The 110,528-nt window shown below is 44.3% G+C and overlaps 5 protein-coding genes, 1 long non-coding RNA gene and 1 other non-coding gene across 13 annotated transcripts; 4 read left to right on the forward strand and 3 right to left on the reverse strand.

Moving 5' to 3' along the window:
* Positions 1 to 2,705: 2,705 nt before the first annotated feature.
* On the forward strand, positions 2,706 to 5,474 carry LOC110487872 (E3 ubiquitin-protein ligase PPP1R11). The gene is made up of 3 exons (XM_021559789.3): positions 2,706 to 3,011; positions 3,764 to 3,872; positions 4,005 to 5,474. The coding sequence occupies exons 1-3, from the start codon at positions 2,934 to 2,936 to the stop codon at positions 4,169 to 4,171; spliced, it is 354 nt and encodes a 117-aa protein (XP_021415464.1). The 5' UTR covers positions 2,706 to 2,933; the 3' UTR covers positions 4,172 to 5,474.
* A 1,886-nt stretch (positions 5,475 to 7,360) lies between these two features.
* Positions 7,361 to 13,735, reverse strand: LOC110487871 (uncharacterized). Its single transcript, XM_036970628.2, has 3 exons — positions 13,370 to 13,735; positions 11,624 to 13,184; positions 7,361 to 9,346 (listed from the first exon to the last, which is right to left on the reverse strand). The coding sequence occupies exon 2, from the start codon at positions 12,584 to 12,586 to the stop codon at positions 11,666 to 11,668; it is 921 nt and encodes a 306-aa protein (XP_036826523.2). The 5' UTR covers positions 12,587 to 13,184; positions 13,370 to 13,735; the 3' UTR covers positions 7,361 to 9,346; positions 11,624 to 11,665.
* A 615-nt stretch (positions 13,736 to 14,350) lies between these two features.
* Positions 14,351 to 17,902, reverse strand: LOC149970191 (uncharacterized). Of its 3 annotated transcripts, XR_016493484.1 has the most exons (8): positions 17,725 to 17,896; positions 17,420 to 17,458; positions 16,512 to 16,625; positions 16,160 to 16,251; positions 15,592 to 15,666; positions 15,259 to 15,303; positions 14,827 to 14,891; positions 14,351 to 14,648 (listed from the first exon to the last, which is right to left on the reverse strand). It is a non-coding gene; the product is annotated as an uncharacterized LOC149970191 (long non-coding RNA). The 3 variants fall into 3 exon arrangements; XR_016493483.1 differs by lacking the exon at positions 16,512 to 16,625 and having other exon boundaries at positions 17,725 to 17,902; XR_016493485.1 differs by lacking the exons at positions 16,512 to 16,625; positions 17,420 to 17,458 and having other exon boundaries at positions 17,725 to 17,865.
* LOC118946557 (small nucleolar RNA Z195/SNORD33/SNORD32 family) lies at positions 15,743 to 15,825 on the reverse strand. Its single transcript, XR_005041428.1, has one exon. It is a non-coding gene; the product is annotated as a small nucleolar RNA Z195/SNORD33/SNORD32 family (small nucleolar RNA).
* Positions 17,903 to 20,167: 2,265 nt separating the features above from the next.
* On the forward strand, positions 20,168 to 43,101 carry LOC110489365 (phosphatidylinositol-3-phosphatase SAC1-A). Of its 2 annotated transcripts, none has more exons than XM_036970929.2 (20): positions 20,168 to 21,381; positions 22,982 to 23,079; positions 23,892 to 23,966; positions 24,348 to 24,475; positions 28,395 to 28,544; positions 30,491 to 30,550; positions 30,823 to 30,856; positions 32,486 to 32,587; positions 32,798 to 32,883; positions 35,337 to 35,423; positions 35,580 to 35,648; positions 36,231 to 36,310; positions 36,456 to 36,554; positions 37,003 to 37,141; positions 37,453 to 37,522; positions 38,620 to 38,692; positions 39,050 to 39,143; positions 39,364 to 39,456; positions 39,640 to 39,697; positions 39,908 to 43,101. In XM_036970929.2, the coding sequence occupies exons 1-20, from the start codon at positions 21,353 to 21,355 to the stop codon at positions 40,042 to 40,044; spliced, it is 1,761 nt and encodes a 586-aa protein (XP_036826824.2). In that variant the 5' UTR covers positions 20,168 to 21,352; the 3' UTR covers positions 40,045 to 43,101. The 2 variants fall into 2 exon arrangements, 1 of the variants encoding a protein (XP_036826824.2); XR_016493482.1 differs by having other exon boundaries at positions 20,853 to 21,381; positions 37,003 to 37,187.
* Positions 43,102 to 43,167: 66 nt separating this feature from the next.
* LOC110487875 (tRNA selenocysteine 1-associated protein 1) lies at positions 43,168 to 51,615 on the forward strand. 4 transcript variants are annotated; one of them, XM_021559790.3, is made up of 9 exons: positions 43,168 to 43,368; positions 43,686 to 43,783; positions 45,746 to 45,848; positions 46,135 to 46,187; positions 46,291 to 46,422; positions 46,677 to 46,793; positions 47,119 to 47,305; positions 50,911 to 50,944; positions 51,236 to 51,615. In XM_021559790.3, the coding sequence occupies exons 1-9, from the start codon at positions 43,345 to 43,347 to the stop codon at positions 51,394 to 51,396; spliced, it is 909 nt and encodes a 302-aa protein (XP_021415465.1). In that variant the 5' UTR covers positions 43,168 to 43,344; the 3' UTR covers positions 51,397 to 51,615. The 4 variants fall into 4 exon arrangements, with proteins under 4 accessions (XP_021415465.1, XP_021415466.1, XP_021415467.1 ...); XM_021559791.3 differs by having other exon boundaries at positions 43,192 to 43,368; positions 45,749 to 45,848; XM_021559792.3 differs by having other exon boundaries at positions 43,217 to 43,368; positions 43,674 to 43,783.
* A 654-nt stretch (positions 51,616 to 52,269) lies between these two features.
* stx12 (syntaxin 12) lies at positions 52,270 to 64,086 on the forward strand. Its single transcript, XM_036970689.2, has 10 exons — positions 52,270 to 52,725; positions 55,454 to 55,631; positions 56,431 to 56,500; positions 57,484 to 57,583; positions 58,065 to 58,202; positions 58,312 to 58,355; positions 58,492 to 58,597; positions 58,922 to 58,994; positions 60,532 to 60,614; positions 62,215 to 64,086. Exons 2-10 carry the CDS (start codon positions 55,532 to 55,534, stop codon positions 62,305 to 62,307), a joined length of 807 nt encoding a protein of 268 aa, XP_036826584.2. The 5' UTR covers positions 52,270 to 52,725; positions 55,454 to 55,531; the 3' UTR covers positions 62,308 to 64,086.
* The last annotated feature ends 46,442 nt before the right edge of the window (positions 64,087 to 110,528 follow it).

Consider the following 110,528-nt stretch of genomic DNA (forward strand, 5'->3'; position numbering starts at 1 on the left):
ATGAGAGGAGGAGATAGATAGAAGAGAAAGATTAGATATGTCTAAGACATCTAAGCTATTAGATAACTGACAGACAGACAACAACCACGTCTAGATGAGATTGTGTACCCAGCTCCATATCCACCATAGTGTCAATGAAGGGGTTTCTGTTGAGAGAACTAGTAATCATACATATCACAGTGGTACTAAAGGGGTACAATAAATATTGATTTTCTATGTTTGAGTTTGACTACAACATCTATAGCCAAACGTGTATGGATAAGTCATTTTAATAGTATACTAGTTTGACTACAACTTGTAAAGCCAAACGTGTATGGATGAGTCATTTTAATAGTATACCAGTCGACACCTCCCCATCTAATAGAGAGAAAGAAAAACATGATCAAATCAAAAGAGTGAATGAAACAACAGGAACTATGGAAGAAACAACAGGAACTATGGAAGAAACAACAGGAACTATGGAAGAAACAACAGGAACTATGGAAGAAACAACAGGAACTATGGATCCATACACTCTAACCACTAGGCTACCTGCCACCCCAATTTATTGATATGCCACACCTGTCAAGTGGATGGATTATCTTGGCAAGGGAGAAAAGATCACTAACAGGGATGTAAACAAATTTGTGCACAAAATTTGAGAGAAATAAGCTTTATGTGCGTATGGGACATTTCGGGGATCTTTTAATTCAGCTCATGAAACATGGGACCAACGCTTTACATCTTGCGTTTATATTTTTGTTCAGTGTTGTTGTAAAACAAAGTAAAGCATGAAAGCAACTGTTCACCTTCAATCAATGAATTATTGTAACAATAAATGTAAAAAATCCAATCCATTTAATGTTACCCCTTTAAAACAAAACATAGTTCTAGTCATTTGCTGTTTTTATTCTGCCTTGATAGCGAAGAACATGAAAGCTGTGGGAGTAAATACAGACAATATCTGCACCTTGTCAAAGACCTTTTCGCTCTGTCACATAATTATGCAGAATAGTCATACATACAAAAAACCTATGGTGATTGAGTGCTACAAATTCCAGTGTAGACCCCCTTTCTGTGTTTACAAACATTACCGCACGAGGGCGATGCGCGCAAGTGGTGGTGGTTAACTTTGATACTTAAAAAAAAAAAAACGCTGTAATTTCAACCAGAAAAATGTCTCTTTGGCTAACGCTAGCTGTTGCTACAGCCTATTATTTCAATGAACGTTAGCATTCTAGCTAACAACTGTTGCATCCTAAATAGTTATTCTGCAAAGATCACAACCAAATATAATCTTAGCGACTGCTCCCAAAACATCATTGTACGTGTTTGACAACCCCCAAAAAAGTGATTTTGTTTCTAAGTAATAAAAACGTAAAACTAAGCTATGTTGAATGGGCGCAGATGACTTTCGCCAAGAGTCGCGCGCATCTGTACTTAGTACGTGTGACTCTTCGACTACACCAATATCACATTGGGGGGTACAAAATCACATTACACAAGGACCTTAACAAGGGACATAGAGACACTTACAATTCTAACAGCTTTTTTGTTAGTCGGGTATTTAATTGTCTTAAAATACATTTCAATTTATTTTTGTAAGGTAAGAAAACGTGGTGTTTTTTGTTTGTAAATTTACATTTGTGAATATGAAATTTGGCTAAAATAATAATAAAATGAATTACATAAATTTGTTTCAGCTTATTTCTATCGTTGGATAAGAATCCAAGCAGTACATCTCTCCACAATAATGTCAAATCTTCATAAATGTGTTCAATTATAAATCTACTGATGTCTGGCCACAGTTTTCTTACATGAACAGAATGCCAAAAAATAAGCAACACTGTTTCTGGGTGGTCATTACAAAAGGAGCAATTTGAGTTGATGTTTTCCTTAAACGTCTTCATATAGTGGTTGGCAGGATAATATTTATGAATAATGTTTTACTTCATGTTGGTTTGCAATTATAATGTTGACAAAGTTCCAGTGAAACTTTCTGCTTTTCATCGGCAGGTTTTCTTGTCATGGTCCTTAATTTATAAACATATTTTTTTCCCCACACAGATATTATATATGGAATAATCGGGATATATTGTATAAAAATACTTATTTGTTTTTAGAATATTGGTTCCGAAATAATATCCTATTGGTGAGCCAACTGGTAAATGCAGAGGCTCTTACACTTAATTATAAGGAATTCTTATCACGTTACAAGGTCCCTGTAACACCTAAAGATGTTGCAGTTATTTTAGATGCCATTCCCTCAGGTGTTACTTTATTATTCAGGAACGTGTCAAGACCTGACCCTCAGAACCTACCTTCCATTAACCCTATTGACTCATCAGTAGGAAAGAATTGTTCCTCTTTTGGTCCATTCAACAACAGAGAGATACGAACCTTGTTTCAGCAGGATATTGTATACCTTTTTGGGCCTTATTGGGCCGGATTTATTGATAATATCTGTTGGAAAAAAGTTTGGATGTTGCCACACACATACCTACCTACTTGTTAACAAAATTAAGACGTGGGATCAAAGTGTTCATTTTTTTTTGTATATTCTAATTATCTTCAGTTCATATTTGTTTGCTTTGTAAATACATTTGGATTAATAAGATAATAAAAATAAACCGTTTTTAAACTGTTTTCCCTTGATAATTATGTTCGTGTCATTTAATAACTAGCTAGCTGCAGCAACCATACAACAATCAATGTTTCCGGCGAACACGTTTGCGTACGGAACTGCCGGAAGTGGTCCGTCTAGGAATTACTTCCTCCATATAGCCGATTCTTTTTTTTTGTTTTTGTAATTCTGATACAGCTTCTTGCCGAACATCTAACGACAACGAGTCTGTTTAGTGTTGCAGAAACAGGGTGGTTGTTGTTCCCAAAACAACGTTGACGTTTGTTGACGGCTGGCGCGACCTCAATACCGCAAAACTAACATCATCGGGATGGCGGAGGCGCCAGGTACTTCTAACGAGACGATAACGGAGACCATTCAAGTAGAAACACCGCCACCGCCCCAGCAGGTAAACTAGCTATAGAAACCCAAATCATTTGCCAAGTAGTAGATACAGGAAGATAACGAATAAACTGTTTGGAATCGAGTCCAATATGCATGCAGAGGCCGCAGTAGATCAGTTATCTAGTTACAATAGCTAAAGTAATCCATTATTACCTAAAGCCAGCAATTCCATGTAAATGCGGCATTTATGCAGAGGCAAGATTTTTCACTTTAAAACCTATGCCAAACAAAATTAATTGATTTCGAAGTTTAACAAGCCATACAAATGTTTGCACAATGACTACTTTGAACAATTTACTAAATTTACTAAAACATTTACTGGTAAAAAAAACTGTGCAAATGCAACGTTTGGTAATTTACAGAAGAAATACGTTCAAATCTTCGCTCTGTTTTTATTGTGTTGTCAAACTTCTGCACAGTTCTTCCTATAAATGCTTTTGTAAAAAATTATGTGCAAATTGTTCACAATAGTAATTGGGCATAGAGATCTATGGTTTGTTCAACTTTGAAATAAAAAAAAATCTGAGTCTTGGCGTAATTCCGTTACCATAGAATTGCCCCTTACTAATTAGCTCATACAATCATGGTGAAACTATTTGATCCTAGCTGTCAAGTGTATCACATTGCCAGTTGTACCAGCCCATCAACTAACTAGCAAATGTGATGTTGACTGACTACATGACCTTGTTGACAAGAGAAACACCAAATGCCTGTATGAAGGTGAAGCTTTAACAGTCTCCTGTTTGTGTCTCTCAGGAGGGGCGTAGCCTGACCATCAAGCTGAGGAAGAGAAAGACTGACAAGAAGGTGGAGTGGTCCAGCGACACAGTGGACAACGAGCATATGGGAAGGAGGTCCTCCAAGTGTGAGTATTTATTTCACACCTCCCTCTGTTTCTAGCTGTTTTAGATGCACTTCTCTGTTATCTGGTGCTCTAAAATATATGCATGCAATTGTAGGCATTATTGATGACTGAGTATTTCTGACACCTTCACAGGTTGCTGCGTCTACGAGAAACCCAAACAGTTCGGAGAGTCCTCCTCTGAAAGCGAGGGAGATGACGAAGGCTGTGGAAGTGCACACTGCATTCTAGGACATGGGAAAGACATGCATGGACACAGTGGAGGGGGTGGCGGGAACTCTGGAGGATCACATGCCCATTAATGATTAAGAGTGGAGACTGGGGGTTACGACACATACTGCTACACACACAGTCTCATTTAATTCAGTCACTGCAGTACTGGGAGGAAAAGGGATAAAGATTAGAAGAGACAGAACAAAGGAAAGAAAACAACCTGTTTGATAAGAAAACGGGGTGCTGTTGAGAGTTCATTGTATATATTACAATCATTTTTCTTTTTTATAAAGAGTACTTTTCCTTATTTGTCTAAATACTTGATATTACTTATGTTGCAGTATCTTAGCCTGTGGGCCAGACAGTCTGTTCCTGCTTGTCAAACAGGGATTTGGAAAGATGATGATGTAACATTGTAGAGAGCTGAAATAGTCTGGTACCCAGACTACTACTAGGGAGTGAGTTCCAAACAACAGCCTATCCAGGGCTCTCCAACCCTGTTCCTGGAGAGCTACCATCCTGTAGGTTTTTGTAGCTGGTCGATGAGCTTAATCAGGTTAGTTACAACTGTGGTTGGAGTTAAAACCTACAGGAGGGTAGCTCTCCAGGAACAGGGTGGGAGAGCCCTGCCCTATTCCCTATATAGGGCCCTGGTCGACTGTATTGCACTTTAAAGGGAAGAGGCTGCCATTTGGGTCGTAACGTCTTTTATCTCTACTTCAAAGTAATGAGTACTCCATGAATACTTAAGTAGCAAACAGTCTTATTTTATGGACACAATGTTGTACAGACAAACAGTTGTCTATCTGTCTACATTAAAGAAGTTTAGGGGAGTATTTAGGACACTATTTTAAGGAAAAGCTAGTCTTGGCTTTCTTATTTTCATGTAACATTGCTGACATTACCTTTCAGTTGAGTGCAGTGAAATATGTGTTGATGCACAATCCTCTCCCTGCCCTTTTACAATCCTCAGAAGTGTTGAGTACATTAGTTTCAGCACTTCAAATAAGAACAGAATTGATGGCAGGTTGCCTTAAATTCTGAGAAGATGTAAAGATATGTCCTTTTGTATTGATGAGGTGAGAGAATGTCAACATACCAATAATTAGAAAAATCTTAGAAACCATGCATATGCAACTAATGATATACAGATTATATACACTGAGCTACAAAAGTATTGGGACAGTGACATTTTTGTTGTTTTGGCTCTACTCAAATGACACTGACTATGAGGTGAAATTGCAGACTTCCAGCTTTAATTAGAAAGTGTTTTCATTCATATTTAAAACCGTTTAGAAATTACAACACTTTTTGTACATAGTCCTGCCATTTTAGGGGATCAACCGTATTGGGATAGATTCACTTAAGTGTATTAAAGGAGTACAAAGTTAAGTATTTGGTCCCATATTCATAGCACGCAATGACTACATCAAGCTTGTGACTACAAATTTGTTGGATTCATTTTCTGTTTGGTTGTTTAAGATTATTTTGTGCCCAATAGAAATGAATGGTAAATAATGTATTGTCATTTTGGAGTCAAATAATATATGTTTCTGAACACTTCTACACTAATGTGAATGCTACCATAATTCTGGATAATCCTGAATGAATCGTGAATAATAATACGTGAGAAAGTTAGACGAACATATCACATCCCCCGCTCCTCCTAAAAATGCTAACCTCCCGTTATTGTGATAGTGAGAGGTTAGCATGTCTTGGGGGGGTATGACATAAAATGCTAACCTCCCGTTATTGTAATAGTGAGAGGTTAGCATGTCTTGGGGGGTATGACATTAAATGCTAACCTCCCGTTATTGTAATAGTGAGAGGTTAGCATGTCTTGGGGGGTATGACATAAAATGCTAACCTCCCGTTATTGTAATAGTGAGAGGTTAGCATGTCTTGGGGGGGTATGACATAAAATGCTAACCTCCCGTTATTGTGATAGTGAGAGGTTAGCATGTCTTGGGGGTATGACATTTGTGTGTCTGTAACCCTCAAGTTAAAGCTGACAGTCTGCACTTTAACCTCACAGTCTATGCATAATTTTACACCCCCAAGTGCTGGAGTACAGAGCCAAAACAACAGTTGTGTCACTGTCCCAAATACTTTTGTAGTTCACTGTATATCCTTTCATTCATTATCCCCATCAGTGAGGTTATCCCCTCTGAGAATGAATGCACCAGGGCAACATTGGCAGTAACCTCCGCTGCATGCTGGTTGGTTATGAAGGGAAAAAAAAGCTGCCATTTTAAATCAGTCTTATAATTGCATCATACTTATTGCACTGTGATCTGCTGTGATCGGGCAGAGAAGATAACGTTTGTTTCAGTGAGAGGAGATAAATGCCATTTATTTAGTGCTGCTGTGTACTTTCCGTACTAGACTGAACATAAAGTGGGACAAAATGTAGTAGTACCGCAGTCCAGATCATGCAGTTCAACTGAAGACATGGGAGAAAGAGAGTTTTTGAATGGATAGGGAGAAGGTGCATGATGAATTGAATGGATAGGGAGAAGGTGCATGATGAATTGAATGGATAGGGAGAAGGTGCATGATGAATTGAATGGATAGGGAGAAGGTGCATGATGAATTGAATGGATAGGGAGAAGGTGCATGATGAATTGAATGGATAGGGAGAAGGTGCATGATGAATTGAATGGATAGGGAGAAGGTGCATGATGAATTGAATGGATAGGGAGAAGGTGCATGATGAATTGAATGGGTAGGGAGAAGGTGCATGAGGAATTGCTGGCCCAAGCTGTGTTCACCAGTGTCTCAACTGACCAAATGTCACTGGCCATTTCCCCATTGTATACTCCTCGCATCCTCTCTCCTCGTCTCCTTCTCAAAATCCAGTCGAAGGAGACGGTTAGAGGGGTGGGACCTCTGGCTTTCTCATCCAATGGATTTTGAGGAGAGAGGAAGTGAGGAGTATGCAATTGAGAAAAGGCCAGTGTCTCGGGCTTCATCCTCTGTGATTCCAAACACCGTATTACTACTTAAACTGTACTTGATCTGTGACAACATACACTATGTATATAGTGTATAGTAATATATATGGACTACATCCAATTTCACCATACGTCACCATTTTCTATTACAGATACACACATACAATGTTCCTGTACTGGTAAAGCACCTTTCTGTACATAAAATACATCACGTGAGATCAGATTTAATGTGAATGAAAGATTAAATCACTTTGTCCAAGTGCGTTACATGAGTTGAACTTGAGATGTATGTGTATATCATAGCACAAATAAAGATTATTCAAGGAAATTAGAATATTGGTTTATTATTATTATTATATTAGTTCTGGACCTCCCAACAATCTCTCCTACAACACTGATAGTTCAGGCCAGGGGTGTATTCACTAGGAACCAAACGTAAGCAAACAGGCCAAAAGGGGACTAAAAGACTACCAGAACTAATTTCCGTTGCACAATGTTTTTCTACGGTGTGCACTACTGAATAGACCCCTGGGTCTCCCATCAACCCCACCTACAAGACCGTTCAGGTTTCCAGGACTGTACCGGAGTTACCTCATCTCACTAAAGGTCAACACAGAGGGATACTGAATTAGTGGTTTGTGGCCATGGAGACAAGTAGAAATAAGTAAAATGACCAGGTCACATCCAGGGACCTCATCAGTGAGGTTATTCTGGTCTTTGTCCTGGCTGCCAAAAGTATGAATCCTATTGACGGAGAGCTCCCAATACCTGACACATGGCCTTGGATGCATCCCAAATGGCACCCTATTCCCCACATAGTGCACTACTTTTGACCAGGACCCATAGAGCTATATAGAAAATAGGGTGCCTTCTAGGGATAAACACACCCTATGAGATATTATGTCACTCGTTTCATGGCATTTTTACATCTGCAACATTGATCAATGTTTGGCTACTGAACATGGTGGATTTTCATGTGATGGTTTTGCTACCTTATTCTTTTTTGAGAATCAGATTCTCGAGTCATTTTGACAGTGATCCAGCACTTGTCTGGGGACATTGCACATTCTCGTTACAAAACAACATCTTTCTTTATAATCGACACATGGAGTAACAAGTCAAAAATGCAACAAAAACACACACGAGAGATAAAAGGCAGAGAGGAATTGCAGATATGGTATCACTGTTCAAAGTTCTCATTATCAGTACGCAGCGAGGGTATCGTATAACGTTCTGCATCACTGTGAAGTTTTGATAGCTGTATCTGTTTTGCTACGATACAAAAAAAATTATCTGAAAAAGGCCATTGTAGAAACTAGAACATTCTTTCAAAGCTTTCATGATACAGGGGCACTGTGGGTAAAAAAAACCCTCTTCCGCATGCAATACTGTAGATTGTGGCTCATGCTGAGGAAGAAGAAAACCTTTGCAGGTAGAATTTAGTGTTCCTGAGCTTGACTGTTGGTTTCTATGGGATTGTGCAAAACTTGCTACTGGATAACTGCACAACCAAGTTTCATATAAACACATTTTCTTAAAAAATAAATAAAAAAGGGTTACTATTGGATGTTTCTGGTCTGTAAGTTACCTTTCAAATCAGGAACCATATGTGTGATAAGACAGATACATATATAAATGTGTTCAATTTGTAGTGTACTATTAAGAATATGATTATCATGGAGAAAGACAGGGATAATATACTAAGGCATACTTGTAAAGTTAAAACTACCTACACATGCAGTATTATGGCACAGGAAATAAACAGAAAAGGCTAATAAACCTCTAGTCCAAAAAAACAAACATTAAGCTTTGAAAGAAAACTATGGAGAAAAAAAAGGTGCTGGTATCTGTCGAGTAGATATTCAAAAGTAAATCTGAACAAAACAAAAGAATCCCTCTTGCCATGTCTAATTTAACATAATTGTATGAATTTGAGTATCAAATAAAAGTACTTTAGGGGGAGGGAAACTCATACGAAAAGGCAGAAGAATAGAACTGAGAGATGACAACAGTGTTATCACTGGGGCCTATTTGACCAAGATTGTAGTGGATGTGCTTTGCCCTCAGCTCCAATGAATATCACAGTAGTGAGGTGAAATGTAGCTTCAAAGTCCTTCAGCCTCTCCCTCTCCTCATTGAACACGGTGTCAGCTGGGCTCAGCTCTTTTCACGTGACTGTCTTTGCATTGATAGACTGTCGAAACGTAACTTCTCAGTCCCTCCACGTCAGGGTCTCGAAACAACCCCCCCCCCCCCCCCCCCCACAAACATCCCTCTTCCCTCCAACTTTCCTCCATGTCAAAGGATTTCCTGTGGGGAGAAAAAAATCTAATGATCAGTAAACAGTTAGTGGTTGAGATGCTTTAAAATAGCCTCAAGCTAACCATAACAAAATCACATGGGAAGGTCATTAGGATGACAACAGCAAGAGAAAAACAGGAGATGAAAACAACTTGAAAACTGTCAGCTCTAAAAGTCTGGGTTGTATCCACTAGGCAGAAAACGGAAGAAAACGTACTGAGGCAGGGACAATCTGACCTTGCCCAAAAATAAACGCTTTTTGTCATTTTCTGTAGCAAACGTGCCCTTTGACCCTATTACATGGCCAAAAACCCTCACTTTATTCCCGTGGGGCTGCTGTTTGTGGCTATTATAGCAGCACCCCTTCAGGCAAATAAAATCCCATCCTCCACTTCATACATAACTGCTCTCTATGTAAACTGTAATGACACGTCTTTCCCCAAAGCCATAGATATATCATTAGTTCAAGCTGGTTTCACACAACTTGGAGAATGTCACAGTTCCTTTTCTCTGGTTGCAAGATTAAAATAGCTGAAAGAGCAGTTTGTGGCGGGCTGTCGATTAAAATAGCTCAAAGCAGAGCAGTTTGTGGCGGGCTGTAGATTAAAATAGCTCAAAGCAGAGCAGTTTGTGGCGGGCTGTAGATTAAAATAGCTCAAAGCAGAGCAGTTTGTGGCGGGCTGTCGATTAAAATAGCTCAAAGCAGAGCAGTTTGTGGCGGGCTGTAGATTAAAATAGCTCAAAGCAGAGCAGTTTGTGGCGGGCTGTAGATTAAAATAGCTGAAAGAGCAGTTTGTGGCAGGCTGTAGATTAAAATAGCTGAAAGCAGAGCAGTTTGTGGCAGGCTGTCGATTAAAATAGCTCAAAGCAGAGCAGTTTGTGGCGGGCTGTAGATTAAAATAGCTCAAAGCAGAGCAGTTTGTGGCAGGCTGTAGATTAAAATAGCTGAAAGCAGAGCAGTTTGTGGCAGGCTGTAGATTAAAATAGCTCAAAGCAGAGCAGTTTGTGGCAGGCTGTAGATTAAAATAGCTCAAAGCAGAGCAGTTTGTGGCAGGCTGTAGATTAAAATAGCTGAAAGCAGAGCAGTTTGTGGCAGGCTGTAGATTAAAATAGCTGAAAGCAGAGCAGTTTGTGGCAGGCTGTAGATTAAAATAGCTGAAAGCAGAGCAGTTTGTGGCAGGCTGTAGATTAAAATAGCTGAAAGCAGAGCAGTTTGTGGCAGGCTGTAGATTAAAATAGCTGAAAGCAGAGCAGTTTGTGGCGGGCTGTAGATTAAAATAGCTGAAAGAGCAGTTTGTGGCGGGCTGTAGATTAAAATAGCTGAAAGCAGAGCAGTTTGTGGCAGGCTGTAGATTAAAATAGCTGAAAGCAGAGCAGTTTGTGGCAGGCTGTAGATTAAAATAGCTGAAAGCAGAGCAGTTTGTGGCGGGCTGTCGATTAAAATAGCTGAAAGCAGAGCAGTTTGTGGCAGGCTGTAGATTAAAATAGCTGAAAGCAGAGCAGTTTGTGGCAGGCTGTAGATTAAAATAGCTGAAAGCAGAGCAGTTTGTGGCAGGCTGTAGATTAAAATAGCTGAAAGCAGAGCAGTTTGTGGCGGGCTGTAGATTAAAATAGCTGAAAGAGCAGTTTGTGGCGGGCTGTAGATTAAAATAGCTGAAAGCAGAGCAGTTTGTGGCAGGCTGTAGATTAAAATAGCTGAAAGCAGAGCAGTTTGTGGCAGGCTGTAGATTAAAATAGCTGAAAGCAGAGCAGTTTGTGGCGGGCTGTCGATTAAAATAGCTGAAAGCAGAGCAGTTTGTGGCAGGCTGTAGATTAAAATAGCTGAAAGCAGAGCAGTTTGTGGCAGGCTGTAGATTAAAATAGCTGAAAGCAGAGCAGTTTGTGGCAGGCTGTAGATTAAAATAGCTGAAAGCAGAGCAGTTTGTGGCGGGCTGTAACCTAGCGGCTAAAAGCTTTGGGCCAGTAACCGAAAGGTCGCTGGTTCGAATCCTCGAGCAGACTAGGTGATATGTGGCCTTGAGCAAGGCAAATAACCCTAATTGCTCTGGATAAGAGTGCCTGCTAAATGACCCCCCAAAAAAACAAACAAACAAAACAAATTGTAGAAGGTGCAAAGATTGCCAAACTAGACAAGAATAGTCTCCATAGTTTGAGTTTACACTAAGTTTGCACAATATTTTTTCTGCAATTCGTTAACATGAAAACTCACACTTTACATCCCAAGGCTGTAGTACAGTTTGAAAACACAGAAAATCAAACAGAGAGAAAGAGACAGAAACAACTTACCAAAACAAACTTTCTTTCAGGGATCATCTTTCCTTTGATGTATTATTTTGTAGTCATGTACATTTCTGTAACTTCCCCATCGTCTCCCACTTCCTCCTCCTCCTCCTCATCTTCCACCTCCTTTTCTCCTTTCTCTTCCTCCACCTCAGCGCCCTCTCCTAAGATCACACACTGCCGGACGCTGACAGAGATGACTAGTGCTTGCACGATGCCGTACACCAGAGCAAAATGTGGAAGATACTCCTGGACCAACCAGAGCAGTCCTGCCATTCCAACAGTGGAGACAAAAAACATTGCCATTCCATGGAGCCACAACTTCAGTCCTCCTTGGACCCCTAGCATCTCCAGGACCAACTTGGTAGGGGGGGACACAGTCCACAGGAAGCCCACCACGAGCAGGTCAAACAGGTGGCGAAGGAGGTTGAAGCAGATCTCATAGTGTTCCGGAACTATCTCCCCATTCCAGGCACGTGCAAAGAACCGGAAGGCTGATGAGGAGCTAGGTGTGGGAGAAGGTGGAGGAGTTCCATAGTCAGAATACTCCCCATCGTTGTCAGAGTCCCATCCTCCACCGATACATTTCCTCTGCTTGAGCCCACCAGGTTCAGCTGCTCTTGGCCAGAAGAAGTCGCGGGACGGCAGAACCTTAGTCCACCATCTGGAGCCACCATGTTCTGCTTTCCCCTCAGCCACCTGCTTGCCCTCGCCCATATCTTCAATTTCCAGGGACTGGATTTTCTCCTCACTTGCTTCCCAGTACTCGTCAATCAATGTTGTTTGGTCACTTGCTTGCTTTTTCTGTCCGGTTCCCCAAAACCATGTTGTTAACCCTCCCAAGCCCCAGCTGCCTCTTGTCTGCCTCTCGTCTTTCATGGTTTTGTCAGGTGCTACTTTGCTGCCCCAGGGCCGGTAGGAGACAGCTGGACGCACCCACCCCCAGACTCTTCCTACTACATCTGTCATGTCAGCTCCCTTAGTTTAGTTCCCTTAATTCTGTCTGGATTTTAGACTAAAGGACTTATGAAGAATGTACTAACGGGTTAAACTGTATGTCTATCAGCTCAAAGGTTTTGTTAGAGTATAGTACATTAGATGAATGAGTCAAATTAACAATTAGAGGGTGTGCACCTCAGGACATGAAAGACCTGTAGGTGTTCAATGTTATATCGAAACCAACAATACGGTCCCTACACAGCACAACACCTACACCCAAGGGAAAATTCCAATGTGAGGTACTAGCTACATGTCTTCCCCAAATAGACTTTCACCTTGCTTTAGCCAATTTTGCTTTTATAACAGTGAGTGCCATACAAACAAACCACACCAAAATACAACTTTGAGTAAATCAAATAGCCAGTTTTACATCTACAGTGTAAAGATTAGGGATTAAATTGTAAGATATCTTAGTCTATACATATATGTACTTGGCTACAATATTTTCAGGTACTTTCTGAATAACATGTCCAACTTTACAGGGTAAAGACGTTTAGTGGAGGAATGTAGCAGGCCAATCTTAAATCTCCGACAATGTGTTTCTCTCGAGTCTCTTCCACTTCTTGATCTGGGGGGGGGGTTAAAATAGGAGTCAACTCATTGCTACATCATAACAAAAACAGTAACTAGTAAGATGGTTAACATTAGCCAGCTAAGCGCTAGATAATCTTACAAAAGTTAGATATTGATACATTTATCTAGCTAACGGTAGTCTAGTTAAAGTTAGTTGTCACTCGCTAAAGCAAAACTCACCTTGTCCCCTATAACAGTTCGCTAATCAAGATCCGAAAACGTCCACGTAGCTAGCTATCAACTTATTGGCAAAGTAGGCTAATTTGAGTGCCAAACGTACTGAACTGTTATCTAAACGTCGTTGATGTATCCACTTAAACGACTGGCATCTTTTACAATTACGTCCATACGATATCAGCTAGACGTTTATTCCGAAAACTGCGAAACTCGCCGATTATCTGCAGTAATTGAAGCTGCTAACTAGTTAGCATACAATAGAACGCACCTGGAACCGGAAATAGCTGGCATACTTCCGAGCCGAGTGAAACGAGTTCTGTACCAAAGATTATATAACCCTAGATAGGCTACGGTCAGTCTTTCCACTGTAGAAATTAACCATAGCAGGCAGAGTCAAGCTAGTGAGCTCCGATTGGTGCGTTCTAGCATTTATTTGCATATTACATTTTAGGAACGCCTGATCTGTGATGCGTGTGAGAAATAACTCAATTAGGCCATGCATGCCTTCAACGCATTTGATTTTTAAAAACTTTTAAAGCTTAAGGTCTACAATTCCTCCAGCCCGATTAGATTCTAGTTTCGGAAAGAAACCCGTACGAGGAGCAAATGTCACCGATGAGAAAAGTGGCATAATGTTGGCCAAAAATCCACCTTCTCCCATCACCAAATTTGGTGGTGAGTGGAAACGCTAACCGGATGCTTCACATTAACACGCCCGGTTATGCGCCATTGTTGGCTGCTATTGGTTATTATTTGTAGTGGCTTAGTCAAGACTGCTGGATATAATTTATACACTAGCCAAACCTGACTAAATTAAACAGTAGAAAGTATTTACTATTCATGTGAAACTTCTGCATTGAATGCTTGTGTTGGTTAGTAACCTCTTTCTTACAGGGGCAACCTTATAAGAGGTATGTATGGGGTAGTGTTAGATATCACAAACAGTTTGCAAGCCCATACCCCCAGTCAGAAACAGTACACGGATGACTCCTCATTTTTTTATTCAAACACTGCAAGCACAAATTGCATAAGTGGCAATTAACGTCTAATTACATCAGCAGTTGTCAGAGTGTTAACCTTTAGTAGGAGGGTGTCAGATATCACAAACGAAAATCCTTGATCGTCGTCTTGCCAACTACAGGGAATCAAAGCCAAGATAAAATTGTTCATACGCACAGTATACAGCAAAGACCCCCAATCAACTAAGTGCTTACGTTAAGCATTTCATTTCACAACTGAAGCTCTTGAAGAATCTCCCATCTATTTCAAGATCCTCCAAGTCCTAAAAAGACAAATGTGTCAGTTACAAACACATAACATGATTAGGAAGGTAAAGGCAAACAAATTGCAGTGTCAGTGCATTGAAAGAGCTTAATGGTAATCAGACACCGTCAACTAGTATCTTCAAAGAGACAACATGGCACCAACACAGCAAGGAAACAACCACCTTCTGTACTGACCTGTCAACATATACAAGTAATCCTGGAGTCCACGGTCTGGGCAGGGCAAAGGAGCAACACTCAACCTCAAGGAAAAAGCAGCAATTACTACCTCCATTACAATGTACATATGAAAACATCTAACCCAATTGGATTTATCAGCTACTCAGTTGAAACAATAAGGTCACATCACTCGCAAAACAAGTGACTGGGGAAACCAACCAATAGAATCTTATCAGTTCAAGTGATCATGTATTGAATGACAGAGTCAAGACTAATTCATTCACATGCTCTTGATATTTGGCATTTGTGTCTCAGTGCGCTGCGAGAAAGCATCAGTTTAATTCAGGAACCGAAATCGCAATCATCATAGACGCTCTACAGGCATTATCCCATAACACAAGTACACCAAAAACACAAATGTCACAAAAATGCAAAGTGTCAATTACTTACATTTGTTCCCAAAGATGTTGACACCCTCAACAACCACCTTGTGGCCTGAATGCAGAGAAATCATGATTACATGATTACATATTGAAACATGGACAAGTACACAGGACCACTAGAATATCCACTGTCTCAGATGGTAATGTGAGTTATCATAGTAGTTACTCAAGCAATGTATGTTAAGCAGAATCATTGACAGCTGTGGTTAAGTCATATATTAACATAGCTAGGTCATCATGGTGTAAGTACACATGTCAAGTGACATGAAATCCCCGGACTGGATAATGATTAGTCATTAGATGGTACTAATGGATCAAAATAACTGATTTCACAACTCACCTCAGCAGAACTTATGTTGCCACAACAGCAGCAAGCAGACAAATTGAAATGGCCCCTGCCATCGAGCAGCAGAACCTGGGAAAGTAACACAGCAAGACGTAAGCTTTTTTTGCTACAACATGAGGTTCAAATGATTCAACAAGGTTGCTTTTATGTCTCAGATGGTAGTGCATGTAAAGTATTCTCATGGTCGTTAAACTCAAATACATTACTGTGGTAAACATCACTGACAAGCAAAAATATGTACTTGGATAAATGTATTTAACGAAGGTTTAGGGAATTGATTCACTGCCACTGGTACTCTGAGCCACGAAGAGACTTCAATGAAAACTACTTTAATGCATAACAAATATCTCACAAAGGGTAAGAGCCTTGCACGAAAGTATCCTCAATCGGTCTAGAAAGTAATGAAATACATTAGAATCCAAAGGTACTTGATGGCATGATACCCAGTATGCATTTCCAGAGCACAGTCACGTGAACGTCATGATGTTCTCAGAGGCTAGTCTAGGAAATCATTAATGCATACACTGTTGGAGCCAACAGGGCTTCTGTGCATTAATCTCACCGATTGGCTGAACACTTGCAGGAGTTGGCATTCATTGTGATCCAGCTATTTCCTCCCACAGAACAGAATGCTGGAGACAAACGTCATGGAATCTGAGAATGCAGCGTTAGAGAAAGGAGAAAGAGTTAAAACACATGACATTATGTAACTAAAGTGTGAATATTGGTTAATCAGAACCAAAAGCATTATGTCAAATTTCAGCATAGTTTGCAAAACCAATCAATGATTCATTATAGTTCACCAATAACTCAGTTGATAGTAAGCCATTCTGATGGCCACCTAGGATGTAAGTTATATTATTTAACTAGGCAAGTCAGTTAAGAACCAATTCATATTTACAATGATAGCCTACCCCTGCCAAACCCTAACGATACTGGGCCAATTGTGCGCCGCCCTATGGGACTCCCAATCACCACCGGTTAAACAGCCAAGGATCGAACCAGGATCTGTAGTGACTCCTCTAGGACTGAGATGCAGGGGTGGGAACAATTTGTTACGTTCCAAAAAACAACGCCAACAAACGCATACAAAAGTAGCATTTGCAAATAACCTAGCCAACTAGCTGCCGAATAGGTATCAACTCACAACGTAACTTATTTTTAATAGGACAGACATTTTTGGGAATAAACATGGCGTGTGAAAAACGTTACAGAATTGCCCATGATACGTCGTATGTGTTCGTTGCCAACCTTGTCATTTACGACGTTTTTGGAACGTTCACCAAATTATACCGACCCCGATGCAGTGCCGTAAAAAGCTGCACCACTCAGGAGTCAGTCATCAGTACTGTCCCGACAAAATGACAAGGTTAACTAAATGTTTGTTGGGCAAGCTCGGTACATCGTGCTGCACATTTAAACTTCAGTCCCCAAGACGAGAACAGACTAGGGGAGGCACACAGTACTACAACGATCTCTATTCCACATCAAGTAACTGATGTAAGCAGTAAACTTATGGAACACAGGCACAGATATGTTATGCATACACATGGATTTTGTATTGTAGATGTGGTAGTGGCTTAGGGCACACTTGTGAAATCTGAATCTAGATTACTGTTTTATTAAATTGTAATAACTGGCGTAATTTTGGACGACAGGCAGGGGATCCATAATAGAAAAAAAAACACGTTTTAGCACGCAAAATGTAGAGTTCGAAATTAATTGCAGAATAAAATAAACATTTACGGGCGGAAAGCAAACAATGGATCTTACTTCAATAACTTGAATTATTTGTCAACCTCCAGGTGCCCCAGAAACTCACCATCAAATGATACACTGCTTGAGACGCCCGTCCACTTCCCTGAGACAACCAAACATGTTGCATTAATTAAATTTTCTTTCAACTATATAGGTAACGTTAGTGAATGATACATAATTGAGGGAAGTGTCTCAGTGCACTGTGAAAGAACATCACTGTAAATCAGAGACTCTAGTCTAGTAAATCATCATAAACACTCCAAACGCAAGACAAATTTCATTATTAGGGTCAGCGGTGCACGTCTTTCGTGCATGCGCACATGGTGTTGCTGGCTAGCTAAAGTAGGTATATAAACTAGTTAGATTTACCTTGCAAACTTCTGGTGACTTGGGCAACCTCTCAGCCACACTCGCCGTCTTTATAACAAGCATTACCAACCCATTTGGGATGCATTTTTCCCGACATAAATGTAACGCGTGTGTTCATCTTTTTCTCATCTGCCTACACCACTCATTCAAGCGTCTTGACTGGAGAGAGGCCTAATGAACGGGGGTGCGTTCTATTTATACGGCTGGGTCCTTACAGCTATACGGCTAGCACATATACTGCCTGTTTTTATATTGTCATTCATACATATCCCATAATGATGTTTAGATACAATATTGTAACATCTATATTTCCACGTTTGTTTTCAGGTAAATATTTACAAGGTGATAAACTGGAAAATATCGACAATTTCTGAGATTTCGAAACCTTCGACAAATACTTATTATGCGCAATAGGTGGCGTATTTCACACTAAATATCCATGACAGCCCTACAAACCACACCCTCTGGCACGCCCACTTTTATAGATATCCTGACAAAATACACTTTTCTCTCCGCCATGACAATTTTTTATTTTATTTCACCTTTATTTAACCAGCTAGGCTAGGCTGGTTAAAGTTCCCATTTGCAACTGCGACCTGGCCGAGATAAAGCAAAGCAGGTAGACACATACAACAACACAGAGTTACACATGGAATAAACAAACATGCAATCAATAATACAGTAGAAAAATCTATATACAGCATGTGCAAATGAGGTAGGATAGGAGAGTTAAGGCAATACATTTATTTTTTATTTATTTATTTTACCTTTATTTAACTAGGCAAGTCAGTTAAGAACAAATTCTTATTTTCAATGACGGCCTAGGAACAGTGGGTTAACTGCCTGTTCAGGCCATGGTGGTGAAATAATTACAATATAGCAATTAAACACTGGAATGGTAGATGTGCAGCAGGTGAATGTGCAAGTAGAGATACTGGGGTGCAAAGGAGCAAGATAAATAAATACATTATAGTATCTACCTACCTCATCCCCATGCAGTATTTATTTATCTTTATTTAAAGGTGAAATATATATATATATATATTAAAAGGTAGATTGGATGGGATATTTACAGATGAGCTATGTACAGGTGCAGTGATCCGTGAGCTGCTCTGACAGCTGGTGCTGAGGGAGGTAAGAGTCTCCAGCTTTAGTGATTTTTGCAGTTTGTTCCAGTCATTGGCAGCAGACAACTGGAAGGAAAGGCAGCCAAAGGAAGAATTTGCTTTGGGTGTGACCAGTGAGATATACCTGCTGGAGCACGTGCTACGTGTGGGTGCTGCTATGGTGACCAGTGAGCTGAGATAAGGCGGAGCTTTACCTAGCAGAGACTTGTCGATGACCTGGAGCCAGTGGGTTTGGCGATGAGTATGAAGCGAGGGCCAACCAATGAGAGCGTACAGGTCGCAGTGGTGGGTGGTATATGGGGCTTTGATGACAAAACGGATGGCACTGTGATAGACTCCATCCAATGGAAGTCAATGGAAGTCTTTGTCCACAAAGCGGCACTAGCTCCCATCTATTCTTTGGATTGGTGGATACGTTATTGCAGTGGTGATATCATTCATTGCACTATAACGGTGACAAATGGTGCCCACAAACGGTTAGGGCCGACATAAAGCTGTCACAACAGCAGAGTCCCAACCACAGTAGCAGCGGTCTAAGGCACTGCATTTCAGTGCTAGAGGTGTCACTACAGACCCTGGTTCGATTCCAGGCTCTATCATAACTGGCCATGATTGGGAGTCCCATAGGGCGGTGTACAATTGGCCCAGCGTCGTCTGGGTTAGGGTTTGGCCGGGGGTAGGCCGTCATTGTAAAATAAGGATTTGTTCTTAACTGACTTGCCTAGTTAAATAACGGTTAAACAAAAAAATGTATAAATATGGCCGACTTGCTTAAACAAATGTGGTTGGTTTCTACTGACAATTGAGATGTAAAAACTATGGCATAAGGGGACGACAAGCGGATAAGAGGTCATCCGTAATTTCGACATGAATGAGCGAGCTAGGACGGACGTAGTCAATATAACTATTTGTTCAGCACTTTGGAAATGTACAGCGACAGAATTCAGAATATGGGCCGTTCTTACAGTGTTCTCCCTGTACACCAAGTCAGAACCATAGGATAAATAAAGAGGGCGTATAAGCAGACAATGAAAGCTCTTACAATATTCGATGATTACATTTCTCAAAAACAGCTTGTGCACCACAAGTCAGGAGAATAGGCAAAATTAAGAGGTGAAAATAGACCAAATTATTAAGGTGAGGCACATGGGCTACTAACAGCTTACTACACAACATACACTTAGTATTACTTTCTTAGCTACAGTATACACATCTCCGTGACATATTACATAATTTATTTAGCAGCATACAATACATTTTTAGATTCCCTGTGTCATCAAAGTCTGTAATTCTCTGGATTGATTGGTGCTTTCAAGACAACTGGGGGAAAAAAATAAATGGAATCATGATGTCATCAGTGATCTTCAGATAGTAGCTCTAGAAAGAGGCGGCAGGTAGCCTAGTGGTTAGAGTGTTGGGCCAGTAACCGAAAGGCTCGAATCACCAAGGTATAAATCTGTCGTTCTGTCCCTGAACAAGGCAGTTAACCCACTGTTCCTAGGTCGTCATTGTGAATAAGAATTGTCTTAAAACTCTCTGGGATAGGCGTCCTACTAGAGGGACAAATTCAAATAAATAATCATAAAAATGATGGATATTAAACATTTAGGTACATACAAGTGTCTTATATTGGTTAAAAACTTAAATTCTTGTTAATCTAACTGCACTGTCCGATATACAGTAGCTATTACAGCTGGGGCCCACATCAAAATATTTTTCCACCGGCACAGGTTTCATTGAGCTAGGCTGAAACACCTGCATTTTGGAGCTGCCTTACTCAAGAAAACAAAAAAGAGACCATGTTTGTATGTGGCTTTATTAACTCAATGATATATATATATATATATATATATACATCGTTTTCAAACTGATATGTGACACCTATTAATGCCAAAATGACATGCAAAACAGGAAAGCCTCCATTTTATAAAAAAAAAAAATGTGGGTCTCAAAACAGGCCCTGCCCCTACATTATTGTAATCCTTTTCTGAATATTCGATGAGGGTTATTGACGTCAATAGCCTGTATTCAACTAGCCTCATGTCATGAATATGCATAAATATCTCGAGACAACTTTGATATGAACTGTTTTTTTCTCAAATTTTCCGGGATGTCACGTGTCCTACTTACATCGTACCAACTTAAGCCTTACGAAACTTATATTCGATCAAATAAACCTCAAGTAGCAAATAAGCCATTTTTTTTGTTTACCAAATTCGACACTCATTGACCGACAAACAAAAACTCCTATGCTTGGAGGGCTTAACAACGAAAAACCGCCACCCGCTGGAGGGAGACTGATTTTCCTCGGAGTTGGGCTTCTCTCTTCCTCTTCCTCTCTAAGACCTCAGTGCACTGAGTTAAAAACAAATGTTTTTAACGTTTTTTAGTCATTTCCCGCAACCAGTAGTGGGCGGCAATACACCATTTCCGGTGTTGTCCGCCGTAAAACACCACCACCGAAGAAGATTATTAAGGTCAGATTGATACAAGAAGTGAAGATGCCGACTGCCTACGAGAGGTTCAATTTGTAAGTATTGTGCTTCACTTTTAAATGTAGTTAAACGACACCGATCAAGTATACTCAATATCAGGTTCACGGTTTCACCCAAAGAGACGTACAGTGGACATGTGTCAATATCTTGTCATGAATTTCAAAATTCGGGTTGACATCAGCTAGTTAGCTTGATTGCCTGCTGTGTGCTAGCTAAGCTAACAATCAATGGCAATCCCGTCTAGAACTCGCTTAAATACCTAGTTAACAAGCTAACTATCTATTTGTCTAGATTAATGGAAACGACGAAATGCCATTAATGTTGTATAAGCAGTTGCCTGTCATTTCAGGTCAGCTTATTAGCTTGTGTAGTTGCAAAAAATATAAATAATAATAACATAATTGTCTTATTGTTTGCTAGTAGATGTGGATAAGCAGCAGGGGATAACAATGACCAGAGATCTGGCCTTTCAGCTATATGATATACAATACATGGAGTAGCCTACAGGGTGGGCAATCAGACCAATCGTATATCAGTCCAAGTTTTGCATAATTTTTTTAATTTTTATGTGCCGTCTTTGTAGTGGGTGTGACAGTTTGCAGGACATATTGGGCAACATTGGGGTGGGGTGCTGAATAGCTGACTAAGTGGCTCAAAACGACAAGTAAATGGGCCAAGTCAGTAGTAGATGTATTACCACAACAATGGTGCTCATGAAGTATTGATGCTGTATCAGAGTTGGCACGGTTAGCTCGTTGAGAATAGGTATCTGCCCATACAATGGCCATGAACAGGTTCTAGCCTACTTTTTCGTGTTAAGTCATGCGAGCAGCTAATTGAAATATGGAGTGGTTGTTATGCCAGCAGTATATCTGGTTGTCCCAGGCTTTCCTGTGGCATGAGAATGTGCTGAAAAACCCCTAACAATAAGGCTTTTGTCTGGCAGCCACTTCTCCTCAGTCCTCACTTATAGCTCAGGGTAGTGCATGATGGCACTCCATTCTACAGACTTTATTGTCGCCCAGAAATGAGGTCACATTTTTCTGGTGCTTGATTTTCAAGCTCTTAAAAAACCTGCAAGCAGGTTAAGTTGTTCAGCCCGTTTTATGCTGCTATAGGAAATCAATCATAGCCAGAGAGAGAGAGAAACACCTTTGTTACACGGTACATTGTTCTTTGCCGTTCCTTTTAGGCCAAAATGTTCTTTGTTTGCACAGGCGTGGATGAGCTGTTGTAGGCTAGGCTTACTTGGCTTTGTGTCATACAAGGCCTCGGCTAAGACAAGTGTTGTGCAATCTTTCTTTCAGTCTCTTGCTGAATGCACCATTTTAAGCCTAATCATTGAAGAGATTCATGCACTACAATACTCACTGACAGGCAGTGGTGTAGAAGAGAGTTGCCTTAATGCAGACAGACAGTTGCAATGCTCAGTCCTCTTGAGCGAACCTGTTTAAATGATCTGACGATGCAGATCTGTTGTGATGTTAAGCTCACATCATTACATGCCATGCTCTCTTGACCCAACATGTCACTGGATGTTCTCTGTAAACCTTCTCCGGGGTGAAGTATTCCCTAGGTACTTCACCCTAGTCCGCAACATACTTGAACCTCATTATTCCCCCTCCCTTCCCACAGGCACACCAGCCCAGAGAAGTTCTACATTGAGGCCTGTGATGACGGGGTGGATGCAGTTCTGGCCATCGACAGGGTGTCCAATGAGATGACCCTGACTGGTAAGACATAGTGCCCACTGTAGCAAAACGCTTTGCAACAGAAAACAAAAATAAGCTTTTCTTATTGGTTGAAATCAGTTTGGTTCCTCCCAGTTTCGGCTTCCATTTGGATTCTAGTGAATACGACGCTGGTGGCTTCAATGGGAAGAGTGTCAACACAAAACAGAACTACGTTGCCGTTGATTGGCGTGAGTCAACAGAGTTCAGGGTCAATACCATTAGAATTCCTGTCAGTTGATATGGACATGAAGATGCTCTGAGTTGCTATGTAAATAGTGGACCCCTGCTCATGGTTCTAACCATGCCTTGACCCTTTTAATGGCTCTGTACGAGTGCCTTGCCTCATTGCCGAGAGGGTTTTTCCTAGGTATCCAATGGAGTTCCTGAAGTGAGGAAGTTATGAATAGTGACCAATGGTGCTGTTTCTGACCGACGTTTTATAGACCGTCCTCTGGGCCACAGAGACATTTAGCTGTTTTTAAAGCTAGTTTGCTGCAGTTCTGCGCGTGTGTCCGTGGCTTACGCTGTGTTCTTATGCTGTCTGAGTGACATTTATTAAACATTTATTTCAAAATCAATTCCATTACCTTTTTGGGAAATGTTGATTCTCCCGGTCTGTCTTATTTTATTTTGGTGATTTGTTAGTTCTCAAAGATTATATTTCAAGATGTATAGATAGCTCCATTATCTTTTCTTCGTATGTTACGGTATGTCTGGTTTGAGTTGTTTTATGTTTTTATACTGAAAGGTTTTACCATCTCGAAAACTAAATGATTAAAGGTGAACCACTGATTTTAGTCTCGTTTCTTTAGGGAAGAAGGATGTTCCGTCGTCAGCCAACACCAGGCCCATCTGTGGCATCATGGGAACTGTCCGCCTGGTGGCAGGTAGGTCCACAGCCTGACAACACTGGGCTGGTCCTGTATATGTTGTCACACAAGATGTAGGACTACCACTTGGTGCGCCCCAACAATATCTCCTTCATTCTGAAGTGTGTACTCGTTCACTACTTGCCACAAATCTAAAAACATTGGATTGGTGGAGTTGTGGCCTAGCCACTAGCGGGTGTTTCCACCATATTCCTTAGAGCAGTAATTTACTTTCAAATGAGTTGGAAGTGAACCAAGTGCACACTTTGGAAGAACGACGAGATCATTTGTACGTCATTTCCATCTTGTCCCACAAGATGTACCCCTGTAACACTGCTACTGTTTAGATATGGGGCTGACCAGGCTGCCAGGTTAACCCATGGATTTCCCCTCTCACAGGGATGTACCTGATTGTCATCACCAAGAAGAGGAATGTGGGCAGCCTCTTGGGTCACGCTGTGTGGAAGGCAGTGGATTTTGACATCATTTCCTACAAAAAGACTGTGCTTCACCTCACTGAGAACCAGGTGACAAACACGCTCTGGCACATTTTTGGGGATATTATGTTTTTGTTATTTAAATTTGTTTGTTTCTAAATCTAGTCTAAAATTAGAGGGGGAGACAGGCAAGTGAGAGGACAGGAAGGGTGGTCGTGTTTATTCAACACCAGTCTCTGGTGGTAAATAACGTATATGTGACTAGCCAGGGTTGTTACCAATTCCAATATGCACCACTGTCAGCTGATTCTGTTTCAGCCTCTTTCTAGATACTGTATGTGTATTCATTGATAGTTGGTGCATGTTATCACTCCATCAGTACACAGGGAGAATTTGGTTAGAATTGATGCTAGTGTTTGCCAAGCAGTAGGGAAAGCACACTCCCATGGAAACAGTCCACAGCCCTGAGGAAATGGCCTATATACCGTGTCTTTGAACTAGCGGGGACCTAGCTACAGTAGCGTTAGGACGGCTAATAGACAGTAGCTTTTGAACTAGAGGGGACCTAGCTACAGTAGCGTTAGGACGGCTAATAGACAGTAGCTTTTGAACTAGAGGGGACCTAGCTACAGTAGCGTTAGGACGGCTAATAGACAGTAGCTTTTGAACTAGCGGGGACCTAGCTACAGTAGCGTTAGGACGGCTAACAGACAGTAGCTTTTGAACTAGAGGGGACCTAGCTACAGTAGCGTTAGGACGGCTAACAGACAGTAGCTTTTGAACTAGAGGGGACCTAGCTACAGTAGCGTTAGGACGGCTAATAGACAGTAGCTTTTGAACTAGAGGGGACCTAGCTACAGTAGCGTTAGGACGGCTAATAGACAGTAGCTTTTGAACTAGAGGGGACCTAGCTACAGTAGCGTTAGGACGGCTAACAGACAGTAGCTTTTGAACTAGAGGGGACCTAGCTACAGTAGCTTTAGGACGGCTAATAGACAGTAGCTTTTGAACTAGAGGGGACCTAGCTACAGTAGCGTTAGGACGGCTAACAGACAGTAGCTTTTGAACTAGAGGGGACCTAGCTACAGTAGCGTTAGGACGGCTAATAGACAGTAGCTTTTGAACTAGAGGGGACCTAGCTACAGTAGCGTTAGGACGGCTAACAGACAGTAGCTTTTGAACTAGAGGGGACCTAGCTACAGTAGCGTTAGCACGGCTAACAGACAGTAGCTTTTGAACTAGAGGGGACCTAGCTACAGTAGCGTTAGGACGGCTAACAGACAGTAGCTTTTGAACTAGAGGGGACCTAGCTACAGTAGCGTTAGGACGGCTAACAGACAGTAGCTTTTGAACTAGAGGGGACCTCCTGTTTCAACAACAAGCTCCTTTGCCTTTATTCCCTACTGTTGGAATCACACAATGACAAAGTTAGTATGTCATTTCAGTGACGCAGGCCATGTACATTATTCATCAAGGCTGGCTATTCCTGTACTGCTAATTGAAAGAGCAGCCTTGGCTTGAGACTGTAAGGTTACATCCCAAATGGTATCCTTATCCCTATACTACTTTTGTAGTGCACTAGAGTCCCATCAAAGGGACTAGGGTGCCGTTTGGGACATAACTTAAGTCACTGTAACTGCCACCGGGGAGTTTATAGACGCACCACAGCACAGTCAGAACAACGCTGGCTAACGGCACGGCTGACTAAGTTTACACTGTATTGCCTTTATTATGGAAAATGGAAGTTGTGTCACCGTTTAAAAAAAAATATATATATTTATATACACGTTTTTGGCCCATACACCACAGCCCTTCAGAGGACAGAAATAAATAAAATAAAAATTTACACTTTTTTTTATTTTGTTGTTACACGTAAACTACACGGATTTGATATGCACTACATGTATGTGGACACCTCCTCGTCGAACATCTCATTCCAAAATCATGGACATTAATATTGTGTTGGTCTCCCCCCCCCCACTTTGCTGCTACAACAGCCTCCACTCTTCTGGGAAGGCGTTCCACTAGATTTTGGAACATTGATGCAGGGACTTGCTTCCATTCAGCCACAAGAGCATTAGTGAGGTCAGACTCTGATGTTGAGCGATTAGGCCTGGCTAGCAGTCGGCGTTCCAATTCATACCAAAGGTGTTCGATGGGGTTGAGGTCAGGGCTCTGTGCATGCCAGTCAAGTTCTTCCATACCGCTCTGTAGCCATTTCTGTATGGTCCTCGCTTTGTGCACGGGGGCATTGTCATGCTGAAACAGGAATGGGCCTTCCCCAAACTGTTGCCACAAAGTTGAAAGTCAAAGGATCATCTAGAATGTCCTTGTATGCTGTAGGTTTCCCTTCACTGGAACTAAGGGGCCTGAACAATTATTCCTCATCCACCAAACTTTACAGTTGGCACTGTGCATTGGCATTGCGCATGGTGATTTTAGGCTTGTATCCGGCTGCTCGGCCTTGGAAAACCATTTTAATGAAGCTCCAGAAGAACACTTGCTGATGTTGTTTCCAGAGGCAGTTTGGAACTCGGTCGTGAGTGTTGCAACAGAGGATATACGTGTTTTTTTTTTTACGCGCTTCAGCACTCGGCGGTCCCGTTCTGTGAGCTTGTGTGGCCTACCACTTTGTGGCTGAGCCGTTGTTTCTCCTAGACGTTTCCACTTTTTACAATAACAGCACTTACAGTTGACCGGGGGCAGCTCTAGCAGGGCAGAAATTTGACTAACTGACTTGTTGGAAAGGTGGCATCCTATGGCGGTGCCACGTTGAAATTCACTGAACTCTTCAATACGGGCCCAGCCTACTGCCAATGTTTGTCTTGTTCTATTTTTATACACCTGTCAGCAACGGGTGTGTCCACATACTACTAGTACATGGTTGTCACACTGTTTACTTGCCATGTAAAGAAAGACCTATATCTTATTAGAAAGGTCAGTGAAAGTTAAGTTTGGACCTAAAATGCTTCAAGCGTTTTAATAGTGGAAACTGGGGCTGGAGATTAGTTTGGAGGTGTTAAGAAACATGTATGATTCCAAATGTCACCCTATTTCCCCATGCAGTGCCCTACATTTGACCAGAGCACCCGGGGCGCGGGGAGAGGAGACAGACTGCACTCACTGGCAAAAACAGGATATTAAAGTGCTGACATATAATGCAGGGAAGCAGCCTTGTAGTGGGTGAGGAGGTAATAGGACGATTCTCGTTTGTATTTCCTTGCATCCTCTCTCCTTGCCGCTTCTCTTCAGAGCGCATTGGAGAAGACCTGAGGAGGAACCTCTTCTCCAATACTGTTGAGAAGGACACAAGCAGATGGGATGTGAGGGATCGCGTAAAGACACTTGGGGAGAAATCCTTGTGGGCGTAGTCGTAGAGTCATTCATGTCCGTCTTCTCTCCCTGGGCTAACTGGCTTAGCATTCAGAATACAGATCCTATTAGACATGTGGAGGGAGGGGCCTTAATGCCTGGGGTTGCTCGGTAGCTGAAGTAAGACACCTGCACCATATAGGGAATAGGCTGCTGTCATTTGGGATGCAGAGATCATTAGTGGTTATGCATCCTAACCTCCACGTGCAGTAAAGCCCTGGGAGGGAGGTGAAGTGGACAAGGTTTAGATGGAAATCTATCAACGGAGGGCTATTGTAATATGTCAATGATGTCATTATCCATGCAATAAGGCCACGTTTTTAAAAAATTATATATATATATATTTTTTTTTAACACACTGGAGTCAATTGAGGCTGTGATACTGCTAATACTGTCAATCTGATTCAAATGTATTTCATTTGTTTATTGGTCACCAAGTAAGATTTTATTTCCATGTTTCTAAAGCATGCTGTTTAATTTCATTAATGAAAACATCCCTGGCTTAACAGCCTCTCTTCTCACACGTCACACTTCACACTTCAAACTCCTACAAACTGCACTGTCATGAGTTGTGCCCAGCCAGCTAATCTATTTTCTCCCCTCCTCTCTTCCTCTCTCTCTCTCTCTCTCTCTCCAGACGCAAGACAACAAGACATTCCTGTCCATGATTAACAACGTGCTGACTACAGATGGATTCTACTTCTGCACTGACTATGACCTGACCCACACCCTCCAGAGACTGGCCGACGTCAGCCACGACTTCCAGGAAATGAGCCTGCTGGAGAGGGTAGGAGAGGAGGGGAGACCTTACATAACCTTCTAGGCTCTTTTGTAGACCTGGAAAGATTGGATATTAGCAATATGGCAAACTATCTACCTCTATCAGAGGGCAGACACTTTTTTTTTTTTTTTTTTTGTGTGTGTGACATTAAGTCCAGCTGTTTTTACTCGACACAAGATAGTTAAATGGAAATGCATCCTAGCAGGAAATTGTCTCATCTATTTTATATGCAATTTTTTTTTGTATAAATCACAGGACAAATTAACAGAACACAGCTAGACGCTGCAGTCTTCACTATATATATATATATATATAGTGCCTTACTTTGAAACATGGTCCATAGGGTGACAGTATGGGGGCAGACGGGGTACGGTATGGGGGCAGACGGGGTACGGTATGGGGGCAGACGGGGTACGGTATGGGGGCAGACGGGGTACGGTATGGGGGCAGACGGGGTACGGTATGGGGGCAGACGGGGTACGGTATGGGGGCAGACGGGGAACGGTATGGGGGCAGACGGGGAACGGTATGGGGGCAGACGGGGAACGGTATGGGGGCAGACGGGGAACGGTATGGGGGCAGACGGGGAACGGTATGGGGGCAGACGGGGAACGGTATGGGGGCAGACGGGGAACGGTATGGGGGCAGACGGGGTACGGTATGGGGGCAGACGGGGTACGGCATGGGGGCAGACGGGGTACGGCATGGGGGCAGACGGGGTACGGCATGGGGGCGGAGGGGGATAGATAGGTACTCCTGTTCCATGTCTAAACTAGGGGCACACATTCTACTCACCAACAAACCAGTTGAACAAGGTTTCATTGGAGAAGAAAGTGAAAATCCTGTACACATTCTGCACATGAGAGTAATGCCTCAGCTGAGACTGAGGGGGGGGGGGGGGTTGAAAAAGTCAAATCTGTGTGTACACGAGGGCAAGGTGACTAGTGTGGTTTACATGCATGGCAGGAGCCCAAACACCACAGTTTGCAGTGGCAGTGACACTCCTCCAATATGGATGAGCCATGGATATCATCTAATGGGACAATACCACAGATAGATGACAGACCACATCCTGTGAAATATCTATTTTAGAAAAACATATTTTGATAATACACTCTGACCTCAGCCTTCGTGGTTGACTTGCTTTGTACGCAGTAGGAGAACTCTGGCCGTGCCCCCCCCCCCCCCCCCCAAAAAAAAACTCTTATGCTCCTAAAATAAGCACTTCATCTAGATTTGAAATAATAGGTTAGTTATAAGCAATAGGCTGGTAGCTTCACCTTGCCCTCGTCTAATCAAAGTAGTGGTTGAAGCTCTTAGGAGAATTGTGCACTGATACATTGGAGAAAGCCTGTATTCCCTTCCCACATGTCTCAGGATAATAGCCTGCGAAAGTTAGCATGTATAGAATGCAATAATTAACTAATATTTGCCATATTTTAACAATTCTCTTGTGCCAGCGTATCGCCACGGCAAACTTTAATAATTGGATGGTGAAACTTGTCAGCCAATTAGAAAAGCGAAGCAATTCAGGCATAAATAATTAGTTTTAAAAAATGATTTTAGCGAGCAGTGGGCACTTAGAATTAGATGTGGAGTTTTGTAGTTATGGAGAAATCACGTACCTTAAAATTGATTTGGCAATCATCATTTTTTTGGGGGGGGGGGGGAACAGTTTCCATCATTTGTCGTCATAAAGAAAGCTCGACAAAATGTAAAAATCCACCCGTCAAACAGATGTTGTACGATCTTTAGAAAAGGTTTCCTATATCTGCCTTTTCCATTTCACGTTGCAGTGATTTATTTATTTTCTTTAATAAATGGAACTCTCAGTCAATGGAAACCTGGCCGTTGTCTGCTAAAACTCAGCGAGTGGAAATAATTTACTGCAGATTGGACAGATTTAAGGAATTGATTGACTCTGACTGACTGATTGGTTCTCGTGTTTCTAGGCAGATCAGAGGTTTGTGTGGAATGGAAGCCTCCTGAGAGAGTTCCTTACCCAGCCGGAGGTGAGTGATATGAAGAGGACATCACAACACCTCCACCTGTTTGCGTTATAATACATTACACATGTCCACAGTCTTCATTCGCTTGTTTTCTTATTCTGACGTACCGGAGGTAATAGTATTAGAATATGGACAAGATAACATCAACCTTACCCCTCTGAAATGGTCTGTTTTAACAAGAACACACTATAGATGACCAGTCTTTTATTCTTTGTTCTAATGTATCTAGTGACAAAGTTTAAAAAAATATATATTATCTTTGTTTCCCTTTTCAGCTCCACAAGTTTGCGATCCCTGTTGTCCATGGCTGTATCCTTTTCACAGTCTTGCTTTGCTCCCACTGATCTTTCTTGTAGTAATAATCAGTGGAACCACATCCGAACATAAGACTTTGAATGGGTCTCTTGAGTGTTTTCAAGAACCAATTTCAACTCTGTGGAACTTAAATCATTCCCATCGGGAACTTTAGAAATCCATTGCAAGGTCACAAATAATAGCGTCCTCCACTTAGCGTACCCAGTACAATGGCGTCCTCCACTTAGCGTACCCAGTACAATGGCGTCCTCCACTTAGCGTACCCAGTACAATGGCGTCCTCCACTTAGCGTACCCAGTACAATGGCGTCCTCCACTTAGCGTACCAAGTACAATGGCGTCCTCCACTTAGCGTACCAAGTACAATAGCATCCCCCACTTAGCGTACCCAGTACAATGGCGTCCTCCACTTAGCGTACCAAGTACAATGGCGTCCTCCACTTAGCGTACCAAGTACAATGGCGTCCTCCACTTAGCGTACCAAGTACAATGGCGTCCTCCACTTAGCGTACCAAGTACAGTGGCATCCTCCACTTAGCGTACCAAGTACAATGGCGTCCTCCACTTAGCGTACCAAGTACAATGGCGTCCTCCACTTAGCGTACCAAGTACAATAGCATCCCCCACTTAGCGTACCCAGTACAATGGCGTCCTCCACTTAGCGTACCAAGTACAATGGCGTCCTCCACTTAGCGTACCAAGTACAATGGCGTCCTCCACTTAGCGTACCAAGTACAATGGCGTCCTCCACTTAGCGTACCAAGTACAATGGCGTCCTCCACTTAGCGTACCAAGTACAATGGCGTCCTCCACTTAGCGTACCAAGTACAATGGCGTCCTCCACTTAGCGTACCAAGTACAATGGCGTCCTCCACTTAGCGTACCAAGTACAATGGCGTCCTCCACTTAGCGTACCAAGTACAGTAGCGTCCTCCACTTAGCGTACCAAGTACAATGGCGTCCTCCACTTAGCGTACCAAGTACAATGGCGTCCTCCACTTAGCGTACCAAGTACAATGGCGTCCTCCACTTAGCGTACCAAGTACAATGGCGTCCTCCACTTAGCGTACCAAGTACAATGGCGTCCTCCACTTAGCGTACCAAGTACAATAGCGTCCTCCACTTAGCGTACCAAATACAATGGCGTCCTCCACTTAGCGTACCAAGTACAATGGCGTCCTCCACTTAGCGTACCCAGTACAATGGCGTCCTCCACTTAGCGTACCCAGTACAATGGCGTCCTCCACTTAGCGTACCCAGTACAATGGCGTCCTCCACTTAGCGTACCCAGTACCATGGCGTCCTCCACTTAGCGTACCCAGTACCATGGCGTCCTCCACTTAGCGTACCATGGCGTCCCCCACTTAGCGTACCCAGTACCATGGCGTCCCCCACTTAGCGTACCCAGTACCATGGCGTCCACCACTTAGCGTACCCAGTACCATGGCGTCCTCCACTTGGGATAAGTCTCAAATGGCACCCTATTCCTTATATAGGGCACTTATTTTGCCCTGATCAGTAGTGGTGCACTATATAGGGAATAGGGTGCCATTTTGGACGTGATCTTGGTACAATTTGGCCTGATGTAGCAGTGTGTTCTGTGAGGTCCTTGACCCTGATCCAGTCATCGTGATGAAACCGTGTCGTGTCAACGGGAAGATCTTTGAATGGATCCTCATCTCCAGGAGGAGCTGCTTCAGGGCTGGGGTCAGGTACTACGTCAGAGGTAAGACACGGGTCACGTCCCGATTGGCACCTTGTTCCCTATGTAGCGCACTACTTTTGACCAGGGTTCATTGGGCTCTGGTCAAAAGTAGTGCACTATATAGGGAATAGGGTGCCAATTGGGATGGAACCATGGTACTGAGCAGCACTACTGGCATGTTGAATAGGTAATAATCATTCTCTCATTATTTGTTTTTTTTTCCCCCCTCAGGTATCGATTCTGAGGGCCACGCTGCTAACTTTGTGGAGACTGAGCAAATAGTCCTGTACAATGGAGGAAGGGCTTCATTCGTACAGGTGAGTAGTTGTGGTGCTCGCAGCAATGGTAGTGTTAGCAGTGGCAGCTCCGGCAGTGGCAGCTCCGGCAGTGGCAGCTCCGGCAGTGGCAGCTCCGGCAGTGGCAGCTCCGGCAGTGGCAGCTCCGGCAGTGGCAGCTCCGGCAGTGGCAGCTCCGGCAGTGGCAGCTCCGGCAGTGGCAGCTCCGGCAGTGGCAGCTCCGGCAGTGGCAGCTCCGGCAGTGGCAGCTCTGGCAGTGGCAGCTCTGGCAGTGGCAGCTCTGGCAGTGGCAGCTCTGGCAGTGGCAGCTCTGGCAGTGGCAGCTCTGGCAGTGGCAGCTCTGGCAGTGGCAGCTCTGGCAGTGGCAGCTCTGGCAGTGGCAGCTCTGGCAGTGGCAGCTCTGGCAGTGGCAGCTCTGGCAGTGGCAGCTCCGGCAGTGGCAGCTCCGGCAGTGGCAGCTCCGGCAGGGGAAGAGGTGGTAGTGTTAGATGGCGGTTTAGGAATAGTCTGGGAGAGAACGTATAGCCCTAGGCGATGCTGTTGGTTCATTGATTGTGCAGGGCGGCAGGGTAGCCTAGTGGTTAGAGCGTTGGACTAGTAACCGGAAGGTTGCAAGTTCAAATCCCTGAGCTGACAAGGTGCAAATCTGTCATTCTGCCCCTGAACAGGCAGTTAACCCACTGTTCCTAGGCCATCATTGAAAATAAGAATTTGTTCTTAACTGACTTGCCTAGTTAAATAAAGATTAAATAAAATAAAAAACACTAAGCCTACAATTATAGTGAATTTGTATTTTATTTTGAAAAGCCTACTTACTATAGGGCATTTTTTTACATTTTAATAATTAATTGGGTGACCCATTACCTTTTAGCCATATAGAATATCTCACCATGTGTTCCCATCTCCTCCTCTCTCCTTTATTAATTTCTGCAGTATGCAGTGGGGCTATCAACAGTTTAATGAAATATGTTTCGTTGTGAAAACAACATGTTACTATCAATGTTCCCGAACAGATTTCACTTGGTTTCCCAAAATGTAAGCACTGGGTAGCTGCAGGAGCATGGTTGGAGAGATCATGGCACACAGAATATCACCTGTCACGCAGCGAGAGCATGAACCTCAAACAGTGGTTTACACACAGAGTGAACGAAGTGTTCTTAGATTTATTTCTCAACTGCTCATATTCCGTACGGCTCCGTTATAAAACCGGGGTAGCCTACCCGGCGTCATGGTAAACAGATACGCGGGAAAACGTGCTGCCTCCATTCGGCTATTGGAGTGTATTCAGATAACATGTATTTCATCTCTTGTTCCTGCCCACTTAATAACGGGCCATTCGAAATCAAAACTAGTTGTATGTATTAGTAAAGACTAGATTAAATTGAGAATAGTCTGATGGGAGGGCCTCCCGGGTGGTTAAGGGCGCTGTACTGCAGCGCCAGCTGTGCCATCAGAGACTCTGGGTTCGCGCCCAGGCTCTATCGTAACCGGCTGCGACCGGGAGGTCCGTGGGGCGACGCACAATTGGCCTAGCATCGTCCGGGGAGGGTTTGGCAGGTAGGGATGTCCTTGTCTCATCGCGCACCAGTGACTCCTGTGGCGGACCGGGCACAGTGCGCGCTAGCCAAGGTTGCCAGGTGCACGGTGTTTCCTCCGACACATTGGTGCGGCTGACTTCCGGGTTGGATGCGCGCTGTGTAAAGAAGCAGTGCGGCTTGGTTGGGTTGTGTATCGGAGGACGCATGACTTTCAACCTTCGTCTCTCCCGAGCCCGTACGGGTGTTGTAGCGATGAGACAAGGTAGTAAGTAGCTACTAAAAAACTATTGGATACCACGAATTTGGGGCGAGAAAGGGGTCAAATTTAAAAAAATATTAAAAAAGAGAATAGGCTGATGGGTAAAAATATGATCATCCGTGCAGCCTGAGGCAAAGAACAGATCACAAGCTTTAAAAAATAATCATCAACAGCATTCATGCTAAGTTCAAATCTATTCTTCTTCTTGCTATAAAATCATAGAAAATAATGGTGCTGGACTTATAAGGATATCTAGTCTGCTAAATGAACCAGCATACAGCCATATAACATACAGCAGACCAATTAATGTTCTGTTTTAAGTAAATATATATATATTTTTTTCATATAATGCTTCTTTAGACCGGACTAAAGTAATGGATTTATTTTGATGGTGTATATTAAATTGATCTATTAGACTTTTATTTTTTTTTTAATGTATATTTTCCAAAGGTGTGCATCAGCTGCTTTTATTGATTCAGCTTATATGCATGGAGGCCTTATATGCATGGAGGCCTGGAGATGCTCAACGTGTTTATGTCAATTACCGTGAGACCGGCAGTCTTTTGCATGACAGTAACCGGCTGGCAAAATTGAAAGACCTCCACAACCCTACTCTGAACCAATACAGAGAAATAAGAGTTTATTTTATTTTATTTTTTAATGTTTTCTGTCCACAGACACGAGGCTCCATGCCCTTCTTCTGGTCTCAGAGACCCAACCTGAAATACAAGCCCAAACCACTGATCAGCAAGAACACCAATCACGTAAGGGCTTTCATATGTTCTGGCAGCTTTCCCCTCTTATCTATTGCACTATTTGTCTAGTCAGTATAACAGGTCAAAGGTTAGGTAAACCCACTCTGTGGATCTCCTGTCGACCAAATCCTCAATTAACTAATTCTCCCTCAACTGTCTTCCTAGATGGATGGTTTCCAGAGGCATTTTGACTCCCAGGTCCTCATCTATGGAAAGCAAACCATTCTGAACCTGGTAGGACCCTCTTTTTTTTTTTTTTTTTTTTTTTTTTTTTTTAAGCCTCACGATGGCTAAAACAAATCCCTGTCAAAGCATTGTGAAAGAGAAGCATTAGAAGGATTTATATACACTAAACAAAAGTATAAACCCAACATGCAACAAGGTCCATTACAGGTGCACCTGTAATGATCATGCTGTTTAATCAGCATCTTGATATGCCACACCTGTCAGGTGGATGGGGTTATCTTGGCAAAGGAGAAATGTTCACTGACAGGGATGTATAAACCATTTTGGTAACATTTGAGAGAAATAAGCTTTTTGTGCAGTATGGGACAGTTCTGGGATCATTTATTTCAGCTCATGAAACATGGGACAAACAATTAACATGTTGCTTTTTTAAAATATATATATATATATATATATATATATATATATATATATATATATATATATATATATATATATATATATATATATATATATATATATATATATATATATATATATATATATATATATATATATATATATATATATTTTTTTTTTAACCATTTTTGTTCAGAGAAAGATGGTGTTTTTTCCCCCTCCTTCCTCCAGATCAACCAGAAGGGTTCAGAGAAGCCACTGGAGCAAGCCTTTGCCAAGATGGTGTCTGGCATGGAGAACGGCATGATCAAGTAAGACCCAAACACCGCACTCCTGAACACCCTCTCACCCATCGCCTTATCATTTCTATGATTTTTTTATACAATTTTTTTTAGGTGAATGGGTTCATTGATGGACGGATCTAACACATCCACTCGTTGTTTCTTATGACTGCAGGTACGTAGCATTTGACTTCCACAAGGAGTGCAGTGGGATGAGATGGGATCGTCTGAATATCCTGGTGGACAATGTGGCTGAGACACAAGATGAATACAGGTATTACTCTCCTATATTGACAATAAGCTGCTAGTCTACACCCACAACCATACAAGACTCGGGTTAATGTTCTTTAGCAAGACGATAGGCATATGAATACAGACGAGGCTAATTGTCTTCTCCTCTGCCCTTTATCTCTGGTCTGTCTTCATGGTACAATGCCAGTGATTACATTACAGTCAGTGACTTCTGAAATTCCTCTGGGCATATGAGTTTTCCCAGGCTGCATCCCAAGTGGCAGCCTATTCCCTTCCATTGGGGCTCAAGTAGATGGTTCACTATATAGGGAATAGGGTGCCATTTGGGACTCCTCTAGCCTTCTGTAGCCCCTCTGTTGTCTCCCTGCAGAGGGAGTGGTAGGTGTTGTTCCAACTTTACAGTGCTGTCACTGGCTCCGTGGATATGTGTTCTCCTAGCCTTGTCTCCTGACTCCTCTGTCTGTCTGCAGCTACTTCATGGTCGACACGGCGGGGAAGGTGTTGTCCCAGCAGAAGGGGACGTTCCGCAGTAACTGCATGGACTGTCTGGACCGTACCAATGTCATCCAGAGCATGCTGGCCCGCCGTTCCATACAGTCCCAGCTTCAGGTAGGAAGTCCTCCCGAGCCGGCCTTCCATACAGTCCCAGCTTCAGGTAGGAGCTAGGAGGGTTGCACTCGTTATTACTTGAAACCCCCTTGTTTCACACACTGGGGCGTGATCCTTCTGACCGTTAGATGAGAGAGTTAGAGATGAGAGGCAAAGGGTTGAACAAAGACAACCAGTGGCTACTGTTTCCCACAGTATCATTGCCAGTTTATTTTTGAGAACAAGCTGAATTTACTGAGACCTGTCCCCAGTTCCCAAACCTATCACCTTCTAAATGGTCTTATGTATGCTTGTTTGGTGGTTGTCCACAGAGGATGGGTGTCCTGCATGTGGCCCAGCGGATTGAGGAACAGGCCGATTTTGAGAAGATCTACAAGAATGGTAAGTGGGCCCCGCCCCTCTACAACCTATGAATGGCAGCTTCTTTAGGCCTTTTCACACTGCATTCTCTTAGCCCAGGACTTCTCCTAACCCTTCGTTAAAATCATCCCTGGGCTAAGGAGAGGCTGTCAGCCCTGGGCTAAGGAGAGGCTGTCAGCCCTGGGCTAAGGAGAGGCTGTCAGCCCTGGGCTAAGTGTAGTGTGTGTGTACGCAGCTTTTGAGTGTCATGAGGCGGCAGGTAGCCTAGTGGTTTGAGCGTTGGTTAGTCACCGAACGGTTGCAAGATCGAATCCCTGAGCTGACAAGGTAAAAATCTGTCGTTCGTTAACCCACTGTTCCTAGGCCGTCATTGTAAATAAGAATTTGTTCTTGACTGATTTGCCGAGTTAAATAAAATATGAAGTTGATCTGTGTGGTCCCTCACACTATTCTCAGGTGACCACATGTCTGAATTGTGTGGGACAGTCCTGCATTTTGTCCTGTAACCAAACAATAATGTCCAGAATAACTACAAAAAGTGTGCTTCTGAGGAAGAGCTTCATATATCCGGTAATTTCCTCAAACGTATGTTCATTAGTTTCTCATTCAACAGATTTTCTGCTACTTCACTGCTGTTTTTTTAAAAGCCTCCCTAACTGTTTTCCATTCCCTGAGAAAAAACAGAAATGTTTCCTTGGCCAAATATTCCCAGCTCCACGTGGTCTCGTTTCTGCATCGCCACATTTTGCGCGAGGCAAAAAGAGTAGGCTACACGCGCGTCAATTAGCTTGTTACGAATTATACCCAACTTGGTGTTTGAGTTGGTTAAATGTCCACTTTTCTCGATACAATGTGTGTGTGTGGGCATAGGCAGACGTTGCAAAGGGAGGATGCATTTGATGTGTATTCTGTAATGATATTTAATGGGACTACTCTGTCGGTACAAACTTTGAGAAATGATGACGTGATTTACAGGGGGATGGGGGTGCTGCCAACACTTTGTATTCGTGCAGGCTACACAGTCCCGCAAAAGCATTCTCTTGTCCCGCATTTTTGGGGTATTTCTCTGCTCACTAATAATGTCTGTCCGTGTTTATATTCTTGTTTCTCTGCGCTAGCTTGGGCTGACAATGCCAACGCATGCGCCAAGCAGTACGCCGGTACGGGAGCCCTGAAGACTGACTTCACAAGGTACTGAACGTCCGTGTGCTGCTGACCTACATGTCTTCAGACACTATGCTTGCGACTGTTGAAGGTCAACTGTTGGTTGCGCGGCTTCAATTTGAGGTCCCTTGTGCTTTAATTTATATGTGGACTTTCTAGGTACTAGCTGGTTGGTGTGTACAAGTAGTACAAGTTGACCATGAGATGTAGTGTGTTGATGGTTGTTATTTCTCCAACACCAGATTGATGCCATTCAATTAGTATTGCTATGTGGACAAAATGGCAGACTATCTCTGTATTTCTGGTTATTTGTGACGTGTGTCACTTGTCCTTGTTGTGGAGAGTTTGTGTTGACGGTGGTGTCTGTTTCTTGTCCTTCATCAGGACAGGGAAGAGGACCCAGATGGGTCTGGTGATGGACGGCGTGAACTCTGCCATCCGTTACTACAAGAATAACTTCTCTGACGGTTTCAGACAAGTACGTCTGTTTTTTAAGGTCTAGAAAAAGGACATTAAATAATTTAGTGAACTACTACTACTACGTAAGGTAGTCGGTAATAAATGATTATATCAGATATCTACTGTATAGTTGAGAAGTCTTTCCATAGACCAATATTGCTTTCTTCGTTTCTGTTTTTGCTTTGTTAGTTGTCGGCTCGTTTGTTGCTCAAAAGGGTACGTGTGTTTCTTGTCTCCAGGATTCCATTGATTTGTTCCTTGGAAACTATGCTGTTGACGAAACGGACGGCCCCACTCCACTCCGTATCCAGAAGGACTGGAAGTTCCTCACGGTCAGTTGCATCCCCATTACTGCTGAGAGATGGAGACCGGTATCATCATAGGAGTCAGGAGATGCATTTTTTGGGGATGTCCAGACTGATCAGTCATGTTTTGTCATTCACTTTACATGACTACATCTCTGGTCCTCTCCTCCCATTCTAATATGGAGTTCTGTATGTTATCTTTGCTTGCAGCTGCCCATCATCATGGTGGTCGCGTTCTCCATGTGTATCATCTGTCTCCTCATGGCTGGTAAGAAAACCACTGTTCATCTGACAAGTCAATTTTAGCCTTTTAACGCTAGCTCTACTAACCTCAGGACGCTAGGGCATGCTAGCTTGTTCTGGTCATGTCTATATCCATCAAATGTGTTCATATCTGGTCACAAAAAAAATCACTGTTTCTTTCTGTATATCTTTTGTGTACTTTATTGGTTGTTCTCATGTCCCCCCTCTTTCCCAGGTGACACGTGGACTGAGACCCTGGCCTATGTGTTGTTCTGGGGCGCTGCTGCCGCCGTCACGGCTGCTGTCATCGTCTTCAACGGCCGCGACTTTGTGGACGCCCCCAAACTGGTGCAGAAAGAGAAGATGGACTGAACCTGTGTGTATGTGGAAAGCAGCTCGGCTCAGCAGACTCCTATACCTCTTAATTCAACTCTTCCTCTTCTTCCTCCCGGCTGCTCGAGGCTCGGACTCTGCACATAACTGCTCTAGGGGGCGGCATCCCAAATGGCACCCTATTCCCTATATAGTGCACTTTAATGGGGTGCCATTTGGGATGTAGCCTTATAGTTTCTATTGGGGCTTCTATTCTAACCCTGAACTCCTGTTTATCAGGCAGCAAACCCGTTGAGCTGAACTGTAGTCTCCTATCAGACTCTCTCACCTCCTTCACTTTCCAGGCCATCATCCTATTCCACATTTCTTAGATCATGGTGTTTCATTTATTTTGTTGTCTGGTGTTGGAGAGGGTTGGTGGTTGGTGTAGTCGGCCGACCGTGGTGACGGTTTAACCAACTTAAGGCACACAGGGTTATTAGAGTTCTCTGAAAACACGTCATAACTTCAGTGAATTGCAGGAGAATTCTTCATTTTCCACTAAGGCAACTTAAACAAGAATATTCATGTAATACATTAATGAATGGTTTCTTTGGTTTAACTTTTGTTTACTGTAATTTAATAAAATGCAATTATGTATTTTAAACTAGAAATCCACAGAGAAACGGTTGGCATTTTCACAGGCACTAGAATGACTGGGGTACATTGTTCAGAAAGATAACATGTTTTGGTTGTCCTATTGAACGTGATAAGCCTTACTAAACTCATTTAAAAAAGCGCTATACAACTAAACTAGCTAGTCATCCTAGAGAAGAATGACGTGGGGGGGGGGGGGAATGTCTTCCTACTATGAACATAATCATGTATAGTATTTATGATTCTATTTATAAGTAAGGGTTTTGTGCTTGTCTTACCATCTTAGTTTTGCACTTTGGGTGAACATCTAAGAAGTTGCACATAGTATTTGATCTGAGAGGTGTGAAATCTTTCAATGTTCATTCATTGTTGGTTGTAGTGGTCATTATACCAGTGTTCTCCAACCCTGTTCCCGGAGAGCTACAGTCCTGTAAGTTCATTCCAACCCTTACCTAGCTCACCTATTAGCTGGTTGATCAGCTGAATCAGGTTCGTTACAACTGGGGTTGGAGCAAAAACCTGCAGGAGGGTAGCTCTCCGGGAACAGGGTTGGAGAGCCCTGCGCTAATACCGTAGTTGTCATGTGGTGGCCATTTTCCAGCTGTTTATAATAACCTTGTCTTGTCCGTGTGTTCTAGTTGACGTCTCACACGTTTTTGAAGTGTTATCTTGCTGAGGGTTTTCCCCCTAGCACTACTAAAACCCTCAGTGGATTGAGTTTCATACTCCTGCTCTAGATCGGTGTTTTCCAAACCTGGTCCTCCAGTACCCCCAACAGTAAACACTATTGAAACCCTTTACAAGCACACTTGATTCAACTAATCGTCAAGCCCATCAATGAGTTGAACGAGGTGTGTTTGTAGCCCTTGACAATTCAACTGTACTGTTGGTGGACCAGGGTTGGAAAACACTGATTTTTAGATACTGCCTTAACAAGCTCGCCCCACAATGGATGACGGGGTGGACTTAAGATAATCGTTCCTTATTCTCATGAATATGATTGCGTATGATTAATGGTTTTCAGGGTGTTTCCAGATGTACTGTATTCATTAGAGATTGTATTGTAGACTGTTTATGTTGCTATGCCTTTCTGTGCCTGCTTTCCAGCTTGGATTTCGATCTTGCATTCATAATACAGAAGTAGTTGTCATGGTGTAAATATTCTAGAACAGAATTGCAATTCCATTGCTCATTTAGAATGTGTTTGTAGTAAATCACTGGCAGATTACAATAAGCAGTTTTAGATCTTTAGCTAAGTTAGAATCATGTTGATATGCTAGAACTGTTTTATTCAAGCTGGGCAGTGGTAACACCAGAGGGGAGGACCAACTCAAGCTTGTCTACTGTGCTACCGTTATGCGTTTCCATGAACATATCCTTGTAATTATATAAACTGTATATTTTACATTAAGATTGTATGCTGAGCACTTAGTTGCAGATACTAAATGTAAAGATCAAGCAGTGGTTCTTTGTTTTTCTTCTTTCTGGATGAGACTTTAGAAGAAGTGTTTCGTGTGAGTCAACAAGAGCATTTTTTTTTTAAGGTGTATGATTTTGCCTGGTGAATATTTCTGTTTTTATATGGGGATTGGAAACTATCTTGGGCTTATGTTTTGAATGTCTTTTTTGGAATATGGTTGTTGTATTCATGATGTGGTAGTGGATAATATTTTTTTTTTAATTATCTCCTTTCCTCATCACCATTCCTTGGTTGTTTATTCAAAACCCTGAACATTCATTTCCTATGACCATAATACATTTGAACTGGACTGTGATGTAGCCTGGTCCCAGATCTGTTTTTGCTCTAATGCCAGTCCTTGTCATGACAATGGGTGACCATGGAATTTGCATGATAGCACAAACAGACTGGAACCCAGGCTAGCTTTGAAGATTCTGGCTAGTAAATCAACTGAGGTCAGTTGTACACACATGGTCAAGTCTCATGACTTTTTTTTTTTTTTTTTTCATTTTGCAAATGTAAGTGGCAGGCTGTTACTATGAAACTAGTGATTTATCGTCACGTGCTGTGACATTGGTTTGCTAGAAAGACCATATTCCCAGTTGGTGCCGTGTAACGTCAGAATGTAAAAAGAAAATGACATCCTTCAAAAATTGTTACTGAGTGGTTCAGCGGTATGACAGGATCAGTAGCTTACTACAGTTTAAAAAACTTAACCATGTGATGTTATACTTTTGCAATCCGATTGGCTATAACCTAAACAAAGTTAGATATTTAACTCGCAATGTAATTTAGAGGGTAGTCGCAGATGTCCTATTTTCATAATGAATGGTCAAATACCTGAAGATAGGATAGCCTATCCTCTTGTCCGAGAACTAGGCGATGACCTTGCTGTGAATGCAATTATGTAAACTGTCAATTGACACATTATTCCCCACTTTGTAATTCCATGTGAGGTTTATGGATGATTTATCAATAAACGACTATTTAAAAAAAAAAAATGTTTCGTGTTCAATTTAAATATTTTTTAAAACATTTTTGGCGTGAGTGGTATGATGGCACAAACAGATCTGGGACCAGGCTAGAGAGCAGTCAGTTGGACTTGTTTTCAAGGCGCCTGCGCAGAAACGTCCCTGTTGCCTCTTCCGACACGACACTTACAAGGGGCTGCATGTGTTATTTCGGGGATTAACAACTGTAAATGTAAAAACAATTAAATAAGGTTGACAACTACAGGTCTTAACATGAGCACGCTATGGATGGGAAACGTGAGTATCTCAAACCAGTTCAGTCGATATTTTTAACGCTTCAGGTTGTAGGTAAATTAGCTAGTTGAAGCTAAGTAGCTAGCTTCAACTTAAGTTGTTTGCTAGCATGCTAGCTAGTAGTAACATAACTAGCCACCTGACGTTAACTTAGTGTAGTGCTAAATCGGTTAACTTGCTGCAGATGGAACATTTTGACACATATTACTAACTAAACGCAGCAGTCTATAATATTTGCAAGGGACATGTGGTAGCTAACTCTTAGCTAAATTAACGTTAGCTAACCTTACCATGTTATGATAATGAAGTCTGTTTGTTAGTTGGAGCCCTACATGGACGAAAACTTCATAACCCGAGCCTTCGGCACTATGGGGGAGTTGGTGGTGAGTGTACGGATTATACGCAACAAGATGACCGGGTGAGTATTTTATCCATGATGTTTGACCCGAGTTAACTACACTAGCTCTCTAACCCCTTTCTAACGTTACGTTAGGGGTTTTCGGCGAGTTAACTACACTAGCTCTCTATCCTCTTTCTCCGTATGTAACGTTAGGGGTTTTCAGCGATTATATTCGCCCACATTTGGCTCCATATGAACTACAAGTCCAACGTTGTTATAAACATTTGGGAAAGTTAACCATAGCTTTTAAACCGGTTTGCGAAACATTATGATATAACCTGTATCTTTCACATCAGAAATAACTCTTTCAAATAAAGATACTTACTGTAGCAGTTTTGCACATATCCACAAGCCACCTATGTCTTCTGTCTGGCATCCGTAAACAAGCAATGAGATATGGCCTTGGGGGAACCCTAATCCTATAAAAGTGTGTACTGTGTAGTAATTAGCGTTCTTATTTTTGGGAAATGTATTTGGGAGCATGGTCTGTAGGCCTTTTATAATAGGCATTTTGACTGTTGTATTAGTGAATTCCACTCTATGTAGGCTTGTTGTAGCCATTTGCGTTGCACAACTTCATCACACAGAGGTTATATCCATATTGATATATGAGACAAAACAAAACATGTCTTGGGTGAAATCGTTACGGGGTCACTACCTAAACTAATTTTTATTGGCAGATATGTTTTCCCTATCAGCCAATGCATGTGCTGCTGCAACAATTGTTTCAAATTTATTTAGAGTGTGATCAAGGGTCACTTTTTTTGGGGGGGGGGGTAGCCTTCTGGTCAGAGCAGGGGTGGGAACTCCAGTTCTCGAGGGTCTGATTGGTGTCACACTCTTTCTCCAATCCCTAGCAAACACGCCTGATTAATCAAATGTAGGTGATTATTGGAGTCAGGTGTGTTAGCTGGGGCTGGGGAAAAACTGTGACACCAATCAGGCCCTAGAGGACTGGAATTGCCCAGGCCTGGGTTAGAGCATTGGGCCAGTAACCGTAAGGTTCCTAGATTGAATCCCTGAGCTGACAAGGTAAAAGTCTGTCATTCTGCCCTTGAACAAGGCAGTTAACCCACTGTTCCAAGGCTGTCACAATGAGGTAATGAGGGTGGAAGAGAGGAGAGGAGGGTGGAAGAGAGGAGAGGAGCAGGATGGTGGAGAGGAGGATGGTGAGGGTAGAGGAGAGGAGGAGGATGGTGAGGGTAGAGGAGAGGAGGAGGATGGTGAGGGTAGAGGAGGAGGAGGATGGTGAGGGTAGAGGAGGATGGTGAGGGAGGAGGATGGTGGAGAGGAGGATGGTGAGGGTAGAGGAGAGGAGGAGTATGGTGGAGAGGAGGATGGTGATGAGGGTGGAAGAGAGGAGGAGGGTGGTGAGGGTAGAGGAAATGAGACTGACTTGCCTAGTTAAATAAAGGTTAAGTAAAAAAAAGGGGGAGCCTTATAATAAAAACAGTTATAAAATTATTCTGCAAGACACCAGTACCCAAAGTGATTGCCTACAAGTTGAAGTCCTAGGGTGCTCGGCCCTCAGTTTCCTTTAGTCCACGATCAGCACCTTTTCTCTTGCTCACCTGGAGGGAGAGGTTGTTGTCCTGGCACCACCACCATTTCCTCCCTATAGGCTGTCACGTCGTCGGTGTTCAGGCCTACCACTGCTGTGTTGTCAGCAAACTTAATAATGAATAATGATGTTTGAGTAAACGCCCTGGGGGACTTAGCACACACCCCTGTGGGGCCCCATGTTGAAGGTCTGTGTGGCGTACGTGTTGTTGCCTACCCGCACCACCTGGGGGCGACCCGGTTGCAGAGAGAGTCCTGAGCTTTTGTGCCTTTGACATGACAAGGAGTGGCACGAGGGCACAAACAGGCTGGTACCCAGGCTAGCACCATTGTATTATAGCTACACACCATACACAGTTTAAAAATCCATCCTTTGAATGCAACATTGGACTGATATCCCTTCTCTGTGTTGCTCTTCAGTAGGGGTGCAGCAGGCTACTGCTTCGTGGAGCTGACGGATGAAGCCACAGCTGAGAGGTGTCTTCGAAAAGTCAATGGAAAAGCACTGCCAGGAGCCACACCGGTAAATATACCGTTTTAACAAGGCTGCTTGGATGTTATGAATTCCATTTTGCATCCCAAATGGCACCCTATTCATCCCCATAAAATAGTACACTACTTTTGACCCTGGCCCCAGTGGAAATGCAGACCTAGATTGTATCAGTTTATACATCATGCTTTTTGGTAGCCTGAGACAAAACAAGATATTTATGCGATTTGCCTCATTAGCGCTTGTTGTATAAATGAATGCATATTGTCATGATATTGTAAATTAGCATTTCACCGGAAGCCTTTTTTGTACTTCACAGCCCAGAAGATTTAAATTAAACCGGGCCACTTTTGGGAAGCAAGGAGAAAGCAGGTATATCAACCAGCTTGATTGTAAAGTCAAACTAAATGTCATGAGATGCCATATAGAGACATTGGAAATGAACACACAACTCCCCCCCTTCTCTTTGCTACAGTCCACTCTATTCTCTGTTTGTTGGGGATCTCACACCTGAAGTGGATGACGGGATGCTGTACGAGTTCTTCTACAACCGCTATCCATCCTGTCGTGGGGGGAAGGTGGTGCTGGATGGCACGGGGAACTCCAAGTGAGTCCAGTAGGATGTTATAATCCCGATAGAAGGGTTTCAATATATCAAGGTTGATGTGATCTAATAGGATGTGAATACAATTGATACGGCCATTTCCAAAACATCATCTGTTACTCTTCCACGACTATTTATAAGAGTCACTACTTCTACACTAACAATTTTAAATTTCTTAACTTCTTCCACTACCCCAAAAAGAATATTCACAGACGAAGCTAGTTGTATACTTGTCTGAACGTTTCTCTTGTTTCCAGGGGTTGTGGGTTTGTCCAGTTCCCAGACCAGAGGCTTCAAAAGCTGGCCCTGGAGGAGTGTCAGGGAGCGGTGGGGCTTGGGAGCAAGCCCCTACGACTGAGCCTAGCTGCTAACAAGTCAGTTTTACTTCAGTTCTTACTGTTACTGTGTTATAAGCCATCTCCAGACATGGTGTGTATATGCCATTCGAAAAACCAGGGTTGTAGCATAACCCATTCAGTTTCCAAACCACATTTTTTTTATAGCCTTTAAAACTGTAGCTATATTTCCAACATAATATTTGACTATTCCCCTTGTTAGTCAGATTTTGCAACGCGCTCATGAAGACCTGAGCAGAGAGTATCTTTCCCCAAAATAATAGTTTTTCAACTCATGAAGATATGGGTTTTTAATAATCACTGTCAGATGCCTCGGTTACCAATAATTCTCTCTCACTCACAGAACTAGGCATAATCAATCAGACAACAGGGGGTGGGGGTCACATGGAGGAGGCTACAGACACAACCAGCAACAATACAATCAACAGTCATATGGTGGTGGATGGGGCTCTTGGGGCTACGACCAGAATGGAGGCAACTATGGCGGCTACAACTACAACCAGTATGATTACACACAGAATTTTGCACAGGTAAGATTGCTGCCCTGCTTCCCCTTCACTGGTGATATGTTTACATAGCTCAACGTCACCTTTACTGGTGATATGTTTACATAGCTCAACGTCACCTTTACTGGTGATATGTTTACGTAGCTCAACGTCACCTTTACTGGTGATATGTTTACATAGCTCAATGTCACCTTTACTGGTGATGGCAAGATTACTCTGACAGACATGGCAGCTCTGCTTCTAGCTCCTTAGCAACTTTGCAGTATTTTGTTTTTTGGTGTGTCATTTCTTACATTATTAGCCCAGAAAGTTTTTTTGTGTTATTACATACAGCTGGAAATAACTTCTTGATATCAGAGCGGGGGTAACTCACCAGCATTACGACCTGGAATACGACATTACCGAATTGAATCCTTTGTTCGTAACCCCCGGGGCTATTGAACTTATTACAGAGGCTGCTCCAAAACATACCTGGCGAAGAAGTGGTATTCGGAGTGGACTTCTGCACACCATCCACCGCTAATGTTCACTCTCTGGACAAGTTGATGAGCTCAGGGCGAGGATATCCTTTCAGAGAGACATCAGGGTCTGTAACAAATTTTACGGAATCATGGCTCTCTGGATATACTGTCCCTGTCCATACAGCCAGCTGGGTTCTCGGTACATTGCGCAGAAAGAAATAAAGAACTCTCCGGGAAGGAGGAGGGCAGGGGTGTATGTTTCATGATTAACTACTCAAATGCCGGCTGTATTACCTCCCAAGATAATTATCTTTGGTTATAGTCACAGTCGTGTATATTCCCCCTCATGCCGATTCCATGGCGGCCCTCATGGAACTACACTGGACTTTGTGCAAACTGGAAACCACATATCCTGAGGCAACATTTATTGTAGCTGGGGATTTTAGCAAAGCACATTAGAAGAAAACGCAACCAAAGATTTATCAACACATTGACTGTAGTACTCGCGCTGCTAAAACACTTGACCACTGCTACTCCAACTTCCGGGATGCCTACAAGGCCCTCCCCTACTCTCCCTTCGGCAAATCAGATCATGACTCGATTTTGCTCATCCCTTCCTATAGGCAGAAACTCAAACAGGAAGTACCTGTGCTAAGGTCTGTTCAACGCTGGTCTGGCCAATCGGAATCCATGCTTCACGATTGTTTTGATCACGTGGACTGGGATATGTTCCTGGGAGCCTCTGAGAAGAACATTGACATATACACTGACTGGGTTCACCCAAATCAGAAACCGTGGATAGATGGAGGCATTCGCGTGAACCACTGCATTTAACCATGGCAAGGTGACTGGGAATATGTTTGAATACAAGCAGTGTAGTTATTCCCTCCGTAAGGCAATCAAACAAGCAAAACGTCAGTATAGAAACAAAGTGGAGTCGCAATTCAACGGCTCAGACACGAGACGTATGTGGGTCTACAGACGATCACGGATTACAAAGGGAAACCCGGCCACGTCGCGGACACTGGCGTCTTGCTTCCGGACTAGCTAAACACCTTCTTCTCTCGCTTTGAGGATAACACAGTGCCACCGACGTGGCGTGCTCCAAAGGACTGTGGGCTCTCGTTCTCTGTGGCCGAAGTGAGTAAGATATTTAAACATGTTAACCCTTGCAAGGCTCCCGGCCCAGACAACATCCCTAGCCACGTCCTAAGAGCATGCACAGACCAGACCAGACAACTATAGTTTTGGCAAGTCAGTTAGGACATCTACTTTGTGCATGACACAAGTAGTATTTCCAACAATTGTTTACAGACAAGATTATTTCACTTATAATTCACTGTATCCCAATTCCAGTGGGTCAGAAGTTTACATACACTATGTTGACTGTGTCTGTAAACAGCTTGGAAAATTACAGAAAATGATGTCATGGCTTTAGACTCAAATGACGTCAATTAGCCTATTGGAGGTTTACCTGTGGATGTATTTCAAGGCCTACCTTCAAACTCAGTGCCTCTTTGCCTGATATCATGGGAAAATCAAAAGAAATCAGCCAAGACCTCAGAAAAAAGACTGTAGACCTCCACAAGTCTGATTCATCCTTGGGAGCAATTTCCAAACACCTGAAAGTACTACGTTCATCTTTACAAACAATAGTACGCAAGTATAAACACCATGGGACCACACAGCCGTCATACCGCTCAGGAAGGAGACGCGTTCTGTGTCCTAGAGATGAATGTACTTTGGTGTGAAAAGTGCATATCAGTCCCAGAATAACAGCGAAGGACCTTATGAAGATGCTGGAGGAAACGGGTACAAAAGTATCTATATCCACAGTAAAACGAGTCCTTTATCGACATAACCTAAAAGACCGCTCAGCAACGAAGAAACCACTGCTCCAAAACCGCCATTTTTAAAAAGCCAGACTACAGTTTGCAACTGCACATGGGGACAAAGATTGTACTTTTTGGAGAAATGTCCTCTGGTCTGATGAAACAAAAATAGAATTGTTTGGCAATAATGACCATCGTTGTGTTTGGAGGAAAAAGGGGGAGGCTTGCAAGCTGAAGAACACCATTCCAACTGTGAAGCACGCGGGTGGCAGCATCATGTTGTGGGGATGCTTTGCTGCAGGAGGGACTGGTGCACTTCACAAAATAGATAGCATCATGTGGTTGGAAAATTACGTGGAGACATTGAAGCAACATCTCAAGACATCAGTCAGGAAGTTAAAGCTTGGTCTCAAATGGGACAATGACCACAAGCATACTTCCAAAGTTGTGGCAAAATGTCTTAAGGACAATAAAGTCAAGGTATTGGAGTGGCCATCACAAAGCCCTGACCTCAATCCCATACAAAATGTGTGGGCAGAACTGAAAAAGCGTGTGTGGGCAAGGAGGCCGACAAAAACCTGACTCGGTTACACAAGCTCTGTCAGGAGGAATGGCCCAAAATTCCCCCAACTTATTGTGGGAAGCTTGTGGAAGGCTACCCTAAACGTTTGACCCAAGTTAAACAATTTAAAGGCAATGCTACCAAATACTAATTGAGTGCATGTAAACTTCTGACCCACTGGGAGTGTGATGAAAGAAATAAAAGCTGAAATAAATAATTTTCTCCTATTATTCTGACATTTCACATTTTTAAGTTAAGTGGTGATTCTAACTGACCTAAGACGAGGAATTTCTACTAGGATTGATTGTCAGAAATTGTGAAACTGAGTTTAAATGTATTTGGCTACTGTGTATGTAATCTTCCGACTTCAACTGTACGTACACATGGAATCACTGTTCACTTTAATAATGAAACACTTTAATGTTTACATACTGCTTTACTCATTTCATATGTAGTCTACTGTATTTTAGTCAATGTCACTCCGACATTGCTCGTTCTTATATATATATATTTCTTATCCATTATTTTACTTTAGATTTGTGTATTGTTGTGAATTTTTAGATATTACTGCACTGTTGGAGCACAAGCGTTTTGCTACACCCGCAATAACATCTGCAAAATATGTGTATGTGACCAATACAATTTGATTTGGTTTGTTACGTAGCTCAACGTCACTACAACTTCTTAAACAATATTGACACCTGAATGCATTGTCATTTCCTTCGTGTTTTCAATATACTCTATTTTATTAACCAACTCATTTAACATTTTCAGGAAAATGAAGCTGTTGAAGAGGATGGTCTGGAAGGTAGGTGTTATTTTTTGTTGTTGTTCCTACTCGTTTTTCTCCAGACTTTTGTGGCCTATTATCTAAAAGTCTCTTGATGACATTGACTTGCTGACATTGAGGTGTTTCATAATGAACTTAGATTGATATCCTGCATGTTCCGAGGGTTTACCAGTGTATATGGAATGTAGCGGAGTCAGACTTGTGCTCCTCCTTGGTCTAATGGTTAAGGCGTTCGTTTCACGAGCAGGAGACTGGGGTTGTTGACATCAGTCAACAAATAATCACAGCCAGCCTTTTCCTCCATTGTAGATCCTAACCCAGAGCTGGATGTGTTGGAAGCCAACAGGAAGTTTATGGAACACAGTGAGGAACTGTATGATGCCCTTATCCAGTGCCACTGGCAACCCTTGGAATCCTCAGAACAAGCATTTGGAACCACGAGTAGCCTTCCAGAACCTGTCTACTGTTGAGGCGTACAATGGAATGGCAATATCCTCTTTTGCCATGTTCTTTGGTCTTTCATATTATATTCTGTAAATGTTTGATCATGGAAAGGTTAAAGACAAATCCCCAGTCCTTGGCCATAACTGCCATTTGCTTTACAATACTTTTTTTTTTTTTTTTTTTTTAATTGACAAGCGTTTTATTTTGTGTATCTTTATTAAAAGTCATGCTGTGCCTAAGAATAAGCTTCCTGTTTCCATTTGTTATGCTTCGCTAAACTGCACAGAAGAATGTATTTCAAATGGGACCCTATTCTCTATTCTAGTGCAGCACTACTTTTAGCTAGGGCCTAAAAGTACTTAGGTCAAAAGTATTGCACTATATAAGGAATAGAGTGCCATTTGGGACATCATTTTTCTCAATTGAGTAATTGTGTAATCTGCTATGTTAAACTGCCTTCTGTCTGTTTCCATATGCGTTTGTAAAGATGGAGTAAACGTGTATGTATCATGTTGCCAGGTAGAGATGTCTTATAAAATGACCCAACCAAAATTAAAGGAGGAGTAGCCGCTAGGCTACCCTGGGGCAGCAGTAACCGAAAGGTTTCATGTTCAAATCCCCGAGCTGACAAGGTACAAATCTGTCATTTTGCCCCTGAACTGGCAGTTAACCCACTGTTCCTAGGCCGTCATTGAAAATAAGAATTTGTTCTGAACTGACTTGCCTAGTTAAATAAAGGTAAAATAAATTAAAAATGTAAAGTCTCATAGACTGGGGAGAGTTTAGCCAGGTACAACGTTATGGAACGCTGCGGATGGCATGAATAGAGTGGACATGATTCCTTATTCTACATGTCAGAGGCATGATGGTTTTATTTTTCTATCTGTGTGTTCTCTAACGTTGTGTACTGCTAAATGTGCCCCAGTCTCTGTTGAGCAAAGTGAGAGCGCTGGTTTCATCAGCAGAAAACCACGAGTCACAAGGTTTCCCAGTGACTGAAAGGGAGGGACGGGATGCCAATTGAATGAATCCCACGCTGGACAGGATTTGAGATCATATTTTGCATGACTAAGCCTACTCTTGAGTTTGTTTAGTTTCTGAATACCATTTTGTAGGGAATCGTCTTCTGCCCCCGATTGAAAGTTGTAAAACGCGGCAATTTTTTTTAACAATATGTACGTTAATGTTTTTATTTTATTTTAATTACTCTTATTTATTACTGTTGGCGCCACCCAAAGGTTGTTTTTTTAATGTACGCAATGACGTCATTTGACAGTTTTGGGAGGCTAGCTTCTTGACGGAGGAACAAAGTGAAAGCACAGCGGATGTTTTATGTGCAACAGCCTACTAAACAAGTAAGATTGGGTTATTTTTTCAGTTTAAACCTGCGTTAATGTTTAACTCGCTGTTTGAAATAAAAAAAAAGTCACATTTTGTTGACAAGCGTCTACAATTTGCTGGGAGCCGAGTAACGCATCTGATGTCTTTGTGCTAACGATTAGCATTGAAGCTAGCTAGCTAGCGCGGCTATTTTCAACGTCATCAGAGCAGGCCTGTGTAAGCAATACAACTCCCAATTAAATTATACAATTTGGAAACATTCATTAACTTTGTATTAAACAGCTGTTTTGTGGAAAGCCAGTTAGCTTGCAAGCAAGCTACATAACTTTAGCTGTAAATCATCTAGCAAGCCAACTAGCTAGCAGCCATAACATTAGTTAAATTCGGAAGAAAAACCCGACTGCAACAAGGGCTAAATCTCGTTTGTGGTCTATTTAATAGCTTACCTACTCAATATCTGGCTAGGTAGTTATGTGGCAGTCTGATGTTTTGGGAGTGAGAAACTGCTATTTCAAAATAGTGTGTCACTCAATACACTGTCGGATTTGCTACTGTGTGACCTGGCACTTTGTGTTTGTTCCCTGGAACTCTCCTGTCTAAAAGCTTGTGGAAGAGAAAATCGATTAAACCAATGATTGTCCTAAATGGCTAGATAGTGTTTGCTGCTATGTGTATTTGAGCTGCTCCGGATGGATCGTGAAATAAGTGTGTGGAGTCATTACCTTTTAAATCATACTTAACACTCAAATAAAATATATTTATAAAGCCCCTTTTACATACATTTGTGACAGCACTTCTCTCCAGTTATGACTAGGCATTTAGCTGTTAATATGTAACTTGTGACACTTTGTAATAGGCCTATCTTAGGACAAACCTGACTGATACGTTTGATAATAGTTCTTACACTACTTGGACAAAAGTGTGTGGACACCTGCTTGTCGAACATCTCATTTAAAAAAAACATGGGCATTAATATGGAGTTGGTCTCCTCTTTGCTGCTGTAACAGACTCCACTTTTCAGGGAAGGCTTTCCACTGGATGTTGGAACATTGCTGCAGGGACTTGCTTCCATTCAGCCACGAGCATTAGAGAGGTCGGGCACTGATGGGCGATTAGACCTGGCTCGCAGTTGGCGTTCCAATTTGTCCTGATGGTCTTGAGGTCAGGGCTCTGTGCAGTCAAGTAAAATTCTTCCATACCGATCTGTAACGATATCTATATTGACCTAGCTTTGTGCAAGGGGGCACTGTCATGCTAAAACATGAAAGGGCCTTCCCCAAACTGTTGCCACAAGTTGGAAGCCCAGAATCATCAAGAATGTCATTGTTTGCTGTAGATTTCCTTTCACATGAACTAAGGAGCCTAGCCCGAACCATGAAAAACAGCTCCAGACCATTATCCCTACACCAAACTTTACAGTTGTTTACACCAGTACTATGCATTGGTGCAGGTAGCGTTCTCCTGGCATCCGCCAAACCCAGATTTGTCCTTCGGACTGCCAGATGGTGAAGCGTGATTCATCACTCCAGAGAATGCTTTTCCACTGCTCCAGAGTTCAGTGGCGGCGAGCTTTACACCACTCCAGCCGATGCTTGGTGAACTTTGGCCTGTGTGCAGATGCTCGGCTATTGAAACTAATTTCATGAAGCTCCCTATGTGGGCTGACTCTGCTTCCAGAGTCAGTTTGGAACTCGGTAGTAAGTGTTGCAACCGAAGACAGAATTTTTACATGCTTCAGCACTCAGCGGTCCTGTTGTGTGAGCTTGAGTGGCCTACCACTTCGCAGCTAAGCTGTTGTTGCTCCAACTTACAGTTGACCGGGGCAGCTATAGCAGGGCAGAAATTTGACGAACTGACTTGTTGGAGTGCTGCAGAGATGGTTGTCCTTCTGGATGGTTCTCCCATCTCCACAGAGTAACTCAGGAGCCCTGTCAGAGTGACCATCGGATTATTGGTCAACTCCCTGACCAAGACCCTTCTCCCCCGACTGCTCAGTTTAGCCGGGCGGCCAGCACTAGGAAGAGTCTTGGTGGTTCCAAACTTCTTCCATTTAAGTATGATGGAGGCCACTGTGTTCTTGGAGAACTTCAATGCTGCAGAAATGTTTTGGCACCCTTCCCCAGATCTGTGCCTCGACACAATCCTGTTACGGAGCTCTACAGACAATTCCTTCGACCTCATGTCTTGGTTTTTGTTCTGACATGCACTGTCAACTGTGGGACCTTTTATATAGACGGGTTGTGTGCCTTTCCAAATCATGTCCAATCAATTGAATTTACCACAGTTGGACTCCGATCAAGTTATAGAAACATCTCAAGGATGATCAATGGAAACAGGATGCACCTGAGCTCAATTTCGAGTCTCATATGAAAGGGTCTGAATACTGATGTAAATGTATTTCTTTTCTTTTTTTTATATATATATATATATATATATATATGTAAAACTAAAAATACATTTAAAAAATTGCCGTTTTTTTTTTTTGCTTTGTCATTATGGGGTATTGTGTGTAAATTGATGAGGCAAATAAGTTATTTCATCCTTTTTAGAATAAGGCTGTAATATAACAAAGTTGGGGAAGGGGTCTGAATACTTTCCGAATGCACTATATAGTGGACATCATGCTCTATTCTCCATTATTAACAGCTGGATAGGATTTTTTTTGGGCTGTGTCCCAAATTGCACCCTCTGTATATCTCTGTCTTGATAACAAAACTTTTAAACGACTTCTTCCTCTCCCAGAGTTTTCCCAATACACCTGCCACGCAACCACCCAACAGTCTTCACTGTGAGACCTAAGAGCACGCCACACTGGCAGCAATGTCTTACAGTAAAGCAGACAGCTATCGCACCCAGCCACGGGACTCCAATACCCTCATCCAGACATGCAGCTCAAACATCCAGAAGATCACACAGAACAGTAAGTAATTGCTGCAGAAAGAGAAGAGTTGATGTGATGAAGATAATTCAGTCAGTACTTTAATGATCAATACATGATGTATCCTATAGCCTACATCAGGGCTGCCCGACCCTCTTCCTGGAGATCTACTGTCCCTGTAGGTTTTCAGTCTTAACCCTCTTCCTGGAGATCTACTGTCCTGAAGGTTTTTAGTCCAACCCTCTTCCTGGAGATCTACTGTCCTGTAGGTTTTCAGTCCAACCCTCTTCCTGGAGATCTACTGTCTTGTAGGTTTTCAGTCCAACCCTCTTCCTGGAGATCTACTGTCCTGTAGGTTTTCAGTCCAACCCTCTTCCTGGAGATCTACTGTCCTGTAGGTTCAGTCCAACCCTCTTCCTGGAGATCTACTGTCCTGTAGGTTTTCAGTCCAACCCTAATTTAGCATATCTGATTCAGCTAGTTAAGGTCTTGTTGAGCAGCTAATTAGTAGAATCAGGTGTGTTAAATTAGGGTTGGACTGAAAACCCACAAGACTATAGATCACCAGGAAGAGGGTTGGACTGAAAACCTACAAGACTATAGATCACCAGGAAGAGGGTTGGACTGAAAACCTACAAGACTATAGATCACCAGGAAGAGGGTTGGACTGAAAACCTACAAGACTATAGATCACCAGGAAGAGGGTTGGACTGAAAACCCACAAGACTATAGATCACCAGGAAGAAGGTTGGACTGAACTTACAGGACAGTAGATCACCAGGAAGAGGGTTAGGCAGCCCTGGCCTACAGTTTAGAGAATGTACGTCTTCTCTCTTCCCAGCTGCTCAGATAAAGAGCATGGTGACTCAGCTGGGGACGAGGCAAGACACAAGCGAACTGCAGGACCGTCTGTAAGTATTCTCAAAATGTTTTGCTTGTACATACGCTGATAAACGTATTAATGTACATACAGTACTAGTCAAGTTTGGACACACCTACTCATTCCAGGTTTTTTTCTTTATTTTTACTATTTTCTACATTGTAAAATAATAGTGAAGACATCAAAACTATGAAATAGCACATATGGAATCATGTAGTAACCAAAAAAGTGTTAAACAAATCAAAATATGTTATGTTTGAGATGATTAAAAGTAGCCACCCTTTGCCTTGATGACAGCTTTGCAGTCGCAAAACTCATCAAGGGCTATGATGAAACTGGCTCTCATGAGGACCGCCACAGGAAAGGAAGACCCCAGAGTTACCTCTGCTGCAGAGGATAAGCTCATTCGAGTTACCAGCCTCAGAACTCAGAACTCAGAACAGACAATCTGCAGGACAATGACCCAAAACACACCTCCAGGCTGTGTAAGGGCTATTTGACCAAGAAGGAGAATGATGGAGTGCTGCATCAGTTGACCTGGCGTCCACAATCACCTGGCCTCAACCCAATTGAGATGGTTTGGGATGAGTTGGACCACAGAGTGAAGGAAAAGCAGCCAACAAGTGCTCAGCATATGTGGGAGCTCCTTCACGACTGTTGGAAAAAAAAAAGCATTCCAGGTGATGCTGGTTGAGAGAATGCCAAGTGTGTGCAAAGCTGTCATCAAGGCAAAGGGTGGCTACTTTGAAGAATCTAAAATATATTTTGATTTGTTTCTTTTTTTGGGTTACTACATGATTCCATATGTGTTATTTCATATTTGTTGTCTTCACTATTATAGTAAAATAAAGAAAAACCCTTGACTGAGTAGGTGAGTGCAAACTTTTGACTGGTAATTTACTTACGTGATACACTGACTAACTTGTTGTGTGCTGTATACAGAACAGTGTGTGTGTGTGTTCTATGTTTCTCCCTGAGAGTTTAGTATCTCCCTTACTGTTCATGTTCTCTCAGGCAGCACATACAGCACTTTACAAACCAGCTGGCCAAGGAGACCAACAAGCACCTGAAAGACCTGGGCTCCGTCTCACTATCTTCAGCACCTTCCGAGCAGGTTTGTGTGTGGGACGGACATCCCAACAATGACAATGGGAGTTCCTTGAGTAACCTTTTGTGTGTTTGAATGGCTCCAGGTTGAAGTTTCCCATAGGTACAGATCTAGCATCCCCTCTTCCCCGGTCCTAACCTTAACCGTTAGTGAAGGAAATGCAAAACTGACCCAAGATCTAGGGGGGAACTCTGTGCCTAGGGGGGGAACTCTGTGCCTAGGGGAGGGAACTCAGTGCCTGGGGGGAGGGGGCGAACTCGGTGCCTGGGGGGAGGGGGCGAACTCTGTGCCTGGGGGGAGGGGGCGAACTCTGTGCCTGGGGGGAGGGGGCGAACTCGGTGCCTGGGGGGAGGGGGCGAACTCTGTGCCTGGGGGGAGGGGGGGAACTCGGTGCCTGGGGGGGGGGGGGGGACTCGGTGACAGTGACAACCGCTTGACAGGGACAATGTGTTTGAATGACCCATTTCTTCTTCTTCTCAACCCACAGAGGCAACAGAAGATCCAGAAGGACCGGCTGATGAATGATTTCTCCGCTGCCCTCAACAACTTCCAGGCCGTACAGCGCCAGGCAGCACAGAAGGAGAAGGAGTCTGTGGCCAGAGCCAGAGCTGGTTCCCGTCTCTCTGTAAGGCTTTGAAAATACAGATAGAACAATGGCTGGAATGCTGAGTATCATACCATTGGCAGGTTTTCTATGATCAAACTTCAAGTGATGTCTGGTTCCTCTCTGTCAGGCTGAAGATGGTGCCTCTGAGGAACAGCTCGTGTCTTTTGATAAGTAGGTTCAAGCTTCTCTCTCTGAGGAGGATGTTTTGATACTTCTCTACTCCAGGATATGGTGCCTGGTTTCTTACATATTGTTTGTATCTCCTTCTCTCCATACAAGTGTTTCTTCGCTCTTTCTTTTTTTGTAGCCAAGAAGATTGGGGTCAGACAACCACACAGACGACAGAGGAGGCCATAACAGAAGAGGACTTGGAGCTTATCAAGGAGAGAGAGACCAACATCAGACAGCTGGAGGTCAGTCTGTTTCTCTCTGCTCATCACATTTATATTTTATTTAACTAGGCAAGTCAGTTAAGAACAAATTCTTATTTTACAATGACTGCCTCCCCGGCCAAACCCTAACACGGGCGACGTTGGGCCATTTGTGCGCCGCCCTATGGCGCTCCCAAACACGTCCGGTTGTAATACAGCCTGGATTCGAACCAGGGTGTCTGTAGTGACGCCTCTAGCACTGAGATGCAGTGCCTTAGACCGCTGCGCCACTCGGGAGCACAAGGAATTGAGTTATGTGTTATTTCAGCGTTGCCTTTTTTATTGAGTTATATTGTGTCATTTCAGTCGGACATCTTGGATGTGAACCAGATCTTCAAGGATCTAGCAGTGATGATCCATGATCAGGGAGAGATGATTGGTGAGTCCCATCACTGTTGTAGTACTGGAGTACAGTGCCCAATCAGTTACTTCCTTCATAAAAACCACGCCTCTGAAACATGATTTGAACTCTCTAAAAAAAATAATAACTGAATTATCTGTATTATAGTATTCATACCCCTTGACTTATTCCACATTTTGTTGTTGCAGCCTGAATTCAAAATTATTAAATATATATATTTTCTCACCCATCTACACACAATACCCCATAATGGCAAAATGAAAACATGTTTTTAGAAATTGTAGAAAATGTATTAAAAATGAAATGCATAAGTATCTAATTTACATGAATACATAATAATTAATTTATCTTTCTGGGTAAAACATTTGCCCATTATTCTTTAAAAATAAAGAATTATTCAACCTGCTGCTGAAAGGTGAATTAATCTCCCAGTGTCTGGTGGAAAGCAGACTGAACCAGGCTTTCCTCTAGGATTTTGTCTGTGCTTAGCTCCACTCTGTTTTTTTTTTTTTAATCCTGATAAATTCCTCAGTCCTTAACGATTACAAGCATTCCCATAACATGATGCAGCCACCACTGTGCTTGAAAATATGAAGAGTGATACTCAGTAATGTGTTGTGTTGGATTTGTCCCAAACATAACACTTTGTATTTTGGACAAAACGTGAATTGGTTTGCCACATTCTTTGCGATATTACTTTAGTGCCTTGTTGCAAACAGAGAATGTGTGTTTTGGAATATTTGTGTTCTGTACAGGCTTCCTTCTTTTCACTCTTGTCAATTAGGTTAGTATTGTGGAGTAACTACAATATTGTTGATCCATCCAGAGTTTTCGCCTATCACAGCCATTAAACTGTTTTAAAGTCACCATTGGCCTCATGGTGAATTCGCTGAGTGGTTTCCTTCCTCTCCGGCAACTGAGTTATGAAGGACGTCTATATGTCTGTAGTGACTGGGTGTATTGAAACATCATCCAAAGTGTAAATATTAACTTCACCATGCTCAAAGGGATATTATCCAATGTCTACTTTTTAATTTATTTTTTTATCCATCTACCATTAGATGCCCTTCTTGGCGGGGCATTGGTAAGCCTCCCTGGTGTTTGTGGTTGAATCTGGGTTTGAAATTTACTTCTCGACTGAGGGACCTTACAGAGATGAGGTAGTCATTCATAAATCGTGTTAAGCACTATTATTGCACACAGAGTGAGTCCATGCAACTTGTGTGACTTGTTAAGCAATTTTTTACTCCTGAACTTATTTAGCCATAACAAAGGAGTTGAATACTTGTTGACTAAAGACATTTGTAAAAAATGTCAAAAAACATAATACCACTTTCACATGATGAGGTATTGTGTGTAGGTCCGTGACACAAAATCTAAATTGAATCCATTTTAAATTCAGGCTCTAACACAACAAAATGTGGAAAAAGTCAAGGGGTGTGACTACGTTCTGAAGGCACATATGTGTAAAAAAAATATAAAAAAATCTGGCGTACCTTATTAAGGCAGTAACAAGCTGAGCCAGTATGTCTGACCCTCTGTGTTTACACCACAGACAGCATAGAGGCCAACGTGGAGAGTGCTGAGGTCCACGTAGACCGAGGGACAGAACAGCTCCAGAGAGCCTCCTACTACCAGGTAAGGCTGAATATCACTGCGGCAGAGTAAGTGTGTGTCCGCTGCTAGCTAGCGATGACTGCCAACAAAATGAGGGAACCCATTACATTTCAATAGAAGGAAAGCGTCTCATGGCGAACTGAGTTTGAACAAAGTGTGAACAGAACATTAAGTTGACAAAAGCTAAACATGATGCAAATTCCAGGCGATATCACAGCACGATATATAATGGTGCAACTGACCAATCGAGGATCGTTATAGCTTCCAGCCCGTGCCTGATTGGCTGTTGATGCCATGGAGAAGTGGGTATACTCTAATTTTCAAAATGGCCTTCCCGGTGTAGGAAAGGGGCGTGGAAAAATTCGGAGAAACGGTGGCGTGTACTCTGAATGACCTAAATCATGGCATTGACCATGATATGGTCATGGACCATGATATCTAGAATGAAACAATAGGCTCAGCCCTTATGGCTGATACGTTAGGCTAAGGGATAAGCACAGAGTTCAGAATAGGACAAGCTTACCGACAGAGTCTGGGCTCGAATCCAGTCTCTCTGGTGGCACAGCGTTACATGAGAATGGGATACCCGAGGAGTTCCCGCACTTCACCTCAGCTAAAGGCTTGGATGCTACTCGCTGCTGAGATCAACAACAAGCGCTTTGGTGGAGGAGAGTTATGGGTAACAAAACAAGGACTAGGCTACATTTCTATGCTAATATTACTGTTCTTGTATAACCTTTCTTCTTTATTTTTTCCAAAACAAAATACCCCCTTTTTCTCCTCAATTTCGTGGTATCCAATTGTTAGTAGTTACTGTCTTGTCTCATCGCTACAACTCCCGTACAGGCTCGGGAGAGACGAAGGTCGAGAGCCATGCATCCTCCGAAACACAAGCCGCACCAATGTGTCGGAGGAACACTGTGCCCCTGGCGACCTGGTTAGCGTGCACCGCGCCCGGCCCTCCACAGGAGTCGCTAGTGCGCGATGAGACAAATCAAATGTATTTATATAGCCCTTCGTACATCAGCTGATATCTCAAAGTGCTGTACAGAAACCCAGCCTATTTAATATACAGTGGGAAGGGTGGCTACCTGTTCAAGTCAGGGCCTAAACCTCATAACCTGTCCCTTAAACTCTTCCGGTCCGTTGCTGAAGCCTTTGATCCGACTTTCGCCGGGTTCAACAAGCGCCGTGGCCACATTATCTACCCTGGGTGCCGAATAACATAACATTTTCACACCCATATATATATATATATATTGCCAAATATTTGACTGACTTGCATTTGTGTAGGCTACGTTGTTCATGATTGATTCGCCGTGTACCCTCCACCTACACTACTTTGATACACGTCAGTGGGGATTGAGGAGGGAGTGTACACAAAGCCCACTGAAAATATACAACGTAATACCCTCCGCTACACCACTGAGCACGACCTAGCATGCTGTCGGTTTGCTGCTTTGGAAAAAAAAAAAGATCGGCCCGCATAGCGTTGAGCCGTCGAATCGAGCGTTTCGTCACCAGTAAGTAACAGGTACCATGAAATGAATCGGTGCCATGATGTTTTCTGCACATCGACTGTCACCAACCTACCATCCCTCTGCTCTGTTTCTCCCCGTAGCAAAAGTCCCGTAAGAAGATGTGCATTCTGGCTATGGTCCTGTCCATAGTACTGACCATACTAGGCATCATCATCTGGCAAGCCACCAAATGAGAAGAGAGACAGACAACCCTCCTCTCTTTCACATCTTTATTTATTTCATTCCCCCACCCAACCTGAAACACCAGCCCGGGATGGATCCCCTCCAACCTGAAACATCAGCCCGGGATGGATCCCCTCCAACCTGACACACCAGCCCGGGATGGATCCCCTCCAACCTGAAACACCAGCCCGGGATGGATCCCCTCCAACCTGAAACACCAGCCCGGGATGGATCCCCTCCAACCTGAAACACCAGCCCGGGATGGATCCCCTCCAACCTGAAACATCAGCCCGGGATGGATCCCCTCCAACCTGAAACATCAGCCCGGGATGGATCCCCTCCAACCTGAAACATCAGCCCGGGATGGATCCCCTCCAACCTGAAACACCAGCCCGGGATGGATCCCCTCCAACCTGAAACATCAGCCCGGGATGGATCCCCTCCAACCTGAAACACCAGCCCGGGATGGATCCCCTCCAACCTGAAACACTAGCCCGGGATGGATCTCCTCCAACCTGAAACACTAGCCCGGGATGGATCTCCTCCAACATGAAACACCAGCCCGGGATGGATCCCCTCCAACCTGAAACATCAGCCCGGGATGGATCCCCTCCAACCTGAAACACCAGCCCGGGATGGATCCCCTCCAACCTGAAGCAATGCCCAGCTAGCTCACTGTTGCCAGGGTCAGGGGAGTGGCATCAGGGCAAAGGGATGGGTCTGGGATATGTAACCTGACACTCCCTACCTGAGCTCAAGGCCTCCAGCTAACCTCCTGTTTCATTTACCCTGAGACAAGGCAGTAGTATTTCTATTCAAATGAAGGAGAGTATTGGAGTAAAATGGGGCTGGAGAGTGTAAATTAATATAAAGATATTCTGTTTAATTCTACTTGTGATATTTACTACACTAACATTCATTGTATTTCCAAACACATAATACATAATTGTTGTTATATCATTGTTGATGAACTATTATATATCAAATGGGGACGGACACCGATATGGAAAAAAAATAAAACTGTTGTTTTTGTAAATTCATCTCTGGGTTTTTTAGGGAGATAAATGATTTTGGTAACCTGTACATTTCCTGCACCTTTCTGGTATGTAAAACAGTTTAGAGTGCCACACTCCATTCAAGTTATAGGAGAGGTTTCCTGAACACAGATTGAGCCTCGATGGCGATTCTGCATTGAGCTTGCATTTTAGTCCAGGACTAGTCTTAATCTGTGTCCAGGAAAACCACCTCATGGTCCTTATATTGCTCAGGTGAGATCAGGTTCTGATAGTGAACCTTTTTTTTAAAAACTTTTTTTTAAATCCAACTGTCTACATGATAATAACAAACTCTCTGGTCGTAATAAACACATTTTATTAACACTGTTGAAGAGCAAACCTCTTAGCAGTTTCCAAAACACAGATTAAGCTTCAAATGATTTGTAATTACGTTTCCGGCACCTTGACCATCCATCCGCTCAATAATAATAATTTTTTAAATCATCCCGCGGTTCAAATCTAGTTTATAATCCCTGTCGTAGATGGCGTTGACTGGATATGATGATCATAGTTGTTTATGTGCTGTAAAACTTCATTTATGACTGATGTTCTCGTTATGATGCAATTTTTTCTGTAATATATTACAATCTTGGACTACAAACCCATTATAATGACAATATTATATCTGTTAATTGCAACCATAGTTTTAAAAACAAAACAAAAGTAATTGTCAACCTGTTTTATTGATATCTATGGCTTCTATCAAATATGCTTAAATAAAAACTCTTAAATACACGTTCCTTTTTGTGAGACTTTTTTGTCATGACTTTTCCTTCCAAATAGACAATAGTGTAAATATAATCACTGTTTTACCTTGTAAAGCTGTTTTATATTTTTTGTATATCTTTTTATTATCCAACTTGTAATTTTTATATATTTTTTTTCATATTTTAGGGGGTGGATCAGCTTGAATATTGTAGATTCCATCCAATGTAATTATCTGCAAAATTTCTAATCCCCCATATATTTTTTTCGTAAATATTTTATTTATTTAACTAGGTAAGTCAATTAAGAACAAATTCTTATTTTCAATGACGGCCTAGGAACAGTGGGTTAACTGCCTTGTTCAGGGGCAGAACGACAGATTTGTACCTTGTCGGCTCGGGGATTCGATCTTGCAACCTTTTGGTTACTAGTCCAACGCTCTAACCACTAGGCTACCTGCCGTAAATATATAAAATATATAGTTTCCTTTTATTATTTTCCCCTACACTTAGGTTTTTACTTCCAGCTTATACATACTATATATATTTTAGGAGCACAGTATATTTTACTTTAGTTAACTTGTTATTTTTTGTCCCATCCTGCTCCATTCAATCCCTCCTATCTCTCTCTGAACACAATCCAGGTTTGACTTCTATTTGCCAAATATTTTTCAACTGTGATGTTTCACAAAGTTCTGAACCTTTCTATTCTCATAGGTTCCACCAATTGTAAATTAAAGATAAACATTTTAAATCACCCAGCAGTGCTATTTGCACAGTTAGCTCCAGGTAAATGTTGTAATTCTTCAGCCATTCCCGAACATGCCACCAAAAACAAGTTACATATGGAGACCGTACCAAAACAAATGATCTAATGATTCTGTCTCTTCTCAGAAAAAGCTGCAGAGCTGGGATGGTTCTATCCCCCATATACAGTGCTAGTCAAAAGTTTAGACACATCTAATCATTCAAGGATTTTCATTCATTTTACTGTTTTTTTTTTACATTGTAGAATAATAGTGAAGACATCAAAACTATGAAATAACACACATGGAATCATGTAGTAACCCAAGAAGTGTTAAACACATCAAAATATATTTTAGATTCTTCAAAGTAGCCACCTTTTGCCTTGATGGCAGCTTGGCACACTCTTGGTATTCTCTCAACCAGCTTCATGAGGTAGTCACCTGGATTGCATTTCAATTAACAGGTGTACAAAGCTGCCATCAACGACCTTGTACCTAGCCGGTGGGGATTCCGGTGGGGTACCCCCACCCAGGCAGTAGCAGTGCTGGCAACACTAGCTGCAGTAACCCATGGGGAGGGGGTCACACTCAGACATTCAGGTATAATATTGTGACCCTGGTGGCACAAAATCAAAAGTCTGACTGCATGGAGATGCTTGGGAATATGGTCAATACGGGGGACCGTGTTGTGGGTGTTTCAGGGAAAAGGTGTACATTTGACCTCCATCTAGGACGTGACAATGTTAAATACATTTCTGCCCATTTTTTTGCACAGTCTTGCAGCTGCAACAGTAAGTGCATTTGTAAATCAGGACCTTTCTTGAGTTGGGCTCTGGGATGGTGCAACTGTTGAGAATGTGAGTTTATGGTTGTGTGGGGGTAAAGGGTTTAGTGTGTGTGGGTGTATGTGTGTATCCCACAACTGTTGAGAATGTGAGTTTATGGTTGTGTGGGGGTAAAGGGTTTAGTGTGTGTGTGTGTGTGTGTGTGTGTGTGTATCCCACAACTGTTGAGAAGGAGTAAAAAATGTTAGGGTCAATAGAGGATGATCCACAGCTACAGTTCTATATGTGTGTGTGTGTATATATATATATATATGTATACACACATACAGTGCCTTGCAAAAGTATTCGGCCCCCTTGAACTTTGCGACCTTTTGCCACATTTCAGGCTTCAAACATAAAGATATACATTTTTTTGTGAAGAATCAACAACAAGTGGGACACAATCTTGAAGTGGAATGACATTTATTGGATATTTCAAACTTTTTTAACAAATCATAAACTGAAAAATTGGGCGTGCAAAATTATTACCACTCAGCACTGTATATATAATATAAATCGAGGTGAGGGAAAGGCATTTGGCAGTACTTCAATTTGGTAAATGGCACTGTGTGCTCGTTTCGAAGGATGGATCTTAAGTTAAGAACAAATTCTTATTTTCAATGACAGCCTAGGAACAGTGGGTTAATTAACTGCCTGTTCAGGGGCGGAACGACAGATTTGTACCTTGTCAGCTCGGGGATACGAACTTGCATCCTTTCGGTTACTAGTCCAACGCTCTAACCACTAGGCTACCATGCCACCCCAATGATTTGGAAAGGTACACACCTGTCTATATAAAGGTCCCACAGTTGACAGTGCATGTCAGAGCAAAAACCAAGCCAGGAGGTCGAAGGTATTGTCGGTAGAGCTCTGAGACAGGATTGTGTTTAGGCACAGATCTGGGGAAGGGTACCAAAAAATGTCTGCAGCATTGAAGGTCCCCAAGAACACAGTGGCCTCCATCATTCTTAAATTGAAGACTCTTCCTAGAGCTGGCCGCCTGGCTAAACTGAGCAAGCTGGGGAGAAGTGCCTTGGTCAGGGAGGTGACCAAGCATGTTATGGTCACTCTAACAGAGCTCCAGAGTTCCTCTGTGGAGATGGGAGAACCTTCCAGAAGGACAACCATCTCTGCAGCACTTCAAAAATCAGGCCTTTATGGTAGAGTGGCCAGACAGAAGCCACTACTCAGTAAAAGGCACATGACAGCACCTAAAGGACTCTCAGAACATGAGAAACAAGATTCTCTGGTCTGATGAAACCAAGATTGAACTCTTTGGCCTGAATGCCAAGCGTCACGTCTGGAGGAAACAGTGAAGCATGGTGGTGGCAGCATCATGATGTGGGGTTGTTTTCAGCGGCAGGGACTGGGAGACAAATCGGGATCGAGGGAAAGATGAACGGAGCAAAGTACAGAGAGATCCTTGATGAAAACCTGCTCCAGAGCGCTTCACCATCCAACAGGACAACAACCCTAATCACACAGCCAAGACAACACAGGAGTGACTTCAGGCCAAGTCTCTGAATGTTGAGTGACCCAGTCAGAGCCCGGACTTGTGTGTATATTTTAGTGATCCAATACGTAATATAGTACACATCATAATTTGGTTGTAATCCATAGAGGTTGGAACAAGTATCTATTTCATCTATGAGGTCGTGGAGGGGTCAACATTGTGGATTTTAAATTGTTGTTGGATCTGACTTTAATAGCTAACATTTTGATGGCCATAATAAATAGATATGCCGATAGTGGACAACCTTGTTTTACTCCTCTTGACAGTTTGAAACTTTATGAGATGTAGCCATTGTTTACTATTTTACACCTAGGGTTACTATACATAATATTGTATAAGAGGTCCTCTTAAAATTGAAAATATTCCAGGCATTTATATATAAACTCCAGTCATACTTTATCAAAAGCCTTTTCAACGTCAGCTATGAATACCAGGACTGGTTTCCCCGATATTTCATAGTGTTCTATTGTTTCCAGTACTTGTCTTATATTATCTCTAATGTATTGTCCATGTAAAAAATAAAAAACCTGTCTGATTAGGATGAATAATATGCGACAATACCTTTTTAATTCTGTGAATTGCATTTTGCTCAATTTTTTTTTGCTTCAACATGTTGAAGTGTAAGGGGCCTCCAATTTTTCAATGTACTGGATCGTTATAATGGTGTTATAATGGTGTTATAATGGCGTTATAATGGAGTTATAATGGTGTTATAATGGTGTTATAATGGAGTTATAATGGAGTTATAATGGTGTTATAATGGAGTTATAATGGTGTTATAATGGCGTTATAATGGAGTTATAATGGTGTTATAATGGAGTTATAATGGTGTTATAATGGTGTTATAATGGAGTTATAATGGAGTTATAATGGTGTTATAATGGAGTTATAATGGTGTTATAATGGCGTTATAATGGAGTTATAATGGTGTTATAATGGAGTTATAATGGTGTTATAATGGTGTTATAATGGTGTTATAATGGAGTTATAATGGTGTTATAATGGTGTTATAATGGAGTTATAATGGAGTTATAATGGTGTTATAATGGTGTTATAATGGCGTTATAATGGTGTTATAATGGAGTTATAATGGTGTTATAATGGAGTTATAATGGTGTTATAATGGCGTTATAATGGTGTTATAATGGAGTTATAATGGTGTTATAATGGCGTTATAATGGTGTTATAATGGAGTTATAATGGAGTTTTAATGGTGTTATAATGGTGTTATAATGGAGTTATAATGGTGTTATAATGGTGTTATAATGGAGTTATAATGGCGTTATAATGGCGTTATAATGGCGTTATAATGGAGTGGTTAAGACATGCTAGTAACGGTCAACTGAGTACATAAAAAAAGGTTTGGTATACCATTCTTATCTATCTTCTCACAACTGAAATGAAAGTTAAAGCCGTTCTCTGTTATATAAGGTGAAATGCAAAACATACAATCTTATATGTGAAGTAGAAGTTGTGACCTCAGCCAGCAGGGGTCAGTGGAGCTCTGACTACAGGCTGAGGAAAACAGTTGTGACCTCAGCCAGCAGGGGTCAGTGGAGCTCTGACTACAGGCTGAGGAAAACAGTTATGACCTCAGCCAGCAGGGGTCAGTGGAGCTCTGACTACAGGCTGGGGAAAACAGTTGTGACCTCAGCCAGCAGGGGTCAGTGGAGCTCTGACTACAGGCTGAGGAAAACAGTTATGACCTCAGCCAGCAGGGGTCAGTGGAGCTCTGACTACAGGCTGGGGAAAACAGTTGTGACCTCAGCCAGCAGGGGTCAGTGGAGCTCTGACTACAGGCTGAGGAAAACAGTTATGACCTCAACCAGCAGGGGTCAGTGGAGCTCTGACTACAGGCTGGGGAAAACAGTTGTGACCTCAGCCAGCAGGGGTCAGTGGAGCTCTGACTACAGGCTGGGGAAAACAGTTGTGACCTCAGCCAGCAGGGGTCAGTGGAGCTCTGACTACAGGCTGGGGAAAACAGTTATGACCTCAGCCAGCAGGGGTCAGTGGAGCTCTGACTACAGGCTGAGGAAAACAGTTGTGACCTCAGCCAGCAGGGGTCAGTGGAGCTCTGACTACAGGCTGGGGAAAACAGTTGTGACCTCAGCCAGCAGGGGTCAGTGGAGCTCTGACTACAGGCTGGGTAAAACAGTTGTGACCTCGGTCAGCAGGGGTCAGTGGAGCTCTGACTACAGGCTGAGGAAAACAGTTTTGACCTCAGTCAGCAGGGGTCAGTGGAGCTCTGACTACAGGCTGAGGAAAACAGTTATGACCTCAGCCAGCAGGGGTCAGTGGAGCTCTGACTACAGGCTGAGGAAAACAGTTGTGACCTCAGCCAGCAGGGGTCAGTGGAGCTCTGACTATAGGCTGAGGAAAACAGTTATGACGTCAGCCAGCAGGGGTCAGTGGAGCTCTGACTACAGGCTGAGGGAAACAGTTGTGACCTCAACCAGCAGGGGTCAGTGGAGCTCTGACTACAGGCTGAGGAAAACAGTTGTGACCTCAGCCAGCAGGGGTCAGTGGAGCTCTGACTACAGGCTGAGGAAAACAGTTATGACCTCAACCAGCAGGGGTCAGTGGAGCTCTGACTACAGGCTGAGGAAAACAGTTATGACCTCAGCCAGCAGGGGTCAGTGGAGCTCTGACTACAGGCTGAGGAAAACAGTTGTGACCTCAGCCAGCAGGGGTCAGTGGAGCTCTGATTACAGGCTGAGGAAAACAGTTATGACCTCAGCCAGCAGGGGTCAGTGGAGCTCTGACTACAGGCTGAGGAAAACAGTTGTGACCTCAGCCAGCAGTGGTCAGTGGAGCTCTGACTACAGGCTGAGGAAAACAGTTGTGACCTCAGCCAGCAGGGGTCAGTGGAGCTCTTGCTACAGGCTGGGGAGAACATGTAAGTGTCTACAGAACTTTAGTTCTAAAAGAGGAGCTGCAAACTACTAACCATCTGTTGAGACATACTCTAGAGTGCCTTCAGAAAGTATTCATACCCCTTGACTTATTCCACATTTTGTTGTCACAGCCTGAATTGAAAAGGGATGAAATATATGTTCTAACCCATCTACACATAATACCCTATAATGACAAAGGGAAAGCATGTTTAAATTTTTTTTGCAATTGTATTGGAAATACAGAAATTAACAATATATGCAAAAGTATGTGGACACTCCTTCAAATTAGTGGATTCGGCAATTTCAGCCACAGGTGTGTAAAATCGAGCCCACCGTCTTGCAATCTCCATAGACAAACATTGGATGTAGAACGGCCTTTCTGAAGTGATCAGTGACTTTCAATGTGGCACCTTCATAGGATGCCTCCTTTCCAACAAGTCAGCTCATCAAATTTCTGCCCTGCTAGAGCTGCCCCGGTCAACTGTAAGTGCTGTTATTGTGAAGCGGAAATGTCTTGGAGCAACAACAGCTCAGCCGTGAAGTGGTAGGCCACGCAAGCTCACAGAACGGGACCGTTCGTCTGTCCTCTGTTGCAACACTCACTACCGAGTTCCAAACTGCTTCTGGAAGCAGTGTCAGCACAATAACTGTTCTTCAAGAGCTTTGTGAAATGGATTTATCTGGCCGAGCAGCCGCACGCACACAAACCTAATGCGTATAGTGCCAGCTGGAGGGGTGTAAAGCATTGGACTCTGGAGCAGTGGAAATGTGCTCTCTGGAGTGATGAATCACGCTTCACCATCTGGCAGTCCGACTGACAAATCTGGGTTTGGCAGATGCCAGGAGAACACTACCTGCCCCGATGCATAGTGCTAACTATAAAGTTTAGTGTAGGAGGAATAATGGTCTGGGGCCTGTTTTTCATAGTTCGGGCCAGGCCCCAGATCCAGTGAAGGTAAATCTTAACACTACAGCATAAAATTACATTCTAGACCATTCTGAGCTTCCAACTTTGTGGCCCTTTCCTGTTTCAGCATGACAATGCCCCCGTGCACAAAGCAAGGTCCATACAGAAGGTTTGTCGAGATCGGTGTGGAAGAACTTGACTGGCCTGCATAGAGCTCTGATCTCAACCCCATCGTTCAACTTTGGGATGAATTGGAATGCCGACTGTGAGCCAGGCCTAATCGGCTAATATCAGTGCCCAACCTCACTAATACTCTTGTGGCTGAATGGAAGCAAGTCCACGCATCAACGTTCAAACATCTAGTGGAAAGCCTTCCCAGAAGAGTGGAGGCTGTTATAGCAGCAATGTTCCAACATCTAGTGGAAAGCCTTCCCAGAAGAGTGCAGGCTGTTATAGCAGCAAATGCAGGACCAACTCCATATTAATGCCCATGTTTTTGGATAGAGATGTTTGACCTGCAGGTGTCCACATACAGGTGTCACAATACATGTTAGAATTACATTTGGCATCGATGACTCTTCCTAGATACCTCTCTAAGAGCTTCGCACACCTGGATTGTACAATATTTGCACATTATTCAAGCGCTCTCAAGTTTTTTGTTCGTCATCACTTGACCGCCATTTTCAGGTCTTGCCATAGATTTTCAAGCCGATTTAAGTCAAACCTGTAACTAGGCCACTCAGGAACATTCAAGGTCATCTTGGTAAGCAACTCCAGTGTATATTTTGGCCTTGTGTTTTCAGTTATTGTCCTTCTAAAAGGTGAATTTATCTCCCAGTGTCTGTTGGAAAGCTGACTGAACTAGGTTTTCCTCTGGGATTTTGTCTGTGTGTTTAGCTCTATTTTGTTTATTTTTATATTTAAAAAAAAAAACTCCCAGCCGATGACAAGCATACCCATAACAGGATGTAGCCATTACCATGCTTGAAAATATGAGGAGTGGTTCTCAGTGATGTGTTGTGTTGGTTTTGCCCCAAACATAACGCTTTGTATTCAGGCCATAAAGTACATTTCTATGCCACAATTTGTTTTTACTTTGGTGCCTTATTGCAAACAGGATGCATTTAAAAATATATTTTTGTTCTGTACAGGCTTAGTTATTTTCCCACTGTCATGTAGATTAGGGATAGATAAAAATGTACAGAATGGTTACCTGAAAGACAATGGGGAGGGTCATGCTTTTTTCAATTTCAGTCAAGGGGAGGGTTTAGTGTTTTTGAAATCTAGTCCAGGGGAGCGTCATGTAATTTGTAGTTGATGAAATTTCAATATTTCTCCTTTTAATGAGTTGCTTATTAGGCTTTATATATTGATGTTTGCCCAATGCTGCCCCTTTTCCCTGATTCTCCGCTAGGCGAGCAATATCAATTGCACCTATAGGCTATTTAGTGTGGTCTCCATCCTATGGGCTATTTAGTGTGGTCTCCATCCTATGGGCTATTTAGTGTGGTCTCAATCCTATAGGCTACTAAATGTCTGCTTGGAGAAAAAAGTTGTATTCCTAAGATAGCTGCTGGGGATGGCGTAATTAAAACTAGGCTGTATTACATACTACAGTGGATATTCCAACCCTGAGCCCCGGCCTGCTCTGCTCTTGCTGATCAAAAACGTTCTTGTGTCCTGCATAACCAGGGCTTCGGTGGCAGTTCAGGCAGAGAGTCAAAGCTTTCTTTTTTTGTTTTGTTTAGGCCTAGTCCAGAAATATTCACCGTCTTGCTCACGGACTAGCCTATGTTCTGTTCAGTTTGAGGAGAGCCGGAGTTCATCTTGCTACTACTATAATACATTTTTTATTAAAAACCATGTTTCTTTGCCCATGATGTACTTATCACACTTATTGACCTCGACCTCAATATAAGCCAGATTTGAATAACTTACATCATGGTCCTGAAACTTGAAGCAGCAGCCTCGGCACAATCAATCAGAAATGGACAGCTCAAGGTGCTGAAAGGAGAAAAATTTGAGTAAGAATAATTCCTTTAAACCGTCTTCATTTGAATTAGACTAACAACTAACAACGAGGGCTTTGTGTTGGAGCCTACATCTTCCTATTTAAGAAATAACAGGTAGGCCTACTATAGGCTGCTATAGCCATAGATTTGTAGGTCAATTCCTCCCCAACCATGCACTCTTTAAATAGTTTACCTCTTTGACAGTAAAAGTCTGTCAAGTTAAAACTCAAAACTCAAATATGAGCGGGTATACCTTTTATTAAAGAACGTGGCATTCCTGGTTCACGGGAACTCTGCAAACGAGAGGCCCGCTACCGCAACTGTCCCATGCCCAGCAACGTGAGCGAACACCGTTTGGTTTCTATCACATTACGCCCTCTATTTCTGCGGGTGGGGGGTAGATTCCCCTGTTTCTTCTTTTTTTTTTTTTTTTACCCCTTTTTCCTCCCCAATTTCGTGGTGTCCAATTGTTAGTAATTACTATCTTGTCTCATCGCTACAACTCCCGTACGGGATCGGGAGAGACGAAGGTCGAAAGCCATGCGTCCTCCGAAACACAACCCAAGCCGTACTGCTTCTTAACACAGCGTGCCTCCAACCCGGAAGCCAGCCGCACCAATGTGTCGGAGGAAACACCGTGCACCTGGCTACCTTGGTTAGCGCGCACTGCGCCCAGCCCGCCACAGATATCCCTACCGGCCAAACCGTCCCTAACCCGGACGACGCTAGGCCAATTGTGCGTCGGCCCCACGGACCTCCCGGTCGCGGCCAGCTGCGACAGAGCCTGGGCGCGAACCCAGAGTCTCTGGTGGCACAGCTAGCGATGCAGTGCCCTAGACTAATGCGCCAACCGTGAGGCCCTTGGAGCCCTACTTTTGACCAAAGTAGTGAACTACATAGGGAATAGGGTGGCATTTGAGACACTTTTGGCCAAGGGGAAACAGCCGGGGCGTTGCCACGGCGCTCAAAGGTACTAAGGCATTATGTCACATCCTGGTTTGTGTCCCACATGGCATAATATTTCCTATGTAGTGTGTTACTGTTGAACAGGCCAATGTCAAAAGTAGTGCACTATAAAGGGAATATGGGGCTATTTGGGACGCTGCCATGGTCTGGTAACCATTCAGCCTGTGTGTGGAGGTGTCTCACGTCATGTTTCTCTACACCCAGCCAACCCCGTTTCCTCTGGAGGTGTCACTCTGACACGTCATGTTTCTTTACACCCAGACAACCCCGTTTCCTCTGGAGGTGTCACTCTGACACGTCATGTTTCTTTACACCCAGCCAACCCCGTTTCCTCTGGAGGTGTCACTCTGACACGTCATGTTTCTTTACACCCAGCCAACCCTGTTTCCTCTGGAGGTGTCTCACATCATGTTTCTCTACACCCAGCCAACCCCGTTTCCTCTGGAGGTGTCACTCTGACACGTCATGTTTCTTTACACCCAGCCAACCCCGTTTCCTTCAGAGGTGTCACTCTGACACGTCATGTTTCTTTTTCACCCAGCCAACCCCGTTTCCTCTGGAGGTGTCACTCTGACACGTCATGTTTCTTTACACCCAGACAACCCCGTTTCCTCTGGAGGTGTCACTCTGACACGTCATGTTTCTTTACACCCAGCGAACCCCGTTTCCTCTGGAGGTGTCACTCTGACACGTCATGTTTCTTTACACCCAGCCATCTCTGTTTCCTCTGGAGGTGTCACTCTGACACGTCATGTTTCTTTACACCCAGCCAACCCCGTTTCCTCTGGAGGTGTCACTCTGACACGTCATGTTTCTCTACACCCAGCCAACCCCGTTTCCTCTGGAGGTGTCACTCTGACACGTCATGTTTCTTTACACCCAGCCAACCCCGTTTCCTCTGGAGGTGTCACTCTGACACGTCATGTTTCTTTACACCCAGACAACCCCGTTTCCTCTGGAGGTGTCACTCTGACACGTCATGTTTCTCTACACCCAGCGAACCCCGTTTCCTCTGGAGGTGTCACTCTGACACGTCATCTTTCTTTACACCCAGCCAACCCCGTTTCCTCTGGAGGTGTCACTCTGACACGTCATGTTTCTTTACACCCAGCCAACCCCGTTTCCTCTGGAGGTGTCACTCTGACACGTCATGTTTCTCTACACCCAGCCAACCCCGTTTCCTCTGGAGGTGTCACTCTGACACGTCATGTTTCTTTACACCCAAGCCAACCCCGTTTCCTTCAGAGGTGTCACACGTCATGTTTCTTTACACCCAGGCCAACCCCGTTTCCTTCGGCTGGCTTCATTCCCAGTCTCAACAACAGAACCAGCTGGCTTCATTCTCAGTCTCAACAACAGAACAAGCTGGCTTCATTCCCAGTCTCAACAACAGAACAAGCTGCCTTCATTCCCAGTCTCAACAACAGAACAAGCTGGCTTCATTCCCAGTCTCAACAACAAAACAAGCTGGCTTCATTCCCAGTCTCAACAACAGAACCAGCTGGCTTCATTCCCAGTCTCAACAACAGAACCAGCTGGCTTCATTCCCAGTCTCAACAACAGAACAAGCTGGCTTCATTCCCAGTCTCAACAACAGAACCAGCTGGCTTCATTCCCAGTCTCAGCATCAGAACCAGCTGGCTTCATTCCCAGTCTCAACAACAGAACAAGCTGGCTTCATTCCCAGTCTCAACAACAGAACCAGCTGGCTTCATTCCCAGTCTCAACAACAGAACAAGCTGGCTTCATTCCCAGTCTCAAGAACAGAACCAGCTGGCTTCATTCCCAGTCTCAACAACAGAACAAGCTGGCTTCATTCCCAGTCTCAACAACAGAACCAGCTGGCTTCATTCCCAGTCTCAACAACAGGACAAGCTGGCTTCATTCCCAGTCTCAACAACAGAACCAGCTGGCTTCATTCCCAGTCTCAACAACAGAACATGCTGGCTTCATTCCCAGTCTCAACAACAGAACAAGCTGCCTTCATTCCCAGTCTCAGCATCAGAACCAGCTGGCTTCATTCCCAGTCTCAACAACAGAACATGCTGGCTTCATTCCCAGTCTCAACAACAGAACAAGCTGCCTTCATTCCCAGTCTCAGCATCAGAACCAGCTGGCTTCATTCCCAGTCTCAACAACAGAACAAGCTGCCTTCATTCCCAGTCTCAGCATCAGAACCAGCTGGCTTCATTCCCAGTCTCAACAACAGAACATGCTGGCTTCATTCCCAGTCTCAACAACAGAACAAGCTGCCTTCATTCCCAGTCTCAGCATCAGAACCAGCTGGCTTCATTCCCAGTCTCAACAACAGAACCAGCTGACTTCATTCCCAGTCTCAACAGCAGGACAAGCTGCCTTCATTCCCAGTCTCAACATCAGAACCAGCTGACTTCATTCTCAGTCTCAACAACAGAACAAGCTGGCTTCATTCCCAGTCTCAACAACAGAACCAGCTGGCTTCATTCCCAGTCTCAACAACAGAACAAGCTGCCTTCATTCCCAGTCTCAGCAACAGAACCAGCTGGCTTCATTCCCAGTCTCAACAGCAGGACAAGCTGCCTTCATTCCCAGTCTCAACAACAGAACCAGCTGGCTTCATTCCCAGTCTCAACAACAGAACCAGCTGGCTTCATTCCCAGTCTCAACAACAGAACCAGCTGACTTCATTCCCAGTCTCAACAACAAAACCAGCTGACTTCATTCCCAGTCTCAGCAACAGAACCAGCTGGCTTCATTCCCAGTCTCAACAGCAGGACAAGCTGCCTTCATTCCCAGTCTCAACAACAGAACCAGCTGGCTTCATTCCCAGTCTCAACAACAAAACCAGCTGACTTCATTCCCAGTCTCAACAGCAGGACAAGCTGCCTTCATTCCCAGTCTCAACAACAGAACCAGCTGGCTTCATTCTCAGTCTCAACAACAGAACAAGCTGGCTTCATTCCCAGTCTCAACAACAGAACAAGCTGCCTTCATTCCCAGTCTCAACAACAGAACCAGCTGGCTTAATTTCCAGTCTCAACAACATTACAACAATGTCAACAGTAGCCCGTACACACGTGCTCTGTTTTCACAGTCAACAGTAGACCGTACACACGTGCTCTGTTTTCACAGTCAACAGTAGACCGTACACACGCGCTCTGTTTTCACAGTCAACAGTAGACCGTACACACGCGCTCTGTTTTCACAGTCAACAGTAGACCGTACACACGCGCTCTGTTTTCACAGTCAACAGTAGACCGTACACACGCGCTCTGTTTTCACAGTCAACAGTAGACCGTACACACAGAGCTCTGTTTTCCTACAAGCTCACCACCAGTTATATAAGAGCTGAGCCCAATGGATTTATCTGATGTTTAATTTCTTATTTTCAAGTCTGACTTCCCTCTTCTTGGCTAACTCACAGGACAGCCAATGGCAGCCTCTTATTGCTGCCAGCTTTAATCATCCATTTCTTTTTCCTGCACCAACAGGATGCATGAGAAAGAAGATGAAAGAGGCAGAGTGGAAATAAAGAAACCCTCCAGTCCTTCATTACTTGGAGGGAGCTCACATGTCTTGGCTGTGACTCAGTGTCCTGCACATGTTATATTTCGGTGCCTACGTTGTCAGTAGATGTCTTGTTAATTTACCAGGCTAGCGAGTGGATTCAGAACAGAGTGGAAACTGGATAAAGACAGCTAGGACCAAGTAGGTTTCCCCCAATGTGGTGGAACACAATAGGCTATGTCCCAATTAGTTCCCTATTGGCTCTGGTTTAAAGTAGTGCACTAAATAGGGAATATGGTGCCATTTGGGATGCTGTCTAAAGCCCCCCTCTCTCTCTTCAAACATCCAGGCTTGAATTAGATCCAGCTGCAGCACCACTCCCTCCTCACCCGTCAAAACTCTGGAACTAAAAGATTATATACACAGAAATGTAAAACATAAGGCACAAGCTGTCATTCCTGCTGTCAGGAGCCAGGGATTCTTTCTGTGTTTTCATTTTGCCCTGCTGTCAGGAGCCAGGGATTCTTTCTGTTTTCATTTTGCTCTGCTGTCAGGAGCCAGGGATTCTTTCTGTGTTTTAATTTTGCTCTGCTGTCAGGAGCCAGGGATTCTTTCTGTGTTTTCATTTTGCCCTGTTGTCAGGAGCCAGGGATTCTTTCTGTGTTTTCATTTTGCCCTGCTGTCAGGAGCCAGGGATTATTTCTGTGTTTTCATTTTGCCCTGCTGTCAGGAGCCAGGGATTCTTTCTGTGTTTTCATTTTGCCCTGTTGTCAGGAGCCAGGGATTCTTTCTGTGTTTTCATTTTGCCCTGCTGTCAGGAGCCAGGGATTCTTTCTGTGTTTTCATTTTGCCCTGTTGTCAGGAGCCAGGGATTCCTTCTGTGTTTTCATTTTGCCCTGCTGTCAGGAGCCAGGGATTCTTTCTGTGTTTTCATTTGCCAGGGATTCTTTCTGTGTTTTCATTTTGCCCTGCTGTCAGGAGCCAAGGATTCTTTCTGTGTTTTCATTTGCCAGGGATTCTTTCTGTGTTTTCATTTTGCCCTGCTGTCAGGAGCCAGGGATTCTTTCTGTGTTTTAATTTTGCCCTGTTGTCAGGAGCCAGGGATTCTTTCTGTGTTTTCATTTTGCCCTGTTGTCAGGAGCCAGAGATTCTTTCTGTGTTTTCATTTTGCCCTGTTGTCAGGAGCCAGGGATTCTTTCTGTGTTTTCATTTTGACCTGCTGTCAGGAGCCAGAGATTCCATTAACTTAGTTTGAGTAATTAAAACTGGTCCAAAATGGTAATGTAAATGATCCTTATTCAGTTTAATGCAAACCAAGATGAGTGGAAACCCAAGCCTCAATTCAATTAAAACCGCTTCTCAGAAGCATCAAGACAAAGCCACATTTGTCTTGTACTACCAAGCAAGCCTTTTTGTAAATAAATGTACAAGTTGCTACCTGGTTGGGGTTCTGCTCTTACACACATCAGACCTACACCATGATCATGGGAAGCCCTTACTAGGAGTTGTTCACCTTCTGTACTCCAGTCTTTAACCAGTCTCTGTGCACATGTTGTGTTTGGTGTGCCTGGCATGTGTAACAGAGGCCCACCACTGTACTGTACTGTACACTCTCCTCCCTGTCTGTCTGAACACATTAGCAGGTTTTATCACAGGCCTGGGTATACAGGCAGGCTCTGATGACGGCTTCAACATCCCTGTTGACTCACCATAATTGTTTCAGCATTTAGAATTGTTGTGCCGTGCACATTCCTCTAGAATTGCTTGTTTTGGATGTTGGGAAGATTCTGGCAGTGATTTGGAAATCACTAGCTTTTTTTTTGGCGATGGGAAGGCACATAGCCAACATAACCAGGCATGCTTCCAAATGGCACCCCATTCCTCTTAATAGTGCACAGCTTCAGACAAGGCCATAGGGAATAGGGTGCTATTTGACAAGGGAATAGGGTGCCATTTGGGACACAAACCAGTACTGCAGCCTTGATCTAATGTTCTATTGTGACCATGTGTTGTGTTTGCCTTATTCTTTCATAGTCAGTGTACCATGAACAATCAGCCACAAGTCAGAGTGGAAAATGCTTCTTATGTGTCTTTTGCATTGGCAAGCCATTGCCTGCCGGTACAAGCATCACAAGGGCAACCGTGGCCCCAACCTAGTGGTTAGAGCGATGGGCCAGTAACCGAAAGGTTGCTGGATCGAATCCCCGAGCTGACAAGCCCCGAGCTGAATACAAAACAAAAGAGAACATCAATGGGAGTTTTCAACGGGTTGAGTTTACATTCCAATGGCTTGTGTCGCATTTTCCATGGGGTTCACCGGAGGATAATTAAAGGGGTGCAATGATTTGCAGATGTCGGTCACGGTGGGTGATGGTGGAGCGGAGAAGGGCAATGGTCCATACAGACCGGCTAGGGCCTCTGGGTAACCCATGTCAGGGCTAAGAGTCTGGCTCAGCCTCTGTGTAACCCATGTCAGGGCTAAGAGTCTGGCTCAGCCTCTGTGTAACCCATGTCAGGGCTAAGAGTCTGGCTCAGTCTCTGGGTGCCCCATGTCAGGGCTAAGAGTCTGGCTCAGTCTCTGGGTGCCCCATGTCAGGGCTAAAAGTCTGGCTCAGTCTCTGTGTAACCCATGTCAGGACTAAGAGTCTGGCTCAGTCTCTGAGTGCCCCATGTCAGGGCTAAGAGCCTGGCTCAGTCTCTGAGTGCCCCATGTCAGGGCTAAGAGTCTGGCTCAGTCTCTGTGTAACCCATGTCAGGACTAAGAGTCTGGCTCAGTCTCTGAGTGCCCCATGTCAGGGCTAAGAGTCTGGCTCAGTCTCTGGGTGCCCCATGTCAGGGCTAAGAGTCTGGCTCAGTCTCTGGGTGCCCCATGTCAGGGCTAAAAGTCTGGCTCAGTCTCTGGGTGCCCCATGTCAGGGCTAAGAGTCTGGCTCAGTCTCTGGGTGCCCCATGTCAGGGCTAAGAGCCTGGCTCAGTCTCTGGGTGCCCCATGTCAGGGCTAAGAGTCTGGCTCAGTCTCTGGGTGCCCCATGTCAGGGCTAAGAGTCTGGCTCAGTCTCTGAGTGCCCCATGTCAGGGCTAAGAGTCTGGCTCAGTCTCTGGGTGCCCCATGTCAGGGCTAAGAGTCTGGCTCAGTCTCTGAGTGCCCCATGTCAGGGCTAAGAGTCTGGCTCAGTCTCTGAGTGCCCCATGTCAGGGCTAAGAGTCTGGCTCAGTCTCTGAGTGCCCCATGTCAGGGCTAAGAGTCTGGCTCAGTCTCTGAGTAACCCATGTCAGGGCTAAGAGTCTGGCTCAGTCTCTGAGTGCCCCATGTCAGGGCTAAGAGTCTGGCTCAGTCTCTGAGTGCCCCATGTCAGGGCCAAGAGTCTGGCTCAGTCTCTGGGTGCCCCATGTCAGGGCTAAGAGTCTGGCTCAGCCTCTGAGTGCCCCATGTCAGGGCTAAGAGTCTGGCTCAGTCTCTGAGTGCCCCATGTCAGGGCTAAGAGTCTGGCTCAGTCTCTGAGTGCCCCATGTCAGGGCTACGAGTCTGGCTCAGCCTCTGAGTGCCCCATGTCAGGGCTAAGAGTCTGGCTCAGTCTCTGAGTGCCCCATGTCAGGGCTAAGAGTCTGGCTCAGTCTCTGAGTGCCCCATGTCAGGGCTAAGAGTCTGGCTCAGTCTCTGAGTAACCCATGTCAGGGCTAAGAGCCTGGCTCAGTCTCTGAGTGCCCCATGTCAGGGCTAAGAGTCTGGCTCAGTCTCTGTGTAACCCATGTCAGGACTAAGAGTCTGGCTCAGTCTCTGAGTGCCCCATGTCAGGGCTAAGAGTCTGGCTCAGTCTCTGAGTGCCCCATGTCAGGGCTAAGAGTCTGGCTCAGTCTCTGGGTGCCCCATGTCAGGGCTAAGAGCCTGGCTCAGTCTCTGAGTGCCCCATGTCAGGGCTAAGAGCCTGGCTCAGTCTCTGAGTGCCCCATGTCAGGGCTAAGAGTCTGGCTCAGTCTCTGAGTGCCCCATGTCAGGGCTAAGAGTCTGGCTCAGCCTCTGGTTGCCCCATGTCAGGGCTAAGAGTCTGGCTCAGTCTCTGAGTGCCCCATGTCAGGGCTAAGAGTCTGGCTCAGTCTCTGAGTAACCCATGTCAGGGCTAAGAGCCTGGCTCAGTCTCTGAGTGCCCCATGTCAGGGCTAAGAGTCTGGCTCAGTCTCTGAGTGCCCCATGTCAGGGCTAAGAGTCTGGCTCAGTCTCTGTGTGCCCCATGTCAGGGCTAAGAGCCTGGCTCAGTCTCTGTGTAACCCATGTCAGCGCTAAGAGGCCAGCTTAGTTTCTTTACAGGCATGGCTTCAAACCACTTAACAAGCTTAGCCCTGGTCAAAACTGGTACACTACGTAGGGAATTGAGTGCCATTTGGGACATTGTTGTGGAAATTCTAACCAGAAAGCAAGAGACTGTTGATTCTTCAAACAGCAACTTTTTATTATAAGATTTGCAAATCTGGAGCTGGTCAACAATTCACTCAACAACAGTGTAGAGGTAAGAGCTCAACAAACAAGAGTTGGGTCTCAGCCTTTATAGGAAAATACACCCTCTGTCTACGTAGCAGTTTAGCAGGTGTGTGAGATCATGGTGGGAACATAGCATACAAACAAGTGGGCTTCCAGTTTTGTTACTCCTTTCTGCTGATAGAATTGTTGCTGCTGCTCACGCTAGCCTCTATTCTCGTCATATCTACACACAGCTGTGCCCTTGAAATATACGAAAAGAACAGGATGGACCCGAAAACTGTGGTCACTCTCAGAGGCTCTTTGTCTTGTATGCAGGACAGTATGCAGGACAGTATGCAGGACAGTATGCAGGACAGTATGCAGGTGTGTGTGCATGGACTTTGCAGATGTATTTCTCACATGTGCAGCAGAACAGTCCTTCTTTGTGGGGCAGAATTGGCATCTCCACTTGTCTGCCTCAGGTGGATCAGGACAAGATTCAGCCCCTTGACCAGCTTTCACAAGCGCTGCTGTGCGGGTGAGGCGCTCCCTTCATTGAATGTGTGGGGTTACAAGTGCCTTTCCCAGGAACACCCTCCTCTTGTTCCGCTTATCAGGCATCCAGGTCGGGTAGATCTTGTTCCATATCACGAAGGCATTGTATGAGGACACATCAATGATGTTATGGAAGATGACCAGGGGCCAGTGGACAGTCATCCACCTGCAGCTGTAAGTTCCAATCACCTTGTCCAGGTTGTCCACGCCTCCTTTGTTGTGGTTGTAGTCCAGGATGATGGCTGGCTTCCTGTCCTCACCATCACTGATCTCAGCCGTTTTGTGCAGTGTGCTCAGGAGGACCACATTCTTGTTCCTCTTTGGGAGGTAAGAAACTAGAGTGGTGGTGGGGTTGAAGGCAAACTTTGATGAGAAGGTCTCTCTCCCCCTTGTTGAGAGGAGTGCAGGGGGGAGCTCAGGCTTGTTCTTTCTAACTGTGCCAACCATGGTGATCTTTCTCTTCAGGAGCTGCTGGCTGAGTTCATAAGAGGTGAAGAAAATGTCACACGTGACATTATACCTCCTCAGTTCATCTGTCACCTCAAGCAAAACCCGCATCCCCTGGTTCTTGTCCGGGCCTCCACTGGTCGGCTTCCCTGTGTAGACTTGCATCTTTCAAGCGTAGTGGATTGTGCATCACAGACCACCCATTTCTTGATGCCATACTTTGCTGGCCTGCTGGGCATATGCTGCTGGAAAGGACCGTGACCTCTTGACAAAAGAGATTACTATCAGTAATTAGTATCAGTGTCACAGAAATAATCACATAAATCAATGATATTACAGCAATACATAATAAAATGAACTGTGAAAATCACTTACGTTACAGATATGAAAATACAAATTTACCTCTGAATGAAATGTGGTGTGTAAATGATGTTATAACTGCCGGGTTAAAAATGTCCTTAAGACAATCTTTGTACCCTGATGGGGTGTACAGCTTTCATGGAAATATGAACAAAGGGAATGTTTCACTTTTTCTAATGTTGGTGTCACTCTAGGAAAAGTCATCAAATTTCAAGTTGAAAAAATATCATTTAGGGGGTTTTCTCTGCTGTTAAACATAGTGGCTGGTCATTTTTTTACCCTAAGACAACACAGGGGTTATTTTTTAACCTTTATTTAACTGGGCAAGTCAGTGGCTGGTCAAAGTGTTTCCTTTCAAATGGTATCAAGAATATGCATGTCCTTGCTTCAGGTCCTGAGCAAAGGCAGTTAGAATAGGGTATGTCATTTTAGGCAAATTTTTTTAAAAGGGTCCAATCCATGAATGTAGAAGTGTTTAGAAACATATTCTGTTCTTATTTACAATAAAAGCGACTCCAAAATGACACACTACATTATTTCCCATTCATTTCTATTGGACACAAAATCATTTTAAAACACAACCAAAACAAACAGCAAATGAATCCAAGTTTGCACGAGTTTGTACGCTTAATATAGTAATTGCGAGTTAGGAATATGGGACCAAAAACTAAACTTTTTGACTACTTTAATACACGGCAAGCGGTCCCAGAGCGCCAAGTCTAGGTCCAAAATGCTCAACAGCTTCTACCCCCCCAAGCCATAAGACTGCTGAACAATGAATAAAATAGTCACCTGGACTATTTACATTGACACCCCTCCTTTGTTTTTACACTGCTGCTACTTGCTGTTTATTATCTATGCACTTTACCTCTACCTACATGTACTAATGACCTCGACTAACTTGTACCCCTGCACATTGGTACCGGTAACCCTGTATATAGCTTTGCTATTGTTACTTTATTGTTCCTCGTTTATTTTGGACTTTAGTTTATTTTGTAAATATTTTTCCTATACTGTATTTTCGTCAAAGTGCGTTTTTGGTTAAAGGGCTTGTAAGTAAGCATTTGATTTGCCCCAATACTTTTGGTCCCCTAAAATAGGGGGACTATGTCCAAAAAGTGGTGTAATTTCTAAACAGTTCACCCTGGTATGGATAAAAATACCCTCAAATTAAAGCTGACAGTCTGCACTTTAATCTCATTTCAGTACAGAGCCAAAACAACAAAAAATCTGGAACTGTCCCAATACTTTTGGAGCTCACCGTAGCCCTGGTAACTAGGACAACGCCCTGGCTCCGCCAATTAACTGCGATCTGGCTCTGCACTCTCTCGGTCACGCGATGCCCGAAACCTCAGATCGAGGCTACTTCCCAAATGGCACCCTATGTACTACACATCCCAAATGGCACCCTATATACTACACATCCCAAATGGCACCCTATGTACTACACATCCCAAATGGCACCCTGTGTACTACACAACCCAAATGGCACCCTGTGTACTACACATCCCAAATGGCACCCTGTGTACTACACACCCCAAATGGCACCCTGTGTACTACACAACCCAAATGGCACCCTGTGTACTACACACCCCAAATGGCACCCTGTGTACTACACACCCCAAATGGCACCCTGTGTACTACACACCCCAAATGGCACCCTGTGTACTACACACCCCAAATGGCACCCTGTGTACTACACACCCCAAATGGCACCCTGTGTACTACACACCCCAAATGGCACCCTGTGTACTACACACCCCAAATGGCACCCTGTGTACTACACAACCCAAATGGCACCCTGTGTACTACACACCCCAAATGGCACCCTGTGTACTACACAACCCAAATGGCACCCTGTGTACTACACAACCCAAATGGCACCCTGTGTACTACACACCCCAAATGGCACCCTGTGTACTACACAACCCAAATGGCACCCTGTGTACTACACACCCCAAATGGCACCCTGTGTACTACACATCCCAAATGGCACCCTGTGTACTACACACCCCAAATGGCACCCTGTGTACTACACAACCCAAATGGCACCCTGTGTACTACACAACCCAAATGGCACCCTGTGTACTACACAACCCAAATGGCACCCTGTGTACTACACACCCCAAATGGCACCCTGTGTACTACACATCCCAAATGGCACCCTGTGTACTACACAACCCAAATGGCACCCTGTGTACTACACACCCCAAATGGCACCCTGTGTACTACACACCCCAAATGGCACCCTGTGTACTACACACCCCAAATGGCACCCTGTGTACTACACACCCCAAATGGCACCCTGTGTACTACACAACCCAAATGGCACCCTGTGTACTACACAACCCAAATGGCACCCTGTGTACTACACAACCCAAATGGCACCCTGTGTACTACACAACCCAAATGGCACCCTGTGTACCAGACATGAAATAACGTTCCATTCGGAACTCAAAGCCTTGTGGAAGAAGAAAGCCATCTTAACTCAACATTCCCCCCTAAACTGAACTGAACGCACTTTACTTCATTGCTTACACATAGACTCAAGCCCTTCCCTAGGGAGGGTTTTATAGGTCTCCAGTCTCTCTGGCTACTTTCTAGATGACAGTCAGTATGCATTTCTTTTTAGTCAGGGGGGAATAAGGGAGAAATGTTTGAATCAAGTTCTGTCATCAGTTCCACTCAGGGCCTCAAGAGCAATTTAACAGAGCGGGATGAATGTCAGCCTCCCGTGTGCATCCCAAATGGCACCCTATTCCCTATATAGTACACTACTATAGACCAGAGCCCTATTCCCTATATAGTACACTACTTTAGACCAGAGCCCTATTCCCTATATACTTAGAGGACGCATCCCAAAAGGAGCCCTATTCCCTATATAGTCCACTACTATAGACCAGAACCCTATTCCCTATATAGTCCACTACTATAGACCAGAGCCCTATTCCCTATATAGTGCACTACTTCAGACCAGAGCACTATTCCCTATATAGTGCACTACTTTAGACCAGAACCCTATTCCCTATATAGTACACTACTTTAGACCAGAGCCCTATTCCCTATATAGTGCACTACTTCAGACCAGAGCCCTATTCCTTATATAGTACACTACTTTAGACCAGAGCCCTATTCCCTATATAGTCCACTACTATAAACCAGAACCCTATTCCCTATATAGTCCACTACTATAGACCAGAGCCCTATTCCCTATATAGTACACTACTTTAGACCAGAGCACTATTCCCTATATAGTGCACTACTTTAGACCAGAGCACTATTCCCTATAAAGTGCACTACTTTAGTCCAGAGCCCTATTCCCTATATAGTGCACTACTTTAGACCAGAACCCTATTCCATATATACACTACTATAGACCAGAGCCCTATTCCCTATATAGTGCACTACTTCAGACCAGAGCACTATTCCCTATATAGTATACTACTTTAGACCAGAGCCCTATTCCCTATATAGTCCACTACTATAGACCAGAGCCCTATTCCCTATATAGTGTACTACTTTAGACCAGAGCACTATTCCCTATATAGTGCACTACTTTAGACCAGAGCCCTATTCCCTATATAGTGCATTACTTTAGACCAGAGCCTTATAGGGCTCTAGTGTGTCATTGAGGACGCTCACCAGAGAGGTTGATATAAATGCAGGTCCATTTGATTCCCTCAACTCCCTTTACTGTCCTAATACTTAACACTTTATCACACTCGACACAGCTTTTTTTAGCATTCTCCATTTGTTGGAACATAGACTGTCATTGCGTATTTTCAGCTGAGATATTAGCAAATCCATAAATCTTCTACAATACACTGCCACTCCGCCATCCCTGCCTAACCCCTCCACCTCTTCACCCTCCTTGGTGTCCCAACCTGGACCCTGGTCCATCAACCTGGACCCTGGTCCATCAACCTGGACCCTGGTCCACCAACCTGGACCCTGGTCCATCAACCTGGACCCTGGTCCACCAACCTGGACCCTGGTCCATCAACCTGGGCCCTGGTCCATCAACCTGGACCCTTGTCCACCAACCTGGACCCTGGTCCATCAACCTGGACCCTGGTCCATCAACCTGGACCCTTGTCCACCAACCTGGACCCTGGTCCATCAACCTGGACCCTGGTCCACCAACCTGGACCCTGGTCCATCAGCACCAGCTTGCGTTGCAGTCAAACAGTTGGCCTGTTTTTTTTTCAGCCTCGTTCTCCACACAGATTCCCTCTTAACGTCATCCAGATGCCAGGATTCCCTCTTAACGTCATCCAGATGCCAGGATTCCCTCTTAATGTCATCCAGATGCCAGGATTCCCTCTTAACGTCATCCAGATGCCAGGATTCCCTCTTAACGTCCTCCAGATGCCAGGATTCCCTCTTAACGTCATCCAGATGCCAGGATTCCCTCTTAACGTCATCCAGATGCCAGGATTCCCTCTTGAGGAAGCAGATCTTTGAGTCCTGGATCTTTGAGCTCTGTCAGGTTGGATGGGGAGCTTCGTTGCACAGCTATTTTCAGGTCTCTCCAGAGATGTTCCATCAGGTTCAAGTCCGACCTCTGGCTGGGCCACGCAAGGTCATTCAGAGACTTGTCCCGAAGCCACTCCTGCGTTGTCTTGGCAGTGTGTTTATGGTCGTTGTCCTGTTGGAAGGTGAACCTTTTCCCCAGTCTGAGGTCCTGAGTGCTCTCTCTGTACTTTGCTCCGTTCATCTTTCTCTCGATCCTGACTAGTGTCCCAGTCAATGCCGCTGAAAAACATCCCCACAGCATGATGCTGCCACCACCATGCTTCACCGTAGGGATGGTGCCTGGTTTCCTCCAGACGTGGCGCTTGGCATTCAGGCCAAAGTGTTCAAGTTTGATTTCATCAGACCAGAGAATCTAGTTTCTCATGGACTGAGAGTCCTTTAGGTGCCTTTTGGCAAACTCCATGCGGGCTGTCATGTGCCTTTTACTGAGGAGTGGCTTATGTCTGGCCACTCTACCATAAATGCCTGATTGGTTGGGTGCTGCAGAGATGGTTGTCCTTTTTTGAAGTTTCTCCCATCTCCACAGAGGAACTCTGGAGCTCTGTCAGAGTGACCATCGGGTTCTTGGTCACCTCCCTGATCAAGGCCCTTCTCCTATGATTGCTAAGTTTGGCCAGGCAGCCAATTCTAAGAAGAGTCTTGGTGGTTCCAAACTTCTTCCATTTATGAATGATGGAGGCCACTGTGTTTTTTAGGACCTTCAATGCTGTATACATGTTTTTGTACCCTTCCCCAGATCTGTGCTTCGACACAATCCTATCTCAGAGCTCTACAGACAATTCCTTTGACCTCATGGCTTGGTTTCCGCTCTGGCATGCACTGTCAACTGTGGGACCTTATATAGACAGGTGTGTGCCTTTCCAAATCATGTCCAATCAATTTAATTTACCACAGGGGGACTCCAATCAAGTTGCCGAAACATCTCAAAGATTATCAATGGAAACAGGATGCACCTGAGCTCAATTTCGAGTCTCATAGCAAAGGGTCTGAATACTTGTAAATATGGTATTTCTGATCTCCCTCTGGTCTTCTTCACCTCTAGTCTCCCTCTACTCTGGTCTCCCTTTGGTCTTCCTCCCATCTGGTCTCCCTCCCTTCTGGTCTCCCTCTGATCTCCCTCCCGTCTGGCATTCTCCATTTGTTTGAACATAAATTATCATTGCATCTTTCAGCTGAGATATTAGAAAGTCCAAAATCTTATACAATACACTATCAATACATATTCCTCCAACTATGAAGTATGACGTTCTAGCCGTAAACATTGTGTATTATGAACTTCAGTGAACTTCTGAACTTAATTTATGTATTTATGAACATAATGAATGGAAACACTGTTGACAAAGCTTTTGTTGTTGACTATGAAATAGTTGACCAAAACATTGAGGTTAATAAATGTTGCTGACTGTCATCATCTCCCACTATCAGGCGCTCTCGTGTTCCTGGGAGCTAGCCGGCGCCGGCGAGGAGCTTCGCCAACATCGTCAGTGTTTCCAGTGACACCGGGGAGAGATCAACTGTACCCGGATTAGGCCCAATCCTCCCTATCTTCCCCCTCACTGGGTGGTAGTGATGCTGCTGGTACAGTTGTTTTGATCACCGGGAAAGCTCTGCATGACCCCGTTCCTCTTGGCTCCGCTCCCTCCTCTCACCCCCTCTCGCCCCTGTGCTTTCTCACACCAGCCTGGAAACAATGTCCAGCTTTTTATGAACACTTGGCAGAAGAGACGGAGAAGAGCCGGATTCCCCCGACACGGTCACCCCCCCCCCCCTAATCCACCACCCCCTCACCCCCTTGGCGTCCCAACCTGGACTCTGGTCAGTCAGTTGGCCTGTTTTTCAGCCTCGTTCTCCACGCAGGATCAACACAGAGTTCCTCTAACGTGATCCAGATGCCAGGATTCCCCCTTGAGGAAGCAGATCTTTGAGTCACCGTGGAATAATATTAATTTCTCTCTCTCTCTCTCTCTCTCTCTCTCTGTCTCCCTCATCCTCCTGCTCCTCCTCCTCTCATCTAGCCTATATCAATGTTGCCCAGCTGCATTATGTAATCTCTTACAACATCTCTGTGTGACCTAAGACCCCACCTACCTGTCTTTTTTTGTGTGTCTTTTTGGCATTTTCCAATGAAGAACATTCAAAACAAAAGTAAAAAGATATTAGACAACCTGTCTTTATCTGTCCCTCACTCTCTCACCTGTTCCCCAGCCCCCTTCTGTTATTATACTGTACTTTGCTGTGAAAACACACACGAGGGCTTTGGGATCCCGTAACGCCATCCCTCACTCTCTCACCTGTTCCCCAGCCCCCTTCTGTTGTTATACTGTACTGGTTTGCTGTGAAAACACACACGAGGGCTTTGGGATCCCGTAACGCCAGAGTGTTTCCTCTAAGTTTCGAGACAGGATTGTGTCGAGGCACAGATCTGGGGAAGGGTACCCAAGAAATGTGTGCAGCATTGAAGGTCCACAAGAACACGGTGTCCTCCATCATTCTTAAATGGAAGAAGTTTGGAACCACCAAGACTATTCCTAGAGCTGGCCGCCCGGCCGCACTGAGCAATCGGGGACGAAGGGCCTTGGTCAGGGAGACCAAGAACCCGATGGTCACTCTAACAGAGCTCTGGAGTTCCTCTGTGGAGATGGGAGAACCTTCCAGGAGGGCAACCTTCTCTGCAGCACTCCACCAGACGGAAGCCACTCCTCAGTAAAAGGCACATGACAGCGCCTAAAGGACTCTCAGAACATGAGAAACAAGATTCTCTGGTCTGATGAAACCAAGATTGAACTCTTTGGCCTTAATGCCAAGCGCCACGTCTGGAGGAAACAGTGAAGCATGGTGGTGGCAGCATCATGATGTGGGGTTGTTTTTCAGCGGCAGGGACTGGGAGACTAATCAGGATCGAAGGAAAGATGAACGGAGCAAAGTACAGAGAGATCCTTGATGAAAACCTGCTCCAGAGCGCTCAGGACCTCAGACTGGGGCGAAGGTTCCCCTTCCAAAAGGAAAATGACCCTAAGCACACAGCCAAGACAACATAGGAGTGGCTTCGGGACAAGTCTCTGAATGCCCTTAAGTGGCACAGCCAGAGCCCGGACTTGAACCCGAAGAATGGGAGAAACTCCCCAAATACAGGTGTGCCAAACTTGTAGCGTCATACCCAAGAAGACTCAAGGCTGTAATCGTTGCCAAAAGTGCTTCAAGAAAGTACTGAGTAAAGGGTTTCTACATTTCTAAAAATCTGTTTTTGCTTTATCATTGTGGGGTATTGTGTGTACAGTGGCAAGAAAAAGTATGTGAACGCCTTGGAAATACCTGGATTTCTGCATGAATTGGTCATAAAATTTGATCTGATCTTCGTCTAAGTCACAACAATAGATAAACATGGTGTGCTTCAACTAATAACACACAAATTATTGTATTTTCTTCTCTATATTGAATACATCACTTAAACTTTCCCAGTGTAGGTAGAAAAAAGTATGTGAACCCCTAGGCTAATGACCTCCTAAAGCTAATTGGAGTCAGGAGTCAGCTAACCCGGAGTCCAATCAATGAGATGAGATTAGAGATGTTGGTTAGAGCTGCCCTGCCCTATAAAAACCACTCAAACATTTGAGTTTGCTTTTCACAAGAAGCATTGCCTGATGTGAACCATGCCTCCAACAAAAGAGATCTCAGAAGACCTAAGATTAAGAATTGTTGTCTTGCATAAATCTGGAAAGGGTTATAAAGTATCTCTAAAAGCCTTGATGTTCATCAGTCCACAGTAAAGACAAATTGTCTTTAAAAGGAGAAAGTTCAGCACTGTTGCTACTCTCCCTAGGAGAGGCCATCCTGCAAAGATGACTGCAAGAGCACAGCGCAGAAGGCTCAATGAGGTTTAAGAAGAATCCTAGAGTGTCAGCTAAAGACTTACAGAAATCTCTGGAACATGCTAGCATCTCTGTTGATGAGTCTATGATTCGTAAAACACTAAACAAGAATGGTGCTCATGGGAGGACACCACGGAATAAGCCACTGCTGTCCAAAAGAAACATTGTTGCACGTCTGAAGTTTGAAAAAGAGCACTTGGATGTTCCACAGCGCTACTGACAAAATATTCTGTGGACAGATGAAACTACAGTTGAGTTGTTTGGAAGGAACACACAACACTATGTGTGGAGAAAAAAAGGCACAGCACACCAACATCAAAACCTCATCCCAACTGTAAAGTATGGTGGAGGGAGCATCATGGTTTGGGGCTGCTTTGCTGCCTCAGGGCCTGGACAGCTTGTTATCATGGACGGAAAAATGAATTCCCAAGTTTATCAAGACGTTTTGCAGGAGAATGTAAGGCTATCTGTCCGGCAATCGAAGCTCAACAGAAGTTGGGTGATGCAACAGGACAACGACCCAAAACACAGAAGTAAATCAACAACAGAATCGCTTCAACAGAAGAAGTGGCTCAGTTAGAGTCCTGACCTCAACCCGATTAAGATGTTGTGGCATGACCTCAAGAGAGCGGTTCACACCAGACATCCCAAGAATATTGCTGAACTGAAACAGTATTGTAAAGAGGAATGGTCCAAAATTCCTCCTGACCGTTGTGCAGGTTTGATCCGCAACTACAGAAAACGGTTGGTTGACGTTATTGCTGCAAAATGGAGGGTCAACCAGTTATTAAATCCAAGGGTTCACATACTTTTCCCACCCTGCACTGTGAATGTTTACACAGTGTTTTCAATAAAGACATGAAAACGTATCATTGTTTGTGTGTTATTAGTTTAAGCAGACTGTGTTTGTCTATTGTTGGGGGGGTCTGAATACTTTTCTGAATGCACTGGGTCTTGTACTCAAGTATGACAGTTGTTTTTCTACCACTGCTGATATTTAATAGTATATCCAGCAGGACTTAACAGGATGTACTGTACACACACTATGGTAGTGGCGTTAATTCCCCGTAATACTGAGATGCTATGCTAACGAAAAGGGCCGCGTTCCAAATAGTGTACCCTATTCCCTATATAGTACCCTATTCCCTACTACTTTTCATCAAGGCCCCTATGAATAGGATGATTTTTGGGACGCAAACAAGCTCTTTGGCAGAGTTTTAACTACGGTCATTCTCCTCTATCTCTCCCTGAGTGTGCTCTTCATCTAGAATGCAACAGTATGCTGTTCTCAGCAGTAACATCCATCCTATCTGTCTTTTTCCTGCGTTCCAAATGGCAACCTAGTCCATGTATAGTGCACTACTTTTGACCAGGGCCCTATGGGGCGGTCAGAAGTAGTGCCCTTTAAAGGGAATAGGGTTCTGTTTAGGATCGCAGCCTATGTGTAAATATTGCAGCTCAGTCATCCACTCTGTGGATTCTAAGGCCTTGTCACAGGTTTCCTTATTTCCACCTCAGCCATGTGAGTCCTCAGGCCCTTACCCTTATATTATGGGGCTGAGAAAGCACTGTGCTGGCTCTTTTTCAAACAACAGTAGTGTTCACTTATCATACGTTTGGTAACGCGGCTCATGTCAGTAAGCCGTCATCCTTACTCACACACCACCCCAGACCCTCTCCAGCTCACCTCACAGCTGGTGTCAACTATTGTGGTGGCCTCGCCCAGATATTAGTGCCACAGGATGACAGGGCAGTCCTTCTCAAAAGCCTACAGTTCTCCTGGTCCCTGCCAAGAAGTACAAGAACACCACAAATAAAAAGAGATGATAAATGGTGGAGGAAAAAGAGAAGAAAGAGAGAGAGAGAGAGAGAGAGAGAGGAGGGAGGGGCAGGAGAGAAAGAACTGGAGAGAGAGAAAGAGGGGGAGTGTGAGAGAGCAGGAGAGAGAGAGAGATGGGGAGAGAGAGAGAGAGAGAGTGTTAGAGAGAGCCAGAGAGAGAAAGAGAGGGGGAGTGCAAGAGAGAGAGCAGGAGAGAGAAAGAGAGGGGGGGTAGTAGTGAGAGAGAGCAGGCGAGATAGAGAGAGCAGGCGAGAGAGAGAGCAGGAGAGAGAGAGAGAGAGCCGGATAGAGAGGGGTTAGTGAGAGAGAGAGCAGGCGAGATAGAGAGAGGGGGTGTGAAAGAGAGAGAGAGAGGGGGTGTGAGAGAGAGGGGGGAGCGTGAGAGGGAGTGTGAGAGAAATAGAGAGTGGGGGAGTGAGAGAGATAGAGGAGGAGTGTGAGAGAGAGAGAAAATACCTTGCTTAAAGGCATACATAAAAATGTTGTTGATCCTATCTGGCAGTGTGTCTGATTGATCCTGGGCCAGTTGGCCTCTCTCTCTCTCTCTCTGTGATATTCTTACTCTACCAGCCCTAGAGACTGAGCAAGACTTACCGTAATGGAGCTGCAGTCACAGCCACTGGCTCTCAGGCCTGTATCCCAAATAGCACCCTATTCCCTATATAGTGCACTACTTTTGACCAGGGCCCCCCATAGGTAACAGGGGTGCCATTTTGGGACACACCCTCTGAGTCTGACCAATCATCAGACCCATGCAGACTGAGGATGTCTGAGTAAAGGGTCTAATCAGGGACCGGCTAGAGGAAGGAACCTTGAGGTTGTACTGGACAACATGTCCAGTACAACATGTCCAATATCGATGTAGTCTTTCTGCGTGAAGATGAGAAAGTGGAAATGGCATGATGTTTCAGGGGGGACATGGCAGGGAGGAGAGGGAACAGAGAACGGTGGCGCTAGGCAGGGAGAGAAAGGGACAGAACTCTGGATGCGATGGTGCAGTATTTTGGGTGTGTCTCCCTGACTCTGGGAAATTGGTCCGGCCACCTCATACACCCCCCCCCCCCCCTCCTCTTAATTCCTTCCAGACGGGCCAAATGTTGAAGCTGGAAGGCCTTCAAGGGTCTCTCCTGTCTTGGATCTCATCCCAAAATGGCACCCTATTCCCTAAATCGTGCACTAGGAACCTATAGGGCTCTGGTCTAATGTAGTGCACTATATAGGGAATAGGGCTCTGGTCTAATGTAGTGCACTATATAGGGAATAGGGGCTCTGGTCTAATGTAGTGCACTATATAGGGAATAGGGCTCTGGTCTAATGTAGTGCACTATATAGGGAATAGGGCTCTGGTCTAAAGTAGTGTACTATATAGGGAATAGGGCTCTGGTCTAATGTAGTGCACTATATAGGGAATAGGGGCTCTGGTCTAATGTAGTGCACTATATAGGGAATAGGGTTCTATAGGGCTCTGGTCTAATGTAGTGCACTATATAGGGAATAGGGCTCTGGTCTAAAGTAGTGCACTATATAGGGAATAGGGTGCCATTTGGGACGTGGCCAGGGTGTGTGAACGTGCTCGGAGGAAACTATGAGATGGCTTAGAGAGGAGGAGGAGGGGGGGGGCCTCGCACCTGTGGGATTTGGTCTGAAAAATCCCCCTCCTTCACCCTTGAAGGCTGTCAGCTCACAGGCAGCAAACGCTGTGCGACGCCACCCCAGCCCTCCCGCCACCCCAGCTCTCCCGCCACTCCAGCCCCCTCACACCCCGAGGAGCTCAATGGAGGCCCACCCCCGAGCCATGCCCAGCCTGTCCTCTCTCCTTGCCAGTGGTATTTCCTCCCAGATTCTCTCCAGTTGAAATCCCAAGGGGTCACGGCGACCTCCGCCAGAACTAAGCAGTCAAAACAGCTCTCTGCTCCAGGCAGTCACCATGTACCAGGACAACTGAGACTCTCTGGCAGACAGGTCAAACCAATGTTTTGTCTTGACCAGCTGAAACTACCATTTTGAATGCTCTGATGATAAATAACAGAGAGATTGTTATTCATTGTGTAAGCTAATATTTATTGTATACTATGAAATGTACATACAATGTGATATAATAGTGTTGTAAAACAGAATAAACTAAAGAAGCCTAATTTAAGCCAAAATATGTACAAAAGACCAGCAACTAACTACACAGTGTTTGATCTGAAGGTGATCTGTTTTCTCCTGTCCACAGAGCTGTTGTTGCATCATGTTTATCAGAGCATCTGTGTGTTGTGTAACTCTACATAGATGTGTGTGTGTGTGTGATTGTGTGTGTGTAAGTAACTAAGCTGTGTGAGAATGACTGTAATTAGTTCCTCAGCAGGGGGCTTCTTCCTACACTACCAGTCAAACGCTTCAGAACACCTACTCATTTCAATAGTTTTTCTTTATTTTTACTATTTTCTACATTGTAGAATAATACTGAAGACATCAAAACTATGAAATAACACATATGGAATCATGTAGTAACCAAAAAAAGTGTTTAACAAATCAAAATATTTTTTTTATATTTGAGATTCTTCAAAGTAGCCACCCTTTGCCTTGAGGACAGCTTTGCACACTCTTGGCATTCTCTCAACCAGCTTCATGAGGTAGTCACCTGGAATGCATTTCAATTAACAGGTGTTCCTTCTAAAAAGTTCATTTGTTTGAGCCAATCAGTGGTATACAGAAGATAGCCCTATTTGGTAAAAGACCAAGTCCATACTATGGCAAGAACAACTCAAATAAGCAAAGAGAAACAACAGTCCATCATTACTTTAAGACATGAAGGTCAGTCAATACGGAACATTTCAAGAACATTGAACGTTTCTTCAAGTGCAGTCGCAAAAACCATCAAGCGCTATGATGAAACTGGCTCTCATGAGGACCACCACAGGGACGGAGGACCCAGAGTTACCTCTGTGGCAGAGGATACGTTCATTAGAGTTACCAGCCTCAGAAAATGCAGCCCAAATAAATGCTTCACAGAGTTCAAGTAACAGACACATCTCAACATCAACTGTTCAGAGGAGACTGTGTGAATCAGGCCTTCATGGTTGAATTGCTACAAAGAAACCACTACTAAAGGACACCAATAATAAGAAGAGACTTGCTTGGGGATTAGACCGGTGGAAATTTGTCCTTTGGTCTGGAGTCCAAATTGGAAATGTTTGGTTCCAACTGCCATGTCTTTGTGAGATGTGGTGTGGGTGAAAGGATGATCTCTGCATGTGCATTTCCCACCGTTAAGCATGGAGGAGGAGGTGTTATGGTGTGGAGGTTCTTTGCTGGTGACACTGTCAGTGATTTATTTAGAATTCAAGACACACTTAACCAGCATGGCTACTATAGCATTCTGCAGCGATACACCATCCCATCTGGTTTGGGCTTAGTGGGACTATCATTTGTTTTTCAACAGGACAATGACCCAAAACACACTTCCAGGCTATGTAAGGGCTATTTTACCAAGAAGGAGAGTGATGGAGTGCTGTATCAGATGACCTGGCCTCCACAATCCCCCAACCTCAACCCAATTGAGATGGTTAGGGATGAGTCGGACCGCAGAGTGAAGGAAAAGCAGCCAACAAGTGCTCAGCATATGTGGTAACTCCTTCAAGACTGTTGGGAAAGCATTCTATGTAAAGCTAGTTGAGAGAATGGCAAGAGTGTGCAAAGCTGTCATCAAGGCAAAGGGTGGCTATTTGAAGAATCTCAAATTTCAAATATATTGAGTTGTTTAACACTTTTTTGGTTACTACATGATTCCATATGTGTCATTTCATAGTGTTGATGTCTTTGCTATTATTCTACAATGTAGAAAATAGTAAAAATAAAGAAAAACCCTTGAATGAGTAGATGTTCTAAAATGTTTTACTGGTAGTGTAGTTGCACAGGGTTTCCTGTCTGAATTTATGGACTGCTTCCTTTCTGGATATATGGACTGCTTCCTGTCTGGATATATGAACTGCTTCCTGTCTGGATGTATGGACTGCTTCCTGTCTGGATATATGGACTGCTTCCTGTCTGGATAAATGGATATATTCCCCGCTGCTAGGGGGTGTTATATTATCACTCACACAGAGGGCTCTGACTCGCTCACACAGAGGGCTCTGACTCGCTCACACAGAGGGCTCTGACTCGCTCACACAGAGGGCTCTGACTTGCTCACACAGAGGACTCTGACTCGCTCACACAGAGGGCTCTGACTCGCTCACACAGAGGGCTCTGACTCGCTCACACAGAGGGCTCTGACTCGCTCACACAGAGGGCTCTGACTCGCTCACACAGAGGGCTCTGACTCGCTCACACAGAGGGCTCTGACTCGCTCACACAGAGGACTCTGACTCGCTCACACAGAGGTGTCTGACTCGTTCACACAGAGGTGTCTGACTCGTTCACACAGAGGTGTCTGACTCGTTCACACAGTTAACAGTTATTCAGAGCTAAAATTGACTGCAGTTGAGATCTAAGATTTCCTCCATTAAAGTGTAACATAATATTAGACATTTTGGGAAGGGAACTATGTCCTGGCTGTTGTTGAAGTAATGACCTTCATCAGTGGGTTCCATCTCTGGGTAGTGATAGTCACCACTCAGCATGTATTAATATCATAGGAGATGACTTAGGCCATAACACCCAGATATTATGTTCTCAGACATAGACATGCTAGACCCATTCATGATACAGTATATCTGCACTCCATAGGAAAGCCCTATTCATGATGTATCTGGCACTCCATAGGAAAGCCCTATTCATGATGTATCTGGCACTCCATAGGGAAGCCCTATTCATGATGTATCTGCACTCCATAGGAAAGCCCTATTCATGATGTATCTGCACTCCATAGGAAAGCCCTATTCATGATGTATCTGCACTCCATAGGAAAGCCCCATTGAGTCTGTGTGAGTGCCTGTAGGTGTGGTGATGTCATCAGCCTGTCATCAGGTGTAGTAAAGGGGTCAGCTTATGTTCCCTTTCTATCCCTCCCTCCCTCCCTCCCTCCCTCCCTCCCTCCCTCCCTCCCTCCCTCCCTCCCTTTCTATTTCTCCCTCCCTCCCTTTCTATTTCTCCCTCCCTCCCTTTCTATCCCTCCCTCCCTCCCTTTCTATTTCTCCCTCCCTCCCTCCCTCCCTCCCTCCCTCCCTCCCTCCCTCCCTCCCTCCCTCCCTCCCTCCCTCCCTCCCTCCCTTTCTATTTCTCTCTCCCTCCCTCCCTCCCTCCCTCCCTCCCTCCCTCCCTCCCTTTCTATTTCTCCCTCCCTCCCTCCCTTTCTATCCCTCCCTCCCTCCCTCCCTCCCTCCCTCCCTCCCTCCCTCCCTTTCTATCCCTCCCTCCCTCCCTCCCTCCCTCCCTCCCTCCCTCCCTCCCTCCCTCCCTCCCTTTCTATTTCTCCCTCCCTCCCTCCCTTTCGATCCCTCCCTCCCTCCCTCCCTCCCTCCCTCCCTCCCTCCCTCCCTCCCTCCCTCCCTCCCTCCCTCCCTTTCTATTTCTCCCTCCCTCCCTCCCTCCCTCCCTCCCTCCCTCCCTCCCTCCCTCCCTCCCTCCCTCCCTCCCTCCCTCTCTATTTCTCCCTCCCTCCCTTTCTATCCCTCCCTCCCTTTCTATTCCTCCCTCCCTCCCTCCCTCCCTCCCTCCCTCCCTCCCTCCCTCCCTCCCTCCCTCTCTATTTCTCCCTCCCTCCCTTTCTATCCCTCCCTCCCTTTCTATTCCTCCCTCCCTCCCTCCCTCCCTCCCTCCCTCCCTCCCTCCCTCCCTCCCTCCCTCCCTCCCTCCCTCCCTCCCTTTCTATTTCTCCCTCCCTCCCTCCCTCCCTCCCTCCCTCCCTCCCTCCCTCCCTCCCTCCCTCCCTCCCTCCCTCCCTCCCTCCCTCCCTCCCTCCCTCCCTCCCTCCCTCCCTCCCTCCCTCTCTATTTCTCCCTCCCTCCCTTTCTATCCCTCCCTCCCTTTCTATTCCTCCCTCCCTCCCTCCCTCCCTCCCTCCCTCCCTCCCTCCCTCCCTCCCTCTGTTTCTCCTGTGGAAAGCCATGTCTGCTGTAGTGCTTGGCATTTTTTGCGGTTTGACTGGCACTTCCTGTCCTGAACGAGAAGCACGGCTGCAGTAAAGAACATTCCTACAGTCTTCTAGATGTTTCTGTTATTTTCCTTCTTTTTATTAGTTCAGTTTGTTGAATGAAAAAAAGATCTGGTTCTTAAGTAAGTCTCTAATGTATTTATCGCGAGTCTTTAAATGAGCGTTGTTTGCATAATAACAGCAGGCTTATACCTAATTGTAGACTTCAGGCGTGTTTTGTATGAGATGATTCACATAGAGAATTAAATGGGACTGTAGGTACTGGTAGAAGAACCACAAGCCAATTTCAACGCTAGCTAATACTTGCAGTACAACCACAAGGTTACACTGTCTCATTCGACGTCCCCACACAGTACACGCATGTGCACTCACACAAACATATGCTGAACAAACACACTGAACCCCCCTCCCCCCCAAACACATGTCCGCATCACCTTCCATGCTTATGTGCACCTGTGGAATGTAACAACCGTACATTGACTATAGCTCAGCCTTCAACTCAATAGTTGAATCCTCCAAGCGCATCATTAAGCTCCGGGCCCTGGGTCTGGACCCCACCCTGTGCCACTGGGTCCTGAACTTCCTTACGGGCCGACCCCCAGGGGGTCAAGGGTAAGAAACAACACCTCTACTTAGCTAATTCTCAATATGTGCCCCACAAGGATGTGAGCTCAGCCCCTCCTGTGCTCCCTCTTCACCCATGACTGCGTGGCCACGCACGCCTCCAACTCAATCATCAAGTTTGCAGACGACACAACAGTAGTAGGCCTGATTACCAACCACGACCAGACAGCCTACAGGGAGGAGGTGAGGGCCCTGGCAGAGTGGTGTCAGGGAAATAACCTCTCCCTCAACGTCAACAAAATGAAGGAGCTGATCGTGGACTTCAGGAAACAGCAGAGTGAGCACTCCCTTATCCACATCGACGGGACCGCAGTGGAGAAGGTAGAAAAATGTAAGTTCCTCGGCGTACACATCACTGGCACTGTGGTGAGGAAGGCGTAGCAGTGCCTCTTCAACCTCAGGAGGCTGAAAAAATTCCATAATTTGACTTTTAGATTTGTGTATTGTTGTAAATTGTTAGATACTACTGCACTGTTGGAGCTAGGAACACAAGCATTTCGCTACACTCGCAATAACATCTGCTAAATATGTGCATGTGACCAATAAAATGTGATTTGATTTGATTTGACAGACATAAAAATACTGTTTACCAAGGTCTCTCACAGTGGGGCCACTGACTGACTGACTGACTGACCACAGACTGAATAAAGGTTGAATCATTGACAACAAAGCTCTTGATAGTGTCAGGAACAGGAAGCCACTTACAACCGGCTGATTGCTCTCTTTTTCTGTTTTTCATGCACCTGCCTGTAAACCCTGCTTTGTTCCTGACTTACTGGTTGCCCTTTTCCCTCTGCGAACACACACACACACACACACACACACACACCGACTCTGTAATCCAATTATACAGCTGCAGATTTTCAGAGCGAGGGAGGGGTGGGCACAACAGCTGTGTATTACTCCTGGATTCTGCTTGGAGACAGGCGGACAGTCATTGCACTGACCCGGCTCTGGTGTGTGTGTGTGTGTGTGTGTGTGTGTGTGTGTGTGTGTGTTATTCACGAAGGAGCCGGCTCGATGACAGCTAAATTTAGGAAGATCTGGTCTTCTCTAATAAAATGCAAACCATCAATAGCAATGAAAGTTCAACCGCAAATAGATTTAAGCCAGTTGCCATAACTTTGAATTCAGGTTTAAACTTCTTCTCATTCGGCGGCAGCTAAGCAGTAGCCTATCCTTAATGGTTACCACCTGTGCTACAGTGAAAGTCTGTAATTGGACAATGTGTTCACTTGGCCAGAGAGTGTATAGAGTTTCAGAGTCACCTACTGTCCTCTTTCAACATGGAGATTTAAAGGGGAAATCTGCAGTTCAAAATTAATGGATATACATATTACATTTAAAATTCCAAATGTTTATGTAGCAATCGCAGATTTGACCTTTAACTTAACCACCCCCGGGGAAATGATGGCCTGTCTGTCTTCTCAACAGTCAAGCCTGGATATAAACAGAGTAATAAATTAATCAACCATGCCATACATCACTAAGGTACATAACTAGGGCCAGGAGATTTTACGGGTCAGGTTATTTTGTCAGGAAAAACTCAGGGCTTTACTCATACACACTCCTACACTCTCCTACACTCTCCTACACACTCATACACTCTCCTACACTCTCCTACACACTCATGCACACTCCTACACTCTCCTACACACTCATGCACACTCCTACACTCTCCTACACTCTCCTACACACTCATGCACACTCATACACTCTCCTACACTCTCCTACACACTCATGCACACTCCTACACACTCATGCACACTCCTACACTCTCCTACACTCTCCTACACACTCATACACACTCATACACTCTCCTACACTCTCCTACACACTCATACACTCTTCTACACACTCATACACTCTCCTACACACTCATACACTCTTCTACACACTCATACACTCTCCTACACTCTCCTACACACTCATACACTCTCCTACACACTCATACACTCTCCTACACTCTCCTACACACTCATGCACACTCCTACACTCTCCTACACACTCATGCACACTCCTACACTCTCCTACACTCTCCTACACACTCATGCACACTCCTACACTCTCCTACACACTCATGCACACTCCTACACTCTCCTACACTCTCCTACACACTCATACACTCTTCTACACACTCATACACTCTCCTGCACACTCATATAAACTGTACTGTATGTGTGTTTATAGTTTTGTTTAATGTTGTGTTAGTGTATGTAAGTTGTTCTGTCTGAAACTTTGTTCCCCCTGTCCCCCTGTTGCTATTGGACCAGGTCTCTCTTGGGAAAGAGATGTTATCTCAATGAGAAAAACCTGTATAAATAAAGTTTATTTTATTTTTTATAAATAAAAAACACTCATACACACTCATGCACACTCAAAACCGCATTCCAGCCGGTGTCTATTCCACAAGTTGCCACCGGCTAAATCTATGACGTTAAAATGCCTATTTACTCTGTTTAATCTGACTGCTGCAATCCACTGTCTCATCAGCCCAGCCAGGCAATTTATGAACTTGATGTCAGTCTTTGGTCGAGTCCCTCTCAGTCTGGTTTCCATTAGAATCAGTCTTAGGTCGAGTCCCTCCCAATCTGGTTGCCATTAGAGCCAAGTCAGTCTCAGGTCGAGTCCCTCCCAATCTGATTGCCATTAGAGTCAGTCTCAGGTCTAGTCCCTTCCCGTCTGATTGCCATTAGAGTCAGTCTCAGGTCGAGTCCCTCCCAGTCTGGTTGGTATTAGAATCAGTCTCAGGTCGAGTCCCTCCCAGTCTGATTGCCATTAGAATCAGTCTCAGGTCGAGTCCCTCCCAGTCTGGTTGCCATTAGAGTCAGTCTTAGGTCGAGTCCCTCTCAGTCTGGTTGCCATTAGAATCAGTCTCAGGTCGAGTCCCTCCCAGTCTGATTGCCATCAGAGTCAGTCTCAGGTTGAGTCCTTCCCAATCTGGTTGCCATTAGAGTCAGTCTCAGGTCTACTCCCTCCCAATCTGGTTGCTTTTTGAGTCAGTCTCAGGTCTAGTCCCTCCCAATCTGATTGCAATTAGAGCCCAATCAGTTTCAGGTTGAGTCCCTCCCAATCTGGTTGCCATTAGAGCCCAGTCAGTCTCAGGTCGAGTCCTTCCCAATCTGGTTGCCATTAGAGCCCAGTCAGTCTCAGGTCAAATCCTTCCTAATCTCGTTGCCATTAGAGCCCAGTCAGTCTCAAGTCTAGTCGCTCCCAGTCAGTCTCAGGTCTAGTTCCTCCAGTCAGTCTCAGGTCGAGTCCCCCCAGTCAGTCTCAGGTCTAGTCCCTCCCAGTCAGTCTCAGGTCTAGTCCTTCCCAGTCAGTCTCAGGTCAGGTCCCTCCCAGTTAGTCTCAGGTCGAGTCCCTCCCAGTCAGTCTCAGGTCTAGTCCTTTCCAGTCAGTCTCAGGTCTAGTCCTTTCCAGTCAGTCTCAGGTCGAGTCCCTCCCAATCTGTTGCAATTAGAGCCCAGTCAGTCTCAGGTTGAGTCCTTCCCAATCTGGTTGCCATTAGAGCCCAGTCAGTCTCAGGTCGAGTCCTTCCCAATCTGGTTGCCATTAGAGTCCAGTCAGTCTCAGGTCGAGTCCTTCCCAATCTGGTTGCCATTAGAGCCCAGTCAGTCTCAGGTCAAATCCTTCCTAATCTCGTTGCCATTAGAGCCCAGTCAGTCTCAGGTCTAGTCCCCCCAGTCAGTCTCAGGTTGAGTCCCCCCAGTCAGTCTCAGGTCTAGTCCCTCCCAGTCAGTCTCAGGTCTAGTCCCTTCCAGTCAGTCTCAGGTCGAGTCCCTCCCAGTCAGTCTCAGGTCGAGTCCCTCCCAGTCAGTCTCAGGTCGAGTCCCTACCAGTCAGTCTCAGGTCGAGTCCCTCCCAGTCAGTCTCAGGTCAAGTCCCTCCCAGTCAGTCTCAGGTCGAGTCCCTCCCAGTCAGTCTCAGGTCGAGTCCCTCCCAGTCAGTCTCAGGTCGAGTCCCTCCCAGTCAGTCTCAGGTTGAGTCCCCCCAAGTCAGTCTCAGGTCGAGTCCCTCCCAGTCAGTCTCAGGTCGAGTCCCTCCCAGTCAGTCTCAGGTCGAGTCCCTCCCAGTCAGTCTCAGGTCGAGTCCCTCCCAGTCAGTCTCAGGTCGAGTCCCTCCCAGTCAGTCTCAGGTCATGTCCCTCCCAGTCAGTCTCAGGTCATGTCCCTCCCAGTCAGTCTCAGGTCGAGTCCGTACCAGTCAGTGAGTTATGATCCTTCTTTTCCTGCTTCTCCTACTTTTCTAAGCTGGTAACACACCCCAGAAAATGTGCAGTTATCCATTTCCTCTGAAGAATGGAGAATGTCCAATAAATCAATGAATCCCTGCTGTTACCATGGCCGTGGGTTAGTGTATAGATACAGTAGAGGCAAACCTAACTCACTAAGCTAGGGAGTGAGGGAGGGAAGACTTCAAAGTTCCCCAGAACTCCAACCACAGCCATTCACAGTGCTTTGGCTGATGTCATATCGCATGCCTCTGCACGGGCCTGAAATGAACAGGACCACCCCTGAGCTTTGGTGGGGTTCCCCCACAGGAATAGAACATGAATGTCAAACCTTCATAATTCACAGATATCTGTTTGAAATAAAAAGCTTAGCAGGGCCTTCCCCCTTTTTCCAACACTGATGACAATGTGGTCGGTGAAAGGGAGGCTCGCTTGGAACAACAGTAACAGGAATGTAGATATGATCTTTAGAAAGGAACAGACAGTTTATCATGAATGTAGTTATCAATGTTAAAGTATTGTTATCCTACCAAAATGTAAAGCATGTACAGTACCGGTCAAACGTTTTGGAAAACACCTACTCACTCAAGGGTTTTTTACATTTTTTTTTACTATTTCTACATTGTAGAATAATAGTGAAGACATCACAACTATGAAATAACCCATATGGAATCATGTAGTAACCAAAAAAAGTGTTAAACAACGTCTCAATGTCTCTGTTTTTGGTTTGGTCAGGGCGTGAGTTTGGGGTGGGCATTCTGCTTTGTTCTATGTTTTCTATTTCTGTGTGTTTGGCCGGGTGTGGTTCTCAATCAGAGGCAGCTGTCTATCGTTGTCTCTGATTGAGAGCCATACTTAGGTAGCCTTTTGCTCACCTGTGTTTTTGTGGGTAGTTGTTTTCTGTTTTGTGTGTTTCTGCACCAGATAGAGCTGTTTCGTTTGTGCCGCTTTGATCATTTTTGGTCTCGTGTTCGTTCATAATAAAATAGCATGAACACGTACCACGCTGCACCTTGGTCCTCCACTCCTACCAACAGCCGTTACAATATATTAGAGATTCTTCAAAGTCGCCACCCTTTGCCTTGACGACAGCTTTGCACACTCTTCTGATGGGTACTGTATATTATCCTACTGTACAAAGCCTATCCTCTGATTTATACCACAAGATGATGTGTAACCGTGTGCATATCCTAGTGGAGTCGAGAATACAAGGCATAAGCACTAAGATATGACAAAGTAACACAAGGTTACATATGCTTCAGATTTGACAGTTTGTTTTGGAATGGCTACATACAGAGCAGTCTGTAAGAGAGCAGTCTATAAAAGAGCAGTCTGTAACAGAGCAGGATGACAGAGGGCGGGATGACAGAGGGCAGGATGACAGAGGGCAGGATGACAGAGGGCAGGATGACAGAGGGCGCAGGATGACAGAGGGCGCAGGATGACAGAGGGCGCAGGATGACAGAGGGCGCAGGATGACAGAGGGCGCAGGATGACAGAGGGCGCAGGATGACAGAGGGCGCAGGATGACAGAGGGCGCAGGATGACAGAGGGCGCAGGATGACAGAGGGCGCAGGATGACAGAGGGCGCAGGATGACAGGGAACAGGATGACAGGGAACAGGATGACAGAGTTAGTGCAACGGATAGATGACAATCTGGTATTCACTGATTTGTGTTTCACCAAGGTGGCCGGAAGCAGCTGATGAAACACAGGTTTACTGGAATCATCCTTGAGTCCGCCAGTCCGCCCGGGAATGTGGTCCAGCAGAGTAAGGGATTGGAAAGTTTCACTGAAGAACAGAAAGCCAAAGTGTGTTTGGCTCATCCTGATTCTAAGGGTCAATGCCCAGTTAAACAGAGAGGGAGGTATATTTATAGAACAGGAGTTCACTTAGGGATTTCAGGATCTCCAAACCTGAACCAAAGGGAAAGGGCTAGAAATGATCTGCTGGCTTGGCTTGCACTGAGACTGAAGGGGCCATTACTGGCCATCCGTTGGGTCTGCCTGCAGGACAGGTGTGGGTGGGTGGGGGGGGGGGGGGGGGGGTGTGAACGAGAAAGAGACTGAAAGAGTTTGTTGTCTGGGATGTGGGATACGTGTGTGTGTGTGTGTGTGTGTGTGTGTGTGTGCATGCGTTAACAAACCCCTGTCTGTCTGTCTGTCTCTCATTCCAGCATCATGTTACAGGGCTGGCTGTGTCAAAGGACAGACAGATGTTCTGGAATGCGTAGACATCACACCAACATTCTATTTCGTCGCTACAGGGGCACACGTGAGAAGAATCTCTCTCTTTGACAAGCTGAACCCCCCCCAAAAAATACATATCTAAACCACCACCTTGATGGAAAGACAAGAGAACCCCACAGACATTTAAACAATTTGAAAAATATTTTGGACTAATATTTTTATGGGATATTTTTTTTCTTCAACCAATTGAATAAATTCTTTAAATTTGTCACTTTCCAAAACAAAGCATTCTCATAGATCATCATATAACGATAACATTCTAGAATGTGGAAAGAGGAAGGAAGGAAGCAGTGATTTCTTAAGATTGACATACAGTATCTATCATCTACAGGAGTACACACACACATGTACGTTGGAGGGGAGATCAATACGTTTGTTTCCTGTTCAGTAGACGTTGGAGGGGAGATCAATACGTTTGTTTCCTGTTCAGTAGACGTTGGAGGGGAGATCAATACGTTTGTTTCCTGTTCAGTGGACGTTGGAGGGGAGATCAATACGTTTGTTTCCTGTTCAGTAGACGTTGGAGGGGAGATCAATACGTTTGTTTCCTGTTCACTAGACGTTGGAGGGGAGATCAATACGTTTGTTTCCTGTTCAGTAGACGTTGGAGGGGAGATCAATACGTTTGTTTCCTGTTCAGTAGACGTTGGAGGGGAGATCAATACGTTTGTTTCCTGTTCAGTAGACGTTGGAGGGGAGATCAATACGTTTGTTTCCTGTTCAGTAGACGTTGGAGGGGAGATCAATACGTTTGTTTCCTGTTCAGTAGGGGGGATGGGGGCAATGCAAATAGTCTGGGTATCCATTTGATTAGATGTTCAGGAGTCTTATGGCTTGGGAGTAGACTTGGAGCTCCGGTACCTCTTGCCGTGCGGCAGCGGAGAGATCAGTCTGTGACTAGGGTGGCTGGAGTCTTTGACCATTTTTAGGGTCTTCCTCTGACACCGCCTGGTACAGAGGTCCTGGATAGCAGGAAGCTTGGCCCCAGTGATGTACTGGGCCGTACACACTACCCTTTGTAGTGCCTTGCGGTCGGAGGCCAAGCAGTTGCCATACCAGGCGGTGATGTAACCAGTCAAGATGTTCTCGATGGTGCAGCTGTAGAACCTTTTGAGGATCTGAGGACCCATGCCAAATATTTTCAATCTCCTGAGGGGGAATAGGCTTTGTCTTGCCCTCTTCACGACTGTCTTGGTGTGCTTGGACCATGTAGGTTTGTTGGTGATGTGGACACTCTCAACCTGCTCCACTACAACCCGTTGATGAGAATGGGGGTGTGCTCGGTCCTCCTTTTCCTGTAGTCCACAATCATCTCCTTTGTCTTGATCACGTTGAAGGAGAGGTTGTTGTCCTGGCACCACACGGCCAGGTCTCTGACCTCCTCCCTATAGGCTGTTTCGTTGTTGTCGGTGATCAGGCCACTGTTGTGTCATCGGCAAACTTAATGATGGTGTTGGAGTCGTGCATGGCCGTGCAGTCATGAGCGAACAGGGAGTACAGGAGGGGACTGAGAACGCACCCCTGAGGGGCCCCTGTGTTGAGGATCAGCGTGGCGGATGTGTTGTTACCTACCCTTACCATCTGGGGGGCAGCCCGTCAGGAAGTCCAGGGTCCAGTTGCAGAGGGAGGTGTTTAGTCCCAGGGTCCTTAGCTTATTGATGAACTTTGAGGGCGCAATTATGTTGAACACTGAGCTGTAGTCAATGCATAGCATTCTCACATAGGTGTTCCTTTTGTCCAGGTGTGAAAGGGCAGTGTGGAGTGCAATAGAGATTGCATCCTCTGTGGATCTGTTAGGGCGGTATGCAAATTGGACTGGGTCTAGGGTTTCTGGGATAATGGTGTTGCTGTGAGCCATGACCAGCCTTTCAAAGCATTTCATGGCTACAGACGTGAGTGCTACAGGTCAGTAGTCATTTAGACAGGTTACCTTGGTGTTCTCAGGCACAGGGACTATGGTGGTCTGCTTAAATCATGTTGGTATTATAGACTCAGTGAGGGAGAGGTTGCAAATGTCAGTGAAGACACTTGCCCGTTGGTCAGCGCAGTACACGTCCTGGTAATCCGTCTGGCCCTGCGGCCTTGTGAATGTTGACCTGTTTAAAGGTCTTACCCACATTGGCTGCGGAGAGCGTGATCACACAGTGTTGAAAGACACTTAAAATGATTAAAATACAACAACAAAAAATGATTGTGAATGTGTTGAATTGTGTTTGGGAAATAAAGATAGACATGGTTTTAAAAAGGTTGCGGTAATATTTTGTTCAGTACAAAAAAATTTGTAGGCAACTTAACTTACCCTATGTTTTCAAAACTGTAATGTTTACATGAATTCTGACTGTTTCTCAGGGATACACAACATCCTGAAATATATGTAGATGTCTGTGTTAGAAATAATACTATATTTCCCTTGATGGAGTGATGCTGAATGTAAAAAAAAAACAGGGATCAACATACCCCACTTTCCCCTATGTCATCTGCATAGAAGCTTAGTTTGACATCTCTTTACCTATTTTAATTCCTTTTACGATCTCTGAGTAAGCAAGCTAAGGGTTCTAAAGACAGGATAAAGAGCAACGGTGAGAAAACGCACCCATGGCCTGATCCTCCGTGGAGGGTGAAGGCATCTGACATCAGACCGTTAATGGACCCTAGTGGTTAGAGCAGTTGGACTAGTAACCCAAAGGCTGCAAGTTCATGTCCCCGAGTTGACAAGGTACAAATCTGTCGTTCTGCCCCTGAACAAGGCAGTTAACCCACTGTTCCTAGGCCGTCATTGAAAATAAGAATTTGTTCTTAACTGACTTGCCTAGTTAAATCAATAAAAAATGCGGATTTTGGTTGTTGCTAACTTGTATAAAGTTTGGTCCTAAACAACGTGGTCGAATGCCTTCTCCGCGCCCAAGGAAACCGCCATTGTTGGGAAAGTGTTTAGGTTTTGCATAACAGGTATTTGCAGTGAAATAGCTGCCAGTACAATTTATATTAAGATGGAAGAACTCTGCCAGTACTGTTTATATTAAGATGGAAGAACTATGCCAGTACTGTTTATATTAAGATGGAAGAACTATGCCAGTACTGTTTATATTAAGATGGAAGAACTATGCCAGTACTGTTTATATTAAGATGGAAGAACACTGCCAGTACTGTTTATATTAAGATGGAAGAACACTGCCAGTACTGTTTATATTAAGATGGAAGAACACTGCCAGTACTGTTTATATTAAGATGGAAGAACTCTGTAATAAGCCAATATTCAATATGAGATGGGGATCTCTGCAGGTGAAGAGTCTACAGATACTGTATTAACTGAATTAATGGTTCTGGAAAACTGGAACTAAAGACAGGACTCTATGCTATGTTGAGTCAACTGTCTTCACGTACCTGGTGCCCAATATTACCAGACGATGCTACAGAACACCAGCTAACCACAGCTATGGGACAAAGAGTCCTTCTCAAACATTCTTAAGGCAAGGAAGGAGGGAGAGGTAAAGGGGGGAAAAGAGAAGAGGAAAGGAAATGGGGGTAGAGAGAAAAAGAGGCAAAATGTTATAAGTAAGGTATTGTCTCAAATTCCACCCTATTCCCTATGTAGTGGGGAATAGCAATAGGTCTCTGGTCAAAAGTAGTTCACTACAAAGGAAATAGGGTACCATTTGGACCACACACTGAGGCTGGCCAAGCGTGTGAGGAATGTACCAGAGACTTCAAAACAACATCCTTAGGGAGAAGCAGCAGAGACGGAATGCAGGCAGCCAGCGGCTGGGCAGGGGCGGGAGCGGAGGGGAGGAGATGGAGGCAGGAGGGGAGGGGAGTAGAAGGCCCTCCCTGAATTCTATTTTTAGAATGTCCACCTCACCTCATTAAAAACCAGG

The sequence above is a fragment of the Oncorhynchus mykiss genome, chromosome 30 (assembly GCF_057628025.1).
Source record: "Oncorhynchus mykiss isolate SJ-2025 chromosome 30, ASM5762802v1, whole genome shotgun sequence".
In the NCBI taxonomy this organism is placed as follows: domain Eukaryota; kingdom Metazoa; phylum Chordata; class Actinopteri; order Salmoniformes; family Salmonidae; genus Oncorhynchus; species Oncorhynchus mykiss.

Excerpts from the sequence above, each read along its gene's own strand:
- LOC110487872 (XM_021559789.3), top strand. The coding sequence starts at position 2,934 with ATGGCGGAGGCGCCAGGTACTTCTAACGAGACGATAACGGAGACCATT. Across the intron at positions 3,012-3,763 it reads CACCGCCACCGCCCCAGCAG|GAGGGGCGTAGCCTGACCAT; the intron begins GTAAACTAGCTA and ends TGTGTCTCTCAG. Across the intron at positions 3,873-4,004 it reads GGGAAGGAGGTCCTCCAAGT|GTTGCTGCGTCTACGAGAAA; the intron begins GTGAGTATTTAT and ends ACACCTTCACAG.
- LOC110487871 (XM_036970628.2), bottom strand. The coding sequence starts at position 12,586 with ATGACAGATGTAGTAGGAAGAGTCTGGGGGTGGGTGCGTCCAGCTGTC.
- LOC110489365 (XM_036970929.2), top strand. The coding sequence starts at position 21,353 with ATGCCGACTGCCTACGAGAGGTTCAATTT. Across the intron at positions 23,080-23,891 it reads CAATGAGATGACCCTGACTG|GGAAGAAGGATGTTCCGTCG; the intron begins GTAAGACATAGT and ends TCGTTTCTTTAG. Across the intron at positions 32,588-32,797 it reads GGTCAGGTACTACGTCAGAG|GTATCGATTCTGAGGGCCAC; the intron begins GTAAGACACGGG and ends TTCCCCCCTCAG.
- LOC110487875 (XM_021559790.3), top strand. The coding sequence starts at position 43,345 with ATGAGCACGCTATGGATGGGAAAC. Across the intron at positions 43,784-45,745 it reads ATACGCAACAAGATGACCGG|TAGGGGTGCAGCAGGCTACT; the intron begins GTGAGTATTTTA and ends GTTGCTCTTCAG. Across the intron at positions 47,306-50,910 it reads ACACACAGAATTTTGCACAG|GAAAATGAAGCTGTTGAAGA; the intron begins GTAAGATTGCTG and ends TAACATTTTCAG.
- stx12 (XM_036970689.2), top strand. The coding sequence starts at position 55,532 with ATGTCTTACAGTAAAGCAGACAGCTATCGCACCCAGCCACGGGACTCC. Across the intron at positions 57,584-58,064 it reads CTTCAGCACCTTCCGAGCAG|AGGCAACAGAAGATCCAGAA; the intron begins GTTTGTGTGTGG and ends CTCAACCCACAG. Across the intron at positions 60,615-62,214 it reads AGAGAGCCTCCTACTACCAG|CAAAAGTCCCGTAAGAAGAT; the intron begins GTAAGGCTGAAT and ends TTCTCCCCGTAG.